At 51.0% G+C, this 115,790-nt stretch overlaps 4 protein-coding genes, 2 long non-coding RNA genes and 3 pseudogenes across 11 annotated transcripts in view; 4 read left to right on the top strand and 5 right to left on the bottom strand.

Annotated features, from left to right (window-relative positions):
* The first annotated feature begins 31,246 nt into the window (after positions 1 to 31,246).
* Znf8 (zinc finger protein 8) lies at positions 31,247 to 47,360 on the top strand. 4 transcript variants are annotated; one of them, XR_011705353.1, is made up of 6 exons: positions 31,247 to 31,407; positions 33,752 to 33,878; positions 34,112 to 34,207; positions 40,595 to 42,073; positions 44,090 to 44,887; positions 47,067 to 47,360. XR_011705353.1 is itself a non-coding variant. In XM_027921133.2 (6 exons), exons 2-5 carry the CDS (start codon positions 33,209 to 33,211, stop codon positions 42,022 to 42,024), a joined length of 1,710 nt encoding a protein of 569 aa, XP_027776934.2. In that variant the 5' UTR covers positions 31,331 to 31,407; positions 33,145 to 33,208; the 3' UTR covers positions 42,025 to 42,073; positions 44,090 to 47,360. The 4 variants fall into 4 exon arrangements, 3 of the variants coding, with proteins under 3 accessions (XP_071460931.1, XP_027776933.2, XP_027776934.2); XM_027921133.2 differs by adding an exon at positions 33,145 to 33,265 and having other exon boundaries at positions 31,331 to 31,407; positions 44,090 to 47,360; XM_071604830.1 differs by having other exon boundaries at positions 40,595 to 42,058; positions 44,090 to 47,360.
* A 2,737-nt stretch (positions 47,361 to 50,097) lies between these two features.
* Positions 50,098 to 50,759, bottom strand: LOC114079781 (non-histone chromosomal protein HMG-17 pseudogene; annotated as a pseudogene).
* Positions 50,760 to 58,184: 7,425 nt separating this feature from the next.
* LOC114079780 (lysosomal dipeptide transporter MFSD1 pseudogene) lies at positions 58,185 to 60,233 on the top strand (annotated as a pseudogene).
* Positions 60,234 to 66,867: 6,634 nt separating this feature from the next.
* On the bottom strand, positions 66,868 to 81,875 carry A1bg (alpha-1-B glycoprotein). Its single transcript, XM_071604885.1, has 9 exons — positions 81,842 to 81,875; positions 81,733 to 81,768; positions 81,355 to 81,636; positions 80,754 to 81,026; positions 80,344 to 80,634; positions 79,546 to 79,842; positions 78,755 to 79,042; positions 78,030 to 78,148; positions 66,868 to 67,524 (listed from the first exon to the last, which is right to left on the bottom strand). Exons 1-9 carry the CDS (start codon positions 81,873 to 81,875, stop codon positions 66,868 to 66,870), a joined length of 2,277 nt encoding a protein of 758 aa, XP_071460986.1.
* A 2,771-nt stretch (positions 81,876 to 84,646) lies between these two features.
* On the bottom strand, positions 84,647 to 85,989 carry LOC114079768 (adenylate kinase isoenzyme 6-like; annotated as a pseudogene).
* A 2,337-nt stretch (positions 85,990 to 88,326) lies between these two features.
* LOC114079773 (uncharacterized) lies at positions 88,327 to 91,653 on the bottom strand. 3 transcript variants are annotated; one of them, XR_003580529.3, is made up of 3 exons: positions 91,077 to 91,653; positions 89,765 to 90,725; positions 88,327 to 89,181 (listed from the first exon to the last, which is right to left on the bottom strand). It is a non-coding gene; the product is annotated as an uncharacterized lncRNA (long non-coding RNA). The 3 variants fall into 3 exon arrangements; XR_011705356.1 differs by having other exon boundaries at positions 89,765 to 89,866; positions 91,077 to 91,652; XR_011705355.1 differs by lacking the exon at positions 89,765 to 90,725.
* A 4,513-nt stretch (positions 91,654 to 96,166) lies between these two features.
* Positions 96,167 to 101,021, top strand: Rps5 (ribosomal protein S5). The gene is made up of 6 exons (XM_027921196.2): positions 96,167 to 96,276; positions 97,089 to 97,197; positions 99,565 to 99,774; positions 99,946 to 100,074; positions 100,728 to 100,826; positions 100,905 to 101,021. The coding sequence occupies exons 2-6, from the start codon at positions 97,090 to 97,092 to the stop codon at positions 100,971 to 100,973; spliced, it is 615 nt and encodes a 204-aa protein (XP_027776997.1). The 5' UTR covers positions 96,167 to 96,276; position 97,089; the 3' UTR covers positions 100,974 to 101,021.
* A 1,283-nt stretch (positions 101,022 to 102,304) lies between these two features.
* Positions 102,305 to 103,252, top strand: Rnf225 (ring finger protein 225). Its single transcript, XM_027921193.2, has one exon. The coding sequence runs from the start codon at positions 102,305 to 102,307 to the stop codon at positions 103,250 to 103,252; it is 948 nt and encodes a 315-aa protein (XP_027776994.1).
* A 10,912-nt stretch (positions 103,253 to 114,164) lies between these two features.
* Positions 114,165 to 115,790, bottom strand: part of LOC114079778 (uncharacterized) — an 8,590-nt gene continuing 6,964 nt past the window's right edge. Inside the window, exon 3 of the long non-coding RNA XR_011705357.1 lies at positions 114,165 to 114,535. This is a non-coding gene — a long non-coding RNA (uncharacterized lncRNA). The remainder of the gene's footprint in view (positions 114,536 to 115,790) is intronic.

Raw genomic sequence — 115,790 nt, 5'->3', positions numbered from 1 at the left:
CCTCTTACTATGACACATGACGATGATGATCTTGCAGCTCCCCCTGGCGGTCTTGTGGATCCACCACATTTGTTTCCTATAACTAGACAACAAAACCTTCAAAATCCCCCAATGATTGATGTTCACCATACTGCAGTGGAATACAAGATTATAAAGGATTTAAAAGCTGCAGTCCCTCAATATGGCCCTCAGTCTCCCTTTGTGATAGGAATGTTAGAAAATTCGGGAACTTCTAAATCACTTATTCCTTTGGACTGGGAGGCATTAGCCAGAACAGATTTGGAGGGATCTCAGTGGTTACAATTGAGAAGTTGGTGGGAAGATGAGGCACAAAAACGAGCTCAAGAGAATGAGACTCAAAATCCCCCGGGACCTATGGAGGGTAAGTTAATGGGGGAAGGTTCCTGCAGCCCAGCAACATTTCTCAACATTTAAATCACAGCCATTATTTCAAAAGTTGGAAATACCTATATGGTACAGGGAAGAAAATAAAGAATGGATTTCTAGGTTGTTGCACCACATGGGAAGGGGGTTTGCTCTTATTTCTACAGGTAAAACACCTTTCTGGGTACCTTCAAGACTTATCAAATTGCAGAATGAGCGACCATTTGTCAGACAATTTCAGGAGCTGGCAATGCAGAGAACTTCTACGATGGCAACGAGAACAGCAGACCCCCCAACATGGGGACAGATGAAAAGGTCGACTCAAGAAGCTGAAAACACCCTCCAAAAGGCAAATCAGCCTTTAAATCCTGTTAATCTTTTATTAGCTATGCTTGAAGTTATTAATTGCCAGGTAAGTATAGTTACTGCTCATTCTTCTGCTTTTTGGGCCTATGTTCCTAACCCTCTTTTGGTGCACAATGTTTCCTGGGGAGAACCTGAAGTTCGTGTGTGTACTAATAATACTAATTTTCCCCCCTCCTGTATGTGGGGGAATTGAAGATATTCCATTCCATAAAAATCTGTATAATATTTCTAATATAACTGTAGCTGTTGAAGGAGTCCCATTGTGTATAGGGGCTCGTTCTTTCTGTTTGCCTCTTATAGCACATAATGACTCTCATTCCTATAATACTCGGGGAGTTAATTATCGTAGTTATTCTACTGCTGTTTTTACTGTCATGATATCTTCCCGAGGATTTAATACCTCTAGTATGTATGTTAATCAATCATAGCTATTATCTAAGGAATGCTTTGTCAGAACTCATCTTCCTTTATGTTCAGCTAAATATTTTGAAGCCTTTTTAACTCATTTAGAGTGGGAAAAATGCCGTGATCATCACCCTAAAACAGTAGTCAAATATCAAAATATCGCCATAGTTGATTGGAGTCCTGATCATTCTGAATTTATAGAAAGTTGGTCAAATCGTACTTTAAGATGGCATCGACATAATGGGACAATAAATGCTTGGGGTAATGAGACAATTAAAATGCAACATTATGCTTTGGTCCCTCCAATGTTACAGCATATAAGGTTTTCCAATATTCAAGGGGATATATGGAAATTATGGGCAGTATCTGGGAAACTCACTGTATGGACTGGAAATTTCACGTTAGATGTATCCCATTCCTCTCCTTTTGAAGTACATCTACATAATAATCTGACTTATTTTGCTTCTGCATGTGTTAAATTCCCTTATTCTCTTATGATTGGAAACTGGGATTGGAATGAAACTTGGGGAACAATATCATGTATAGACTGTTATCTTACTCAATGTGTAAATAGAACTAATTGGGAATTAATAGAAATTAATAATTATTCTTTAGTTATTGTTAAAGCTCGCACAGAATTGTGGGTGCCTGTTAATTTGACTCATCCTGGGTCTGATTCTTTGTCTGTTACTCATTTGTACAATGCTGTTCAAGTTTTGTTACATCGCTCTCTAATAGGAATGGTCATAGCCTCAATCCTTGCAGTTGCTTCTGTAACTGCCACTGCTGCAGTAGCTGGCGTTGCTTTGCATCAAGGCATTAAAACTGCGAATTTCGTGAGAACATGGCATCAAGGTGCTCATTTATTATGGCAACAACAAAAGGACTTACAATCTCAATTGGCTACAGACGTGATCAATTTACAACATACTGTTTCCTGGCTTGGCGATCAAGTGACTATCTTGGCTACCAGAAGTGTTCTGAAGTGTGACTGGAATTCTTCTCATATTTGTGTGACTCCTGTGCCATATAATACCAGTGATTCCTGGGAAACTGTTAAAAGATGGTTAAATGGACATCAAAATTTAACATTAGAAATTATGAATTTGGAAAAAAAACTATTATGGACACCTTTAGTAAGACGTTACCTGAATTGACAGGATCTGACATCTTACAAGAGTTGTCTTCAAGTATCGCTAATTTGAATCTTTTAATCATTTCTCTACCTTGTTGTCAGCTTCTTTGGGTAACACTGTAATAATTTTTGTTTTGTGTTTTGTTTTGTATTTAGTCGTCCAACGCTGGAAAAAGCGAAGGCAACTGAAACATGAAACCTCTCTAATCGCTTCTGCTTTGGCTCATTTACAAAAACAAAAGGAGGGAGATGTAGAGAATCAGATGTGACTGCGAGCGTGCTGGCAGACGAGATGCCCGCTGTCCTTGATGCTTGCTGCAGACGGGATGTTCCTCCAAGGTTTAGATAAGGTGACTGTGAGCGTGCTGGCAGACGAGATGCTTGCTATCCTTGATGGAGCTTGCCTGCAAACGGCATGTTCTGCCGAGTGGGCTAGGAGGGCTCTGGGAGAGTTTTTATCTGTTCTTAACAAAGAGCAGACCTCAGAATGCTCCGGCCCAAGAGTCGATTAAGCCATGAGAAGCGGGTCACTTCTGATTAGTAAGTTACTTCTGTATACTGTGTTTAGCTAGCTTAGAGACCTGAGTCACTGCTGTTGGAAGGTGCCTTCTCTGTTCACAATTCTATAAAAGACTGCTGTATACAACAAAGGGGCTTCTGCTTCTGCTTCTTCCTCTTCTGCTGCTTGCTCTTCCTTGTTCATGCCGACCTGCGTGTGAGTTATCTGCGGCAAGTACCTTTCTTACTCAAGGCTAAGGGGGTGCTCGGCTCCTGTTCAAGGCGGCCGACTCCACCTCTTCCCAGGCCTGCCGGTCCCAGCAGCTCTTGCCACACCTCAGCCTGGGTGTCTGTCCTCCTCTCCTGTGAGGTCAGGCAGCTTCTCGGTGGGTGTTGACTCATCTGTGACCCAGACTGCTCAGCCCCTGTCGCTCTTGCCTGTTGACTGACTGAGGGAAAGGATGAGGAAGGGATGCCCGCCTGTTTTCCAGCCGCAGCCGGCCTCCCACAGCAGATGATGAGATGACAGAAGCAAGGACAGGGCCATCACTAAGGCTCAGGATTCCAGAACTCCTAAGAATAAATTCTACTCTTCCAAGATAACAATTGTGTGGTCATAACTGGCAGGAGGTGCAGGTTGCTGACTCACTACACAGGCAGCTCCCTGTCCCAGGCTGTGTATGTCAGCACAGGGGTAGCAGCACTGGCTCCTGCTCCTGCCCAGCCCTTCTCCCTGTGTGGCTCCTCCTCCTACCCTCCCCTCCTCCCTGTGTGGCTCCTTCTCCTACCCTCCCCTCCTCCCTGTGTGGCTCCTCCTCCTGCCCTAACCCTTCTCCCTGTGTGGCTCCTCCTCCTAGCCTTTTCTCCTCCCTGTGTGGCTCCTCCTCCTACCCTCCCCTCCTCCCTGTGTGGCTCCTCCTCCTACCCTCCCCTCCTCCCTGTGTGGCTCCTCCTCCTGCCCTAACCCTCCTCCCTGTGTGGCTCTAACCCCTATCCTACCTTCTCTTCAGTGTGGGTCTGGCTCACACTGAGCTTTCCTCCTTCTGCGGCCCAGCCTGGGAGGAGCTCACCTTCTCAGGGCCCTGTAGCAGACACTGTCCTCCACCAGTTTCCTGAATGGCTGCTACAGGCCACAGCTGGAGGCCTCATGCCCACCATAATTTTTTTCCTTCCTGCTCCTCATCCATGGAATCAGCAGTCCTACTTTTTATCCTCCCTGTGTTTCCTATGTGCTTTGCTTCCTTCCTCCTTCCTTAGGGTCTGCTACAAAGTTTCACCACCTGTGCTTTCTTTGTATCTTTAGTGTTGCTGGAGTGGAGCTGGTACCCAGTGTGTGGACTTGACTTCATCTAAAGCTTCATTTTCATGGCCTCTAATTGGCTTGGGGAGATACTGAGGAGTCAGTCTGCTGCAAGGTGCTTGATGGAAAAGCACTCGTGGATACCTGGAGGTAGAGTGGAGGTGGGATGTCCAGGTGACTGACAGATGTCAGGTAGAGCTGTCTCAAGGTCGGAACCAGCTCTCTGGGGGTGATTTATCCAGAAGGGGAATTCTGTGGAGAATCTGGACTTAACCAGAGGTCAGTGGGAGCTGCCACTCCAAAGGGTAATGTGATACAGGCTACAGAGGTTCTGTGGCTTCCTGAAGGGGAAATGGGACAGTCAGATCTGCTGTGGTGTCCCCAGCAAGAACGGTGGCTGGGCCAGGACTCAAAGACCAAGTGTGTGGAGAGGCATATGAAGTTTGAAAGGTCAGTACCCCAGGTCTCTGTGGTTGACTGAGTGTGATGGCATGTGTGAAGGGGTCAGGGGGTCACCCTAAGCACTGCTGGCATCTAGAGCTGATCACTCGCCGTGGCAGGGGCTGTCCTGTGCACTGTGATTCTCACCTCCCCCTGAGTTATTTTTAATTAACTTTTTAAATTTATATGTGACAGCAGAATGCATTACAATTCTTATTACGCATACAGAGCACAGTTTTTCATATCTCTGGTTATATGCAAAATATAGTCACACCAATTCTTGTCTTCACACCTGTACTTTGAATAATAATGATCATCACCTTCCACCATCATTTCTAACCCCTGCCCCTCCCTTCCCCTCCCACCCCTCTGCCCTATCTAGAGTTGTCTATTCCTCCCATGCTCCCCCTCCCTACCCCACTCTGAGTCACCCCCCTTATATCAGAGAAAACATTCACATTTGGTTTTCTGGGATTGGCTGACTTCACTTAGCATTATCTTCTCCAACTCCATCCATTTACCTGCAAATGCCATGATTTTATTCTCTTTTATTGCTGAGTAATATTCCATTGTGTACATATGCCACATTTTTTATCCATTCTTCCACTGAAGGGCATCTAGGTTGCCTCCACAGTTTAGCTATTGTGAATTGTGCTGCTATAAACATTGATGTGGCTGTGTCCCTGTAGTGTGCTGTTTTTAAGTCCTTTGGGTATAGTCCGAGGAGAGGGATAGCTGGGTCAAATGGTGGTTCCATTCCCAGTTTTCCAAGGAATCTCCTACTGATTTCCATGTTGGCTGCACCAATTTGCAGTCCCACCAGCAGGTATGAGTGAGCCTTTTCCCCACATCCTCACCAACACTTATTATTGTTTGTCTCCCTAATAGCTGACGTTCTGACTGGAGTGAGGTGAAATCTTAGTTTTGATTCCCCCTGAGTTTTGACAAGCATAAATGTCTTCAAATATTCCCTAATATCTCCCAAGGGCAAAACAGCCCATTGAGGACCACGGCTGTGGAGATGGTCACTTTCTGGACATTGCTGGAGATACATTTCCCCATGGCCTGGCCTCTCATGGAGCCTGTCACTCACTGTGTGAGGTCCCCAACAACTCCCAGAAGTCGGCTTCACTGGACAGGCTCAGAGGTCAGCAAAGCTGCAGGGTGCTCAGTGCAGGAAACAGACTGAAATCAGCCATAGGGGCTGGGCTGGGGCTCATGACGGAGCACTTGCCTGGCACGTGTGAGGCACTGGGTTCGATTCTCAGCACCACATGTAAATAAATGAAATAAAGGTCCATTGGCAACTAAAAATATTTTTAAAATATCAGTCCAGAAGCAACCAGGCATGTGTTCTGATTGTCCTCTCTCAGGGGAGTTCTGTAGACAGTGCTTAATCTCCCAGCGTGTGACAGTAGACAAAGGTGTTGTCAGCCAGGGACATGCACCAAGCCACCTCTCCAGGAGACCAGGGGATCAGACTGATACAGCATGATCCAGGCTCCCATGGCCCTGTCAGCAGGTGAGGCCCAAGGCTTTAGGTAGACAGACCCTCTCAACAGGGCTCTGAGGCTAGGAGCAGGTCAAGGGCCAGACCTGGGATGGGCAGGGTCTGGACAGTCCAGGACGCTGAGTGAACCCTTCACACACCCCCAGTGTGAGGTGCGTGGTGTGACGGTGGCCATGCCTGCATCACCGTGAGTGAATGGAGCTTTGGCCTTTGGGGCAGCGGTCATTTGTTCCTTTAAGTTGAGTGTCAGGTCACTGCTCACAACAACTCTAAAAGGTGGCAAGTTGGACATTTTGCCATGGCTTCTGTTACACTTTGAACATTTTTTGTGGGTGAGGATGAACACCAGCCACACGCTGTGATCTGGTTGCGATTCTAGCTATTCTTCATTCACGGTCTGTGTGTTCATGGCTGCCTCCTCTGCTGGCCTGGTGCTGAGGTCAGATACAGTCCTTACGTTGGTAAGGCACCCTCTCCTGTTTGGGCTTGAATTTACTGTCTGATCCTCTTCTCTTTCTAGTTATCCTTGGAGGACTTGAGTGCTTGGTTTGCCTGAAAAATATGGATTTTCAGTTCAGGAGATGGGGGCTCTTCCAGGAAGATGGTGCCTGGAGGGCAGGGTCCCCACAGATGAGCTGGGAAAAGGGGCCCTTGGCTTCAGGACGTGCTTGGGAGCAGCAGAGTCTGAGAGGGATTCCTGGGAAATGAAACAGTCATGGGCGAACGAGGTTCCAGCGCTGGAATGAGGCCCTGGCTGGCCTCAGGCATGTTGTCCTCCTGGCCGTGGACTGAGCGGCTCCCCGACACCCTCTGGGAGCTCAGGACCTAAGGGAAGGCCAGATGTGGAGCACTGTGCAGCAGGCTGAGGCTGGTGGAAGAGGTGTCCTACTCTTGTGAAGAGTGGGGCGTGGAGAGAAGGGCGCCTCCACGGCGTGTGGCTTGTTGCTTCGTATCCACAAAAGTGAGCTTGTGAGGGAATATGGGGTGACACAGTGCCAGCATGCACTGGGGATGCAAACGGCAAGTCTGCCCCTAGGACTGACAAGTTCACACCTCCTGCTGACATGGCAGCTGTTTCCATTTCAAGGGCATTAAGGTCAGGTTCCTTGTGAGAGGACAGCACTGTGCAATGAGAGACAGGTCCAGTGGGGCAGGTGTTATCAGGCAAGGGGAGGTGCAGATGCAAGGGGATTTCAGGAGTAGGTCATCCTAGTGACAGGCTGGAGAGGTGGTGGGCAGGTGGGCATGTTTGTGCTTCAGAGTGCATAGAGATGGTGTGCAGGTGGGCTAGAGGGTGCTTCAGAGGGCATAGAGATGGTGTGCAGGTGGGCTAGAGGGTGCTTCAGAGTGCATAGAGAGATGGTGTGCAGGTGGGCTAGAGGGTGCTTCAGAGTGCATAGAGAGGTGGTGTGCAGGTGGGCTAGAGGGTGCTTCAGAGTGCATAGAGATGGTGTGCAGGTGGGCTAGAGGGTGCTTCAGAGGGCATAGAGATGGTGTGCAGGTGGGCTAGAGGGTGCTTCAGAGTGCATAGAGAGGTGGTGTGCAGGTGGGCTAGAGGGTGCTTCAGAGTGCATAGAGATGGTGTGCAGCTGGGCTAGAGGGTGCTTCAGAGTACATAGAGAGGTGGTGTGCAGGTGGGCTAGAATGCTTCAAGAGTGCATAGAGATGGTGTGCAGGTGGGCTAGAGGGTGCTTCAGAGTGCATAGAGAGGTGGTGTGCAGGTGGGCTAGAGGGTGCTTCAGAGTGCATAGAGATGGTGTGCAGCTGGGCTAGAGGGTGCTTCAGAGTGCATAGAGAGATGGTGTGCAGGTGGGCTAGAGGGTGCTTCAGAGTGCATAGAGAGATGGTGTGCAGGTGGGCTAGAGGGTGCTTCAGAGTGCATAGAGAGATGGTGTGCAGGTGGGCTAGAGGGTGCTTCAGAGTGCATAGAGAGATGGTGTGCAGGTGGGCTAGAGGGTGCTTCAGAGTGCATAGAGATGGTGTGCAGGTGGGCTAGAGGGTGCTTCAGAGTACATAGAGAGGTGGTGTGCAGGTGGGCTAGAGGGTGCTTCAGAGTGCATAGAGAGATGGTGTGCAGCTGGGCTAGAGGGTGCTTCAGAGTGCATAGAGAGATGGTGTGCAGGTGGGCTAGAGGGTGCTTCAGAGTATACATAGAGAGGTGGTGTGCAGGTGGGCTAGAGGGTGCTTCAGAGTGCATAGAGAGATGGTGGGCAGCTGGGCTAGAGGGTGCTTCAGAGTGCATAGAGATGGTGTGCAGGTGGGCTAGAGGGTGCTTCAGAGGGCATAGAGATGGTGTGCAGGTGGGCTAGAGGGTGCTTCAGAGTGCATAGAGAGATGGTGTGCAGGTGGGCTAGAGGGTGCTTCAGAGTGCATAGAGAGGTGGTGTGCAGGTGGGCTAGAGGGTGCTTCAGAGTGCATAGAGATGGTGTGCAGGTGGGCTAGAGGGTGCTTCAGAGGGCATAGAGATGGTGTGCAGGTGGGCTAGAGGGTGCTTCAGAGTGCATAGAGAGGTGGTGTGCAGGTGGGCTAGAGGGTGCTTCAGAGTGCATAGAGATGGTGTGCAGCTGGGCTAGAGGGTGCTTCAGAGTACATAGAGAGGTGGTGTGCAGGTGGGCTAGAATGCTTCAAGAGTGCATAGAGATGGTGTGCAGGTGGGCTAGAGGGTGCTTCAGAGTGCATAGAGAGGTGGTGTGCAGGTGGGCTAGAGGGTGCTTCAGAGTGCATAGAGATGGTGTGCAGCTGGGCTAGAGGGTGCTTCAGAGTGCATAGAGAGATGGTGTGCAGGTGGGCTAGAGGGTGCTTCAGAGTGCATAGAGAGATGGTGTGCAGGTGGGCTAGAGGGTGCTTCAGAGTGCATAGAGAGATGGTGTGCAGGTGGGCTAGAGGGTGCTTCAGAGTGCATAGAGAGATGGTGTGCAGGTGGGCTAGAGGGTGCTTCAGAGTGCATAGAGATGGTGTGCAGGTGGGCTAGAGGGTGCTTCAGAGTACATAGAGAGGTGGTGTGCAGGTGGGCTAGAGGGTGCTTCAGAGTGCATAGAGAGATGGTGTGCAGCTGGGCTAGAGGGTGCTTCAGAGTGCATAGAGAGATGGTGTGCAGGTGGGCTAGAGGGTGCTTCAGAGTACATAGAGAGGTGGTGTGCAGGTGGGCTAGAGGGTGCTTCAGAGTGCATAGAGAGATGGTGGGCAGCTGGGCTAGAGGGTGCTTCAGAGTGCATAGAGAGGTGGTGTGCAGGTGGGCTAGAGGGTGCTTCAGAGTGCATAGAGAGATGGTGTGCAGCTGGGCTAGAGGGTGCTTCAGAGTGCATAGAGAGATGGTGTGCAGGTGGGCTAGAGGGTGCTTCAGAGTGCATAGAGAGGTGGTGTGCAGGTGGGCTACAGGGTGCATAAGAGTGCATAGAGAGATGGTATGCAGATAGGCTAGAGGGCACTTCAGAGTGCATAGAAAGGCGGTGTGCAGGTGGGCTAGAGGGTGCTTCAGAGTGCATAGAGAGGTGGTGTGCAGGTGGGCTAGAGGGTGCTTCAGAGTGCATAGAGATGGTGTGCAGGTGGGTGTGTTTTTGCTTCAGGGTGAGTAGAGAGGCAGTTTGCAGGTGGATTTGGGTACACTTCTGTGAGTTGGAGTCATCTACAGAGAAGGTTTGGAGCACTCTGGCTCTGTGGCAGCCAAGGTGGGACACAGTGTGTGGAGCATGCCTGAAGGCGTATTGTTGAGGGTGGTAGGCCTGCTCCCTGGCCTGCATGCCTTGCCCTTGACCAGGAAGGTGTGCCCAGTACCAGCCCATTTCCACTGTGTATTTTAAAATCATGCAGGTATTTTGAACTGTCTCTACCTCTCCTTATTTAGGATCCTGACCTGATAGGAAAAATTGGCCCTACTTTTGCTTGGTTCTTGATGGTGGCCTTGTGTCTATAGGCTTCCAGTGAACTCCCACCCTGTGCCTGGGCATTCACCTCCAGCCTGGGACAGTCCAGGCCACTCCCCAGGTCTGCTGGGCCCTCAGGACCTTAGAAGGGCAGCCGTGGTCCAAGCACCCCGAACGGGTGCTTCTGAGCTGCACTGGCTGCCTTTCACCATCTGGGGCTGGGTGAGCAGGGTTGGCCCGTGTGCTGAGGTGGAGCTGAATCTGTGATTACTCTGACCCAGCCCTGCCCTCTGAGGATCTCTGCCCTCCTGAAGACAGCTTCTTCAGGTACGAGGAAGCTGTGGGAGCATGTTCCTTGGCAGTCCCACCCCAGGTGACTGGGGACCTTCACCCTCTGGGCTTCTGTTTCCTCAAGGGCCAAGAAGACCACTTGCTGTTGTGGGGAGACCGCTCAGAAAACACACCAGATACAAATTTGAAATAACCTGGAGGATTTTTATTTTGCCAATTCTGCTAATTATACCTGGCCAGGGGCTGAGTCTAACAGAGTCCAAGTGGCTCTCTGAAAGACCAGGAGCCCCCTCCAAGGGAAATTTGCTATTTAAGGAGGAAAGCCACATCCTGTGGAATTTTTCAGTTAGTAAGCAAGCAAGCTTCAGAAGCTAAAAAATTCTGTTAGCAGAACAACTCAGTCAGCCGCATCTTGGGTCTGAGCAGGTGCTAGACAACCATTGAGCAGGTGGTCAGCGGGGGTGAGAATCTACTTCAAAGTCATCTAAGTCACCAAGACCACCATATCCTGGGTTGAGTACATTTTGTGGATACAAAGTACAGAAAACAATATATTTTTTGGAATTTAGCAGAAAATAGCTTTCATTTTGTTTTCTCAGAAATGGGTCCTGCAGCTGTCTCTTCACAGGAGCAAAAACAGAAAAACTAAGATGGATTCTAGAACAGCTGAGACAGAGTCCCTACGGCCACAGCTGCCTGCTCATAGAGCCATAGTGACTCCACTCCGTTGCTCCAGCAAGGAGGGGATGTTACAAGTGATCAGGTAGATCAGGTAGTCTTGCCACAGCACTTGCTTTACGTGACCAGTATTAGTAACTCATTACCTTATGCCTAATCTTACTTATCAAACCTTGTTCCTATAGTCTATGACCTATACCTATAACTTATTGATTGCATTGATCAGTTCACACCCCAACATTGCCTCCCAGGATTGGCACACGAACACTTCATCATGCTGGTGTAGGCATCCTCGTGATACCTGTGGGCTCCCTGCAGATAAAGCACCTCTCTGTTAACTGTGAAGACCAACCAAGAGCTCCTCAGTCCCAGCCCAGCAGAAGCCCTCCTGCCTGGGTCAGGCCTCCTCCTCCTCCTCACTCTTCTTTTTACCTCTCCTCCTCCCACTCTCCTCCTCAGCCCCTTCCCTCTTCCCCCTCCTCCTCCTTCTCTCTCCCCTGTGCTCCCTTACAGATGTCAAGTTCATTCTTAGTCCTATAAGTTAGCTCGGGTCACTGTAAGAAAATACCAAAGAGTGGGGGCTTAAATGACAGGAGTTTACTTTCCCACTGTCTGGAGGCTGGAAGTCCAAGCTCAAGATGTCAGCATGTTCAGCGTCTGGTCTGACTTCCTGCTGTGGTCTTACAACACGTTTGGGGTGGGGGAGACAACACACCCTGCTGTCGTCATCCTTTTTTTAGTTGTAGATGGACACAATATCTTTATTTATTTTTGTGTGGTGCTGAGGATCGAACCCAGTGCCTCACATGTGCTAGGCAAGTGCTCTACCACTGAGCTACAATTCCAGCCCCCTGGTGTCTTCTTAAAGTATACCGGCACTATCGAATTAAGGCCCCACATTACAACCTCATTTAAATGTATTACCTCCTGAAGTGCCCAGTCTCTAAACATAGTTGCAGTGGGATCTAGGACTCAAACACAAACAAACACATTGGCAGGGGGCACAGTTGGGGTTACAGCACCAGCCTTCTGAATGCACACCACAGCCCAGGTTTGTCCCACGGGCTTCATTTGCCAGCCTCTGAGTGAGAGTCCTCTTGGCCTGGTATCAGACCTGGGATTCTGTAGAGAAGCTGGGGGTCGGAGTCCCTAGTGGGGTCCCATCATTCCTAGTCTAGGAATCAGGGTGAGATGCTTTGGAGAAAAGAGAAAATGCCCACAGTGTACATGGAGTTGTCTACTCTGTTTAGGCTGCTATAACAAGATACCTTAGACTTAGGTGGTGGCACAAAACTGTAATCCCAGCAACTCAGGAGGCTGAGGCAGGAGGATTCCACGTTTGATGCCAGCCTCAGCAATTTAGGCCTTAAGCAACTTAGTAAGACCATGTCTCAAAATATTAAAAAGGCTAAGAATGTGACTCAGTGGTTAAGTACCCCTGCGTTCAATCCCCAGTACCAAAATAATAAAAACAAAACAATTTAATAAAAAAGAAAATCCTTACATGGAGTAATATAAAAGCTACATAAATTTCTCTCTTACAGTTCCAGAGGCTCCCAGGTTCAAAATCGAGGCCCCAGCAGATTGGATGTCTGGTGAGGGCCTACAGCTCACAGACGGTGCTGTGTTCTCACTTTGTGGGGGGGCCCACAAGCTCTCTCAAGGCTTCTGATGCCACACGTGAGGGTACAGGCCCTGCTCGCTGGCCAAGGCCCCACCCTCACACTGCCGTGTTGGTGCCGGGTTCCACTGTGTGACCTGGGGGACGCTGACGTTGAAAGCTAGTGTGTAGAGAATCTGATGTGACTGCGTTACTATTACTGTCCTTGATGGGGTCTGCCTGCAAAGGGGATATTCTGTCAAGGTATAGATAGGTAACAGCGGACCTGCTTGAAAACGAGGTGTCTGCTGTCCTCGGGAGGACTTGCCTGCAAACGGGATGTTCTGCCAAGTGGGCTAGGAGGGCGCTGAGAAAAATTTTATTATCTGTTCTTAACAAAGAGCAGAGCTCAACATACTCCGGGCCGAGAATAGATTAGCCATGAGAAGCGGGTCACTTCTGATTAGAGAGTAAAACTTCTGTATGCTATGTTTAATTAGCTGAAAGGCCTGATTCATTGCTGTTGGAAGGCTGCCTTCTTTGTTCACAATACTATAGAAAGATTGCTGTACACAATAAAGGACTTTTTTTCTGCTGCTGCTTTGCTTGCTCTGCTTCTTCTTTCTTTCCCATCCTGACCTGCACGTGAATCACTGCAACACTAGTGTGGCCTGATGGGAGCACAGGAGTAGAGGAGCAGTGGCACCTGTGGTTTCAGACACCGTGAGCCTTGACGGCATGGCTGTGACCCTCACACGGGAGGAGTGGGGGCAGCTGGACATGGCCCAGAGAATGGAGACCTGCCAGCATCCGGCCTTGCTGGGTCGGTAGGCTGTGCCCCTAGAAGGGGGTTTCTCTGGGATTCAAAGCCCTGGCTCTTCCAAAAGGTGTTTTGGGTGGACTAGAAGATTCCAGAAACAGGTCCCAGTGCTGCCACTCCTTCTGCCTGCAGGGCAGGTTTGTGGCTGACAGCTGGGCAGGGAGTCTCCTCTGGGGGCTGAGGGCTGGCTATGGACTCTGCTCTTCACCTCCAGGCAGAGCGTCACATCCTGTCTTCCTGAGACCAGGGCTTCTGCTTCCCAAACCCGACGTGGTCTCTGGGCTGGAGCGAGGAGAGACCCCGTGGAGGCTGGAGCCAGTGTCTTGCTGAGGTGAGCGCAGTGCAGAGCCCAGCAGGTGGGAGCAGGCCCCACAGCTCTCCAGGCCCTGTGCTCTGAGGAGGGAACCTCCTGAGGCACTTCCCTGAGCATCCCAACACCTAGTGGGGGTCAGGCTGGCTGGGTTCCACCGGGTCACAGCCTGTCAGTGCCTGGCCCGTGGAGAATGTGCTCCCTGTTTCCAGTGTGTGGGTCTGCTCCCATTCCTGTGTCCACTGTGGCCATCGCTCTGGGCTGCCCTGTCTTGTTTCCAGGTCCTAATGCCCTCTTCCCTGCCCCTCAGCCTGACCACACCCTGGGCTGGCAGCGTCTCAGGCCTCCTCTTCCAGCTACAGGTTTCACTCTGCTCTGTCTTCTCACCTCTTTCCCCTGTGTGCAAATGAACGCTGCCTCTGCCTCCCTCTTATGAAGATGCTTATGAGATAATCTCCCCTGTTGATAACCTTATTCCAAACAGGGTCACATCCTCAGAATCCAGGGATTAGGTCATAGATATCTTTTGCATCATTCAAGGGCTTTATACTCATCAACCAATGATTTCTACAGGCTTCCCTTTTACTTCTCATCTGCCTGCTAATTCTTATTCCCTTGCCCTCTCTTTTGGGGCAGTCCAACTGGAGCACCTCTTCATTACATTTGCTTTCTTGCTACTCTTTATTTTGCACTTTTCACTGACTTCATGTTTGCAGATCCATCCTGGCCATTCACAGCCGACATAAAGGTTAGAGTCCAAGGATAAGAAACAAACCCAAAGGCACTCCCCATGTGCAGAAATCTCCTGCATCCCATCCTACCCCTCAAGGGCCTCTTCAGTCACTTAGGCATTTGGGTTTCTTTCAAGCTGGGAGACTGCCCTCGACAAGGAAGAGTCGACTTCTGCAGAGGATCATGCTGGGGAAACCATCCTGCTGCAGGGAAGCAGAACACTGCATCTGGGACAGGATTCCTGCCCAGGGTCCTTACAGCAAGTGCAGAGTCTGAGGGAATGGCTTGGGGTGCCAGGAGGGCCTCTGCATCAGGTGGCATCATCTTGGGGAGACTGTTCAAAGAAAGCACTGTGAGCACGGACCTGGGGAAAGGCACCACCTAACTTAAGCCTTCTACCTCTGACTTGCCTACAGAACACTTTTCCATAGCTCCACTCACAGGTTAAGGAGTTGACCTAGAATTCCATTTTCACTGATGATCAGAAGGGTGGGCAGGATTGAAACCCTGTGAAAACCATCAGTGTTCTGGACCCTTCTATCCCAGTGTTGACTTGAGTAACACTGCAGACATCAAAGCAGTTGAACCTTATGAGTGAGCTCTCAGTGGTGTCGGTGAAGGCTCCCTTCGTTCTCATGGCAGAAGGTTCTCAGGACCACAGGAACCTCATCCATGAGGGCGGGACTGTGGATGAGCATGTGCTGAGGGAGCCAATGTGAGTGTAGTGGATGTCGGGAAGCCTGTCCTGAGAGGCTGGTGCAGATGGGAAGCAGTGACCCTGCAGGGCCCCATCCCATGGTGAGGAAGGCTCTGCTTCCTTCCCCACAGCCTCCTCTTTTACCAGTTGTAACGTCATCCAGACTACAAGGATGTCGTACCCATGTGATCAGTTGGAAAATCTTTCAGCTGTTTTTCCAAGCTTTTTGTACAGCAGAGAACACACACTGGAGAAAAGCCCTTTGAATGTGCTCAGAGTGGAAACTCCTTCAGCCAAACCATGACCTAGTTGTATGCCAGAGGACTCATACTGGAGAGAAGCCCTATGAATGCAGCCAGTGTGGGAAATCCATAACACAGAGTTCTAAACTTATCAGACATCAGCGAACTCACACTGGAGAAAAGCCATGCAAATGTCACGACAGCGGGAAATTCTTCAGGTGGAACTCCAAACTTATCATCCATCAGAGTTCATGAGTGTGCTCACTGTGGTAAGTCCTTCAGCCAGAGTTCTGATTTTGTTGCACATAAAAGGACACACACTGGGGAGAAGCCGTATGAATGCAGGTAATGTGAAAATCCTTTATTCATAGCACTCAACTAATTAAGCATCTCCGGATTCACAGAGATTTGTATGGAGAAGCCATACAAATGTACATACTGTGACAAAGTCTTCACAGGCAGCACTCACCTGGTGGAGCATCAGAGAACTCATACCGGAGAGAAACCTTTTGAATGCCTCACTGTGGGAAAGCCTTCAGAGGGAGCTCCAACCTCCTTTCCCATCAAAGAATACATTCTGGAAAGAAACCATACAAGTGTAATGACTGTGGGAAATCCGCCTAGCAGCAGTCTCAGCTAATTGTGCATCAGTGGACACACACTGGAGAAAAGCCATATGGATGCAGTCACTGTGGAAAAGCCTTCAGCCAGAAGTCTCCCCTCCTTGCACATTGGAGGACACACAAGGCCGAGGAGCCCTATCAGTGTGACATGTGTGTTAAAGCCTTCAGTCAGTGGTCATGCCTCACTGAGCTTCAGAGAATGCATACTGGGGAAAAGCCCTGTGAGTGTGCTGACTGTGGGAAGGCCTTTGGTGACCAGTTAACCCTGACCAAACATGAGAGGACACATACTGTGGAGAAGCCTTATGAGTGTGACCACTGTGGGAAGGCCTTCAGCCAGAGTGTCAGCTTATGAGGCATCAGAGGACTCATACTGGAGAGAAGCCCTATGAATGTATCTGCTGTGGGAGAGCCTTTCGTCATAACACCTCCTTGATCCAACATGAGAAAACTTGCAGGCAAGAAACCTTATGATTGGTAGAGATGCAGGAATTGCATGCTGGGCCCTCGATGAAAAGTCAGACGGCCAAGCTGTGGTCTCAGAGTAGGTCTGATGACCATATGCATCAAAATGCCTGGATTGTGTGCTGAAGCCATCACCACATTCACCAGGCCCCCGTCACCAGCAGTAGAGCCCAGAGGCTACAGTTTTTGTAAGCAGCTCAGGTGACTCATTTGCACACTGAATCGGATATACTGTTGCACTTAGGCAAGAAGCTGTGACTAGGGCCACCAGTGGAAAGCTTCCAACCAGAACTGATGGTGGGACGTCGGGCACTCCCCTGACTCAGATCCTGAGTGTGGATTGGAAGTCTTGCCCTTTTCACCCTACACAAAGTATGCTCTTACCCCGGACCACCTGTGGAGCTTCCCATCTGCTTTGTCGTGGCCTCTTCAAAATTGATGGCAGGCAAGGAGTGAGAGGCTGGAAGAGGACTCCATGTGGAAGAACCTGAGAAAGAACAGAGAAAGAGATATTTGGGGAGACCAAATATTTAAAATGCTTTTATTTCCTGGAGTGAGTCAAGAAAAGATTGCAAATAAAAGGCAAAGATGCTTAGAAGAAAAGACAATGAGAACAAGAACAGACTCTGACATGCAAAGTAAATCTTCAGGCCATGGAAGGTCCTGTCCAGGGCTGGTGAGATGCACCTGGTGTGAAAAGGAGAACACCTCAATTAAACTTCTAAAGGTAACATGATCTTGAAACCAAGAAAAGAATTTTAAGAGAAATCGAATGTTTCTTCTGCCAAATTTTTAAAAAGAAAATCAGATTTCAAAGTGAACAAATTATACAAGAAAGTACAAGTTTAACAAGATGATTGTAATGCAAATGGGGTGAGACTTTAGGAACGAGTGCTTCTATCACCATTAGGATGATTCTGAAAGAGGCAAAGTTTCCACAAGATTAGAGTGAAAGAGGATGAGATTCAGTGATCTGTGTTCAGCAGCCCTTTGGTGATAGGTACTTGGATACATAGGATATAAACAGTAGGCTTTTTTAATTTTTAAGAAGAAACCCAGAGAGTGGTTTGAGGACTTTGTAATTGCAATGGTAGCATGGAGCACACCCCTGTTAGGCCTGTCACCTGTGGTGGCAATGCCGTCTGCAGGTTTGGCAACTACAGGTGCAAAGAGAAGTGCAGGGGAAGGTGAGACCTGCATCCTCATGATTAGGAAGAAGTTTTTAGTTGTGGGTGGACACAATATATCTATTTATTTTTATGTGGTGCTGAGGATCAAACTCAGTGCCTCACATGTGCTAGGTGAGCACTCTACCACCGAGCCACAACCATAACCCCAGGAAGGAGACCTTTAATATAGTATGTACTGTTACTTCAGAGACCAAAATCAGAGCTCAAAATAGTACTATAATAAAAGTTGGTCACAAAAAAAAAGAGAAGCAGCAATTGGAGTCCAGTCCTTGTGTCACAGAGCAAGAAGTCAGAGAATTCTCAAGGTGATCCGAGTCACAGTGGTTACCAGTGGCCAAGCAGATGAGAAACTGCAGTAGGAAAAGGAGAGGCCTGCCTTCCACCCACACCTAAGGCATCTCATTCCCAGTGCTATTCCCAGTGGGCAACTAACAAATTACTTACACCGTGCATCAGTACACCAGCCATTGGCTTGTGTGATTATGTGCAGTTTTTCTTCTTTTGTTTCAATGTTGGTGTAATAATAGTAATTTAACAAAGTATCCGTCAAAAGCAAAAAGAAAAAGTCACTCCTCTGCCAAGCAAGGCTTGATTCCAGAAAGACAAGAAGGCTCTTTGGCTTCTTAGTGCCCCTGTAGCTAAAAGGAGTAGTTTTTTCTTTTAAGACTCTGTTTCCCAGGGGGATGGGGCTGTGGCTCTGTGGTAGAGCACTCATCTTGCATGTGTGAGGCCCTGAGTTCAATCTTCAGCACTACGTAAAGATAAATGAAATAAAGGCACCATCTCCATCTACAACTGAATATATATAATTTTTTAAAAAAATACTCTGTTTCCCTGGACTCCTATCAGGAGGAGAGCAGTGGATCCCAGAGAGTGCAGAGTTGGTGTCCTGGGATGACAAGGACAAAGCAGGTATAACCGCAATGTGATAAAGGCACTCTGCCCCAGCGGTATGGTCGGGAGGTTGAGGGGGCTAGTCCTGCCTGCCTCACAGGAGAGTGCTCATTGCCAGCAGCCGGCCTGAGCTAGATGACCCCAGAGAATGGAGGGTCATGCAGATGAAGCCATGGGTATGAGGGTGTGGGAGGTGAGTGGAGGTCACCCCTCTGTAGAAACTCTGGCCTAGATGTGGCTAGCAGTGAAGGCCACTGAAGTGAACAAAGCCACCTGATCTGGAAAGGCACACCCCTCACCCACTGGACTGGCAAGGACTCTGCTAGGACTGAAAAGGCCGTATCATGCGTTGGTCAGATGACATGCTCACAGGGGCAGAGGCAAAATGTCCCCAGAGGCCTTGTCTGGGTGTGAAGAGCTTTTTAAGGCCAGGTGTGGTGGTGCACACCTGTAATCCTAGTGGCTTGGGAAACTGAGACAGGAGGATCGCGAGTCCAAAGCCAGCCTCAGCAACTTAGCGAGGTGCTAAGCAATGCCTCTAAATAAAATACAAAATAGGGCTGGGGTGCGGCTCAGTGGTCGAGTGCCCCTGAGTTCAATCCCCGGTACAAAAAAAAAATAGCTCTCCAAGGTCCATTCCTCAGAACAGGCAGCTCCTTCTGTTCTGGGGAAGGTACACGCTGGAGTGCATCCCAGTGGGTGAGGCTTGCCCTGCATGTGAAAGGCCCTGGATTCTATCTCCAGCACAGCAACAAAAAGAATAAACTACAAAGGTTTTAAATGCCTTGAACTTCTAGAAATTCCAACTGAAAAGTGGTATACTTACTAGGAAAAAGGACAAGTCAACCATCCTTTGGCTGCATGGGCAGCCACCCCTGAGTTCAGTCTACATTCAAACGGAGGCACTCTTGGCCCCCACGTGGGACAACAATAGGTGTTTGGTTAGGTCCGTGAATTTCTGCTGGTGGGGACCCAGGTAAGGTCTTTTGTCTATCAGCAAGGACTCTGATGCCCTGAGGAGTTTCCCCAGACACTGGTTTGATGGTGAGCTCTTCCTGTTCCTTCCTCTGTCTGCCGACTGCCTGGAGGTCTTCCGGACCTGTCCTCCCGGCCTCTTGTCTCCTCCTCGACATCCCCATCTGTTTATAACACTCCTTCTGTGGTGAAGTACTTCTTCCTCTGGTTCTCAACAAAAAACTTCTTCTTTTCCAGTTTTTCCACTGAGGTTCTTAACTTGAAAGTCACCTTTTAGGTCCTGAGAGCCTCTGTTCTCTAATTGGATCCCAGTAATAGATGAATTTGTGACAGGTGGATTATATCTCAATAAAACTGTTAAAAAACAATTAGGGGTTCACATGCTCTTATGGGATAGTGCCCAGGATATTATCACATGAATGAAAGGAAGATGTGATTCATTGTATGACAACCACACCTTGTGGAAAAGGGTGAACAGGTATTTATAAGTAGCCACTTGGGGCTGGGGAGGGGCTCCGTGGTAGAGCACCTGCCTAGCATGTGTGAGACCCTAGTTTCAATCCTCAGCACCACATAAAGATAAATAAAGGTATTGTGTCCATCTACAATTAAAACATTTTAAAACAAACAAAAAAGTAGTCACTTTACTTGCAAATGCATAAAATGTCTCCAGAAGGACACCAAAGAACTAAACCCAGTGGCCGCCTAGGTGCAGGAAAATGGCACGGAGTCCTTTCTGTCTTCCGTAGGTCGAGCCATGGTGATGTGTGATTCTAAAGCATGCTTTCACACTTTTCCAAACAATAGGGCCACTGTAGTGGAAACAGGAAAGGGCTACAGCAAAAGACTTTAGAGAACATAAGCTTCCAAAAGCCTCTTTTGCTATTTTTATAACAAACATTGAAAAATTAGTGGCTGATGGCATCCTACATCTTACATTCTGGGCTGAGCAGGATCAATCGGGTGGTTCTCACGTAGCATTTCTCATAGTTTCTGTCAAAGGCAGCAGGAGCCATAAGCAAGGGAAAGCTCTGCTGTCCCATACAGCACTTTCAGGCTGTCAGAGCTCGGCTATCCCACTGTACCCGCCACGTACCTTGGGCCCCGCTTCCTGAGGCTTACCCTCACACCAGGCCCCTCCACGTAGCTTTGGCTTCTCTTGGCATGATGGCTGGATTGGGGAATAGCATTTTAGTAGACCCTGGTAGAACCTGTGACATGTATTGCACCATCCAGACTCTGCAAGGCTTATTGACATATCCTCAAAAGCCACATGTCACATCTACCACATTTTCTTAACCAGGCAATCAGGGCCACCCCAGAATCAAGGGGAGGGAAAGCAAATTCCATTTCTCCATGGAAAGTGTCAGGAATCTTGTCTGTCTTTAATCCACCACAGAGCCTCCATAGCTGGAGGAGGAGTAACAGAAAAGGAAAGTTCTAGATTTATCCTCAATCTAAGATGACGAAAACTGGATGGATGGAGGTGACACCCAAAGGGGTAAGCTTGAGGCATAAAGGCCATAAGTGTGCTTTTGGACAGGTTCGGATTGAGGCACCCAAGGAATATCAAGATGAAGCTGCTTGGTTTACAGTTTTGCCAAGGAAAGGGGAAAAACCAGGGAATATTCCTCTGGCTACTTTACATCTTACAAGAGAGAAGTGAAACTGTTCTTTTACCATCTAGAGCTTTGCACTTGCTGCGGTCTTTGCTTGGGACATTGTATTAATCAGTTTTCCCTCACTGTCACAAAATGTCTGAGAAATACAACTTAAAAAGAGGAAAAGTTTATTTGGACTCATGGTTTCGAAGGTTTCAGTCCGTGGCTGCTTGGCCCATTGCTTTGGCCTGGGGTGAGGCAGAAAGTCTGGTGGGAGGAGCACCATAGAGCAGAGCTGCTTGCTTCCTGGTGGCAGGGACACAGAGAGGAAGGGGCTGTGGCAGGCCTCCCAAGACCTCCTCAAGCTGGTGCCACCTCCTGAAGTTCCACCACCTCCCAGTAGCACCCCCAGGTGGGACCCAGTCTGCAGCACACGAGCCTCTGGGGACCAGGAAGTTTTGAGATATCCACACGGCTCCCTCCCTGGTCTACTCAGGTCTCCTTTTACTTGTCCCTTCCTCGGATGGTGGGCTTCCTTTTTTTTTTTTTTAAATATTTTTTGTGTTGGTGCACCTTCATTTTATTCATTATTTATATGTGGTGCTGAGAATCGAACCCGGTGCCTCACACATGGGGGGCAAGTGCTCCACCCCTGAGCCCCAGCCCCAGCCCCAGAGGGTGGGCTTTCAAGCCCAGAGATAAATGGTGTGCAGATGATAAAAGGGAGTTTGAAAGGAAAGGTATAGGTGGGAACTCTTCAAACTAGACAAACGTATGGCACGCGGGGCTGAAGCAGTGGGCCTGGGGCCACCGCCTAACTAGACTGCCAGACAATTGTCAGACTATGCGCCCCACTGTCCTGGGCCTGGAGCTGCATCGCTCCTGAAAGGAAAGTGACCACAACACTTGGAGCGACCAAGAGGTCTTTATTGCAGCAGTGCAACAGAGGAGAAGAGAGAGGGAGAGCCCAGCAAGGGAAGGTTTTTACAGCCCTTCTGCTGTGCTGCCTAAATCTAATGGGGTCTCTGGGTCTGCAAGCTGCCTTGTTGGCACAAGGGGGGTTAAGTGTTCAGCCTTAAGCAGGGGGCAGAGGGCGGGGGCTTGAGCATTTGGACTTGACGCAAACAGGTGATAAATAACCAGACAGAGGGGGTTTGAGTGGCCGGGTATCCTGCAGCTGATGTTTATTTAGCCTGCCCTGCAGACAACTTAATGCAGCCTGTCCTGCACCTAACAGTTCCCATTGATTTGGGCTAGGAAAAGGGTCCATTCACTCAGAAAGTTCCATCAGGAACCCTCAAGACACATTTTGAAGATGACAACCAGGAAGGCCTTGAAGAAGCAGATCCATTCTCCTTAGAGTTTCTGAATACTGAGAACCCTTGTCTGTCCAGGACATGATCCTCAAAATTTATCCAAAGGAGACCTGGAGACGGAACAACTCTCCCACCCGCAGACTGTGGGGCACGGCCTGGACTATGCGCAGTCATTCTTTGAAGACCCAACAGGGGCTGCCCACGTTCTGGACAAGGAGGAGGAAGATGAGGATGGTGGGTGGAATGGGGCCTATTTGCCTCTGCTGTGAAGAAGACTCACTCCTTCAGGGCCAGGGCCAGCATGTCACCCTGTGGCACCTTCGTTTCCTTTTTCTCCACCCTGTGGGAGCAGGTGGGGCCTGAGTGTCAGAGCCCTGGATGCTGAATGACAGATTCCTGCATCTCTCTGGCATCTGCAGCAGAGAGACTGCTATGCCCCCAGAGGGTCACAAGATCACACGCATCCACTTTGCTAGCTCTCTAAATTTGGGTGGAGAGCTTTAGGCTTCAAAAAACTATTTTGGCTGGGGATTTCGATACACATGCCTACCATGAAGGTTAGATTCGGTATCTAAAGTGTGTGTAGAGCCTCCCTGGGTGGCTGAGATCTTTGGGCTCCTCCTACCCTCTTTTCTATATGGGGATGGCACAAGAGGTACTCTATGCCTTTTGGGCTATTTCTCAGGAGATGGCTATTTTTAAAATAAATTTCATTTTCCCCTCCTGTTCAATTTACAGATTTTTGGTTTAATAAATTCTGAAGTCCACATTTAAAAAATAATTTTGAAAAAAGTGTAAGAGGCCTCCAGTTTGAGCTGACTCTCACTTGTGTAACATCGAGCATCACCACACCGCAGGTTCTGGAATGAGCTTGCTTGGAGGAAGAGTTGGGATTCTCCTTTCCTGTTGGCTTTTTCGGTTTTTGAAGATGGACACAGCAATACCTTTATTTGTTAGGTGCAGGACAGGCTGAACTAAGTTGTCTGTGAGAAACTAATGGTGACTCCATTTTTAAAAATAAATAAATAACAGCAGCTTCTACCTCAAGGCCTGTCCTAAGGAAGGGGGCGTGACCCTTGTCCTTGGAAAGACCCACAGAGCACTCCTAGGCACATACCCACCCTGCTGAGTTGTTTGTCTGTAAATAACAGGAGAGATCTGCTGTGCCAGGTGTCCCTGACTCAGTCAGACTAGGTGAGGACCCATAGCAACCCCCTAGCAACCTCCAATCAGCATGAGACAGGGAGAATACCTAGGATGCCAGATGACCCCCCAGTAGTTTATGGTGGTTGATAAAATGTTGGGAAACCATGTAGTTCAGCATGTACACCCCTCATGGCCTAAACCAATCAGTTCAAAGGAACCCCCTCTTGTACTAGCCAATCACCCCTACCCAACTTGTTCCCACCAGTGAATGTGCTAATCAATGTTAAGAGTTGTTGTTTGATTTTCCCGCGGTATGAAATGATTTGCTGTGTGATGTTGTGACCCATAGAGTATCCCCCAAAAACCTATAAAATCTCACTGGAAAAAGGACCAGGACTCACTCCATGGGACCACTGCAATCAGGAATGGTTGTGAGTCCAGACTCGAGCTTGCAATAAAGACTCTTGTGTGATTGCGTCGGATTCAGCTCCTGGAGGTCTATTGGGGTCCCACGAATCTGGCATAACATCTGGGGGCTCGTCCGGGATCCCCCAGACCCCATGACCCCAGAACTGGAGAGTCTAACACCGGTGAGTCTTGTTATTTGTGTATCTGTTGTCTGCTTTGTTCTGACTACGGCCCGTAGAATCTGTATCCTGGGCTGGCAACTGGCCTTGGTGGATGCACTATAGGGTCGCTGGCCAGGGCACCTGGGAGACGTCCCAGACCCCAATCTGTAGGGGACACTTCCTCAATCTGGGGTCTTCAGACCCAATCTGTAGGGGATATTTCCCCAATCTGGGGTCATCAGACCCAATCTGAGGGGGGTGCTCCCCCAATTTGCGGTCATCAGACCCAATCTGTAGGGGATACTTCCCCAATCTGTTTGTAATCTGTGTCTTTGTGTCTTTTTGTCTGTGTCTCTGTTAAGTGTGATGGCATTGTTTTACTTTGGACAGATGCAGTGTCCCAAGTTTCGATCTGCCTTAGATGTGTGGAGGTAACTTTAGCTAAATTTTAGCCTGAAAATGTCCCTGGTATGCTTCTCCTGCATCCCTGAAAGGGAGCAAAAGTCAACAGAACCGCCAGCTTTTCTGTTCTCACCTCTTACACCCCCCCTTTGAGCTGTGTTTTAAAGAATTTTGATAAACTTGACTCCCCTTTGTTAAGCGAGATTAGGGAAGCAATGTTTTCTTTTCTTCCCCTAGTTGGCTTGAGTGCACCCACTGCAGAGGGGAATGCCTGCTGGGGATCTAAGAACTTTGATATCTCGCTTTTTCTTTTTCTCAAAACCCTGTCCTCATTATTAAATTGGCATTAAATGGCTTCAAGGACAGGAACCAAACTTTCAGTTACAAATTTTGACACCCCAGGGAGCCTAGCATTCCGAACAACTGCATGCAGAGAATATAAGACGGACTTTTTGAGAGCTGACTACTGAAAAGTTAGGAGATATGGAGCTTGCCTGGTGCCTGGGGTCAGACCAAACCAGAGGAGCTAATCCTGTAAGTAAAAGGAAGGACTGAGGGACTCCCAGCAGTTGCCAAAGCTCTTTTCCTTCCTTCCCTGCACTGTAAGGATTACTCCACCTCTGTCAATTTAAAAAAAAGGGACAATGAATGCAGTAATGTGTTGATAGTATAGATTTTTTCTTGGGAATGATCTTGGCTGAATGTGTGTCTAAAAAAATGATGTTTTATTGTAAAATCTGGTATCTGGATAGGTTTTTCAAGCATTTCACAATCTTGCAGTTAAAAGTTGGGTTTAGGTAATTGTTTAGTGTATGATTTCAGATAATTCATGCCAGAGAACTTAAATACTTGGGATAAAAAAAACTAAAGAACTCTACTTCCAAGTTGGCAAATAACTCCCAATCATTCAGTTTTTTCACCAATTTTTGAATTGGGTAGCCTGGGAAGATTTCACCAGGTGTACCAGTGTGTTAATTTAGGCAAGGATAGTAAATCATGGTATGGTATCTATTCCCCTCAGTGTGTAGGATTTAGGAAAGGAAAGTGTTGGATTGGGATGTTGGTCTGGCTTATTGAAATGACATTGAATAGCAACAGTCTTGGGAATTTTTAAAGCTTAATTTTGGATATAGATGGTAGTGTGTGGTTCTCTTTTGGAACTTAATACTACTATAGGAACTTCAGAGCAAAGGAAGTGGCTTAATGATCCTGAAGGGATTTCTTCTGATGGTAGCTTTTATATTATCAAGTAAGATCCTATTTTCAGTTTTGTATGAGAAAGTTTTTCTAGTGTAGGAAGATATAAAGGTGTGAAATTTTGTGAATTGTATCTTAAACTTGCATCATAATTTTCAACATCCAAACCTGAAAATTATGACTTAAGGTTAAAATGCCTTAGGTATGAGGCTTCTGGTGAGAATAGCAGTTTTCCGTGCTCCTTCCAGACCTCAGCCAGGACTTAAGTTGAAATGCAAAGGGAAGAAGCCTGTGAGCTCAGTAGGAGACTTATCTGAGGCCCAAGGGAAAAAAAGTAAAGGTGTCTTTTTACCTGAACTCAAACTAGACTAAACCAAAAAAGTAAATTGTATGGTACTTTCCAATTACTGGCTGATCATTTTTTTTTTCTAGGACTCTTGCTTTTTTCTTAGATTCTGTATTTTTTTTTTTTTTTGAGCTCATGATTTTGATCCTACAGACCTAGGTTAATGTTTTCTGATCATTTCTATTTTTGATCAACTGAGGAGTTTTTAAACATTGCAATGGAGATTTCACCTGTGAAAAGCTACAAGGCCTTTACTATTGTGTTAAGTGTGCACACTTGTGTTGTGTGTTGTATGTCTGTGTGTATGTCCATAATCATGCACATGATATGACAATTGGCAGATATATGAGGAGCCTCATGAAATTTTAAAAATGGATCCAAATATCTTTGATTCACATGATTTGAACAGTTCAATTTAAATTGGGTAAACAGATGCAAATAATGATGTCTTTAAAATTAAGCTTACAAGTTTTTCTAGGTGTTCAAAAAACTAATAAAATGTTGATGTCTATGAAATGTCTGATATGCTTTGATTCTAGGTCTTTTCTTCATCAAGGAAGAAATGGCTAACACTGTTCAATACACTTGTCAGATGTTTTGATAAAATAAGTAAAGTAGATTTGACATGGGATTACTCATTTATGAGTACTTTTGTTGGATATCTGATTGATTCACAAGGTTAAAATGCTAAATGTTAAATATACCATTGAGTTCTCTTAACTCCTTGAATTGCATTGGGTAACATTATTGATGTTTTTGTAAGTTGGAAAATTAAGAGAAAAAAGGTATAAAGTTGCTTTGTCATCCCTGATACTTAGACATTGGGTTTTTATGAAATGGTAAACAGATGTGATTCTAGATACAAGGGTTTATAGAAGATTTCTATATAAAAAGGCCCAAAAGTTTCAACTGTTCCAATTAAGAGTACTGTAAGTAAAACCAAGTATTTCTTTTTATTAAAATGAAATAATCTGCTTAAGTTCAGAAATTTACAAGGATTGTTTTAAAATGTGAACAGGAAAGGAGATTAACAGATGGAAAGGAGAAATTAGAAGGTTCTAGGTATGGATTTAATAGAAGGAAAATGTATTTCTGGATAAGAGAGTCTATGTGATTAAGTAAATAAGAGGGTTTAAGTAAGTGATAAAGAAGGTCTGTGTAAGTTGCTTATATATGTAAGTTTTTTGAGCAAGTCATCTTAAAGAAATTAAAAATTATACAACTATGGTTAAACAACAACTGTTATTTTGCAATATTGTAATATGTTATTTCTTTAAGAACTAAATTTGGTTAATATAAAAACATCAATATAATTGTGGTAGTATTAATGTGTTCATATCTTCCAGGTGTACAAGTCTGTAAGATAGAAGCTTTAAAAGAGCATTATATCAAGCCGGTGTTCTAAAGTTGTATGGTAATTTTAGGCTTAAAAGAAAAATATATTGGAGATTTATTTATATCATTTGATGTTCTGTAACTAGACCTGTTATCAATAAGATATGCAAAAGTTTTATGTTACTTTTTACACTGAGGTACAATTTAAATGTATTTTAAAGTTAATGAGAGCCTAATCTGTGTAAAGGTTAATATTGTAAAACAAAAGTACTTCGATACTTTTCTACAAAAGGTTAAAAGCTTTCAGCTTTTCTTTAATTCATGTTTTAGATGTGATATTATATTGTATTAGCTAATATTCATGTAAACTTGAGCAACAATTTATGTAAGCTTTGTAAAATGATGTTTAAAAAGCAAAGATCAGCTTCAGAACTACAGCACTTTACTTAAGATTTATGAAGAGCCCCGCCTTACTTGAGATAAGGCCTGTGTCCCATCTCACTACATGTGAAAATGACTACGAAAGAAGTAGGCCAGATTTCAGTACATTTAAGGTTGTGTCCAAAAGTTGGTTTTTGTCAAGATTACTATAATCTCAAACAGGGGATATGATGTATAACTCTGCCAAAGTTCAAGGTAGCTATCACACGAACTAAATATGTTTTTACTCTTGTTAATTTTATTTTGTAGTTCTCTTATAAATGGTCTAAAGATTGCCTGTTAATGTTTAGCAGAGTTACTGCTTTAACAACACACAACCTGGATTTATTTAAGATAATAAGTTATCACCTACAGGATAGAGAGATAGACATTAAAGCCCAGTACCCTGGTGAAATTGATTTGCTGGATGTTTAAGATTAAGATTTAAAATTAAAGTTAAATTAAAAGGGCCAAGAAAACCAATATTTGGCTCTTGCCCTCTGAGTCAGTCTGAATCCAGGGAACAGGGGACTTCTCTAAAGAGCTTTGCAACTCTGGGCCACATAACCTCCCGATCAGGGAGATTAATGAGACCACCGGAGAACAGAAAGCCAATCAGTGCATTTGCTATGAAGAGGAGGGTCATCAGAGAAGGGAGACATCCCTGATGCTTCTTCCAAGGGAAGCCACATGGTCAAGCAAGACCTGGACCCATCCTAGTGCAAATGGCACTAGCAGAACTGAGAAGCTGCTCTCAAGTTTCCCCAGGACTCCCAGGGAAACTCGGCTGACTGTTAACAATAGATAGAAACAAAGTCAGTTTGACTGCTTCATCTTAAACACCTAGCAAAGACATTAAAACCAAAACACAGCCATTCCTGGGCATTTTAAATAATAATAATAGTTAAATGTAACTTAAGGTATACATCTTGTGTTAGCCCCCCAAAATAAGTAAGACTAGAGGCTACAGAAGAGATTCTTAGGCTGGAATGCCTGATAACTATCAAAAGAGACTATCAAGAGGAGCTGACAGAGTAGTTTTTAGTTTAAGGCCCACAGATATTCCTAACCTACACAGGTAGGCTTGGTGTTTGCTAGTTTGATTATCCAGCCCTGAGTAACAGAATTAAAGATTTCTCTATTAGACACAGAGGTCACACTAGTAAAAGGATTTTGCAAGATCAGATGACATTAAATTATTAAACTGTATCTTATGGGGAGGGACAACTGTAACCCTAAAAGTTAAATGTTGTACTTACAGTCCTGGTAACTGGGGATGTTAAAGCCTGGTGAGGGAACTTCTATACAGTGACATGTTCCAGCTGCTGCAACATTTATGCAGTACTCATGGTTTTTGTTTCTCTCATAGAAGCACCCATCCCCAGATGACTTTACAACCTGTTCTTCCCCAACCAGACTTCAAACCAAACTGACTTCTAAAAGGGAACTCACATCCCCCACGTAGTCGAGCCCCCTCATGTTCGACACCCCAAATCAGCTCTGAAGCAGCCAGAACGAGCCATCGCCCCTTCTCCTTACAGCAATAAAGAGTTCCTAAAATTAGAGGGGGAATGAAGCCAGAAATAGATAGACAATGTAGATAGGTAAACCAAGACAGGAGGCCAATCTTGAGTGAGTCTGGAAAGTTGAAGACTGTCCCCTGAGGGTTACTGTTTACTCTAGTGTCAACCTTAGTAGGACCACTTGTGAACAAGCTAGTGGCTTTCATCAAGGACAGAGTAAACACAGTTCAGATGATGGTTCTGCGTACCCATTATCAAGTCCTAGACCCAGAAGGAGAATCCTACCAAGTGTAGGACCTGCCCATATAGACCCCCAACTGAGGGAACCATGACTGGTTCCCAAGTTTCTAGACAAAGGGGGGAATGAGAAACTAATGTGACTCCATTTTTAAAAATAAATAAATAACAGCAGCTTCTACCTCAAGGCCTGTCCTAAGGGAAGGGGGTGTGACCCTTGTCCTTGGAAAAACCCACAGAGCACTCCTAAGTGTTATGCCAGATTCGTGGGACCCCAATAGACCTCTTAGGAGTGCTTAGGAGTGCTCTGTGGGTTTTTCCAAGGACAAGGGTCACGCCCCCTTCCTTAGGACAGGCCTTGAGATAGAAACTGCTGTTATTTATTTTTAAAAATGGAGTCACATTAGTTTCTCATAAGCACATACCCACCCTGCTGAGTTGTTTGTCTACAAATAACAGGAGAGGTTGAGGCGCCAGGTGTCCCTGACTCAGTCAGACTAGGTGAGGACCCATAGCAACCCCCTAGCAACCTCCAATCAGCATGAGGCAGGGAGAATACCTGGAATGCCAGATGACCCCCCAGTAGTTTATGGTGGTTGATAACATGTTGGGAAACCGTGTAGTTTAGCACGAACACCCCTCGTGGCCTAAACCAATCAGTTCAAAGGAACCCCCTCTTGTACTAGCCAATCACCCCTACCCAACTTGTTCCCGCCATTGAATGTGGTAATCAATGTTAAGAGTTGTTGTTTGATTTTCCCGCGGTATAGTATCCCCAAAAAACCTATAAAATCTCACTGAACACTCACTCCCTGGGACCGCTGTGTTGGGAACGGTTGTGAGTCCAGGCTCGAGCTTGCAATAAAGTTGTGTGATTGCATCGGATTCAGCTCCTGGAGGTCTATTGGGGTCCCACGAATCTGGCATTACATCTGCAGGGCAGGCTGAATGAATGTTAGCTGCAGGATAACCCAGGCACTCAAACCCCCCTGGTCCTTTAATACCTGTTTGCAACAAGGCTGAACACTTGACCCCACTCAACACTCAACCCCCACCTATCTGGTGAAAAGGAAACCCACATCTGACCCCTGCCCCATCTGCCTGGAGGCAGAAGATGACACCCTTAGCAACTACTGTGTGATCCAATCATTGTATGCCAACAAGGCAGCTTGCAGACCCAGAGACCCCATTAGATTTTGGCTATAAAAACTCTCCTGCCAGGCCCCTCTCTCTTGCTCTCTCTTTCTCCTCTTGCTTTTGCTATCTTACTCTCTCTCACACCCCCTTCTTTTCTCTCTTTCCCTTCTCTCTCTCTGTGTGTGTCTCTCTCTCTTCTCTTTCTCGCGAATACAAGGGAAAAGCCCAGGTGTCCGCCTGCAGCAGGAAGGGCTGCACCGACCTCCCGCGGGCCGTCCCAGACCACTGGCTCAAGCTGGCGCTGGGAGGCGGTGGGGAGCCAGACCTAGCCCCTGGGGCTGCAGGCCGCTCCCGCCATTGCGCAGACCCTGACACTGCGGCGGCCTCGGAGCCCGCGGGTTCAGCCAACTCGGAGCGACCGCAACTCCCCCATTGGCCGAAGGTCCGACGGGCGAGACCTCCTATTGGTTAAGGGGGGAACTAACGTCCCATTGGCCAAAGGCCCTGCGGGCAGCGACTCCCATTGGCCCGTCACGGCGGCGCGCTGCGTGGCCTTCTGGGAGTTGTAGTCACAGCGTCACAGGCGTGGTCGCCATTGTCCTGCGGGCGGCTGGTCGGGTGGGCCCCTTGGTGGGGGCGGCACTCTAGCTTGGGGGTCGCTTCGGGCTTCGGTGCTCGATCCTTTCGCCCAGGATGGACTGCGAACACGAAGCGGCAGCGGTTGCGATGGCTGCGCGGCCACCGGCGGCACGGCTTCAGGTAACCACCATAACGACGGCAGCGGGCCCCAGGCCCGGCGTCCCGGTGGCTACCGGCCTGCAGCCCCGCGCCCGCGAGGCCGGAGGCGACCGCGACGCCCTCCCGCGGGGCAGCGGCTGTGCAGCCGGGGACCGGCTCGGGCGCACGCTCTCGGGGCGGGGGCTGGCTTTCCGTGTCCGCGGTGACAGCTCGGTGACTGGCGGGCGGAGTGCGTTGGACAGGTACTGTCGCACGAACTTGCTGAAGCTCCTGGGGCCAGCAGACGACCCCCGGCCCCGGAGCTGCGAAGCCCCCTCCTGGGAGTGAGTCTGCTGAGGGGAGGCCAGGTCCCTGCGCACCCGGGCCCCAGTCACCCGCGGGGCTCGGGGCTCAGCGGCCTGGGCGTGTGCGAGGCCAGTTGACCGTCAAAGCCCCAGACTGGATGCTGCCTCCGCTGAGCAGGAACCCAAGCCGAGTCCTAGCTCCTCGAGGTCTGCACTTCCAAGTTAGGTTCCTCCTGCGTGTGTGGCTGATCTGTTCACGGGCAGACTGTGGTTTGGTTCACAAAGTGAGACTATCGATGGCCTCGGATTGCCAGTTTTCGGATGTGTTGGCAGATGTTCTGAGTAGAACCGGAGGACACAGGAACAGGAGCAGAAACCTCTGTGTCCAGCCAAAGGTTCTTTGTGTTTCATGTCAGAGCCACATGGCCACCTGTACACAATGTCCTTTAGCATCTTTAAACCCGCTTAAATTTTTCTAAAAGGAATTACCTTTCTTTATTGAAGTATTTCTTGTGGTTTTTATTTTATTTTTTAGTTGTAGATGGACACAGTATCTTTATTTTATTTTATTTATTTATTTGTGGTGCTGAAGATCGAACCCCATGCCTCACATGCTAGAGCTCTACCTCTGAGCCACATCCCCAGCCCTCTTGTGTGGTTTTGAATTGTATTTCCTTGATGACTAACGTTGAGCATCTTTTCATGTGCTTATTTGTCATTTGTGTCTCTTTCTTGCAGAAATGTCATTTTCAGATTTTTTGACTATTTTAATTGGGTTGTCCTTTTAATATTGAGTTGTAAAAGTTCTTTATACATTCTAGATACAAATCTCTGGTGTGTGGTCTCCCATTCTGTGAAGTTTTTTGTTTTTTGTTTTTCCCTGCTTTGTTTTAACTTTCTTGAGAGTGTTCTTTGAAACTGCAAAAATCTTTTAGTTTTGAAGTCAAATTTATTTGTATTTTCTTTGTTGTTTGTGCTTTGGGTTTCATGTTTAAGAATCCTTTCCCAAATCCAACAATGTATCCCCATGTTTTCTCCTGGGAGTTTCATATTTTTGTCTCTTACCTTTCATTTACATCTTTGTTTCATTTTGAGTTAACTTGTATGTATGGTGTCAGGAAGGGAACCAACTTTTTTTTTCTTGCATTGGCTTCCAGTTGTCCTATATTATAGCAAGTGTTTTTAGCCACTTAATTCCCGTCTTAACCCCAAAGGAATGATGCTTTGTATATATGGAAACTGGGAGACACAGATACTACGCACTGTCCTCCGTGTCGTGTCTCTTTGTCTTGTCTCTTGGGAAAGAAGTAGCTAAGCCAAGACTCTGATCCAGAAATAGTTGACTTTCAAGTGTGGTCACAACCAGCACAAAGAAGAATTTTGTTTGTGGGACATGTTTTAGATATGTGTATCAATGTATAAACATTGGAATTATTCACATGAAAACCCGACTTAATTTCTACCTTGTCTCTAGACATTGGCAGTTCTGACCACTTGTGTCCTGTGTTTCCCTACATTGAGTCAGTTCTGAGTCCCCGATGCCCCTTCAGACATGGCATGTGCTCCTTGTAACCTCTGGCCCTACTACTCACAGGGTAAGTCCACTTATGGGCTGTCAAGCTGGCCGGCTTAAACCACATGAGCCTGCCTGGTCCCTAAGATAGGTGAGTTTCTGACACTGAGTATCCACCCCTCTTTTCAGGGAGGAGGATGAGCCTCACTTTGTATTTATAGATCAGTGAGTGTATTAGTATGTGTTAGCTCTTGCTGTGTAACAAAAAACAGTAGCCATTTCTTCAGCTCAGAAGCCTGAAAGCCAGGGGTTTAGGCTGGCCTTACCTGTCTGATTAGTTGTCGGTAGTTGTGATTAATCTCTCTGGGTGGTCTTACATGTCCACACAGTACTACAGCCCACTCCTGCACATAGTGGCTCCTAGGTGTCCGGTGAGACCTGGTTCACATCACTCAGTTGTACATCCTCTCAGAACACGGACCTGCCCACTCTCTCCTTCCCATTCGTCCTCTGCCAGAGAACACTGATGGGATGGTCCAGCTGATGGAGAATGCTTGTGATGTTTCAGGAGCCTGTGACCTTCCGGGATGTGGCTGTCGACTTCACCCAGGAGGAGTGGGGGCAGCTAGAGCCTGCCCAGAGGACCCTGTACCGGGATGTGATGCTGGAGACCTTTGGGCACCTTCTCTCTGTGGGTAGGAACTGCTCTGCAAACTCCAGAGGCTGAATCTGCCTGCATGACAGGGTCTGACTTCAGCCCTTAGGCCCTGTGGGCTCACGTGGGAATGAAGGAGGGATCTGGCCTTTTCTGTCACAGTGCAAACCTTAACCTCAACACGAGGTGTCCACATGTCCTGGTAGGCAGAGCCTGGCCTGGTTCTGTCTCTTCAGAGCAGCCCTCACCTCCTGTGTCTTTCCCTGTTTCCAGGTCCTGAGCTTCCCAAACCTGAAGTCATCTCCCAGCTGGAGCAAGGAGCTGAGCTCTGGGTGGTGGGGAAAGGAGTCGCCCAGGGCTGCCATCCAGGTGAGACTCTACCGGGAATGTGGCACGTGGTCACTGGAGATGCATTCTGTGAAAGGAGTGGTGCTTCGAGGTCCTTGAGACCACCCCTGCACTAAGAGGCCTTGCAGCATGTGAATCGTCATGCTCACAGCCATAGCTGGTGGTAGCCAAAGGACGCAGCCTGAAACCAGCCCAGGGAAAAGGCACACAAGGCACAGTCCCTCAGGGGAAGCCACTCTCCACCTGCATGGACCTCCCAGTGCCCCTGGCAGGGAGCCTGGCTAGAGACAGGGTCAGACTGTCCTGGGTCTGGTCTCATGGGCACCCTCAGCTTGACACAGGCCGAGGTTCCAGATCTGGGGTGCACCACATGTCACAAAGAGCCACACTCAGAGCACACCTATCAGCGGGGGTGGTGTCAGGCACCTATCAGTGCCCTCCCAGCTCCAGATACCTAGAGGCAGCCAAGGGCCAACCTTGAGAGCAGCCTCTCTCGGAAGGGGCCTCAGGTCTGCCCTATTACCTGCTTCTGCACAGTAGCCACCTCACTTGAGCTGTCCTTCCTATGAACTCAGAGACCATTCACCTCTGCTCCAGTAGTAGGAGCCCTACCCTGCTCCCTCTCTGCTCCCTCTTTCTCCGAGGTCATTCCACCTTACCAGCCATCTCAGCAGGCCCTGTCAAGTGTGTGAGCCTCTTCTTCATCTTCTCCACTTTGTTCTTGTATGTCTAGATCCTTTCAACCTGTTCCCTAATCTTCCTGTTCTCTTGTCAGAAGGATTGTGCTTAGCTCTAGGTACCTTAAATCCCGGTTAGAACAGCTCAAAAGAAAAGAGGCGTTTTTCTCGGGAAGCAGAAACCCTGAGTCAGCTGCTATTGTTGCTGGCATGGCACTTAGAGATACCAGGGCTGATGGTTCTGTGATTTCCCTGGTCTTTCCTTAGAGTTACACTGTGACTACAGCAGCTCTAGCCATCACATCTGTGCTCCAGGAAGGAAGGAAGGAAAGAAGGGAGGAGATAGGAAGATTCATTTGTCCCCTTTTATCTGAAACATGAAAGCCATCCACTGGGGGTCTCCCTGGTCAGGCCTGATTACTATCTCCTGCCCTGACCCTTGTCAGTGGGGAAAGTGGGAAGGAGGGCATCGGGATTGTGGTGATTGGACTCGGCACTGCAGGCCCACCCTGTGGCTGGCACCTGGCGCTCTCACCGTATCTGGGTGTGGTCAGCAGTGCCTGCAGACCAGCCTCCCACCTCGATGTCTCCTGATGCCCTGTGCCTCCTTGGTTGGGCAGGATGAATCTTCAGCAGATCTTGTGTCCCCTGTTTACTGGTTGTCGTCACTGTCACTCCCAACCTGCTTATGAGAAACAAATCCTCGTCATCTGGACGTTTGCCCTTGACTCACAGGTCTCAGGCTACAACTAGAGGCAGATTTTGAATGATGTGTGCCCTTAAGTATTGAGCAGACACAGGTCTGGTGTGGCGTCAGAATCGTGACAAGGTGTCTTAAGAACTTAATCCAGACAGTTGTAAATGCTCCACAGTCGGAAGGATCTCACGGCTTCATGTGAGAGCAAAGTGTACTTTTTACTTAACATTTTAGATTAGTTTCCTATTGCTACTTTACGAAAGTACCACAATCTGGGGAGTTTGAGACACTTCTTTTTCTCATAGTTGTGGACATCACAGTCCAGAATGGCCTGTCAGGGCTGGACCTTCTGGTGGCTCTAGGGGCATGTCTTCTTTTCCAGCTTCTGGAGCCACCATGTCCCTTGGCTGGTGGGTCCTTCCATTTCAGAGCACCTCATTCTGACCTCTGTTCCCATCACTACATCCCCGTCTCTGACTCGGACTGTCTGTGTGGACCCTCTGAGGGCCCTGGGGTACTAATCTTCCACTCTCCAATTCAGCTGATCACACCTGCAGATCCCTTTGCTAGAGAGGGTCACATATCTACAGCTTCCAAGAACTGGGCTTGGCATCCCTGAGGGACCGTGGATTAGTCACCACCTACTTTATCAGAAGACAGCACGATGCTTGTTTTTTAAGGGAGAAGAAAGCACTCCAGGCAGATCCCTGCTCCTGATGCACCCGTGTTCCGGGGGCTAGGTGCCAGTGGTCCTGAGCCCCTCCTATCCCTTGCTCATCTTGCCTCATTTCTTTACTATTTCCCTTCTGTGGCCACAGCTTCACCCGCTGCAGGTCACCTCCTGGCCAGCTGCAGTCCTTGCTTTTCTCTCATTCTCTCTCTCCATAGACTGCTTCTCTGGGAACAAGGAGGCCCCCAAATGCAAGGCTCGTTGGTTTTGGAGGCAGCTGGGACTATGTCCTCAGCTCTGGGAGTCCCAAGGAACTGAGGCTGGAGCAGGAGCCTGGCACAGCCTCAGTGCTTCCCGCCGGGCTTCACACGGCCCCACAAAGAAGCTTCTCTGCTGTCCCAGGGCACGAATGTCCTGCTATGTGGCCCCCAGTTTCAGCTTTTTCAGTTTGGTCCATTACAGCCTGCTACTGGCATCCCTTCTCAGACCTCCTTGGCGAGTGGCCTGCTCTGGTCTTCCTCTTCCCCTTCCCACTGGCAGTGCTTGCCTGGGCCAGAGTTGGCGCTAGTGTCATGTTGAACCTCTTCAGTGACACTGTCAGTCTCAGGGCTGGTGAGCCACCATTTGAGCCCCTCCAGCAAACATTGCTGAGGACCCACCAGGTGCTGCCTTCAGTGCTGGGAACGCAGTGGAGAATGACAAGCAGGCTGCCCCCTTTGCGCAGGTGCCTGTACCAGCTGTGAGTGCAAAACTGAAAAAATCCGGACGGAGGCCACAACGGGACTCTGGTGCTCTGTCTAGAGTGTGCGTATTAGTGGTCATCATGTCCGTTTGCAGACTGCGCCCTTCACCACTGTAATTCCAGAGCCTCTCTGTGCTGTCTTGGTCACTCTGGCTACCAGAATGAGGTTTCACGGCCTGGGTGGTGTACATGACAGACATTGGATCCATATAGTTCTGGAGTGGGAGTCCACTTAGTTCCTTGTGTGCAGTGGCTGCAGAGGGAGGAAGCTGGCCCTCTGGCTTCTCTTTTCCAAGGGCTCTAATCCATCACCACCTTTGTGACCTGTTACCACTCAAAGCCTGTTTCCTAGTGCCATTACATCAGGGCTTAGGGCTGACCCACAGGAGTTCTGGTAGGACACAGTGTCCAGTCCCACAGTCACTCCCTCTTCCCTGCCTCTGACAGTCACCAGTCTACTTCTGTCTGGATTTGCCTGTTCTGGATGTTCCGTGTCTGTGGACTCGGCTGTATGACCTTCATGTTTGGCTTCTTTAACTTTGCATGATGTTTTCGAAGATTGTCCAGTTTGTCACGTGTCCATTCTTTGTTCTTTTTATATTTATTCTTTAATATTCCATTGAATGGATAGGTCACATTTTGTGTATCTATTCATCAGCTGCTTCTACTTTTTGCCTATTAAGACCAGTGCTGGGGGCACTGGGGTTGTGGCTCAGTGGTAGAATGCCTGCCTAGCATGCATGAGGCACTGGGTTCGATCCTCAGCACCACATAAATGTAAAATGAATATATGTGTGTGTATATATATATATATATATATTTTTTTTTTTTTTGCCAGTGTTGCTGTGAACATTCATGTACAAGATTTTGTGTGGACTGAGTTGTGTTTTGCTACACCCTCTCTGGGTGCTGTGTAGAGTTGAATTTGGAGGCTTGAGGTGAAGAGCCCAGCATCCGGCTACCCTCAGCTCCTTTCTTGTGGTGCCAGTGGTCCTGAGCCCTTCCTATCCCCTTGCTCATCTTGCCCCAGGCCCTCATTTTCCCCTGGAGTCCCTCCTGCATTTACTGAGATGTGTTTTTGAGCACCTAAGACATACTGAATCAAGGAATTGTATGACACAGTGACCACTGAAAGAATAGACATGTGACGCGTCATGGCAAGACTGAAATAGATGAGGGGGCTCCAGGGCTGGGGTGAGCAGCACAGTGTGATTTCTAGAAGCAGTTTTCCCTGGAGCGGGGTGAACCTGATGGAGCCATAAGACCTTAGAGTGCTACTAGCTGTCTGTGGAGTGACAGAGATGGTCCCTAGGAGGTGGGAGAGCTCTGGGTATGACGGAGATGGCCTCTAGGAGGTGGGAGAGCTGTGGAGTGAGGGAGATGGTCCCTAGGAGGTGGGAGAGCTGTGGAGTGACAGAGATGGTCCCTAGGAGGTGGGAGAGCTGTGGAGTGACGGAGATGGCCCCTAGGAGGTGGGAGAGCTGTGGAGTGACAGAGATGGTCCCTAGGAGGTGGGAGAGCTGTGGAGTGACGGAGATGGCCCCTAGGAGGTGGGAGAGCTGTGGAGTGAGGGAGATGGTCCCTGGGAGGTGGGAGAGCTGTGGAGTGAAGAAGATGGTCCCTGGGAGGTGGGAGAGCTGTGGAGTGAGGGAGATGGTCCCTGGGAGGTGGGAGAGCTGTGGAGTGAGGGAGATGGTCCCTGGGAGGTGGGAGAGCTGTGGAGTGAGGGAGATGGTCCCTGGGAGGTGGGAGAGCTGTGGAGTGACGGAGATGGCCCCTAGGAGGTGGGAGAGCTGTGGAATGAAGAAGATGGTCCCTGGGAGGTGGGAGAGCTGTGGAGTGAAGAAGATGGTCCCTGGGAGGTGGGAGAGCTGTGGAGTGAGGGAGATGGTCCCTAGGAGGTGGGAGAGCTGTGGAGTGAGGGAGATGGTCCCTGGGAGGTGGGAGAGCTGTGGAGTGAGGGAGATGGTCCCTGGGAGGTGGGAGAGCTGTGGAGTGAGGGAGATGGTCCCTGGGAGGTGGGAGAGCTGTGGAGTGAAGGAGACGGTCCCTGGGAGGTGGGAGAGCTGTGGAGTGAGGGAGATGGTCCCTAGGAGGTGGGAGAGCTGTAGAGTGAAGAAGATGGTCCCTGGGAGGTGGGAGAGCTGTGGAGTGAGGGAGATGGCCCCTAGGAGGTGGGAGAGCTGTGGAGTGAAGGAGATGGTCCCTGGGAGGTGGGAGAGCTGTGGAGTGAGGGAGATGGTCCCTGGGAGGTGGGAGAGCTGTGGAGTGAAGGAGATGGCCCCTGGGAGGTGGGAGAGCTGTGGAGTGAAGGAGATGGCCCCTAGGAGGTGGGAGAGCTGTGGAGTGAAGGAGATGGTCCCTGGGAGGTGGGAGAGCTGTGGAGTGAGGGAGATGGTCCCTGGGAGGTGGGAGAGCTGTGGAGTGAAGGAGATGGCCCCTGGGAGGTGGGAGAGCTGTGGAGTGAAGGAGATGGCCCCTAGGAGGTGGGAGAGCTGTGGAGTGAAGGAGATGGCCCCTAGGAGGTGGGAGAGCTGTGGAGTGAAGGAGATGGCCCCTGGGAGGTGGGAGAGCTGTGGAGTGACGGAGATGGCCCCTGGGAGGTGGGAGAGCTGTGGAGTGAAGGAGATGGCCCCTGGGAGGTGGGAGAGCTGTGGAGTGAAGGAGATGGTCCCTGGGAGGTGGGAGAGCTGTGGAGTGAAGGAGATGGCCCCTAGGAGGTGGGAGAGCTGTGGAGTGAAGGAGATGGCCCCTGGGAGGTGGGAGAGCTGTGGAGTGAAGGAGATGGTCCCTGGGAGGTGGGAGAGCTGTGGAGTGAGGGAGATGGTCCCTGGGAGGTGGGAGAGCTGTGGAGTGAGGGAGATGGTCCCTGGGAGGTGGGAGAGCTGTGGAGTGAAGGAGATGGTCCCTGGGAGGTGGGAGAGCTGTGGAGTGAGGGAGATGGTCCCTGGGAGGTGGGAGAGCTGTGGAGTGAGGGAGATGGTCCCTGGGAGGTGGGAGAGCTGTGGAGTGAGGGAGATGGTCCCTGGGAGGTGGGAGAGCTGTGGAGTGAAGGAGATGGCCCCTGGGAGGTGGGAGAGCTGTGGAGTGAGGGAGATGGTCCCTGGGAGGTGGGAGAGCTGTGGAGTGAAGAAGATGGTCCCTAGGAGGTGGGAGAGCTGTGGAGTGAGGGAGATGGTCCCTAGGAGGTGGGAGAGCTGTGGAGTGAGGGAGATGGCCTCTAGGGCGTGGGAGAGGCATGGAAGCGTATTTCCCTGTGTCTTACAGAAGACCTCTGCATTGTTGTACGTTATGGTGGCCTAAGGAGACACCTGAGGTGTGCAGCTGTGTTTTTGCCTCCGAGCCCTTGAGGTCAAAATAGAGGAGGATATTGGCCTTGGCAGGGCAGGTCCTAAGCATCCTAGGAAGTAACAGGCCTGGGGTCTTGTGGCCCTTCTCTGCTCCTGTTTTTATTTGTAGATGGCCACAATACCTTCATTGTTCTTTTGGTTTTTCATGTGGTGCTGAGGACTTAACCAGGGCCTTGCACATGCTAGGCAAGCGCTCCGCCTCTGAGCCACAACCCCAGGCCTGCTCTTTGTTGTTTCCCACTAATGCTCAGAGTTCTTCTGTTTTCTTTTAGGCTGGGAGCTGGCACCCACAGGCCTGGCATCACCCAAGCAGGGCCTTCCTGAAGAGGAGCTGTCCCCTGTCACAGAAAGGCAAGGGCTCCCAAGGGACACTCCTTGTCCCTCCACAACAGAAGGAGCCTGGGAGCATGAGGTCCTGGGCCAGCCCATCAGGAAAGGCCAGGAATCCTTGAGGGGATTGGAGTTCTTCCTCGAGGAAGCACCTCTTCAAAATCAAGGCACCAAAAGTCTCAAATTTGGGGAAAACTGTGTCCTTAGTTCCAACCCAGATGCTTTCCCAGAGATCTCTAGGAGAGAATACTTCTGTACTTTCGACTCTCAAGTTCCCAGCTCAGAGCACAGCTCGGGCTTCGTCAGTCAGCAGACCGGCTCCCCAGAAACTCAGCCCTGTGGAAGCCACGGCTGCCACAGAAGCCCTGAGCAGGCAGCTCCTGCAGCAGAGCCTCTGAGGAGCCAGGTGCAGGACAAGCCCTACAAGTGCGCCGACTGTGGGAAGGCGTTCAACCACAACGCCCACCTCACCGTGCACAAGAGGATCCACACGGGGGAGAGGCCTTACATGTGCAAGGAGTGTGGGAAGGCCTTCAGCCAGAACTCTTCCCTGGTCCAGCACGAGCGGATCCACACAGGGGACAAACCCTACAAGTGTGCTGAGTGCGGGAAGTCCTTCTGCCACAGTACACACCTCACCGTCCACCGGAGAATTCACACGGGAGAGAAGCCCTATGAGTGCCAGGACTGTGGGAGGGCCTTCAACCAGAACTCCTCCCTGGGCCGGCACAAGAGGACCCACACAGGAGAGAAGCCGTATACCTGCAGCGTCTGTGGCAAGTCCTTCTCGCGAACCACCTGCCTGTTCCTGCACCTGCGGACCCACACAGAGGAGCGGCCCTATGAGTGCAACCACTGCGGGAAGGGCTTCAGGCACAGCTCCTCGCTGGCCCAGCACCAGCGGAAGCACGCCGGGGAGAAGCCCTATGAGTGCCAGCAGAGGCTCATCTTTGAGCAGACACCAGCTTTAGCGAAACACGTGTGGGCAGACACCCTGGGCTGCAGCCCACCTCTGACTCAAGACGGGAGGACTCACCGGAGCGACAGGCCCTTCAGGTGTAATCAGTGTGGGAAGTGCTTCATTCAGAGCTCTCACCTCATCCGACACCAGATCACTCACACCAGAGACGAGGAGCCTGGGGGGCGCCCCCGGAGACGCTGTGGCCGGAGCTCACAGCTCCGCAGGCATCAGCCCACAAAAGCAGGAGAGAGCCCTGGGGACCAGCCCAAGGCTGGGCAGCCAGCAGGCGGGGCCCTGGCCTTGTTTGACATCCATGAGATCATGCAGGAAAAAAGCCCTGTGCATGTCATTGGGGTCGGGGAGCCTTCCATGGGCACCTCCATGTTGTTTGATATCAGAGAATCCACATAGGAGAGAAACTCTTCAGACGGCTCTTGGACCACAGGTACAGAAACACGTGGTAAGTATGCACAGTCCATTCATGGCAAGAGGGTCTGGGGATAGAAGTGCTGACGGTGACCTTTGGCTTTCAAGGAAATGACACTTCTCAGACACCTAAAATTGGTGGCTCCAAAATCTATCAAACCCTTTAATAATAGATCCTTTATGATGGTTCCTCCATCTCCCTAAAAGGAGTTCCCCAATAATAAAACCTACCCACGTGTGTAATGTACAGAAGTCAGTATGTGGCCCATTTTGTAAAGGATAAAACAAAAGTATTTGTAATGGAAGAACGTGTACCGAGTCAGTGTGGAAGCTTGCTGTGCCACTGTGTGGGCCCTGTCAGGAGGGAGCCCTGGCGGCAGCCCTTTGCTGTGCCCTGGTGCGGGGTTTGCTGTTGGCCTCACAAATACCGTGAGTGGCATTTCTGTACCAACATAGTGACTAACTCTCAAAAGTTTTGGATAAAACAAAATGTGTTCCAATTCTGGGAAATTCTGTCTAAATTTAAAGTATGCAACAGTTAATATGTGTGTCTTTGTGGAGGAGAGTAGGTTAGCATCTTGGGGGGGCAGGTCCGCACCTGCACACAGGTGGCACTGGGCCAGTTCTGCTTTTCACAGTCATTGCAGCATGCATGGCTTCTGCCACATTTCAACCACACCCCGAGATCATCTGACAGCAGCCCCCACACTTCCTGGGATTACATCTGCTGTGGAAACCACAGCCTCAAAATACGAGTGTTGCTGAAGCTACAGGTGTTCTGGTAGCTGTGACTCAAGAGTAGCAGGCCCTGGTGTCTTGGGTCAAAGCCAAGGATCCTCTCAGCATCCTGCAGGCCCAGGGCAGCTTTTCAGAAAAGGATCTTCCACCCCAGGTGTCCACAGTCCTGTGTGGAGAAGCTGTGAACCAGCCCAGCACTGTGGCTGATGTTTTCTCAGCTCTAACTCCATTGATGGAAGTTGTACTAGTATCGTGCAAGTTTGGCTTTATCAAATGGGACCATCAGCTAGTTTACACACAGTACAGTTCCCAATTTTCAGTAAATCCTTTTGCAGTCTTCATAATTGGTGTGAAGAATGGTAGAGAATCCACCTTTTTTTTTTTAAGAATTTTTTTTTTAAGAGAGAGAGAGAGAGAATTTTTTAATATTTATTTTTCAGTTTTTGGTGGACACAACATCTTTATTTATTTTTATGTGGTGCTGAGGATCGAACCCAGCGCCCCGCGCATGCCATCCGAGCACATTACTGCTTGAGCCACATCCCCAGCCCCCACCTATTTTTTTTAATATTTATTTTTTAGTTGTAATTGGACATAATACTTCTTTATTTTATTTTTTTATGTGGTGCTGAGGATTATTGAACCCAGGACCTGACATGTGCTAGGCGAGCACTCTACCACTGAGCCTCAACCCCAGCCCTCCACCTATTTCTCTCAGTAACCTTTTAGCATTGACAGTTTTAAAACAGGAATGATATATTTTCATTGTTTCCCCACTCATCTTCCCATCTCTTTCCTACCCTGAATTATTTTTACATTAGTCCCAGAAAATATTATTTTATCATATTTCTGAATATATTTCTAAAAAAACAGGGAGTTTAAAATACACATATGACCAAGTTGATCACAGGACAAAGCCATTTTTATAGTCATCTAAGCTTTTTGGATATTCTGCCATGTTGGTGTTTTGCACATAGCCAAGGACTGAGTTCAAATCAGGGCCGTGCCCCAAGGTCATTGTTTGTATTCTTCCCCTGGTCATTGTAGTAAAGGAAAAAAATTCATTTTACCTAATATCTATGATGAAACAAGAAAATCATAAAATTTTGTTGAATCTCAAAACTGTATTGTTATTGTCTTACCTGAACAAATGTCATGAGACATCTGATTTTCAGTTGTTCCCATTGCCTCATAAATTTTGTTTTCTTCTAATCATAATCTAAACAAGATCCATATAGAGCATATGGTTAGTATTTTTCTTTCTTAAATCTCTTTAATCATGCTGTTTTTTATTTCATCTTTTATTTGTTAGGAAGGAAACAGAATAACCTAAATTTTTCCTGCCTGGGCCTGCCCATCACACCCTCCTTGCTTTGGTATGACAGACTGCCCTGATTTGTCACCAAGCCTTAGAGCCATGCTGAGGGCCCACGAGATCATGTGCCTGCTCTTCCCACCTGTGGGGCCTCTGCTGGAGACCAATGGAGGACCTTTCCTCGGCTGTGAATGCCGGGAAAAGCTAGGCTTTGTTTTCCTAGGAAGCGGAACATTCTGGCATGACCATTTACTGTCCAGCGTGGGAAATGTCACCCTCATGTCGCTTTCCTGCAAGTGTTCTGAGGAAAGCAGGGGTTGCCGCCCCTCAGGCTTGTGATTCCAGAAAAAAAGAACGTCATGTGTCACGTGTGGTCCTTCATGTGGCACAGCACCGGGGTGTATAAACTGAAGATGTCAGCCTGCCTGGTGACCTAAAGTGAAGCCAGCTGTGGGCTTCTGCGTGCCCTGGCCACAGCCCTTGCCTCGCCACCAAGACCCGGGTGTGTACAGCTATTCCTCCATGTGGTATTCCTGCTGCCGTTGCTTTCTAGTGAAGTTAAAGCATCCCATCAGCGTCAGCAATTGAAAGGAAGGATCATGACCCATCTCCACTTGTAAAAATTGGTTCTTAAAAACAGACTGCAGAAGCACTGTTGCATTGTCTGGGTGCAGAGCTGGACAGAGAGCAGTTTCCCCGGGAGACTCCCGCTACGCGGGATGACTGAGCGTCAGCACACGCTGCCCCTGAGCTTCCTGCGACCACTTGTTCCTCAGATGCTGGGAAGGCCACGAGGTGGGGTTTCTGTTGGGCAGCCTGGCTTTCAGGACGCTCACCACCAGATGCAGGACCCTGACATCACCCTGGGTTCCTTCTCTGCATCCAGCTTTCCCTCTGGGACCGTCCTCCCATTTCTCTTCCCAGCTCTGACTTCACAGAACTCTGGGCCTTCATTTCTTGGCCCAGGCCACTTGCTGGTTCATTATTAGCAGGTGACTTTCCATTTACATAGCTACCAGGTTAGCTCAGTGACAGTTCTGTGAACTGTCAGATGAGGACAATTAGTCACAGGGCAGAAGTAACCAGCTGCTGCAACTAGAGTAACCAGGGCAAGTCCGCAGGTAGGAAATAGTGGAGCCAGAATTCAGTGTCAGCTCCCAGTCACCAGCGGCCAGAACAGATCGGGCTTGGTCAGGACTGACTTTTCAGCCAGTCAGCGAGGGTGTTGCAGTTCTTGCTTCTTTCCCTCGTGGTCTCAGGATGAGTGCTGAAGCTCCAGCCCTGGCTCCTGTTGTCAAGACTGGGGGAGAAGGGCAGGCCAGCACAGCCCTCTGATGACGCTTCAGAGTAAAGCCTTTCCTGAGAGCCTTGGCATGTTCCCAAGTCTTGTCACCCAAGACTGAGTCACAGGGCCACCCCTGGTAACGGCACTCTTAGCACTTCTAACTTCTGGTAGACAGGTTGTGGGCAGAGGGTGCAGGTAGGCAGTGCCCCGTCTCCCGTGTTCCCACTCCTGTGGCACCAGCTTTGCAGACCCTCTGATCTGCTGCTGCACAGAAACTGCTGGGCCACTGCCAGGTCTCAGGGCATGGCATCTGCACCCCAGCCACTAGGTCTGCCGACCTTGCAGCTCTCCACCTCTTCAGGGGCTTCTAGTTTTCCCCTCGCCCTCTAAGCATCAGGGTCCCACAGCAGCTGGGATGGTAGGTGTCATCTGCACCATGGCTTGTGTCTCCCGCCCCCATGTCTAAGTCTGGTGCTTCTGAGTTCTGAACGCCAGGCCCAGACAGCGGCTCTCTGCCATTGGGCAGCTCCCCAGCAGGTACTGCAAAGCTCAGGAACCCAACCTGCCCAGACACTGTCGTTTCCCTCCAAACCAGCCCTCCCGTGGCTGTGATGGACACATGCCATCCCACTTTTGAAGCCAGAAAACCAGCCTGCTTTGGCTTGCTCCTCATTGAGCATTTGTGTTGCTTTACCCTGTAAATATCTCAGGTCTGTGGGCTTCATCCACCCTCAGCCTCTCAGGACAGCCCTTGGAGGAGGTAGCACTACCAGTGATGCAGCAAGACCTGGCCAGTCTGGTAACAGGCAGAGCATGGAGTGCTCCTGGGCAGGGGACACCCGGCAATAAGATCATATTTGTCCACAGCTCTGGTGGCTGGGCCTGGGCCACCCTTTTCCCTCCACCTTGGCCCTCAGAGTCACATCCTGAAGGGAGGAGCGTGGGATGCTGTGGTTACAAGATTGGAGCAGAGGAACAGGAGGTGGAAACGCACATCTTCGTTTCTCCTCAGTCCTTGTCCAGTCATGGTGTTCCTACCCATTTCCTTAGGTTTTCAAATAGGAAAATTCCTCAGGGGAAATTACTGAAAACTAGGGGAAATTTATCTGTTTGTGAAATTAACTCAGTTCTTTGTAGCAAGACTTGGAAAATTCACTGAGTTTTTAACAAGTCAAAATTTATTTAAAATTTAATTCTTGGGGCTGGGGTTGTGGCTCAGCAGTAGAGCACTTGCCTAGCATGTGTGAGGTGCTGGGTTTGATCCTCAGCACCACATAAAAATAAAGGTATTGTGCCCAACTACAACTAAAACTATTTTAAAAACCTCAATTCCTCATACTTTAACCATGTACAAATAGTATTACCATATAGATTTTCTAATTTTCCTTGCAATTTTTATTAAAATGTTTGTAAACGCCTAAACATGGTGTCCATCACTTCAAATGTAGTTACCTCATGTAGAAACTCAGAATCCCTTCCGGCTCCCTCATAACTCCTTGTTATATGTTGAGCTTTTTCCCCCTCACAGAGAAATTCATGTAGCTTGTGAAGTCACCTTTCAGGAGGATCCTGACAGTGTGTGCTCCGCCCTGTCTGCCAGCTAAGGGTCCCAGGGCATGGGGCGGCCACTGGGCTCCAAGCACACAAGCCCGTCCCGGCACAGTTCTCATGGTGCTGTTGGTCTTGCAGGGAGCACGTACAGCAACCTGGAAAGTAATCAGTGGTGGAACGGAGACCACAGCTGTCCAGGCAGAGAGTCCTCACTCACTATTGTGGGCAACAACGAAAACAAACACATGTGGACCTGGTGTGTTTCCATTTGTGTAAAGAGAAAACTGCTGCTCACAGTCTCCAAAAGGATAAACACTTGGGGAGGCGTCCGGGGACAGAGAGGAGGAATAATTTTCACTCTGTAACTATATTTTTGGAATTTTAAAACCTGTAAAAGGATTATGTTAAAAAAATAAATTTAACAAAAATCTCTTTCAGATTTTATAATTTGCTGGTTTACTGTCTGCCTCCCCCTGCGACAGTGTTTGCATAAGCAGGACTGCTGTATCTTAGTCACACCTGTTACCTGTATGTACTTGTGTGTGTGTGTCCAAGTTACAAAACGAGCTGACTGTAAAATAGCTTCTAGCTCCTTGAGGACATCAAAAATGAAAAGTGGGGCTGGGGCTGTGGCTCAGTGGTAAAGCACTGGCCTAGCACATGTGAGGCACTGGGTTTGCTCCTCAGCACCTCATAAACATAAATGAATAATTTAAAAAAATAAATGGAAAGTGATTGTAGTGGGATTGGGGATGTGACTCAGTGGTAGAACATCCTTGCCTTATATATGCAAGGCCCTGGGTTCAATCCCGACTACTGGGGTCGGGGGCGGGGGGGTTGTAACACAAGTTTCCAAGTTAATTCATTTAACTCCCTGTATTAGGACAAATTATGAGACGCTCCAACACAAGTTGTGGCCAACAGCAAAGTATTCAATTTCCATGGCAACTGCACTTCCTCCAAGGTGTTCACGTTATTTCTGCAAAGGATAAATGGAAGAAATCTGCATCTGTCGTGAAAATAAGATGCAATATGAACATTTTCCAGAATGCACTGTGCAATATGGCAGCCACTGGCCCTGAAAAGCTATTTAGGGGTAAATTTAAATAAAATGAAATGCAAAGTTGACTTCTTCCATCACTAGTCACATTTCAGCTTTTCATATTTAGGTTTCTCTCACTGCAGAGACTTCTTTGGGTACTGCTAGTCCAAAGGTAAGTAGCTGAGAGGACTTTTTAAACGTAGGCTTGCGACTATCTAGATGTAATGTGACGGGTGATCCAAGTCAGCCTGACGGAGTGGTCTTCACCAAGTCACACCGGCGAGTCTTGCGGTTGTGCCCGGGACTTCCCTTTACTAGCAGTTTGGCCTGACAGGAGCTGCCCTATCTCGGGGCGTCATCCTGGACATACGGAAGAAGGGACTCGGGGACCTTCGTTGCATGGGTTTATATTTACTCGATTTCCAGCTAAGGGAAGGGGTTGTAAAGACGAGTCCTTGTATCAGGAGGCTGCTGGACGCTCACTGATAGCACGTGTGCAAAGCCTGCGTTTAGTACCCAGGACCAAAAAAGTAAAAAATCCTGAGAACCGGAGCCTTTGAGACGGAGTCCCGTTTCTCCTTAGCTAGCAAAGCGAGAAATCTTTTTCTTTAAAAAGATATAAAAAAAATTCATACAGTGTGAACACGAAGTAACTATTTTTAAGAAGTTTTAAGAAATGCTTAATGAACCGGTTCTCCAGGAAAGAGCCCCGTTCCTCCCTCCGCAGTCTAACCAGTCAGGGCCTTGTTCAACCCCCAAGGTATTTTGGAAAACTGCCTTGTTTTCAAGAAAAATGTCGAGATACTTTTTTTTTATAAAAGGATCCTTTCTAGATTGATGTCCACTCAAAGGGTTGGCAAAAAGCGTGGTTTTTATTCGCACTTGAATAAAAGAGGAGGAGTTACGTGCAACCCCAGGCCTCCTGGGAGGGTGAAGTTTTAGCGGAAGTACGGCCGGGCTCGCGTCGCGCAAGGCCTCCTGGGGTTGAGGTCTGGCGGAAGTGCGGCAGTGGCTCGCGTCGCGCAGGGCCTCCTGGGGTTGAGGTCTGGCGGAAGTGCACGGGTTCCTTCCGGAGGCGGCACCAAAGCTATGAGCGGAGGGGCGGTGCGCGTGAGTGAGGAGCAGGAGCCACCCTGGCAGAGTACGTGAGCCGCGGAAGTCACAGGTGGCAAGTGGGGCCTGGGAGGGGTTGACCTAGGGTGGGGATCTCTGGCAGAGAACGTCACTATGCTTGCACTGGGACAAGGGGCGTACTGTGTCTGACACCGCCCATGCGCGCAGGGTACACCCAGGTGCGTGTGACGAGTGTGACACCACCCTTAGGGTGTGAAAGGGACACTTCCAGGTGCGATAGTGTGACACTGCCCAGGTGCGCAGGAGACATCCAGGTGTGTATGACGAGGGTGACACCGCCCATATCAGTGCAGAGAAGCCCCAGGTGTGCCTGTGGCTGGGTCGTCACCCCGTGTGAGCCCACCATAGGGAAGGGGTGTCCTGCAAGTGTTGACACCACGTGTGTACAGCGGCTGCTCTCTTGGGTGTGAGTGTGCCCTGTGCCCCGGGTGCCTCCTTGCCTCCCCCTCCCCAGCCCCTGGCAACCACCTGGACACTTCATATCAATGGAATCTTACAGTACATTGTTTCTTCTGTCTGACTTTTTACTGATCATGTTTTGAAGTCCTTTTTGTAACATGCTTCAGTTTTTCACTTTTTTTCCCCAAGCCAAACTGTATCCAGCTTATTAAAGATGATTTTCATAAACAATCATGGTATTTCAGGTAGGAAATGGGCAGACATCCTTAACAGTATACAACAACTTTCAAACTCCCTTCTTGGATGGACCACCAAAATCAGAAAGCCACTACAAAACCCAATGAAGTCTTCATTGGATGCTCAGAATTGGGAAAGTTTAGAGTGAGGTTTAACATTTCACATTTAGCATGTTGTTTAACAACTTTTTACAAGCTGACCCTGACTTTCAGGAAATGAAATGAAAATGGCAGAATTATAAATGTGAAGATCCACAGTCTAGAGAAGGAACTGCTGCTCTTCTGAGGGATACCATCTCAATGATGTCACTGGAAAGTCCAGATTGCCTGACACACTGATAACACCCATTGTTGGGAGTCAGGTCCCAACAGGTCTGAGTTTAGGGGAGTTAACTATGCCTATGGTAGAGAGGGAGAGAAGGACGTAAAGGTGAAATTGAGTTTTTGCATACCACAAAGTATTTGTGCCAAGGTGGCTGTGTGTGCCAACATCAGGGAGCCAAGAGGAAGTCTCTTACAACCATCAGGGAAAGGTGTGTTCCCCCACAGCAATCCAGCTTTGGAGACATTCTACTAGTGACCTAGGCTCCTTCCCTCCAAAACAACAATGAAGTGTTCTGTGTGCTAACAACATAGCTTTAAAAGAAATGATAAAGGAAAACAAAATTCTGCATTTTTATAAAACTTGATAAAAACTAGAATTTCAAACTGTACAGCCACCAGAAGTCCACAGTTATCAAAAATGCACACACTTCCCTTGGCGTCTCCAGCACCTTCGGCTTTCTACGCCTGGTCTGTTTTGGTCTCATTTTCTGCAGGGTTATCCCCATCCTTGCCAGTGTCAGCTGTTCCTTTTTCCCCTTTGGGTACCTTCTCTCCCTTATTTGCAGGGGCCTTTTAAGGCTTGGGCTCTGACTTTGGAAGAACAGGTTCAGCAGACAACCCTGAGGATCTTGGTGATTTGTCCTTCACCTGGGCTTTATCTCCTTTAGCATCCCCTTCAGCCTTTCTCTGGGGCATGGTGGTGACAGTGGTAGGACAGTGGGGATGCAGCAGTGGGTAGCTTTGATTGGTTCAAGGGCATTCTCACCTCTTCTTCACCCTGCTCCAGTCTTTCACTTCTTTTTGTGGCTGAGTATGCTATTGTAGGGGTATGCCACAGTTTGTTGACCCATTCATCAGTTGATGGACATTTGGGTTATTTTGAACTCTTCTGATAGAATAGACAATGTTGTGAACGTTTACCTTCAGATTTTGTATGGATTTATGTATTTGGGAGGGGCAGGCAGCCCGTGCGAACAAGGCTGAGGAGCATGACCTTAGCATGTCTCTGTTCTGGGAGCTTCTGTGGGCATGTGACCATACCTGATACTTGATACCTGTGTTCACTAACCATGTTTCACTTCCCAGAATCACAGACCTGAGCTCCCTGAAGTCAGAGCAAGGAGCCCAGAGTCCCATAGCTGTGTGTGAGTTGGGAAAAAGACAATGCTCTGCAGGCAGGAATCTGTGCAGGTCACCAGCAACATGGGCCTCTGCTCAGGACTGAGACCACAGCCCCCCACCCACCCTGTAGCTGCTGAAGCCAAGCAGCCTGGGACAGAGCAGAGAGGGGCAGCTGGTGGAGCCCAAGGAACCAGCTGAGGAAGATAGCAAGGAGGTAGTGACAGTGGTACAGGAGGCAGGCACAAAGCTAGGTGACCTCTGAAACCAGATCTCCCAAAACACGTCCTGCTCCTGCAGCCCTGTTCCACTGCCAAGCCTTCCTCATTCTGGCATGGACTACGCCTCCTCTCACTTCTCCTGTCTCCCATGTCTCCTGCTTCCCGTTGCTATTCCATTACATTCCACATGACACCAGGAGTGGGGTGGGAGTATTTTTTATTAATTTTACTTGCTAATGTACCATTTATTTATTTATTTATATGCGGTGCTGAGGACCAAACTCAGTGCCTCACACATGCCAGGCAAGTGCTCTGCCACTGAGCCTAGGGTCAGGGTATTTTGAACGCTGAATGGTGAGGACACTCCTACCTTTAAGCATAAGCTAATTCCATTGTGAATTCCATTGCTGTCTAAGCCATCAGAACATAATTGGAAGACTTTCTGTAAAACACAAGACTTGGGCTTCTATAGTCTCAGCTATTGAGTAGGCTGAAGTCAGAGGATCCCTTATACCCACGAGTTCAAGGCCAGCCTAGCAACGTAGCCTGTCATGCTTCCTGCTCCCTGCTGGCCACTCAGTGGATTATAAGTTCATCTGTCACCTCAGAAGTCTTCCCTGGCCCCCTGATCCTAATGGGTGCCACACCCACCCACGTTATGTACCTATCGCATTTGAAGATACTTGCTCTCATTCATTATAGAGTTTCGTGATGTTGTGCCCTGCCCATCCCTCTGTGAATGAGTGGATAGGCAAACAACCTTCCACAGGGAGTATTGTCCTCCATTTTACAGGTAGGAAACCACCACCCCAAGGAAGGTGAGAGTCCAGGGTCTCAGCAGACAGTGGTAAAGGTGGGTTTGATCCTAGACCCAACAGACTTCACATATCATCCACAATTGCTATTCCCAGCACCATGGGAAGTTGGCCGTGGTCACTGGGCAGATTAGGGCCCCAGGGATCTTCTCGGTGTCCTTGCCCCAATGGGAAAGGAGCAGAAGGCTGGTGCCCACATCAGGCCTTCCCTCCTGGATTCTCTTGAGAACCTGAACTCGGGACAGCTGGGATTCCCAGTTTTCTCCTCAGCACTGGACCAGCTGGTATCTTATATAGTCCCCCGTAGAGTCCTCCTGTGGCCACTGTGAATGAAGCCTTGTGGCATGGAACTGGGGTCACAGAGAGTTCATTTTGTATGAAACACAGGAATTGACAACTCCTAGGAGGTTTCAGAAATACCCACAGGAAACCCTGCTGGGCCGGGGGCTGTCCATGGTGCTGAAACGGACTGGTCCTACACTGTCCATATGGCAATGAAGATCAAGTGCAATAAAACAGATCACAGGGGTTGGGAGTATAGCTCAGTGGTTGGACTCATGCTCAGTATACAGGAGGCCCTGAGCTCTGTCCCCAGCACCAGAAAATATTTCAGATGCAGCTCCCTTATCACACCAGCTGCATTTCTTGTCACACCAGCTATATTTCTCATACTCAGGAGTTATGTGGGGTTGATAACACTTTATCAGACAACACCACTCCAGATGTTTCCGTTCTCTCAGAACATTCAGAACTGCTACGGTAGTTCCATTGGTGTGTGTATGTATACCAGACACGCAGATCTCTATAAAAAAAATTTGTTCTCTGGAAGGCACAAGTGTCCAAATCCCTATGTGCCACTCACTGGCAGCAAGTTTTGATTTCGTTTCTCTGTGTGTTTTCGAGCCTGTGAAAGAGGGTGATGATGGTGCCTCACTTTTGGGTGGTTGGGTGGTCACGGAGAGGTGCTTACTGAGTGGTACTCAGGAAAGGTGAGCCAGTGGAAGCATCTCCCCATACCTTGCTAACAACGCCAAACTTGCCATACCACAACCCATGGTCCCCACATTAAGAAACAGAACTTGAGAGGCACATGGCCTGGGGGCACTGAAAGTGGCAGCACAGCAGGGTACCGAGATGGCATGGCTTAGGCGGCCTGCACCGTAAAGTGTTTGTGTATTCTCTTCCACAGTTTTAAATGGAGTGATGCCATCGCTCCTCCTGGGAGCTGACAAACAGCATGTCGCTCCTCCTGCCCTGAATGTCCTCAAGGAAGCTGCCGCCCACATCTGGGCTATGGCACTGCTTGTGACACTCAGCAGAGGGCAGGTCTAGAGCTGCTAGCTTCTGCTGTACACAGAAGCTGCTGGGACCCCTGCACAAGGCCCAGCTGGGTTCCACACCCCTAGAGTTAGGGGACGTAGGTCACCCCGTCACTATTCATACAGATGCCTTCACCAGAGGACAGAGCCCTCCCATCCACACCTGGATGCTGTCCTCACAGGCCTCGCCATCTTGGCTGGAAGTCTGGTCCTGGGGAGGGGTGGACGCCAGGGGGCCTCACTTCCCTGCAGAAGCCTAGCCAGGCCAGTGTCTCACTCTCATGGCTCTGTTTCCTTTCTACAAAGGGGGTCTGGTGGCATCTCCTTGCTCAGGGGCAGAATGAGAGTCAAGAAAACTGACAACTGGGGCTGGATGTAACTCAGTGGCCAAGGGCTTGCCTGGCATTTGCAAAGCCCTGGGTTTGACTCCCAGTTCCACAAATGACAAAAAGTAGAACCCCACCAAAAAAAAAATAAGAGTAAAAAAAAAAAAAAAAAAAAAAACCAGAAAGTTGATAACTGTAAGGCACTCATGCTGGGGACATGAGTAAAGGTTGGGGGGCGTGGTTCAGTGGAGCCCCAAAGGGTGAGCAGGAGGGAGCAGGCCCAAAGCAGGGATGGAGGGGAAAAGAGGTCACTATCAAGGAGAGGGCCTGAAGACTGGGGGCCTCTGGGTGAGGACTCTAGGTTGGGTCTTGGGCCTGAGGCCAGGTCTGAGCTGGACTCCCTCATTCCCTCTCCATCCCTGCTCCCACAGCTCTCCCATCTCAGGGAAGCTTCGAGAAGGACAGGCCAGAAGCCTCAGACACCACTTTCTTGGCAGGCGAGGGTTTCCCCCGACGTCAGAATTGGACATGCACATTTACTTCCTTCCCCTTTCCCCTGCTCTTCTTCCAGGCAGCTCTGCCGGGTGCTCACATCCTGGATCAGGGATGAGAACATGGGTGCAGGGAGACGTGGAGCTCAGGAGCTCTTTGGGACCAGGCTGCTTATCAGCCAGCATCCCAGAACAGGGCCTGGCACACGTGCTCAGACCCCAGGAGACACTGCTTAATGAAGGAACAAGGGTGTCCCCGAGCCAGTGTCTGCCTGCAGGTGGCATCCAGGTGGAGCCAGGAGCTGTGGGTGTGGTGATGAAAAGCCACGGAGCTGGAGGTAGAGCTCACAGGTCAAGCACTTGCCCAGCCTGGGTGAGGCTCTGGGTTCCTTCCACAGCATCCCAGAACCCACCCACCCACCTTGGGATTCTGAAGTCACTGCTGCCGCTTGTCAGGCCTCTCCTCCATGGGTCTCAAGGGAGACCCCACACAGGCAGAGGGACTATGTTCTTATGACCCCATCGATGCCCCCAACCATGTGTCCTATCTGAACTGGGCCTGGGTGACTCCCCACCCAGAGTCTGTGGTGGCAGGAAAGACCAAGTTGGAGGCATTTGATGGCACATGGCCAGACACCATCCAGACCTCCTCTGCCAGTCCTGAAGGAACCAGGTATCACACAGGTGTGGCATGGTCACTTTGGAGGGGAGTGCTGGTGCAGGCCATCCAGCTGTCCCCTGGGGTCTACAGAGCTGGCACTTAGGGAAGGTGCTGAGGAGTCTCCACGGCATAGCTCAGGCCACTACAACAAAATGACACAGACTAGGAGGCTCAAAGCAGTTGTTTCTCCCAGTTCTGAATGCGGGAAGTCCAAGACGGTGGTGTCAGCAGGGCTTGGTTCCAGTCAGGCTGCTTTCTGGGTCCTGGGGTGGCATAGTGCTGTGGTCTGGGGGAATTGGGGGTTGGATTTACTTACTCTTCTTATGAGGGTATCAATCCCTACCCACCTCATCTGACTAATAGTACACCTAAAGCCTCACTCCAAATACTGTCACATTGAGGACAGAACTTCACCAGGTGAATATTGTAGGACCCAGAGAGTGGCCCTGGCACCCAGCACAACACTGGTACCATCAGCACTTGACCCAGGCCACTCAGAGGGAGGCCCTCCTGCTGACAACACTGCATTTTCGACACCACTGCATCCTGCCATCCCTGGGTACAGCCTTGGTCGGACTTGGCCTGTGACTGGACCAACAGGTGCCACATCTCAGAATCCAGGGACATCGGCAGATGTGCTCATGGACTTCACACAGGAGGGGCGGGGGTTCTGGGCCCAGTGCGGAGGACCCTCTACCGATCAGTGATACTGAGGAACTCTAGCAATCTGTGTCCCTGAGAGAGGCCTCCCCATTTCTCATCGTCACTCACCAACCCCCAGGTATGTCCCTGCTCTGACCCATGCTTCCCAGCCCCATCCACCTGGGCCGACTGCTGCCCAGCCCATATCACCAGGGAGAGGACTTTCCCGTGCCTCATCACGTACAGAGCGGCATTCAGCCCCGTCAGGGCCCTGCTGATGTGGGCAACAGCTCAACATTTCTTCCTCCTTCTCAACACTGGCAGGACTTCCTGATTCCAACCAGACATGGTCTCCAAGCAGGAACAGTGGGAAGTCCCTTGGACTATCCAGTGAGTGAAGTAAGGATCTCTTAAAGGTTCCTGGTGCAGGGAGGTGCAGGACTTATTGAAGGTAAAGAGGCAGTTGGTTAAAGAGCCCACAAGCAAATCCCATGTGCGTTAATCAGTCATCCCAGCCCCCGACGACCACTGACCTATGGACTTGCCCGGACATTTCCTATAAGTGGAATTTATGTAACTTAACCTATATAAATACAGATAAGCTTATTTTACTTACAAATGCAGTACATGGTCCTGTGTGGCTTTCCCTGAGCACGATGTTTTCAAGATTCATCTGTAGCACAGCAAGTATCCTTCACCCTTCCTTTTGGCTGAATCATAGTCCATTGTGTAGCTAGATCGTATTTTGTTTCTCTGTTGGTCAGTTGATGGACAGTGGGGCATTTTCCACCTTTGCCTCCTGGAACGTGCTGCTCTGAACACCTGCATACAAGTTTTTGCTGAACTGTTTTCCACTCTCAAGTATGTGCTAAGGAGCAGAATGGCTGGACCATGTGATAACCGTATATTTAATCTTGAGGAAACACCACCCTATTTTCCACAGTGGCTGCATCATTTTACATCCCTCTACCAGTGTATGAGCGTTCTGATTTCTCCACATTCTCCCAACACTTTTTTTTTCTTTTTGTGGTGCTGGGTATCAAACCCAAGGCCTCATGAATGTTAGGCAGGTTCTCCACCACCGAGCTGCACGCTCTGCCTGCTCATCATACTACATTCTCCTTTGTGTTACTGCCATCCTCGTGGGTTTACATAGATATTATTTTCACAGCTGAGAATGTCAGGTCCATTTGCAGAAGGAACCAAACCCCCAGTGTTGGACATTCCGGGGCCCGTAGAGGTGTGTCATCTGCAAGTCCTCCTCCCAACTGTGAGGTGCATGATGTGCCCTCCGAGGAGCTTCCAGGCTGTGTCCCTAGCTGTGCCCAGTAGGCACGTCTTTCCCTCTGCCACACCACGTCATGCAAGCTCTGCTCCCGACTCGGGCAGTCCAGGAGGAAGACCCCCATTTGGGGATAGTTTTCTTCTCAGGCCTGACCCCGAAGAGGGCAGGACCTGGCTCAAGGGCAAAAGCTGAATACCATGATTGGTCAGTCGTCTGGTGGTTTGGGGACAGGCACCAAGCTGTTTGCTGGCTTTTGAGTGAGGATAATGGAGAAGGGTTTTCCATGAGCCCTCAGGTGATCATATTCCCAAAAAAAAGGAAAATAATGATGTGCACCTGGGCAGGTCTGTCTACGATGAAATGTGCTTGCTCAACCCTCAGCCCACCCTGCTTCCCTGCATTCAGGGCCTGTCACTTGAGCCTTTCTTGCTTCCTATGAGGACAGGGTATATTAGCTTCCATCAGCTGGATTTCCTAACACAACAGAATGGATTCTTTCACAGAACTTGGAGGCTTGATATCCAAGATCCTGAGAACTGGGCTGAAATCAAGATGTTGTCAGGACTGGGCCTGGTGGCACATGCCTGTAATCCCAGCCACTTGGAAGGCTGAGGCAGAAGGCTGCCAAGTTTGAACGGAGCCTCAGCAACACAGCAAGACCTGACCAACTTAGTGAGACCCTGTCTCAAAATAGAAAGAGCTAGGGCTGTGGCTCAGTGGTAAAGCACCCCGGGTTCAATCCCCAGGACCAAAATAAACAGATAAAACACTGGTGGGCTGCACCACCTCCAGATTCTCAGGGAGAGCTGCACCTTGCCTTTGTCAACCTGGGGCTGCTGCCACTCCTGGAATCATGGCCACATCACTCCAATTTTTGCCTCTGTCTTCACATGGGTCTGTTCTCTGTGTGTGTCTTGAAACTCTCTGCTTCTCTCTTATGGGGGGACATGTGACTTAATCCCACCTGGAACTAAAAATAAATTCCCCTTCTCAATATACTTAATCACTTTTAAAATACCATATAAGGCAATTGTAGTAGGTTGAATATTTCCCAAAACTTCCAGTCTACTTGACTTCAGAATGAAATTACCTGGAAATTAAGTCTTTGCAAATTGAGGACCTCAGGAGGAGTCGTCCTGGATTTATGGTGGGCCCTAAATCCCTTAACTAGTATCTTTATTTATTTATTTTTAATATTTATTTTTTAGTTTTCAGTGGACACATCTTTATTTTTATGTGGTGATGGGGATCAAACCCAGCGCCCTGCACATGCCAGGTGAGTGCGCTACCGCTTGAGCCACATCCCCAGACCCTTAACTAGTATCTTTAAAAGAAGAGAGAGGAGGGAGTATCAGTGACGGGGGAGGAGGACAGGAGTCACCCACACCTCGCAGTGCCCACGGCCCTGCGGGCTGCCAGCACTCTGCTACCCAGGCCGCCTGGCGCACCGGCTGCTGGCACTGCTGTTCATGTGCCTACTGAGCTTCAGAAGCTATCTGCTATGACAGTCCTGCTGCCCCACAGACCCAGATTAAGGGGGATATGAGGTGAATACCACATGATTCATACTGCTGAATGCCTAGTTGTCTTTGCCCAATGTAATTGCCTGTTCCTTGAGTGGTTTTTTGGATATACCGAGTATTTAGAATACAATGGGACACAATTATTTTTGGCTGCTTTGTTTGCACAGGGCAGGTGTTTTTTGCTGTAGGTGCAATATTTAATGCTTTTTGGCTGATGGACTTTGAAGGTTTGTTTGGGATTGGCAGAAAGTCCGTAGCAGTTGCCCAGAATACTTTTGCTGTGAATTGGTTTAAAGGTAAAGAATTAAAAGTGGTATGTGGACTCCAGCTGAGCATGGCTAGAATTGGAAGTCCAGTGAATATGAACGTCAAAGGTGGCGGTATGCTAAGACGGAAGCTTCGCTGCATTCTGCTGGCCACACACCCGTGAGGTCACACTTAAGGTTGGGGGTATAATGTGTACTCTTTCGTTAATCTGTGTGTTGGCCCTTGCTTACTTGGATCACAGAACAAAGAGAATCTTTCGTTAAACAACACTCTCTCTCTCTCTCTCTCTCTCTCGCACACACACACACACACACACACACAAAGTAAAAGCAGGCAAAGTTATTAAATTAGCTGATATAAAGGCTGATACTTATTATCTGTGTCTGCTGTTACATCACGGTGTTCCGTTTTATTAGAATGGGGAAAGTTTTCTTCAAAGAATTTGGACTTTCTTCCCAGGCAGCAGGTACAGTTAACAGTGTTGTGTATTTCATATGGGCTCATGTCCCCAGTATTGGGACTCCTGGATGAAACAGGGAAGGACATTGCTGTGTGCTGTGTGCAGTAGCCACCACTCATGTGTCACCACACAGCTCTTGGATGGCTGTCTCTCCTGGAACTCGTCTTGTTGTTGCTTGCCTGTGCACTGCAGCCAGTGGTGGCATTTACAGTCCCTAACCCTCATGGCTTCAGCAGTCCATCTGGACTCTCACCTTGGTGGTCATTTCTATTACTGCTGGGTACTCAGCATGTTTGCTTTTAGAAGTTTCCTTCATTGCCTGTGTTTGTCACTTTTATCTGTGGTCTGTCTATTTGGTGAATCATGCCTAAGATGAAAACCCTAATTTTTCTGTAAGACAAAGGGAAGAAATGAAATTTTCTCTGAATGAGAAGTATAAGTGACTGTCCTAAGAATGGACGACACATACCACAGATTTGAAAACCTCAATTTTTTTAAATTCAATGTTTATTAGGAAAAATAATGAAGTGGAATGGCATATTTATATTTCAGATTTACCTATTTCAAAGTGGGTTTGTGAGGACTGCCTTAGCCTGTGCTTTTTGTATTGTATGGCTGAGGAATTCTTCTTTAGAATATGCTGATCAACAGTGAACAATTAGTGATGGCTCTGGAGCATCTAGATGATCTTCAGGAAACACAGTAAATAATGGAAACATCTATCTTATTCTTCCCATCCATCCATCTATGTATCTATGTATGTACGTATCTGTCCATCCATCCATCCATCCTACTATTTCACTGGGGGTTTAACCCAGAGGTGCTTGACCACTTGGCTACATACCCAACCCTTTTTATTTTTGATACAGGGTCTCACTAAATTGCTTAGGACCTAGCTAATTTGCTGAGGCTGGCTTTGAACTTGCAAGCCTCCTGCCTCAGCCTCCCAAGTTACCCTGTACCACCACACCAGGCCCCTGTAGTAAAATTTCCCTATAATTTTTTTCTTACAGACCCGCTAATAAAAAGTTCTGCAATTTATGATAATTGTCTGTCTAAATGGATAAATAAAAACACTGCCAAAGGGAAAAGAGAGTAATGGGAGAGGACACAGAGATACACAGAAAGAAGGCCACATGAAGACAGGCAGAGATCGGAGTGATGTGTCTGCCAGCCAAGGAATGCCGGCAGCTAGGGGAGAGGCATAAACAGCTTCTCTTGCAGAGCCTCCGAGGAGGACCAGCACTACTGACCTTTTATTTCAGGCTTTTGTCCTCCAGAGCCATGAAAGAAGAGATTTCAATGGTGTTAAGCTATCGGGTTGTGGTAGGTAGTGAGGACAGCCTCAGCAAATTAGTGCAGTAATAGTCACAAGTTTTGAGAATAAGAAAGTCACTGTATCTTTGGGGCAGAAGGCTGGCAAGTGTGAGCTGTCAGTCATACAGGGCCTCATGCCTCAGCACCACTGCTTACCAGCTGGATGATGGCAGGCATGTTGCCTACCTTTCCTGAGGTCCAGCTCCCCTGTCTTGTTTTTTGAAGCTGTGGTGTGGCCACCCTGAAAACAGTTGGTGCACATTTGCTAGGAGCCAGGGGCTGCTCTGGTGAGGGTACCTGCCGGGGGTGCCTCTCCATGGCAAGACCTGAAGCAAGGTTGGCCTTGGCTGGCATCGGGGAACTTAGGTTTCCAGACAGATGCTCACCATCCCTTAACTGATGGGTACCCCTAACTGCAGGGCGCCTACAAGGCCAGCCTGATGAAAACCCCAAGCACTGATGTCTACGAGGTGCCCCCGGCAGCTTCCCACATGTGCAGATCCACTTCTGGAAGCGCGGTGCATCACGTACGAGTCCCCTGGCAAGGACTCTTCACCCGCTGCACGCTTTGCCCTTGCTGGTTTTGCTCACGTCCTTTCACCACAATCAGTCACAGCTGCAGTATAGCTCTGGGCTGGACCCTGCTGAGTCTTCTTACTCATCCACCCAACTTTGGGAAGGGACTCCACCTGCTCCTTTCCCCAACTGCGGGAGCCCCTTCTTAAAGGCACAGGTACACTCTGACCTGGCCACCACTCTTTCTGTTGCCTCATCGATGGCTGCCGCTCTGTCCCTCCCCACCTAGAGCCATGCACATCCAAGTGGAGGCATCAGGCTCAGAGCTGGGGAACCAGGCTGCTGCAAGGCGGCCTCCGAGGAAGGTGTTCTAACTTGGGTGCAGATGCTGGTGGGATTTCTGGCATAATATTGCTGTTTTTTATTTTTTGGTACCAAGGGCAATTAACCATTAGCCACATCCCCAGCCCTTTTTAAAATTTTATTTTGATACAGGGTCTCACTAAGTTGCTGAGGCTGACTTGAACCTGTGATCTTCCTGCCTCAGTCTGCTGAGTCGCTGGGATGACAGGAAGGTGCCACTGCGCCCCGTTGGCACAGCAGTGTGAGAGCAGTCCTGGGGCAAGGAGGGCAGGGAGTAAGAAAACTTCGCCAAGCTCTGACACTCACCCAGGAAGAGAGGAGTCTGGAGTAGGCCCCTGCAGGCAGTTCCTCTGGCAGCCATTTCTCACTGAGCACAAGCGTACCCCCAGGGCATGAGTGCCCTCAAATTCTCAAGAGGGACTCACCTGCGTTTCAGTGCTAGATCAGGGCTGTCCCTGTCGAGGGGAGCGTGCTCATGGGGACGCCTACAACTGTTTCCCAGACCTTAGTCAGCTGCAGGGAATCTGCAAAGTGGCAGCACGCCTGCAGGTGTTCAGTGGGAAGATCCTTTTGCAGAACAGGTGCCTCGTGAGCCGTGGGTGGGTTCCCACAGGAAGGAAGCCCAGTGTGCGGGAGGAGTGTGGGAAAGCCTTGGACAGAGCACCATGCCATTCAGCACTAGAGAGTCCACACCGTGAGAAGCAGATGTCTGCCAGGAGCGTGGACATGCCTTCAGCAAGCACTCATCCCTCCTCACACATGCGGAGTAAAGCCTGTGTGTGGCCACAAGCACTGCCTCCAGAGCTCATCCCTTGCCAAACTAGTGCTGCACACTGGTGAGAATCCAGGGCCAGGGCACCCCTCCTGCAGCACCAATGCGTCCACCCTGGGGGGAGCTCTCTGCCTGCCTGAGTGTGGCAGAGCCTGCACAGACTCCTCGGCCCTCCTTGCCCCCCAGGGCCCGCTCCTCGGCCCTCCTTCCCCCCAGGGCCCGCTCCTCGGCCCTCCTTCCCCCCAGGGCCCGCTCCTCGGCCCTCCTTGCCCCCCAGGGCCCGCTCCTCGGCCCTCCTTGCCCACCAGGGCCCGCTCCTCGGCCCTCCTTGCCCCCCAGGGCCCGCTCCTCGGCCCTCCTTGTCCACCACAGGCCACACCCAAAAAGGCCCTATGAGTGTCACATGTGCTGCAGGGCGTCCAGCCTAAGCTCCTCCCTGGCTTCGCTTGTGTGCTGCCACACTGCAGAGAAGCCTCTGTGTGTCAGGAGTGTGGAAGGCCTCCAGCCACAGCTCAGTGCCCTCACCAAGCCCCCGTGGACACACAGGCCAGTAGCCCTCTGTGTGTGGAGAATGAGTGAAGGCCTCCAGCCGCAGCTCAGTGCCCTCACCAAGGCCCCGTGGACACACAGGCCAGTAGCCCTCTGTGTGTGGAGAATGAGTGAAGGCCTCCAGCCGCAGCTCAGTGCCCTCACCAAGGCCCCGTGGACACACAGGCCAGTAGCCCTCTGTGTGTGGAGAATGAGTGAAGGCCTCCAGCCGCAGCTCAGTGCCCTCACCAAGGCCCCGTGGACACACAGGCCAGTAGCCCTCTGTGTGTGGAGAATGAGTGAAGGCCTCCAGCCACAGCTCAGTGCCCTCACCAAGGCCCCGTGGACACACAGGCCAGTAGCCCTCTGTGTGGAGAATGAGTGAAGGCCTCCAGCCACGGCTCCTACCTGACCCAGCCCCTCCAGGTCCTCAGTGGTGAGAAGCCTCACATGTGCAGCAAGTGCAGGAAGCCATTTAGTAACTTCTCGGCTCTGTCCTACACCTGCAGCTACACAAGGTGAGCATCCTCATGGGTGTGGAAAATGCAGGAAGACCTTTAGCCAGAGCAAGTTCCTCACGAAGCATGAGTGGGTACACACTGGGGAGAAGCCCTTTGTGGGAACTGCAGGTGAGCCTTCCTACAAAGCACACTGCTCGTCCTCCAGAGGACGCACACTGGGGAGAAGCCTGCCTCCAGGTGTCACACCTCACTGCTCATTACCGTGCACACTGGGAGTGGCCCTACACATGCAACTCGTGTGGCAAAACCTTTAGCCACAGCACACTCCTAACCCTGCACCAGAGCAGCCTCTTCCGAGAAAAGCCCTTTCCCTGTTGTGAGCAGATCCTCAGAGCAGATTCTAGGCCCAAGTGAGAATTATTTCCCCAGAGAGACCATCGAATACAAGTATCAGAAAACCCTCGGCTGCTCTTTGGTTGCTAGGTGTTGGCATACTTCACACAGGACACCCACGGCAGAGGCCCTCCCGTCACCCCCACTGTGTTGTCTTCCATCCTGGGAAGACCCTGTGATCGTGAGCCACTCAGGATGGTGGAAAGCAGCCTACCTGGGGCAGCACATCATCCGTCCTCCCCTGAGAGGGTCCCCTGGTCAGGTAGGAAAGCTGGGAGTGGGCCTTGGGTCAGGTGGATATACTCCCCATTATCTTCAAGGCAGCCAGTGGCCACTCCCAGTTCTTCATCTTTCGGCTCCTATGGATGGCAAGAAGTCCATCAGTGTGACTAGGCTTCCCCTCAGCAGGCTCTGAACGCACTAATTCAAAGTGTTTGCCAATGCAAAAATGAAGTTTAAAAAAAACAAACTATTTTAGCCTGGCACAGTGGGGCACCCTGTAATCGCAGCCACTTACTTAGGAGACTCAGGCAGGAAGATCACAAGTTAGAGGCCAACACAGACAGAGAACTTAGAAAGACCCTTTCTCAAAAAGTTTTTTTTTTATGGTACTGGGATTGAACCCAGGGGCATGTTACCACTGAGCTACATCCTCAGTCCTTATATTTATTTATTCATTTTAAAATTTTGAGACAGGGTCTTGCTAAATTGCTGAGGCTGGTCTTGAACTTGTGATTCTTCTGCCTTGGACTCCCAGGTTGCTAGGATTATGGGTGTGTATCACCACACCTAGTTCAAAATAAAAATTTTAAAGGGCTGAAAATATAAGTCAGAGGTAGAACACTTCTGAGTTCGCTCTCCAGTATGGGGGGGGGGTGCTATTTTAGAACAATGTTTTTGCAATTGTTTGTTCCTTAAGACCAATAGGGTTTGGGGTTTTTATTCCCCCAAAGTAAGCTTTATATGTGGAAATGGTGTGTGTTACAAAGTCCAGGATCTTGAAAAGGAAAACCATGTGTGGCTCCTCAGCTTCAACATGGCAGGTGTGGGCGTGGACCCCACTGGGCACTTTCAAGCACTTTACATGCATCATCCCTTTGCATCTTCTCAGCAGCCCTGGCATGCAGGTTCTTTTGTTCCACTTCACAGATCTGGGAGCTGAGACGGAGCCTTAAATCACCTGCTGAAGGCCCCAGATAGATGCCACTCATTTTTCAGGATGATTAGGTTAGTCGATAGGGTCAGGATGGCAGAAGCGCCTCCTTCCCTGGGCACATTCATTCAGCATGTGCCCAGAGATATTTACTATAAAGAGGCAGTTCTGCAATTGCCAAAATGAGAATGGAGTTGCTTCTGTCAACTTTAACAGAAATTAAGCCAGGAGATTATGAAGTAAGGGCGGTGACGCATGACTGCTACCTCTCAGAAGAGGCTCCCAGAACAGAGCTTGCATTGAGGCCACAGAACAAAACTACTTCTGCAAGGATGTCTGCCCAGCAATGGTCATCCAACCTCTGTCTCATGTCACCTGTGTCATTAATCATTGTGAGGAAAGATTATTGTTTCAAAATATCTGATGAAATCCTCTTAATTTTTGCCTTTAAAAACTTGCCCTTGACTTTATGTGTAATATGAATTGTAATGCATTCCACTGTCATAAGCGAATAAAAAAAGAAAAAATGTGTTTTATTAAAAAAAAAAAAAAGACTTGCCCTTGGGGCTGGAGTTGTAGCTCATAAAGGTATCATGTTCATCTACCGATATCTATCTATAGATACACTATGGATAGGTCAACCTATCGATAGATATCGTAGACCTATCAGTAGATATACACACATACACATTTATATGTGTATATATATTTATTTTTTAATCCATTTTTAAAAATCTAAAAAAAACACCTTGCCTTTGGCCAGGCATGGTGGCTCACAGCTATAACCCAGCACCTTGGAAGGATCACAAGTTCCAAGCCAGCCTCAGCAACTTGTGAGACCCTGTCTCAAAAAATAAAAAGCGCTGGGGATGTGGCTCAGTGGTTAAGCACTGCTGGTTTCAATCCCTGATACCAAAAAAAAAAAACCTGCTCTTGCTTCTACAGCACATGAAATCCCATCACAACACAATTCCCACATAGAATCTGGCTTTGCTTCAGTTTTAACCTCTGGGTTTCTCTGGACTGACAACGCCTACTGAGCCTGGGAGACAGCCAAGTGAGGTGTGGAGCCTTTGGCCTGATTCAAGGCTCAGGCAAAGGCAGAGCAGCAGCTGGGAGCAGTTGCTCAATCTGACGTTGACCAACTGTCTACTTGTTTGTTCCCACTCTTCCATGTAACATTGCTCAGGGGTCTCTGGCTCTCAGGATGACATCTAGCCTCCAGCTGGGCCTCAAAGAGCCCTAAATTCAGCCCCATCTTTCCAAGCTCGACTTGCATTCTCCCACAGGCAGCCTGCTAATGCCAAACACAACTATCTCCTCTTCACTGAACAGCGCAGCTCATTCTGTTCTCTGTCCTCATCAGCTCCAGGGTAACCCCTCCCCGACTGAGCCAGCAGCCTTCCTCCTGTGCCCCATTATCATCTTCTGATCCAGAACCACCCTGGTCTGGAAGCCCCGTTAGTACACACCTGAGTCTCAGTTGTTTCTGCACCCCATCACCTGGCACAGAGCAGAGCCAAAGTAGGCAGGGAAGGAGTGAACCTGCGGAGGGCAGACAGCTATGATGGAGTCCCTAGACCAGCCTCACTAGAAAACCCCCAGCACTCAGAAAAACAGATGCTTACAGTTACGGTTTGTGACCGTGAAAGGATACAGAGTAAATCAGGTAAAAGGTTCATAGACCAGAGTCCTGGAGAGAGTCTCCCAGTAGCAAGTGACAGAACACACAATATTGCCAACCAGAACTCACCCAAGACTTGGTGCCATGGTATTTATTTATTGTGCATGCAGCTTCTCACTGTGTGAACGCACTGCGGCTGACTGTTGTGTGAGCACTGGATGAAGGCCTTTCCACACTCTAAGCAGGCACAGGGCTTCTCACCTGTGTGGATCTGCTGGCGCTGGCTGAGCTGTTAGTTCTGAATGAAGATCTGGACACCACGGCAGTCTGCAAGTGGCCTTTCCCCGCTGTGCTTCTCCGGTGCGTGACAAGCACTATTTTCCACATGCAGGTGTGCTCATACTCACCTGCTGGTGCCAGCTGAGATCTGAGCTGCTTTTGAAGGACTTGCCCGGTCCCACCGCATCTCCGACACGCGGCACCCAGGACCCCCACAGAGGAGCCACGCCCCCGCAGGACAGCCACGCCCCCGCAGGGCAGCCACGCCCTCACACGCAGCCACCCCACAGCAGGGTAGCCGCGCCCCTCACCGGGAGGCCACGCCCTCGAAGGCAGCCGGGCCCTTGACACGCCGCCACGCCCTCCCACCCGCCGATCACGCTGCGGGTTCGAGCCCCACCCCTTCTACCTGGAACCTCACCACGGCCCGGCTCGGGCACCCTCGCCCAGGCGGCGCCCGGGCCACGGCGCAGAGCCTTCTGGGACTTGTAGTCCGGACTTGGCGGGCGTGGGGCGCGCGGCCGGCTGGGGCCTCCGTCGCTCCCGAGGACCAGCGAGCAGCCCCGGGCGCCGAAGGCGAGGCCGGCGCCGGCGGGCGGAGCGGCCTGGTGGGGCGCGTGAGGACCGGGCGCCGTCGCGGTCGGCGCGGGGGGGGGGCGCGGAGTGCGCGGTGCGAGCCTCGGTCCCCGGCGCCGGCGGCACCTGGCGAACCGCGCCGCCCGGCCGGAGTGGTCCCGCCGACCCCTGCGGTGCCCTGACGGAAGCGGGGGCGACGGGGTCGGGGTGTGACGGCTGCTGTGACGGGGACCCCGCTGCCGACGGAGCTCAGCGACACGAACCCGAGACGCGGGGCCCGAGTCTGACGGCGGACCGCAGGTGGGGGCGGCTCGCCACCGTGTGATGGCGGCGTTGGTCAGGGGACCGAACTGTGGGTGACCCAGAGATCGACCAAGTGGAGGGGCTGGTGCTCTCCGCCCGCAGCTCGAGACCCGCGGGCTGGGTCGTGGAGACCCCCCAGTCGGCGCGTGCGTGGTGGGGGCTGTGCGGCCGCCGAGCCCGTGGGCTGCGTGTCTGTGGGCCAGGCCTGGGCGGGACGCTGTCGCGGGTGCCCCAACCTCCTGGCCAGCCTCTGAGATAGGCGCTTGTATGGCGGGGTACCAGCAAGGGCTCGGAAGCGGCTGAGCAGCTGCACATGGGGGACCATCTTGACATGCGGTCAGCAGGACTCTAAGGAAGGTCGATTTATTTTTTCTTTTTCTTTTCTCTTTTTGGTACCTGGGATTGAACTCAGGGGCACTCGACCACTGACCACAGCCCCAGCCCTATTTCAGCTTTTATCTAGAGACGGGGTCTCACAGAGTTGCTTAGTGCCTGGCCTTTGCTGAGGCTGACTTTGAACTCGTGATCCTCCTCCTTCAGCCTCGGAAGCCCTGGATTACAGGCGTGCGCCAGCACCTGGGCCTGAGGAAGGTTTATTTTCTGTCTCAGAGACCCGCCAGGAGTTTACGCAGAGCGAGTGTCGCAGAATGGGGACTGGTGGAGACTAGAGCACTCTGGAAATGGACTTGGCCTGCTGTCCTGCGTGGCCTGTCAGGCTGGTTCCTAGAGCCGGCCGCTAAGGAAAGGCTGCGATAACCAGGAGGAATTAGATGCAGAGAGGAATTTCAGGAGGACCGAACAGCAGGGGCACCGGCCACCGTGGAGGGCAGTCACAGCAAGAGCCAGCCAGTAAGAGGCCCAGGTGAGCTTTATGGCTGAATCAAGGGTTTCAGGATGGGGTCTTGTTCTACTGACATTCCCTTCTTCCTGTGCCCAAGGCCGTGGATCCTTCTTAGGCTTGCTGCGTCCCTGTGCGGAGTGGCTTCCCTGAGCAGGGAAAGAGAGAGAGCTATAAACACCTTTACCCAGGGGTGTCATGGACCAGAGGAAAAGGCAGGTCCTGGGATTAGGAGGAACATATGGCCAAAGCCATCTCCTAAGAGAGGTTACATTCCAATTGAGGTGTTTACCTTGAGTGTGAAAAAAAGAGAATTTCACTGTGACGAGTAGAAAATATAGAGAAAAATAACAGAATTATAAAATAATATAAAGGAACTTTACAAGGATGTAGAGAAATTGGAGCCCTCTCCCACAGCCCCTGGTATGTAATATGGAGCAGTCACTTTGAAGAACAACCTAGCTGTTGGTTAAAAAAGTCAAGTTAGTCTCTGGCTCACAAAGCTGAGGCAGGGGGATCGTGAGTTCAAGGTCAGCCTCAGCAACTCAGCAAGGCCCTAAGCTTTTATATTTATTTAGAGTCAGCGAGATGCTGACTCTAAATAAATATAAAAAAGGGCTGGGGGGGCTGGGGAGGTGGCTCAAGCGGTAGCGCACTCGCCTGGCATGCGCAGGGCGCTGGGTTTGATCCTCAGCACCACATAAAAATAAAGATGTGTCTGCCGAAAAACTAAAAAATAAATATTAAAAAAAATTCTCTCTCTCTTTTTTAAAAAAAGGGGGGGGGCTGGGGATGTGTGTGGCTCAGAGGTTAAGTGCCCCGGGTTCAATCCCTAGTACCAAAAAAAAGGTGAGCTGGATGTGGTAGTGCTTTAATCCCAGTGGCTCTGGAGGAAGATTACAACTTCAAAGCCAGCCTTAGCAACTTAGCAAAGCCCTAAGCAACTTAGCAAGACCTTGTTTCAAAATAGAAAGTAAAAAACCAGGCTAGGAGGGGCTGAAAATGAGTCTCAGTGGTAACCTGGTAAGTGCTCCTGGGTTCAATCCCTGGTACAAAAAAAAAAAAAAAAAAAAAGGCAACCCAGTGAGATGGCACGTGCCTGTGATTCCAGCCACTCAGGAGGTGAGGCAGAAGGATCCCAGGTTTAAAACCAGCCTCAGCAACTTAGTGAGGCCCTAAGCAACTTAGCAAGTCTCAAAATAAAGGGGCTAGGGATGTAGCTTCATGGTTAAGCAACCCTGGGTTCAATTCCCAGTACAAAAACAATAAAATAAAAAGTCTGAAGTTATTGTTTCATTCCCCATTCCACTCCTAGGTATATATCTAGGAGAACTGAAAACACTTGCCTATGTAAAACTGTACATAAATATTCACAGCAGCAGTTAGCTCAAGATTTAATATAACCAAATGGCCATCAGTCGACGAAATGATAAAAAATACATAGTATATCTATACAATGGAATACTATTTAGTTATGAAAATACATGAAGTACTGATATATGCTAAGGTATAGATGAACCTAAAAAACTTTACTTTCTGTGAAAGAAGGCAGACACAAAAGATCATACGTGATCCTGTTTATATTAAGTGTTAATATTAAGCAAATCAACCAACACAGACTAGTACCTGCCAGGGGCTGGGAGGAAGGGAGATGGGCAGTGACTGCTCACAGGTATCTGTAGAAAGATGAAAATTCTCTGAAATTAGGCTTGGTGATGACTATGCAAACCTGTGATACAGTGACACGTACCTGGTACCTGTAATCCCAGGGACCCAGGGAGCTGGGGCAGGATGTGGTGCAGTGACCTGGGATCTGGGGAGGGATGTGGTGCAGTGACGCCCACCTGTAATCCCAGTGACCTGGGGATCTGGGGAGGGATGTAGTGCAGTGACACCCATCTATAATCCCAGTGACCTGGGATCTGGGGAGGGATGTGGTGCAGTGACACCTACTGTAATCCCAGTGACCTGGGATCTGGGGAGGGATGTGGTGCAGTGACGCCCACCTGTAATCCCAGTGACCTGGGGAGTTGGGGAGGGATGTGGTGCAGTGACGCCCACCTGTAATCCCAGTGACCTGGGGATCTGGGGAGGGATGTGGTGCAGTGACGCCCACCTGTAATCCCAGTGACCTGGGGATCTGGGGAGGGATGTGGTGCAGTGACGCCCACCTGTAATCCCAGTGACCTGGGGAGCTGAGGCAGGAAGACTGCAAATTAACAACCAGCACCCCCCCAAAAAAAAAAAATCCCACTAACTTGGGCAATTGAGATCCTGCCTCTCAAGGTAAAAAATGAAAAGGGATGGGGATGTAACTCAGTGGTTGAGCACCCCTGGGTTCAATCCCTAGTAAAATAAATAAATAAATAAATAGGAGCTGTAGCTCAAGGGTGGAATGCTTGCCTAGTATGTGTGAGGCACTGGGTTCAATCCTCAGCACCACATAAAAAGAAATAAAGTGTCCATCTACAACTAAAAATATCTTAAAAATTAAATAAATAAATGCCACTGGAAGAGTGAAATATATATAAATATATAAGGTATATATAAATAAATACATATAAAAAAGTTGTGTGGGTGTGTATATATGTGTGTGTCTTACACACATTGTGGATTGAACTAAGGGACGCTTGGGCACTCTGTCACTAAACTACATCCTCAGCCATTTTTCTTTTTAAAGAGAGAGAGAATTTTTTTAATATTTTTAATATTTATTGTTTTAGTTTTTCAGCGAACACAACATCTTTATTTGCATGTGGTGCTGAGGATCGAACCCAGCGCCACGCACATGCCAGGTGAGCACACTACCGCTTGAGCCACATCCCCAGCCCAATCTTCAGCCATTTTTATTTATTTATTTTAGGTTTTTTTATTTTTTAGTTGTAGTTGGACACAGTACCTTTTACTTGATTGTATGTGGTACTGAGGATCAAACCCAGGGCCTCACGCTTGCTAGGCGAGCGCGCTACCACTGAGCCACAATGCCATTCCTTCAGCCATTTTTATTTTGAGATAGGATCTCTCAAAGTTGCCCAGAGTGACCTCCAACTTGGGAACTTTCTTCCTTAGCCTCCTGAGTCACTGGAATTATAGATGTACGCCACCGTGCTCAGCTTCATTCAATATGAATGAATATATATATGAAATATATATATATATATATATATATATATATATATATATACACACACATACATATATACACACATGGGCTGGGGTTGTGGCTCAGAGGTAGAGCACTCTCCTAGCATGTGTGAGGCACTGGGTTTGATCCTCAGTACCACACAAAAATAAAATAGAGATATTGTGTCTACCTATAACTAAAAAGTGAATATTAAAAAGAAATATATATATTTATAAATATACATTTTTAAGCAGAAATTTCATAGCCCTAGAACCCAGAGGGACCCACCTGAAACTGCTACTTAACACTTTCCAATATTGTATTTTTTATACCAAAAACTTGTCTAAACTGTCTATAAATTATTATCCTGACTCTTTAACCACTTTCTTTCTTTCTTTTTTTCCTGTGCTGGGGATCAAGCCCAGAGCCTTGCACATGCTGAGAAAGGGCTCCACCACCAAATGACATCCACAATCCAGAAGCTCACAAAGTTTTCATGACGTGTGAAAATGTTATGTTAGATGTAGACCAATGGTAGAACACTTGCCTAGCATGTGTGAGACCCGGATTCCAATCCCCAGCACCACAAAGATAAAAACAAAAATTCATGAGCTTATTTTAAACCACTACAAGATATATATTCATTTACTTACTGGTGTCTCCGTCTCAGCCACTTAACTTTATTTATTTATTTTTTTATCCTGGTACTGGGGATGGAACCCAGGGACACTTTACCACTGAGCTACATCCCCAGCCCTTCTTAGTTTTTATTTTGAAACAGGCTCTCGCTAAGTTACTGACTCTGGTCTCAAACTTGTGGTCCTCCTGCCTCAGCCTCCTGAGTTGCTGGGATTACCAGCCTTTGCTTTCCTTTGTGAAATCCATCATAAATAACATTTTTTGACATGCATTTTCTATCCATTTTCTGAATATTTCAGAAAATTGCCCTCAGGGGCCGTGTAGAAATGTGTGGGGTGTGTTTGTGTTATGATGACTAGGGGAGGAAGCTTGCTGTATTCTGGGGTGGGAGCAGGTGTGTTAAAGTCCTGCATGTGAAGAACAGGCCCCAAAAGGAAGTGCTGTCCCTCTACAAATGTCAGTAGCTCCCCCATCTACAAGTGGGGCTGGATTCTGAGAAGAAGGGTTGATACTGAGCCAGAGGCATGACCACTTAATGCTCTTGTGACATGATTGCCCCCAGGAGTAGTGCAGTGGCTTCCCACTGGCTGGCCCCCACCAGCATTCACTGCTCACGGTTCCTCTAGAGTCGGGATGGTTGTGAGGAGAAGCCCCTGTGGAGGAGGGACAGCAGACACCTGTGTTCTGCCCAGCTCTGTACCTGCTGACCAAGTGACCCCAGGAGCTCCCTTCCCCAGCTTTTCAAAATGCACGCAGTACTGGGGCTCACAGAGTGGTGAGGGGTGACTGTAACAGGCAGGCCTGGACCTGAAATCTGTTCTCCTCTCCTTGTACGCCTGTCACATGTACCTGTGTCTGTGGCCAGCAGCACTGCCGCAAGTGAGTTGCACCCTACCTTGCAGCAAGGGAGACAGGTCCAGGCAAGGGCCGGCCAACACAGACTGAGGCCAGGGCCTGGTTCCTGGGCCACTGAGCTTGACTGGACTAGAGCAGCGGTCACTTCACCCTCGACCTGCCTCCTCCCCCGGAGCATCCTGTGAACCTGGCCAGATGAAGCCCCTCAGGCGCCCTTTGCACCCATGAAGGGCAGGTCAGTGCCGGCATGCCTTTCCCTCACACGTCCTGCTCTCCAGCTGCCCCTCAGCCACCGTCTTCCTTCACGGCGCTTCATGAGGGGTGGGTCTTGGGCCTCCCAGGAGCTTGAGTGGCCAGGTGGGCACTCCTGGCAGCAGGCATCCACTGGGCTTCTGTGGGAACTGTCACGGTCATTGGCATCCAGATGGACCCCTTGTCCAGCCAGTGCTCGCTGAGCACTGCGACTCCCCCAGGCCAGAGCAGTGTGGTGTGAGGGGTGCAGCCATCCTCGGAGCTGGGGTCCTCCCTGGGGAAGCAAGTGTGGCAGCCATGTGAGCACAGTCACTCCCTGTCTCTGCGGTGCTTGGTGTGTGTGTTCACGCACTGAAGAGAGTCCAGTGGTGCTTCACCACTAAGCTACATCCCTCAGCCCTTCTTATTTTGGGGACAGGGTTTCAATATGTTGCTAAGACTGACCTCGAACTTGTGATCCTCCTGCCTCAGCCTCCTGAGTTGCTGGGATAGCACCCCTGCCTGGCCTCTCTTGCCTCTTTCAACTCAGTTCCACCTGAGGTTTTTCTTCCGACGCTTAAGCTAAAATCAGGACCCCTGAAGGATGGAGAGTTGGTAGGGGTAGGGAAAATCAGAACCCGTGATGCAGTTTGGGAGGTGTGGGAGGGCAGCCTTGTGTCCTCCAAGACACCAAGTGAGATGCTTCCTTTTGGAAATGGGCCCAGGGGCTGGGAGTGTAGCCCAGCGGTAGAGCGCTTGCCTGGCATGCTGAGTCACCAACACTGCCTACCAGGGCTCCCTCGGGGAGGGGTGGTCTGTTGGCTGGTGGGGGGGCAGCACCTCCCTTCACACACTCAGGGGAGAAGTCCAGGTGTGCTGGATGTAGGAGAACATTCCAGGCACCTCAGCCCTCGGGGCTCACCAAAGGGCCATCCCAGAAGACGCCGCATGCCGCAGTGAGTGTGGAAGGCCTTCAGCCGCGTCACCCACCTGGCCCACACTGGGGGTCCACAGAGGGTCCACACTGGGGAGAAGCCCTACAGGTGCGATGCGTGCGGCAGAGCCTTCAGCGACTCCTCGGCTCTGATCTGGCACCTGCGAGTCCACTCTGGAGAGAAGCCCTACCGGGGCCAGGTCTGCCCCAAGGCCTTCGCACAGAGCTCCTCCCTCATGGAGCACCAGAAGACCCACACCAGGGAGAAGCCCCACAGGTGCAGCAACGTGGGAAGCCTTCAGCCGCAGCTCAGCCCTCCTGGGCACCTGAGGGTCCACGTCAAGGTCTGCAGTGACTGGAGTTGCTCTCGGGACAGAACTGAGCCTTCCTCAGAGCCTCAGCTTCTACCAGTCCTGAGCCCTGAGTCGAGAACAGGGTGGGTGATGACAAGCCCCACCCCGCCCCCCGGGAGCCTGACGGCAGACCAGGGCTGTCAGAGAATCTGCATTTGAGGACCAGGACAGAGTGATTCAGCCAGCTGGGCAGCTTCCAGAAGGGTCCTACTTTCCTTAATATCCCACTCAGGTCAGTCCCAGAGGCAGCTGAGCTTGGATGTGGATGGGTTCTCGGGGCTGGGGCAAGTGGAGGCACGCGTCTGTCAGGGCGCAGGTGTCCCCAAGGCTCCGGGCAGGGAAACCAGCCATGCTCTCTGGGACTGCGCTTCTCACTGCTTCTGTGCTGCTCAGTAAAGGACGCCTGCCGCGACTCCTCTGTGCCTTTGCACCCAGGGTCCACTCCTCCCTGAGCCTGCCTCCCGTGAGACCCTCGCCAGACCGTCTCTCATTCTCCTGTTCCTCCATGCTGCTGCCCACGCCCTCTCCCCTCTGGCTTGCCTCACGCACCCGTGTGTTTCACCCGAGGCCGATCTCCAGTGCACCCCTTCCACCACCTCATGCAGCCCTCCGCGCCTCCCGCCTGGGTGACAACAGGGTCCCCTTCCTGCCATCATTCTCTCCCCTGCTGCGTCCTCCTGGGCCTGGCACCTGAAGCTGACTGTGTCGCTCTGGTGGGAAGCTCTCCACCTACAGCAGACCTTCCTGAACGGTCACACGTTGGCCAAGACACACGTCACCCTGGGACCCGAGCAGCCTTTCGACCATTCTCAAGTGTGCGAACAAAGGCTGCCCCTGGCTTGTGTGCAGAGCTGTGACTGTGGTTCCAGAGTGCCGCCTGGGGCAAGCCGGACTCCTCACCTGCGGCTCCGTGACCTGTTCTTCTCCGGCCTTGTGTACACAGCCTCTTGGAACGGCGTTGGTTCCTAAAAAGTCATACTTCCCCCACTTCGCGCCTTTGCTGCCTGTACTTCTCTTTCCTTTGGGATGTCTCTCATGTTCCCGCCTCCTCAAGCAGACTCCACTCCTCTCTGCTTCCAGGCACCCTGCCCTCTCTCTCACCTCCTACCCGTCCCTTTACAACTGCAGAGCATGGGATCTGTGCAGGGCCTGAGGGCTCAGTGTTTCAGTGCACTGATGCAACAGGCCCTGACTGATGTCACCATCATGGCTGGTGCTTTCCCTGGGCAGCCACAGCACTCCACATTGTCCCGACACATACAGGCTCCCAGATCTGCACCCTGCAGGGCAAGAGCCCTTGTGCCCAGGCCAGCTGGCAGGCAGTGACTCAACATGTGTCTGCATTGAGTCTTCCCTTCCAAGGGCCCTCGAGCCCCTGGTGCCGTGGATTCCGTGATTGCCGCCCTTCACCAACTCTGCAGCCTTGCCCCTCTTCCAAGGTCCAGCGTGTAACTGATGTCCAGGTTCTGTTCCTTGTTATCAGGGTGTCTTCAGGCCTCTGCTTTGATGACCCCATCCTGTGTGAGGCACTCAACCTGCCACATCATGCACTGGTCACTGTCACCCTCAGCATCTCCATCACATGGTCCCTCTGTCACGAATACACAGACCACAAAGACTGAAGAGGTTCAGAGCAGGAAGGTGAGACCCAGGGAGAGCCCGGGCACAGGCAGAGCTGGCCACACATGGCAGAAACTGAGGGCTCCAGTGACGTGGTAGCCCAGCTTCCCACACGCTGGCAGGAACAAGATTGGCATGAGCCTGCCGTGCAGCTGCAGAGCCTGCTCCCAGGGTGACTTCCTGAACCTCCGTGGCCTCCTCCATAGAGCAGGGACAAGATCACTGTACCACACCTGACCCCTCTTCTGGCTCTGACTGAGGCGCCCAGCTCCACTTTGCTGTCCCCCATGTGCCTGGCCTCCATCTACCAAGGCTCCAGGCTTCTCTGCCACTTTACCGTGGGACGTCCATGTCCGTCTGAAGGGCAGGCAGGGGAAAGAGGAATCTACTGAGGGACTGTGCTTGCTGGTCAGTCTGCCAGGTAATCTGTATACAGTATCACAGAGGACAGGGGCGTCCCTGTGGTGCCAGGGGCTGGGGATATAACTGACTGCTGAGGTCACATGGCCAGGCACTGGCAGCTCGGGACTTGAGAACACCAGGTACTTCAGCAGACACCATGTCCTAATCTGGTGAATATACTCAAGCCACCAAATTGGGCACTTTGGAAAAGTGAACTTTAACTGGGTGCCGTGGTGCACACCTGTAATCCCAGCTTCACAGGAGGCTGAGGCAAGAGGATCACAGGTTCTAGGCCAGCCTCAGCAACATGGACCCTGTCTCAAAAAAACAAAAGTGCTGTGGGTGCAGCCCAGGGGTAGAGGACCCCTGAGTTCAATCCCCAGCACCACACAAGACAGAAAAGAGCGTCACACCTTCAGCCAGTCTGATATTTTAAGAGTGAGAAGGAACTCCGAGAACCAGGTGAGCCACTTGATGAGCCAATTTGTAGGCCGATGGTGGATGCGAATTAGGCGATGGAGAAGATGGGCGTAGGTTGGTCTCCGCTCAGGTGATCTCTGATGGGATGGGATCCTGCTAAAGGCAGGGGAGCCCCATCCGAGTCAGGGCACCAATGAAAGGTGAGTGACTCACCTGAGATGGACATCCAACCAAGAGATTTTATTGGGGGGCTGCCCGAAGGAGGGGCAGAGAGAGAAGAGAAGGAGGACAGAAAGAGAGAGAAAGGGTAGAGAGAGGAGAGAAAGAAGAGGAAGAGGGCAGAGAGAAGAGCTGTTCCCGTGCATTTTGGTTAAGAGATACTTAACCTGTACTAACATCAAGAATGACACAGGCTATAGCACAGATATTAAAAGCACAATAAAGGAACATATCAAATACCTCTGTACACTTATATCAAAAAACTTAGATGAAATTGCTGCCTTGAAAGTCAGAAGCTACTAAAATCAACCAAAGAATGTCCTATATTAAATTGAATTTATAAACATTCTGGAAAGTGAAACTCCAGGCCCAGAAAAATTAAGTCAGAAATAGAAGAAAGGGAATGACACACAAAACAGACAATAGAAAAATTAACACAGCCAAAGATCTTTGAAAACATTTTTAAAATTGAGCCAGGCATAGTGGTGCATGCCTGTAATCCCAGCAGCAGGGGAGACTGAGGCAGGAGGATGGTGAGTTCAAAGCCAGCCTCAGCAACTTATCCAGACTCTGACTTTAAGTAAAATAGTTTTTAAAAGGCTAGGATGTAGCTCAATGGTTAAGCACTCCAGGGTTCCATCTCTCTCTCTCTCTCTCTCTCTCTCTCTCTCTCTCTCTCTCTCATTATATATATATATATATTTAATAAGCCCCCAGCTAGAGAAAGAGCTCACATCATTCATGGAAGACGTAGTCATTTGTAGACATCACAGAACACTTTATCATTACTTAATGATGCTAACGCACCTACTGTGTGCCAGGACCTCACCAGCCAGCTCTAGGCAGGGACCAAGCAGTGGTCCACGGGGTTGTCAGAGCTGTGGGAGAGCGGAAGACCAAGGAATCCAGCGGCTTACACAGCTCTGCCGGCACCATCCGGGACCACCATCAGACTTGGAGGAGGAGACCACAGAATGCAGCCTGGTGTGGGGACTGCCCCTGTCAAAGCAGGGTTGGGAGGTCTGAGACAGGCTACCTGCCAGGCGGAACAGAGGTGCCTCGGGAGTAGGAGGCAGCTTGGTGGAGGAGGCGGAAGAAAGGGATTTGGGGGGCCCGGGGTTGTGGCTCAGCGGTAGAGCGCTTGCCTAGCATGCGCGAGGCCCTGGGTTCGACCCTCAGCATCACATAAAAATGAACAAATAAAGATATGGTATGCAACTGCAACTAAAAATAAATATTAGAAAAAAGAAAGAAAGAAAGGGACTTTGGGAAGTGTGGACCCAGAATTAGTCCTCCACCCTCAGGATCCAATCCAGAGCCCATCCACTTTTCGGGACACAGATCTCAATTCGGAACCTATTGACAAAGACACGTTCTAAACATTCTTGACATTTATTAACTTCCAGGAGAAACGAGGGACGGGCTGCCAGCCTCCCAGGGTGTGGCCATCAGCTGCAGCAGGAGGGTGGCCGACCTACGTGGGTCCAGAGCGGAATCAGCGTCCTAGGCAATAAGACCCGAGAAGTGAGACAGGAGCCAGGCCTGGGCCCCTGCCCGGGTCACCCCTGGGGAAGGAAGGGGCGTGGTAGGTGGCCCGCCTCGCCCCCTCGGGTGCCCCGCGGGCCTCCTGCCCGGTGCTTACCCGCCACCAGGAGCTCCACCGGGTCGCTGAGCCGCGACGGGAAGGAGCCGGCCCCCCAGGGGTGGTAGCGGCAGCTGTAGTTGCCCGCGTGCTGGGGCCCCACGAATTCCAGCACCAGGTCGGCCGAGTTGCCCGCCGTGCGGAACGTCACCGAGGGCTCCTCCTCGCCCGCGCGCAGCAGTTCGAAGGCGACGTCTGGCACGTGACTCTCGCAGCGCAGGACGGCGTCGCGGCCCGCGGGCACCGGCCCGCTCCACAGGGCTCGGAGCCGCGGCCGGGGAAGCAGCCCTGCGCGCAGTGCGCAGTGAGGCCCCGGGCGCTCCCGAGACCCCTGTGCCCGCGGCGGGTCTGCCCCTCCACTCCCTGCCCCGCGACCCAGCCGTCACGTCTGTATCTGGCCTCTGCGTCACGTCCGCCAGGACCACGGGACCCCCAGGCCCGGCCTGCCCCGAGGTTCCGTGGGGGCCCCAGCGTCATGGAAGGGAAGAAGCCATCCAGGAAACGGCGTTCTCCGCGGAGTACGGCCCAAGGGTCAGGCGGCAGGGCGGTCTCTGGCCCGCCTCCTCCCCAGGAGACCTCAATGAGGGGACCCGGAGCTCGGGAGAATCACCCCTGGACCCCGCCTGCGGAGGCGCGGCCCCGAAAAGGGCTTTGGAGAGCACACCTGGCTCTGGCCCCCAGGCCCTGGTCAAGCACCACCTGGAGCCCACGGCCACAAGTGGAGGCGCCGCGGGGCCCTCCGAGGAGGGAGAGTGAGCGCCACGCAGACGCCCTGCCCGCGCCGTGCTCACCGTCTACGCGCAGTTCCAGAGGCGCGCTGCGTGCCGAGCCCGCGAAGGGCGGCGTCGGGTCCACGTAGATGCAGCTGTAGTTGGCCGTGTCCGCGGCTGACACCTCGGGCAGCTCGAAGACGGCCTCTGGCCCCGCGGGGCTCAGCAGGCCACTCAGGCGCGGCCCGCCCGCGCCCTGGCGACTGAGCGCGAAGCGCAGCCCCGCCCGGGGCGCGCGGCACCGCAGCCGCACGAGCGAGCCGCTCGCAGGGCTGGTGCCCTCCGGCTCCACCACGAGCACCGGCGCGGGCAGCGTCTCTATGGAAGAGAAGGAGGCTGACCTGGCCGAGGGCGGCTGGGCCTGAGCTGTCCCTGCCTTTGCCGGGACCCAGCTCCCGCTATAGACATCCCGCCGCGCGAAGGACCGCCTGCCGCCAAGCGCACAGCGCTTCCCCGCCCAGGGACACCGGCTCCCGGGAGGCGGCTTGGCGCCGGGGGCCCGACGGCCCTCGGTCGGGGGCTGGCACCGCGGGGTCTGCGGCGCCCGGGAGCTCGCTCCTGGGGCTCGCGGTCCGGGGCCCACGGTGTGAGCCTCCGCGAGCCTGGACTAGCGGCCCCGGGCTCGAGGCCCGCCGCCCGCCCTGGCCCCGGGACAGACGGCTCCTGCCGCACCCGCCGCCTGGCCCACTCATCCCCAGCGGGGCCTGGGTGTGGCCGCGTGGACCCTCTGCCAGGCGCTTGCGCAGGTCCCACCTCTCCCTCGGGCTCCGGGAGGGCCGCGAGCGCCCGCCGCCCGCCCCTGCCGGCCGCCTGACTCACCGTCGCTCCACACCGGCTCCGTGGGCGCGCTGTCCGCGGACCAGGCGGCTTCCTCGGAGCGCAGCCGGTAGCGGCAGGTGTAGGGACCGCTGTCCCCCGTGTCCGCCGCGTTCAGGTGGAAGAAGACGCGGTCCGGGCTGGTGCTGCTCCTGGGGACCAGCAACTCCTCTCCGCGCCGCCGCAGCTGGAAGTGAACGCCGTCCAGGGGCGCCACGCAGATGAGGGTCGCGCGGTCGCCCGGGCGCAGGACCTCGGGGAACTGTGCATTTAAACTTGGCGGCGGCGGCGTGGCTGCGAGGCAGAGAGGTCGCTGCGGTGGCGCCAGTCCGCCCAGCAGCCTCAGGAGCAACCTTCCTTCTCTGAATTCCCACGCCCCGCGCGGGCTCTCAGTGTGGGGGGTCAACACTCACTCATCTCCTCGATGCTCACAGTGGCGCTGGGCTCAGAGGGGTCACCTGCGCTGTGGGTCCGGTAGCTGCAGCTGTAATTGCCGGCCCGATGGACTGGGAAAGTGACCTCTCTGCCCTGCCCGGCCTCAGCCACCTCCAAAAATTCATCGTCGCCTTCCCGCCTCAGCAGGAAGGTGACACCCAACAGCCCCCCGTGACACAGCAGAGTGGTGTTCAGGCCGGGTGTGATCCAGGGCACCGGCTCCGTGGAGAGCCAAGGTGGGGGCAAGGGCTCTGTGGAAGAGGCGGGGGGGGGGGGTGAGTGGTTCTGCCTGACTCGGACCCGGGTGGCTCACCTGGACCTGGACCCCATACTCTGAAAAGGGGAGGGACCCAGGTAGGTGGAGCATATTTTTAAGGGAGGCAAGAGCAAGCCTGGAGGGACGGGCCCTGAGCCCTCTCGGGGGATTCAGCCATTTATTCTCAGCCCTCTGGGGAGGGGACAGACATCCTCCCCGCTGGACAGATGGGAAGCGGGCTCAGAAGCCAGGTGACTTGCAGGGAGACTGCCCATCAGCTTCCGCCCCACTGCCTCCTGGACTCCATCCTCAGCCCTGCACACCTGTCCCTGTCACTTCCAGGAGGTTGCTCAGTGCGGTCCATCGCCCATCCCTAAGCCTTGAGCGGCAGCGGTAGAGGCCCTGGTGGTCACCGGTCACTGCTCCCAGCGGGAACTGGTGCTCCATGGTGGGTGCGCTTAGGTGCACGAGCTCCTGCATCACCCCACCCTTGAGCAGCTGGAAGTCCAGGGTGGGCCACCGGGCCTGGCACCGCAGGGTCACGTTGGCCCAGGGTTCCAGCAGCGATTCTGGCTCTGCCCACAGGCTGGGTTTGGTCTCAAATACTGGGGCAGGGGACGCTAGGTCAACTTGGTGCTGGGGGACAGGGGCTCCCCACAGTTGGGGGCCCCCTGTCCCCCAGGCCCCAGCCCTGCACTTACCCACGGCTGCCTTGGTTGCTGGGTCCAGGGTGAGACCTGCAGAGACAGCACCCATGATGCTCCATTCACATAGCCCTGTCCCAGGGTAGCCCAGACCCCAATGCCTTACCCCAGAGCAGCAGGGAGGCCACCAGCACAGACATGGTGGTGACCCCGCACTCCACTGCCTACGAGTGTGGTGTTGTACAGAGTGGCAGGTGGCTTGGGGCACTGACCTCTTCCCTTGTTTGTCTTTCCCAAAAGGCAGGGACAGAGGCTTTGGGACTGGGGACAAGGATGAACCTGACAGGAGCCACCATGGCTTGAGCAATAGTACTATTAATGGATAACTGGTGATCCATATGCACAGCACTAGGGTCCTTTTCTGAGAAGAAATGTGGAGTCCTCTCCTGCCCTCATGAGCCACACCCCACAGTGACCCAGAGGTGGGGGACCCTGTGAATTACTTGGGTTGTCTGGAAGCCTGGGGGCTGCAACTTCTCCATCAAGTCCCACCTGTTACTCAGGACACTCAGCTCAAACCTGTGTCTCCAGCCTCTCCTGGTGACACAGCTGTGGACACTACCCAGGCTGCCCAAGTTCCCCAGTAACTAGCCTACGGTCGTGTAGGCCACCCATGGTAGGTGCCTTGTGAGGGCCCCATGACCTACAGCCTGCCCTCCCCAACCCCGAGACCTTTGCTGAGCCTGGTGCTCTGGGGAGATGAGTGTGAAAGCTGACTCTGGAGGACCCCAATCACACCTCAGTAGAGCTGCAAAGCCTCACTCCTGTAATTAGCATAAACTGGGGAATAGATGTGACATCTAAGGGTATTTACCAAAGAAGACAGGATACAACATGGGCCTGTTAATCAGCTTGTCATTAGGCTGCCGCTCTCGTGATTTTGTCACTTTGCTTCTGAGTATTCCTACACAGAGGCTTTGGGGGATGCCTCATATCCAAGCCGTAAGAGCCAGGATCAACTATTATTTCCCTCCCAGTTCTGGGGAGTGAACTTAGGACCTTGAACATGCTAGGCAAGCACTACCATTGTGATACACTCCCCACCCCCAGCTGTTTTTACTTTGAGACCAAGTCTTGCTAAGTTGCTGAGGCTGGCCTTGAACTTGTGACTTTTCCACCTCGGCTCCCATGTAGCTGGAGTTGCGGGTGTGCATCACAGTTTCCATCCCTGGATCCTCTTGATTCATATGGGATAACTTACAAGACGAGACATAGTTGTTAGCTCTTGCAGCTTGAAGATCAAGTTTGTTTAGTAGTCTGGCTGATAACTGGACTCCATGGTGGCCCAAATTCAATGAGACAACTTCCAGAGCTGCTGTGGGGTAATGAGGAGAATCCAAAGGCTTTAGGACACGGGAAGTGCTGGAGTGCACTTATCCTGTGCAACACCAGGCACACACGCACCCCCACCACTCTCCTCCTCAGCCCAGGCTGGCTCCCCCTCTCCGTGTCCTGAAGGCCTTTGCCACCCACTTGCCTGGCTTGCTCTCTGCCCCTGAGGCTATTAGATCTTCAGACAAAACTTGAAAATAGGAGAGGGGAGAAGATTGTTCTCCTATCTCTGTACCCACTCCAGCAGTTATTCCTAATCCCACCTGGAAAGGAATTAGTTGTATATCCTGCTTAGCTCTAATGGATGATGTGAAAGGTGTGATTAGAGTCTTATTACTAGGGGCTATGCTAGATAGACTAGTGTACACGTTCCTGTCCAGTGAGCTGGTAGGCACAAGTAGGAATTTGTTCAACAAAGAAACTAGTTTCAATAATGAACATGTAAGTTAGTTTTTTTTTATTTTCAAATCCCCATGCGAATAGGGTTCCAGTTAATGTAGCCCCGGTCAGAGGCTGGAAGGGACCATGGGACTGGTCTAGGGTTGCCCCTAAGGTCTTTTTTTTCCTGGTGATGAGGATCAAACCCTTGGCCTTGTACATGCAAGGAAAGCACTCTACCAACTGAGCTAAATCCCCAGCCCAAGAAATTTCTTTTTATGTCAATGAGACTCCACAGTCAAGTTTTCATATCCGAGGATTAGCAAGCATTCTGCAGGGATAGGGTTGGAACAAGTCTCCCAAGGGAAGATACTGTGCCAGCAGAAAGTCTGTCCTGGCTGTAGCCTAAGTTTCTGTTTAATAATTAATACTTTTCAAGGTTGGTTTTCAGAAGACTGTACTGTTTGTTTAAAGGGGGCATATTGGGCCTCTGCATAATTAGCGTGGTTGTCTCAGGGGGTAATTATTAAGGTGTGGTTGCAAAAATGGTCTTCTAATTTCCCCTAGTTGTGCCCTCTGCTCCCTCCAGATAGAGGGGCGCCTGGAACTTGAGCCTCATTTGGGTTGTAATAAGCCCCTATATTGGCAGGCAAGATGAAGTCTTAGTACTGAAGGAGTTGAATTGCCCTTGCAGTCATTGTGTTTAGTAGTACCTGTGATTTTAAATTAGTATAAATCATCAAAAGTCATTAGCTGGAATGGATGACCACCTTGATATTTAGGATGGATACACATGGCCTGGAATGGCAATATTATCTGTGGAGCTGCAGACAGGTAAATCCAGCAGTCCTTGGCCAACCCTGGGTTAGACAAATTTAAAAGACAGTGGGTAAGGTGTAAAGTTTTTCTTTTTTGCTTTACTTTTTACTTTAATAAATCATCTGTATCTTCTATAATAAGCATAAAAGATACCTACCTCTTTGGTCATATTTATTTAGTAACTAAAGCATTAAATGACAATTTTTACTTTTAATATTATGTTCATTATACTTGAGATTGTTTAGCTTTCATGTAGAGAAAAAGAGACCCAGGCATGTGCACCTGCTAGGACTGCAACATGATTTTAATATTTACTAGTATGTGGACAATTTCTATGAAGTGGACAGAAAGAAATCAATAAGAGTGACTGTAAAGTGGCCAATCAAGTGCTATTATCTCTAACCCACTGCTCAATCCATTTCAAGATGTGATCTATATTATTCTAGTTCTGGTTTATTGCTGGACAGTTGATGCACAATTTCTTCTGTAGGATGCTATGGCTTCTTCACAGAGAACTTGAGAAATCTCACACTGAATGTTATCTTTTAATTTCTTCTCACCACATAAACCCTTGTTTCAAGTCTTTTGTACAATAAACTGTTATCTGTTCTCAACACAAAAACTATGTGAAACCAGTGTCCAAGGAAGAAATCACAACTATGGTAATCAACAATAGTTTTAAAGTGGCACCCCCTTTCTCCACAGAAAAGTCTTGTCTTCTCCAGAAATCTTCACCATGGCTGATTTTAGGACTGTCAGCAAAAGAGTCTCTGCAAAAGAGTCCAATGTAGATAAACTTCCTATTTTCGTGTCGCCCTGTTTATTTGGCCACTGGCTGAGAAGATACCAGCACTCCCGGTTCTGGACAACCCTTACTAGTTTTTCAAACGTATCCAGTATAGTAGTTTGTAGAAATGTGCAAACAAGGCCTCTGGCCTTGAGCTGGGCTTCACAGAGATGTCTACATTTTTAAGATAAGAGAAGTTGCCAGTTGGGCTCCATGGTAACAGCTGGCAGGGGGAGGAAAGAGAGGGGAGAAGAAGCTCTCCTATTCTCAAGTGTTGTCCTGGAAGGGTTAACTTGCCCAAAACAGTGAAAGAAAAAGCTGCTTTTATGTGAACTTCTGCAGACTGCGAACTTCTGAGCCCCTCCCCTTACATGCTGGGTGTAAAACTCTGAAACTACATGAACTCAGGGTTCAGAGGATTAACGGATTACAGCAAAAGCTGTGCCCTCTGAACATGGCTGCAGCCAAATAAAACTGTTTCCTGCTGTCTTTGGTGCCTTGCCTCATCTATCCCTACAACAGTTTCACCTTCTCTCATTTGGTTTTCTAACTCATCAACTATTCTATCTTCATCTAAAATGGGACAATCATATTCTTCATCAGTCATTATATAACTACCCTTCTCAAGCTAAATCACCCACATTAATGTATTTCAGTCCTGATATTGATGCAAGTCCTTTGCCTAGTGTAGTTTTTCCAACCCCTGGAGTACCTGGCCTTTTATGACACATTTCCATCGCATGATCACATCCAGAGGCACAACTCTGGTCTGCATTTTGGATCAGGAATTATATGGGATCAATTGTAAAGTTTTAAACAAATATGTTAGATCTAAAGATCTCTTAGAGGCTGACTTGAGCCAATTACTGACCAAAGGGTGAGGTTTAGTCCTGGGAAGGAGATCCCTACACCTTGGTTGGAAGGTTTTATGGTCAGCATTGCAGAGACAATGAGTAAGTTTGGTTATAGATAAGACAAAATAGTTATTACCTTGTTAAAATACTCAGCTAATCCTTAAGTGATTGTACTAAAGAGTAGCTTGAGGTCCTCAATTGGCTCACTGAAGGGGGTCTGCAAATCCAGTCCTGACTCAGGAGAAGCAGGAGCTATCTTCACTCTTTGAGTGATGTATGCGGCTGCTGATTTATGTGACCTTAACAACCGTGGAGGTGGCCAGGATTACTAGGCAGGGTCCCTTCCATTTAGGTTTTTTGTTGGTGGTGGTGTTTTGGTACTGGGGATTGAACCCAGGGGTGCTTAAGCATTGAGCCACATCTCCAGACCTTTTTACTTTTTATTTTGAGACAAGGCCACTTTAAGTTGCTGAGGCTGGCCTGAAACTTGCAATCCTCCTGCTTCAGCCTCCTGGGCCGCTGGGATTAGAGCTGCGTGGGCCACCGCGCCGGCCGTTTAGGTTTTAGCTGGTTTTCCAGAGACCCTCCTTTCAAGTTTTTAGGACTCGGTGTTCGCGACGCACGCTGAGCACTTCCAGGGCTTAACTGGGCAGGGGGCTTTCGCCTGGGGCCGTAGGTGCACAGGGGACAGGCTTTACGTTTTTTTTTTTTCACCGTAGCTGTTGTTTTGTCACCCTGGAGAGTCGAGTGGGTTCACGACTTCTCTTCCCATAGAGTCGTGTGGGGCCCAGGGCTTCCCTGCGGGGGACACAAGGCGGGCACAGCCGCCAGCCCTTCCCGGGAGAGCACCTCCAGGCCCGGGTGGGCCCTTCGGTTCCTACTGGCCACTCCCCCTAACTGGGACCCCCACCTCCCCTTCGGGTTCCCGCAGGCCGGTCCTCCCGCGGCCACCAACGCCTGGGCCGAAGGAACAGCGCGGCGGGCACTGCCCAGGCGCCATGGCAGGCGAGCGAGCCAGGAGTGAGGCGCGGCCAGGGACCGGGAGGGCCCGCAGCCGGGGAGTGGGGACGCGAGAGCGAACTAACGCACGAAGAGGAAGGGTGCGCCGAGAGGACCCGCCCGTCCAGCGCCGAAGCGCGCCAGGCCCGGCGCTTCCGCCTGAGCCCCACTTCCGGGCCGCTCTGGGCGCCGTGGCGGCCGGGTTCTCGGTGGTCTCCGCCTCACCCAGCGTCCTGGCCGAGCCCGGCGCCCCCCGGCACGGACCTCCGAGGCCGGCTCCCGGGACTGAGTGACGGCACAGGCTCTCTGAGGAGACCTGCGCCCGCCCCCTCGGAGCTGAGACGGCGCGGGACCCCGGCCAGCGCCACCCCGCACGGTCTCGGCCGCTGGCGGCTGCTCCCCACCAGGCGCTGGCCGGCCAGTGGGGGGACTGCGCGTGCTCGCTGAGCCCGTCTACTCGCCCCTGGAGCTTTGTTTCCCCCGGGCAGCCCCCACTCCCAGTCCTGGTGGCTCAGACGAGTGTGGGCCCACGGCCCAGCCAAACATCGCTCAACGAAAGACGTGGACCTGTGAGCATCTGGGGCCGAGGATTCTGCGGGCGCCTCCGTTTCCTGTAGAACTTGAAGCTCTGAGCACATCAGCTGGAACCGCCGCAGCCTTCTTCAGCTGAAGAGGGGAGAACCTATTCAGGGAGTGGATGGAGTCCATATAGGGAAGAGAAACGTTTCCTGTGCCGTAGCAAATTCCCACGAACTCAGTGACTTAAGACAACCGTAATGTGTCGGGCCTTGATGATGCCTGTCTGTAATCCCAGACACTCGAGGCCTAAAGTAAAGGACTGTAAATTGAAGCCAGCCTCTGCAGTTTACTGATACCCTGTGCTCAGTGGTAAGGTTCCTGGGTTCCGTCCCAGTACCAAAAACAATGTATTTCCCCCCCCCACCCCCACAGTTCTGGGGCCAGAAGCCTGACATGAACATCACTAGGCTGAAATCAAGATATCCTCAGACCCTGGGTTCAATCCCCAACACCGCCCCCCCCCCCCCCCCCACACACACACAGTTGATTTCAGCTGAGCTCCCACTAAGGCTCTGGGGAGAACCACTTTTCTTGCCTTTTCCAATGGGTTTAGCTGCTTTCCTTGTATTCTTTGGCTTGTGGTCCCTTCCTCCATCTTCAAAGAATTGCAGACATCTTACTATTTCTCTAGTCAATAAGTAAAAATCCACCAGGTTGGTGGCATACACCTATTATCCCAGCTAATGGAGAGGCTGAGGCAGGAGGATTTCATATTCAAGGACAGCATCGTCAACTGAGTGAGACCCTGTCTCAAAATGAGTACTGGAGATGTAGGTCAGTGGTAATGCACCCCTGAGTCCAACCCCCAGAACCAACCAACCAACCAATAAAAAACCAAGGAAGTAAAAATCCTTAACACGTTTGTTTTGTCTCACTTTGCACAAGTAATGATTTTAGCTTTAATTTTTTAAAAAATCTTCAGCAGCAGGCAACACTGCCATAACAATTACAGGAGCTCAGTGCCATACGACACTTTTCCCCTGGGACAGTCTGAAGTGGGTCAATGGGCCCTTCAAGGAAGGCTGTGTCCCCAGTGACTCAGGGGCCCAGGTCCCTTCTAACGTCTAACCAACTTCCTTGAGTCTTCAGCTGCGTGTTTTCTCTCTGGCTATGAAGCAGGTGAGGAAGATGGTGTACTGTATTCCATGTCATCTATCATCTGTCCACACCCCAGAGCTAGACCCCAGTTGCAGAGCTCAGGGTAACTGCAGGGGAGCTGCACTATGCAGGCTGTGTGCACAGGATGAGAAAGGGGACTGTGGGTGTCCCTCTCTTGGATAGGACCCGCCATCCTCCCCTCTACCCTGAGGCTCATCATTAAAGCACCCAGCATCAGACAGAGCCCGTCACCCTCACTCACCCTCCAGCTTTTCCTGGCAGTCTCAGTGCCCATAGGTGGCCTACTGTACCCACTTAAGTTGAGTGAAGTCATACAGGGAAGGAGTTCCCTGGGTTCGATCCCGAGTACCAGGGGTTCTGCCCACAAGGAATCCCTGGTCTTTACTGGCTCTAGCTCCCAAAAGGGCCTTCAGATGAATGCAGCTTCGACTGACATGTTGATTTCAGCTTCAACCCCGGCACAGATGTCCAGTGAGTGCTGAAACTTGCTGTCCCTGAGGGCCGGCCCGGAAGGAGGGCAGCACAGTGGGGAGACCCTGAGTCAGAATCACCCTGCCAAGCTCCTCCTACTTCTTCACCCTAAGAAAATATACAAGATGATAAGTGTCCGTTGTCTTAAAAACACACACCTGCTGGTTTGATGGTGCACCCCTGTAATCCTAGCAACTCAGGAAGCTGAGGCAAGAGTACTGGAAGTTCAAGGCCAGTATCAGCAACTTAGCAAGGCCCTGAGCAACTTAGACCTGTCTCAAAATACTCAAAAACGGGGGTGGAGAGGGTTCGCTGGATATGTAGCTCATTGGTAAAACACCTCTGGGTTCAACCCCCAGTACCAAAGAACAAACAAAACAACACACACATATGCACACATGGGAAATTTTAAGCATGGACAATTAGTACTCTGGTACAGACCCAGAGTGCTCAAAGAAGGTCTAGGCCTGATGGCTGTTGCCACTGTCACCGAGCCAATCCCCAGACAGGGCATTTCCCTGGCATGACCTTGCTGAAGTCATGAGCATATAAGGAAGCTAAAAAGGGGCCCTGGAATGCTGCAACTAGAAGCAGAGGGCATGAGAAGAAGCCGGGAACACCAGCTTGGAGACCTTTAGCCTCATTCACAGGATGGAAGATGAAAATATGAGAATATTTTTATTTTCTGTACCTTACGGTTTCTTTCACTCAAAAGTCTTTCTGAGCTGGGAGGTTGGCACACACTTGTGGTCCTAGCACTGACGCTGAGGCAGGAGGATCACGTTAGTCCAGCCTGGGCAACAAACAGACCCTGTCTCAACAGCAGCCCCTCCTGGGGCCAGCCAGCAGCAAGTCTTTGATACGCAGACTGACCAGTTTGGGCCCTGTGCCTCTGGAGGCAATATTCCTGTTTCAGTCGTCCAGGGCAGGTGCCAAACAACTAGGAAATAATCTGCGGTTTAAAGCTTGCCGGAATCATTCCAGCTAGACTGTCCTAAACTGTTTTCTCTGCCCTGCCCTGCCTTTCTGGCAGGCCTTCCCCTTGTCCTGCCCCTACTGCCTCCTGACAGACCTCAGCATTCCCACATGGCCTACAGGGCTGGGTACATGGCTCAGTGGTCCAGTGCCCCTGAATTCAATTCCCGCGGCCTGGGAAGTCCTGTGAGCCCAAGAGGATCTACAGGGCAGGTCTGAGGTGTGGAGAGGTGCCCCCTCAAAAATAAAAAAGACTGGGAATATAGCTCAATGATAAGAGTGTCCTTGGGTTCAACCCCCAATACTGTTGGGGGGGGGACGGGGGAGGGGCAGGACCAAACCAACAAACAAAAAAACCCCTGCCTCCCACAACCCAACCCAGGCCTTGCAGCCCCCGCTTCCTTCCAGCTTGCACCATCCAACTACCCGCACCTGAAACTGAAAATCCTTCTGATCTTGGACCCAAGAACCAAGAACAAGCATGGCAAGAATAATCTGGGTTTCAGGTCCCCGGAGCTGGGAAGCATGTCCCCAGTCCTGCATTACAGCTGTCCCAGGCTGCTTTGACAGCAAATCCTTTCTAAGTGTCCCCAGGGCTGCTGGTGTTGAGAGCAGGATGCAGAATCACCACCTTAGGGCACAGGGGAGCTGAGAGACCAAGTGTTCAAGACTAAGCCCTGCAGAACCAAAGGGCGAAGAGAAACCCAGGAAGTTAGTGAGGTTCAACTCCCCCAGGGGGTTGGTCCGCGGCCCGGGAAGTCCGGTGAGCCCAAGAGGATCTACAGGGCAGGTCTGAGGTGTGGAGAGGTGCCCAGTCCACCGCAGCAGCACCTCCCTGGGTCACAGGCCAACCTCCCCGACCATCCTAACGGACGGTAACCCTAGCCGTCGGTCCTGCACGTACACGCGGCGGGAAGCGGGAGGCCCCTGCGTGCCGGCACGACTCTTCTGTACCTGTCCCCTCTTCTCCCCACTGTGCCGCCCTCCTTCCGGGCCGGCCCTCAGGGACAGCAAGTTTCAGCACTCACTGGACATCTGTCCGGGGTCGGAGTGAAGTGGGGCAGAGAAGGCAAGCTACGCACTAGGCGTCCACTTAGAAGAACAAGCCGTCGGGGACGTCCAGCGGAGTGCCGCTGCAATGTGGGGAGGGGCGGCGGCTTCTTCTGCCTTTCCACCGGGGCGTTGGCGCTGGGTCCGACCGCGGGAGAGGAGCCGCCGGGCTTGGCGACGCGCAGGGGAAGCCAAGTGCAAAGGCCAGGAGGCGCCACCGGAGGGACCCGGAGCTGCCCCGGTAGTCCTGGGCCTGCCCTCGTGGGGCGCGACCTCCCACGCGGCCTGGGGAAGGCAAACTACAGACTGCGGACCTGCCCGGAACTGAAGGCGCGGACCCAGAGTAGACGGACCGGAAGTACGAGGCTTCCCGCCGCCGCCGTCCCCAGGCGCGGGAGAGCGTAGCGCTAAAGCGCCCGGAGGTCCCCGCCTCGAAGGCCAGGGTCCCAGGTCCGCGCAGAATGCCATTTACTCGCCCGGGGCGGTCTCAGGGTCACCGCCCCGCACGCAACGCGGAGCCCTCCTCCCGGATCCTCCGGGCAGAGCGGCACTGAGGGTTTCGGGACCCCACTGGGGTAATGGCGGACGACGCTTGCGCTGGGGCTGCTGGGAAACGTAGTTCTGCTGCGCCCTTTTCTCGTTAACCGAGGTAGCGGGGAAACCTCGTTTGTCACGGCAACCAGGTAGTGAGTCCCCTTGGAAGGAGAGCTCAAACCTGCGTCGTCGTCAAGGAGACAGCGTCCGGGTAAAGAACGCCTTCGCGCCCGTCCCGCCGGGCCAAGCGGGAGATTGGCGGGCAGGATGTTGGCTAGTCCTGCGCCCGGTCACGTTTTCGAGGGGTCGGGACCCAGAAATGGGCTTCCACTTCCAGCCTCGATGCAATAAGTGTTGGGTGGGGATGCAAAACACCTGGAGAGTTCTGAAATGTCCCAAGGAGCGCGCGCTCTCTGGAATGACAAAATCAGAATCTCAGAGTGAAGGCATCATCTGGACGCCAGGTGACTCTACAGCCTCGGCGGAGAATCACGGCCTCCCACAGAAGTGGTGAGACCGTACTTGTCTCCTTGGTCCTGGATAGGATGAGCTGGTCAGACATCCTACCTATTTGTCACTCTCATCTTGTCCCCATCTATCTCGTGGCCCCCTCCATAGACCTTTTTTTTGGGCATTGGGGATTGAACCCAGGGCCTTGTGCTTGCGAAGCAAGCATCCATAGGCTAATTTTGTTAGCCAATCAGGCACAGGCAGAGTGCCACCGATTTGCTAACCCTCAGATTACTCCATTCCCTTTCTCAATCCTGTGGCAATCTGGACATGGAGCCCCCTGCACCAAGGGGTCTGTTTTCCCTGTCCAGCAAGGTTAGTCCTTAGTTTGTTACTCTGCCTAGGACATGTCAGTGCTTCTCCAGGTTGGAGTGATGATTGGAGGGCACTTGGAGGACCGCTGGCCCCCTGTGTCATCTGGTGGCTCCCAAGACCTTAACTCCAAAAATCTTAAGGGGGGTGGTGGTTTAATGAATGGAGCAGGTTCTGCCACTGGCTGAAGGCCTGGGTTGCTGCCCTCCAAAAACACACAGGACTTGGGCACTCAGGCATAAAGAGGAGTTCTGAATGACTGAGACCTCCGGCTCTTGTGCACAGAAAGGGCCTCCCTCTGGAGTAACTACCTGGTGCATGATCCCATGGCAGCCCACCCACAGACCCTGTTGCTGTGCTTAACTGGAGCCACTATTCTGGGTCCAGTTCCCAACAGGGGCCCTGGTTGTAGGATCTGGAAGTGCAGAGGTGAAATGAAGATTGGTAGTTCCCAGGAGGGGAGAAAAACACCAGGAGCCAAGAAAGCAAAACACAGTGGCTTGGCCAAATTTCCTCAGGAGGGAAAAAAAAAATTTTTTTGTTGGTTTGCAGTGTTGGGGATTAATCCTAGGAAAGCAGTCTATCACTGAGCCACACACTTAGCCCTAAATCACAAATCTTGAAAACCGTAACAAAGTTAGAAAAAGTAAGGAATTTCAGCAGGAGTTGAAGGCATCTAGGTCAGTGGGGAAGGCAAAGGTTACCTTCTTGCCTGTCCTACCCCACTGTATTAACCTCAGTGTAGCACTCATTTTGGAATTCTGACCTCCTGTGTGTTGTATTATGTCACTAAGTTTGTGGTAATTTGTTACATCAGCAAACAGGAAACTAATACAGTCTCCATGAGGTACTAGAAGGTCTGACAATTTAAAAAAATCTCTGACCTATGTCCCTTTTGAGCAGAGTAAGGGAATGCCTCAGGCCTAGAGCCTCTGCCTTCAACTTCATCAAGCACAATTCAACCACAGTAGTACCTCTATGTACTTATGCCTGTGTTTCCAGCACCTGATGCTCCCTCCCCACCCACCCCCAGTACTAGGGATTCAACCCAGCGGCACTGTATCACTGAACTATATGTTACCAGCCCTTTTCATTTTTTATTTTGAGACAGGGTCAAAGTTGCCCAAGCTGCCCTGTAACTTGCAGGTCTCAGCAGCTAAGAATACAGGGGTGGGGCTGGGGTTGTGGCTCAGTGGTACAGAGCTCGCCTAGCATGGGTGAGGCCCTGGGTTTGATCCTCAGTACCACATAAAAACAAATTAATTAAAGATATTGTATCCAACTACAACTAAAAAATAAATATTTTTTTAAAAATACAATACAGGTGTGCTCCACTATGCCTGGCCAGCCTCCCATTTTCTCTACTAGCTAACCCTAAGTATGGGGATTGGACTGGATCCATTCTTATCAACACCCCAGCACATGCACTCTCCCTGTATCTCTCCAGATCTACAGTCATCCTGACAACACAGGGTCTCAATCTGCAGCTTGCAGACTGAACCTAGAAGAGGCTTAAGCCAAGTCACCCAGCAGGTGGACTGGCACAGGCAGCTGTCCCTAGAAGCCTGTGTTTGGACACACTCCATAGGCATGGCACTGTGGCAGGGAGAGACAGGGCAGTCCTGCAAGAACTGGAGAGTCAGTATGCCTGTTCATTCCTTTGCACCTTTATTTCAGCAGGCTGGAGGCAGGACAAACCCTTCTGTAACTACAGCCCATAATCACATGGTTACTGGGCAAGCAGCATTTCCTTTGAAGAGGGAGAGGGTTTAGGGATAGAGTCCCTGTCTGGATTATGCCATACCTAGGGAAAAGGACCACTCCTTGTTCACAGAACAAATATGTCATAGGCATTGTGTATGTGCAGGGGCCCCCAGAATTGTGGGAGACACAACGCAGGGACATGGGAAAGACAGCTGAAGTAGGAGAGATCACACCATGGGGCAGCCATCGGAGATTCCTTCTGCTCTTTGACCTGAACAATGTTACTTCATCTCTCTGGGCCTCCCTGACTGTAAAATGGGTATGTCCACCTCATAAGATTGTTTTGAAAGGTAAGCAATCTGGTTCCTAGATTCTTAATTGTCCCTATGGGATCAGGGAGCTGCTTACCCCAGAGTAATTCCTAACTATAGGAGGCAAGAGAATGAGGTAGGAAGGATGGCATCTCAGGTGTCACCGTGAGGTTATCATGGTGACACGGAAGTAAAGGCCAAACATGGCAAAGGGAGATTTTCAGTATCTGGAGTATATTAGTGCGGATGTCTGCAATAATAAATTGCCACAAACTTAGTGGCTTAAAACCACAATTTACTGAGTTCCGAAGATCATAAGTTCATAAGGTGGTGCAAGGGCACATTCTCTGTGGAGGACCCTTCCTTGTTTTTTCAAGCTTCTGGTGGCTCCATGTTCCATGGCTTATGGGTGCATCACTTCAATCTAGGCGTCTATGGTCACATGGGTGTCTCCCCCAACTTTGCCTCTTCTTTCCCTTGTGGTTTTGGGCACTGAACCCCTCTTGCACTGAGCTACATCCGTAACCCATCTTTATAAGGACACTGTCAGCCCCTCCCCAGCTGACCTTTTCAGAGATCCTTCTGGGAGCAGCTGGAAGAAGCAATAGCTGGGGAGATAGAGGCCTGTATGGGAGCCGGATAGGGGAACAGTCCCATGCCTCATTACAGCCTTTGGTCTCAAAAGCAGAAGTCAGGGGGCTGGGGATATGGCTCAAGCGGTAGCGCGCTCGCCTGGCATGCGTGCGGCCCGGGTTCGATCCTCAGCACCACATACAAACAAAGATGTTGTGTCCACCAAGAACTAAAAAATAAATAAATATTACAAAAAAAAAAAAAAAAGCAGAAGTCAGAGGCTGGGATTGTGGCTCAGCGGTAGATCGCTCGTCTAGCACGTGCAAGACTCTGGGTTCGATCCTCAGCAACACATAAAAATAAGATAAATACAATAAAGATATTTCTAAAAATTTTTTTTTAAGTAGAAGTCAGCCTAATTCAAAACAGCAGCCCAAGAGCCGGGGCCGCGGACACGGTTATGAGCACCAGGATAAAGAACGCCCCCGAGGGGACCCAGCTTGCCAGCCCTGCCCGGCTCCAATTCCCCCACCTCCAGATGGGTAGCACTGCTCCAGCATGTGGGTCTGGCTCTCAGCGCCGCGAACCCGTCTCCCCAGGACGCGAAACTGTGGAAGCAAAGGCAGGACGGCGGGAAATCCCGGCGGCAGGTACCCGGAGGAATGACCGCCGCGGCTGGCGACCCGCAGACCCAGGCAGTGGGGAGGGGCCGCGCGTGGACGGCGCATACTCGTGGCACTGCGGAGGGCGGTGGCAGACTCACTCCACCAATGCGGAGACGCGATGCGTGTGTCCTGAGGAAGCCGTGCTGAGGGCGGCAAAGAACGATAGGGTACCGAGCCGAATGCCGGCCGAAATGATCGCGTCCCGGACTTCTGCCCTCATTTGAAATGGCGGCGTTGGTCTTGGACGTCTGGGCACTTGTGCACTGGCCCCCGTGTCCTGGCAACGACGTCTTACTGCACTTCCGCCAGGCAAGTTGTGGTCCCGCTTCTGAGAGTGCGCGTGCGCGGCGGATAGGCGCGTTCGTCTGATTGGGAGGCTGCTTTTCATCCTCACTCCGGATTGGTCTGTGAGCGCTCAGTGCCACTGTGCTCTCCCGGAGCCTCTGCTGACCCGGAAGTTTTCCCTCCACTTAAAAGCGTCGGTCTGCGCTGCGCGGCCTCTTCCTGTCTGTACGAGTGTGGCGCGTGGTGCACGCGGAGCGACCGAGACTCCCCAGCTGTGCTCTCAGGTTAGGCTGTAGGGGGGTCTGGGTCCCGAAGGGGCGGCCCAGGGTCTTCTGGAGATCGGCGGAGGGGCCCAGGGCCCTGCGCCTTCCGTGCTCGGCTCTCCCCTCTTCTGGAAAACGGGTACTCGGAAGCGCGCGCGGCCAAAGCCACTGGGTGCTACGCCATGGTCCTCCACCGCCGAGGCAGCGCGCGCGGGCACTGATGGATTTTCGGCTGCACACTGAGACCGGAAGTTCCCGTTCTCGTAGCTCCTTGGTAACCATTTGTTACCAGTATTCGTTTTCCTCAGAGAATTCTTAGTGTCTGCCTAGTATCAAGCCGGAATGGAAACTTTTTCATGGGTTCTGTCGCAGCATTTGTGCGGTTATCCTTATGTCACATAGTGTTACCACCTCAAGGATGCGGAAGACGTTCAGAGCAGCCTGCTTTGCCTGGGTAAACTTGGCATGGCGGTATGTGATTCCCGTCAGATGCTGGGCTGAGCATTGTCTGCGAAGCCGCTGTAGGGCTTCATGAAGCAGCTGTGGACAAGGTGACTTGTCAGATCTTGGAACCGGGGCTCCGGGGTGAGACGGATGGCAGCCGAGTGCTTTTCCGAAGCCTGAGAAAGTGGTCCCTCCTAGCTTTTCAATTCACCGCCAGGAGGAGGGTCAGCCTCAGGGGTGGGGGTGGGGTGCCTAGATGTTCACAATTTATTTAGGTCCCTTCTGATTCCCACAGGATGGGGTCAGCCTCACAGTTGATCCCACCGGAGTTGGAGCCTGTGCTCCAGGCTGGTGGACTCTGTTTATTTCTGCTCTCGCCCTGTCCCCAGGATGACGGAGTGGGAGACAGCCGCACCTGCAGTGGCAGAGACCCCGGACATCAAGCTCTTCGGGAAGTGGAGCACTGATGATGTGCAGATCAATGACATTTCCCTGCAGGTGAGGGGGACTTGACACTGGCCTTCCCTACTAGGCGTTGGAAGGAGATGGGGATTGTTCCACTAAGTCAACATTTAAAGTCAGGACAGTTAAAAAGATCCCTGGGGTTGTGGCTCAGCATTAGAACCCTTCCCTAGCCTGTGTGAAGCCTTGGGTTCAGTCCTCAGCACCACATATAAATAATAAAGGTATCATGTCCACCTACAAGTAAAATATGTTTAAAAAAGATCGCTGAATCACCACATCCACTCTTTCTTGTATCTTGCCTAAAGGTTAGTACAGTTTTACATGGGGTTCCTTTTTCAGAAGTATCACATATACTGTTGCATGCGTTTTGTTGTTTTTGTAGTGAATACACATAACTGTTTACCATAACTGTTTACCATTAGTCTAGGGTCTATAGCTCAGTGGTAGAGTGCTTGCCTAATGTGTTCAAGGCCCTGCATTCAACAGCTAGGACTATACACACAAAAAAAATATTTTTCTATTGTTTTAAAGTGGAAGCATCTGGGTGGTTGGGGGGGGGGGGTTGGACAAAATGCCTTTATTTTATAGTTTTATTGGTGCTAAGGATCGAATTGAACCCAGTGCCTCACACATGCCAGGCAAGTGCTCTGCCATTGAGCTATAGCCCTAACCCAGCATCTTAGGTTTTTTTTTTTTTTTAACGTGGTCTGGTTATCCAACATCATCTGTTAAGACTGTTTTTTAACCAGTTGAATGGTGAACTTGTTGAAAATCAGTTGAATTGTAAGTGCTTGTATTTCTGTCTTATTCTCATACTGTTTTACAGAGTTTCTGCCACTCCTGCCCCTTGATGCAGAGGTGTGCACTTTGCTGAGCATGCCCCCAGTGCTCAAATAGCTTCCTGTTTCAGGAGTTTCATGGACCTTAGGAGCTTGTATTTTTGAGGGCTCTTCCTGTGTTTTAAAAAAAATTAATATTAAAGGTTATATTTTGCAAGCCTGTAGTTCCTAGCACCTTGGGAGGTTGTGGCAGGAGGATCACAAGTTCAAGGCCAGACTCAGCAACTAACTGAGGCCCTAAGCAACTTAGTTAGACCCTGTCTCAAAGGAGAAAATAAATTAAAAAAAGAGCCGAGAATTCAGTGGTTAAGTGCCGCTGGGTTCAATCTCTAGCACCATAAAACAGTAGTAATAATAATAATAATGATATTTTGTGAATGTGTTTGTATAAAGATAAATGTGAGTTGTGCTTACTTTTTTTCCTTTTTCTTTGAAAAGAAATTAAAGCATTTTTGTTCCCTCTAAAGATGCCATAGCACTTATGTACTGTGCCTAAAGGATACAGGATTATTTTCATTCTGGATGTCTGGGAGAGCTTCACTTCACCCCTCCATGGGTTTGCGTAGGCAGCTTTGTATATTGTGGTGCAAGGGATGGAATCTAGGGCTTCTTGCATGATAGGCGAGTGCTGTACCATAGCACCCCACAGGCCCAAACTTCTTCATTAGGAACCAGATGGTATGTTTTTGCCTCACGGTCACATTGGATTTCAGTTACTTTTTTTGTTTTTGTACAATGCTTTAGAAAGGTAAAAACTATGGGATTGAGGTTGTAGCTCAGTGGTAGAGCACTTGCCTAGCACCTGTGAGGCACTGGGTTCTATCCTCAGTAACACATATAAAAATAAAGGTATTAAAAATGTAAAAACTGGGGGTGGGGGAGTGGCCTTGGGCACATTTTGTAATGGAAGTATCAACTGCAGTCCACTTTGCATACTCCTCTAATTTCCTTCTGCCATCCTTATGTATGCAAGGCTACCATTTTGGCCTTTAACAATGTTTCTGACTCGGATGACACTCAGCAACATCTAGATATATCTTTAGTTATCAAAATTACAGTGGTGCATGCCTGCAATTCCAATAACTCGGGAGGCTGAGGCAGGAAGATTGCAAGTTTGAGGCCAGTCTCAGTAACTGGAGAGGCCCTGTCTAAATAAAGAGGGATAGTAGAGCACCTGCCTAGTATGCCCTGTGTTCAATCCCAGCACTGCCAAAACAAACAAAAACTGAGTGGGTTGCTGCTAGTGTACTGGGTACTGCTGAACATCCTGTGGTAGTTTCAGCAGAGAATCGTCCACCCTACAGCGTCCGTGTTCAGGGAGCGCTGTTGCAAAAAAAAACAAACAATGGACTTCACTCCGTTGGGAATGGAGTGCTCTTGAAGTGTTACATGGAAGGAAATCCACTTGTGTAGTTTTCCCTCTTTCAAGGCAAGCTGGATTCACATCCATATCCCCTGGGGCGGGGGCAGACTGGGATTGCAGTGTTGGGTACTGGGTATCCTCTGGTCCTGGGCTGTGTCCATCCTGTTCCTGACTGTTCCTCATCCCCTGCTGCCTCAGGATTACATTGCGGTGAAGGAGAAGTATGCCAAGTACCTGCCCCACAGTGCAGGACGCTATGCTGCCAAGCGCTTCCGCAAAGCACAGTGCCCCATCGTGGAGCGCCTCACTAACTCCATGATGATGCATGGCCGCAACAACGGCAAGAAGCTCATGACTGTGCGCATCGTCAAGCATGCCTTTGAGATCATCCACCTGCTCACTGGTGAGGTAGGACTCTGTGACAAGCAAGGCAGGCTGTGCCTGTACCACATACTGAAGCGCCCTGGTATGCATGCCACGCTTATCACCTATGTGGCTGTCACCCTGTTTTAGGATTGAGTCGGGGAGGGGGAGCACATGGGGCTTGACATTGAGCTCATAGCCCCCCTTGTCTGCTAGAACCCTCTGCAGGTCCTGGTGAATGCCATCATCAACAGTGGCCCCCGGGAGGATTCAACGCGCATTGGGCGAGCTGGCACAGTGAGAAGGCAGGCTGTGGACGTGTCCCCACTGCGCCGTGTGAATCAGGTGGGGCTGGGCCCTTGGCCTTGTGCAGGTGGAATGGGAAGAGCTGCCAGGAGTGGGTGGAGTCCTGCCTGGGGCGGAAAGGTTGTCCCTGTTTGCATGTTTTACCTGGAGCCTCACTTCCTCCAGGAAAGCTTCCTGGAATCACACCCTGTTCAGAGCACATCCTGGCTCCCGGAGCCCTTCAAAGTCTGGCTTCATCTTGTTTCTGATGTACAGTGTGTAAAGTGTACCATAATTGTAGTGTATGCTACAGATGCACTGTGTGGGGTGGTTTCTTTTTGTTTCCTCTTCTTGGACCTGGTAAGAAGCAGTTATAGTAATTCTAACAGTTTTTCCCTAAGCATTTGAGCAGGTGTCTTATGAGCAAGGCTTATCTGTTCCCATCATTCCATTCCTGAGGAATTTAATAGCAATATGGTATCTGTCATTTATTCATCTGTCCCAATGTGCCCTTTACCTTGTCAATCAAAGGTCCAGGTCAAGAGCACGCATCACATTGTTATGGCAGGTCTAAAGTCCTATCATTGGGTGTGTATGTCTGTGGACACTTGTTTTTTTCCAGCCGATGTCACCTCCCCCTGTATCTTGTCTGAATGGGCCCAGTTACTGGAGGGCCACAGTCCTACAGGCCTAATTTGACCCCTATGCTCTAGGCCATCTGGCTGCTGTGCACAGGGGCCCGTGAGGCAGCCTTCCGGAACATCAAGACGATTGCTGAGTGCCTGGCAGATGAGCTCATTAATGCTGCCAAGGTGGGTTGGAATGTGGGTCTCAGGGCAGGGGTCGGGGGCGCTCCCAGCATCTAGAGCTAATTCGATGTTTCCTCACAGGGCTCTTCTAACTCCTACGCCATCAAAAAGAAAGACGAGCTGGAGCGTGTGGCCAAGTCCAACCGCTGATTTCCCGGCTGCTGACCAATAAACTGTCTTCCCTTGGGGACAGCTGTACCCATCTGTTGCCTGTGTTTTGGGGGGTGGCCTTGTGTGGTGGAGATGCTCGTGGCGCTGGCATGACTTGTCAGCCTGTGGAAACCTGAGTCACAGGGCACCGGCCAGATGCCCTGGAGTGTTCCAGCAGGTATTGGGAATGAGGGAGAGGATGTCCATGACGTGAGAGCCTGGCATATCAGATGTTGCTCTGGTCTTGGTCGTGAGACCTGGGTACCTGTGGATCATCCTGAGGTCAGGCTCCCCAAAAGCATGCCCAGGTAGAGGTAAAGGTGGTCTGTTGTCTGGGCCACAGTCATCCCAGCCCTGTGTGCAGGCTGGTCAGTCCAGCTGTCCACCTCTTAGATGTGTATGCTGGCTTCACTGTTTGGGTTGTGGCCTGTAGGTCAGGCCCTGTACTCACAGGGTACTAGGAGAAGCAGGAGCCTGCCCGGGCAGCTCATCTGGTGGCTCCATAGTGGAATGTTTGGTTTCACAGTGGATTGAACCTGTGACCTTGCACAGGAAGCTACATCCCCAGCCCCCTGAAACTCTCAGGCCAACCCTTGACTTGGGATCCTTGTCTTACAAACTCCAGTTGCTAGGGTTACAGGGGCACCGAGGTAGGTTTTGGAAAAGGGTGGTCGCATCCCCGCCTGCCCAGTATCATCAGCATCCATCCGCCCAAGTCAGGCTTGCTGTTCCTGGCAGGCTTGGTCTTGGGGGTGGGGTAGCCAGCCTGACAAGTTCAGCAGGTGCGTGGGACCTGTGGGGGGTGGCCCCAGGTCAGACACCCTCCCCTAGGGAGGGGCACTCAGATACCCAACAGCAGGCAGACCAGAGACTGGGCAGAACAGGAGGGACACCCCCAGCAGGCAGAGGAGAAGGCATCACAAGGTAGGGAGGGTTGCTGGCTGTCCCTTCACCCGTGTCCTGTAGCTCAGGATACTGCACTGGTCTGAACGCATCCTTATCTCAGGAGTTGACCCTGGTGGGTCCTCCGTGGCATCTTGGGTGCCACAGCCAGGTTTGCTTCCCAGGTCTGGGAGTCCCACTTAACCTTGGTCCCCTGCACCTATTCCTTCCTGGAGACACTGGGTCCACACAATCTACAAGTGGCTGCAGTCTCTACCTGGACCTTTGAGGGCCCATCCCTGACGCCTCGGCTCCTGTTAACCTGACAGTCCCCCCCTGTTCTGGGTAACCCCCTCAGAGCAGCCCCTTTTCCAGAAGTCCTCCCTCTGGCACCCTACGTGCTGCTGCCCTTCCCCGCCTGACCACCTCTCCCCGTAGGTTGGTTCCAGATGCCCTGCCCGCGGCCTCCCTGGCTCCGCCGCCTGCGGACTCAGAGTGCGGGCCCCAGCTCCCCAGGCGCGCCCTCTGCGCCCGGCTTCCCAGGTAGAGATGAGGAAGAGGACGAAGAGGAGGACGAGGGCGATGGGAGCCCCGGCTCGGGCCCCATTCTGCCCCCCGCGTCGCCCATGGAGTGCCTCATCTGTGTGTCGCCCTTCGACGGCGTGTTCAAGCTGCCCAAGCGCCTAGACTGCGGCCACGTCTTCTGCCTCGAGTGCCTGGCGCGCCTGTCGCTGGCCACGGCGGGCGGCGGCGACGCGGTGGCCTGTCCGGTGTGCCGCGCGCCCACACGCCTGGCGCCGCGCGGAGGGCTGCCCGCCTTGCCCACGCAGCCTGGCTTGCTGCCCCGCGACGCGCGCGCGCCGCCACCGCGCCAGGGCTCCGTGCGCTTCGACCGCCGCCGCGGGCTGCTCTACCTGCGGCCGCCGCCGCCGCCGCCCGGGCCGCGCAAGAGCCGCGCCGCGCGCGCGCCGCCGCCGCCGCCTCTGCGCCTCGGCCGCCCGCTGTCGCGCCGCCTGACGCTGAGCAGCCCGGCCTGGGTCTTCAACGCGGCCGTGGCGCTGGCCGTGCTGGTGGCCGCGGGCCTCGTGGTCTCCGGCGTCTACATCTTCTTCCTCATCCCGCACGCTGCCTCCGCCGGCCCCGTGCGGCCGCAGCTGGTGGCTCTGGCCCCTGAGCCCGGCTTCTCCTGGTTTCCGCCGCGACCCACCAGCCCTGACCTGGACAACACCCTGCCAGGGCCTGCGGTGGGTGCGCTGGAGCGCGAGAGCGTCCCTAAGGACCCAGCCCAGCCAGAGGGCACGCTGGACGACCCATCAGACCGCACGTGGCCAGCAGGGGAGGGCCCCGGCTGGACCCCACGACTACGGGGCATGAGGAGGGTGTGGGGACCTCGATGAGTGCCTCCGCGCTGCGCCTGGGATCCTCTGGGCATCCCCCCTTAGCGTGTGCATTCCCAGCACCTATCTCTTCAGACTGGGCAGGGCACTTAGGTAGTACCACCACGGACAGCAGCAACCACCGCAGCGGGTCCACATGGATCCTCTGGGAACACACCTGACCCTCATGGGAGGCCACCTGGAGATGTCTCTGGCTGATTCCCATGGCTGTCCAGCTGAGGGTGCCCTGGCCTGACGTTTGTAAGGGTTTTCCTGGAGGTCACTGGTGAACCTCACCCCTGTTGAGATCCAGTTGGGAGTCTAGTGGAGTCCAGCTGGGCACTAGCCCACTGACATCCATACAGGGGCTCTGAACTTGAAAGAGGGCCGCGGAAGAATCCCCAGCCGGCACCAGGGTTGAAGGTTCTGATCCACTCTTCCTTGGGGTGCACTGTAGGTCGAGGGGTCTTGGAGAGAAAAGTTGCTGTTGATATCTTGTGGTCATGCCCCTGGCTGGAACTCAGGCTCAGAGGGGCAGGGGTGACCTGACCAGGGATGGTAGGGCCCTGTCTCTGTCTTCGTCTCTCTCTTTAGTACCAGAGATTGAACCCAGAGGCCCTTAACTGCTGAGCCACATCCCCAGTCCTTTTTACTTTTTTTTTTTTTTTTTTTTGGGGGGGGGGTGGGTGTATTGGGGACTGAATTCAAGGGCACTCGGCCACTGAGCCACATCCCCAGCCCTATTTTGTATTTTATTTAGAGACAGGGTCTCACTGAGTTGCTTCGCACCTGCAATTGCTGAGGCTGACTTTGAACTTGAGCTCCTCCTGTCTCAGCCTCCCCAGCCACTGGGATTACTGGTATGCTCCACTGTCCCTGAACTATTTACTTTTTTTTTTTTTTTTAAGAGAGAGAGAGAATTTTAATATTTATTTTTTAGTTTTCGGGGGACACAACATCTTTGTTTGTATGTGGTGCTGAGGATGAACCCCACTGCACGCATGCCAGGGGAGCGCACTTCTGCTTGAGCCACACCCCCAGCCCCCTGAACTATTTAGTTTTTGAGACACGTCTCTCTTAGTTGCTTTGGGCCTTGCTAAATTGCTGAGGCCCAGCGAGGCCATCTCATGAAGACGGGTTGCTACCCTGTTTCTAAGTCCCAGCTTGCCTTCACCTCTGGATCATGACTCTGCAAACCTCCCAACATGCTGTGGGGCAGCTGTGGTCATCATGGCTTACGGAAGCCAAGGTGGCCCAAGTCAGACACAAGCATGTGACTAGAGGAGTCCTGGACTTCCCTGGCTAGCCTCAGTGAGTCTGGCCTCTTTTCCTGCCCGAGTCCCTTCACCCTGATTAATTTCCAAGGGTCAATTTTTTTGTTGTTATATATTTAGTTATATATGACGGTAGAATGTATTTTGACATATCATACATACTTGTGGGAGTACATGATGTAGAGTTTCACTGGTTGTGTATTCATGGTGAACATAGGAAGTTATGAATGATTCATTCTTCTATCTTTCCCATTCCCATCTTCACTCTCTCCCCCCACCACCACTCTGCCCTGTCCAATCCATTACAATACCCTCCCACCCCCAGGGCACTTATTGTATTTCAGCAGCCACATATCATAGAAACCATTTGGCCTTTGTTTTGGGGGAATTGGCTTATTTCATTTACCAGGAGAGTCTCTAGTTCCATCCATTTACCAGCTAATGCCATAATCTCATTCTTCTTTGTGGCTAATATTCCATTGTGTATATGTACTACATTTTCTTGACCCATTCATCTGAAGGGCACCTATGTTGGTTTCATAACTTAGCTACTGTTAATTTAGCTGTTACTGTAGTATGCTGATATTTAGTATTGCCTCCCCTACCAAGCTCACAAACCAGGGAGTGGGATAGCTGGGTCAAATGGTGGTTGCATTCCAAGTTTTCTGAGGAATTTCCATACTGCTTTCCAGAGTGGTTGCACCAATTTGCAGTTACAACAGCAATGTACAAATTGATCATTTTCCCCACATCCTCACCAATATTTATGGTTATTTGTATTCTTGATAATATCCATTCTGACTGGAGTGAGATGAAATCTCATTGTAGTTTTAATTTGCATTTCTCTAATTGCTAGAGATATTGAACATTTTTTCATATATTTATTGACCATTCATATTTCTTCTTTTGTGAAGTGTTTGGTTCCTTTGTTCATTTTTGATTGGGTTATTTGGTTTTTTGACGTTCAGTTTTTTGAGTTCTTTATATATCCTAGAGATTAATGCTCTGAGGTGCATCTGGCCAAGATTTTCTCCCATTCAGTAGGCTCTCCTCACATTCTTGGCCGCTTCCTTGATGTGAAGAAGCATTTTAGTTTGATGGCAGGGGCCAGTTTCCTTCTCCATGGCTCCATCAGCTCTGCGGAGCCTCTCCTCCAGCTCCAGTGGAAGTTGGAGTCTTCTAGTTCACAGCAGTCTTCAGGGAAGGTGGCATGGGCTCCCAGAAGCCTTCTTGTCACAGGAGAGGCCGATGGTAGCTACCTTCTGCACAGACTGACCACAGGCCTTGAAACCCCACTTGGTGTTGGGGTTCACCAAGGGATGGGGAGGCTCACGTGTGATGGGAAGCTCCTGTGTGATGTTCACATGTCTGTCGCCAGCACTGGAAATGCAGTGGGTGCCAAGAGGTTACTGGGGGATTGGTTACTGGAAATTGGTGGCATCACAGATAACTGAGATGCAGCCTGGGAATGCTTGCGGGTACCCAAGGCTTGCCAGGGCCCCAACACCCTGACTCAGGCATGTCTTCAGAAGTAGTTCAGGTGGCAAGCCAGAGGAGGAACACCAGGGAGTCCAGGGTGTGTCTTCCCAGACCAGTTCTTGCCCCACACCACTGTGAACATCATCCGTGGGAGCTGGGGTTAGCACACTGGGTCACTGGGAAGCCACACCCCTGCCTCAGGAAGGAAACCAGCCCGGCAGGAGGGCAGGAGCAGGGCTGGTGGTCCTTTCTGTGGCTACTGTAACAAACTATCCCCAACTCAATGCCTTAGGATAAAACATTTATTATCTTACAGTTCTGCAGTCCAGAAGCCCAAGATCATTTCACTGGACTAACATCCAGGTTCAAACAGTTCTAGTTCTTTTTGGAGGCTATGCAAAAATCTGTGTCCTTAGTTTTCCCAGCTTCTACAGCTGTCTTCCTTGGCTTGGCATAGTTTCTTCAAAGCCATCAGCATAATATCTACAAACCTCTCTGACCCTTCTCTTTCACTTAAAAAGACTGTGAGAGTACCCTGGGTCTGTACAGATCATCCAAGATAACTCCCATCCCCAGACTCTTAATCTAATCAATCTACAAGGTCCATTTTTCTAGGTAAGTTAGCAGACTCACAGGTTCTAGGGATCACCACCTGGACATCTTTGGGATTCTGAGATCTGCCTCCTCACTGACTCTTCTCCACCCCAACCTGGGGGAGTGAGGGTGGGCAGACCTGGCCAGAAAGGGATCCTTGGCTGGCAGTGAAGAGAAGCCAGAGAGTTTGCCGTCTGAGGAGGACCCTGCAGGATCCTGGAGGAGGGAACCTCAGGGCTGTATCCTTAAGTGCATTCAAGAGCTGGCATTGAGGTAGGTGCATATCCTGCAGAAAGGTAAACGAATCTGGGGAGGACAGGTGGAGGCCAGGGGTGTGGGCAGGGCTGTCCCCTCCCTGTCCTAACTAGCTGCCTTGGAAGAACTACTGTGGCTTCTGCACCATTCCAGTCTGGGAGCCTGGGCCTTATCCGCTCCTTCCCTAAAAGGAGGCTGATGACAGAGCCCAGGTGTTGCTGACATCCATCTGTAGATTACTACTTTGGTTCCTCCTTGCCCACTGCCCACAAAGGGGCTGCCCTAAACCACCCAGCACAGGACCACGGGGTACTTTTTCACCCCAGCCCATGTCCCTCTCATCTTGGGCTCGGGAGTTGCACCCTCCCTTTGCCCACCCCATGCCCACTGGACACCACCACTGGTCCATGGCCTTGTCACTTAGCCCCAGTTTTGTTGTGCCTTGATGCCCAGAAAGTGGAGACAGCTTCAGACTCTGGCACAGGTGCCCAAGAGGCCTGTGTGGGCCAGGCCTTGGTTCTCTCTTCTCTAATATGGGCGACAATAAACCCTCAATTTGAGGAAATTTGTTTATCCACAAGTATTTGTTGAGTGACTTTTACATGCCAGGGTTAGGGGACTCAGGAACAAGGACTGACCTCACGCTGCAGATGAAGGGCTGAGCAGACTGACCCCTTCTTCTGGCCACCACACTGCCTCCTCTGCCAAGCTCATTTTCCCAAACCTTCCCTAGTCCTGTCTCCCAGCTCTCTTCCCCACAAGCCAGGAGGGATGTCAGGGGCTCCACTGTTTGTGATCTATAATGGTTAATTTAAATCGTCAACCTGATTGGATTAAAAATGCTGAAGATTAACAGGCTTCTGGGGGCTGGGGTTGTGGCTCCGTAGTAGCGTGCTCGCCTACCATGCATGAGGCACTGGGTTCGATCCTCAGCACCACATAAATGTAAAATAAAGATATTGTGTCCACCTAAAACTAAAAAATAATATTTAAAAAAAGAGGCTTCTGGGTGTGTCCGTGAGGATATGTCCAGGAATGACTGGCATGTGGGATAGCTAACCAAAGTGGAGGCGCTCCCTATACGTGGGCAGCCCAGTCCAATAGATGGGAGGCTTAGATGGAATTAAAGCTGAAGAACCAGGAAGTGGCGGCAGATGCAAGCTAGATTCTTCTTGACTGCATTCTTGATGGCTGCTGGGATGGTCGGAGGACGTCAGACTCTTGCTCCTCCACTCTTCCCAAGTGGACTCTGCCAGTGATTCTCCAGGGAGTTTTCAGAAGCCTTCAGTCTTGGATTGGGGCAGCACCACTGATCTCTCTTGTTCTGAGGCTTCAGCATCTTGGACCATGCTGCTGCTGGTTCTTCCAGCTCTCCAGCCTGCAATGGCCACTGCGGACTATCCAGCTTCTGGTCGTACAAGCCAAGCTAATAACCCCCTTTTCATAATCATACCTCCTCTTGGTTCTGTTCCTCTAGAGGGCCCTGACTCATACGGAATCCTGCCAGGGTCCCAGAGGCTCCTGCCCAGACCCGACAAGCCCGTGGGCATTCTCTTGGCCTCCGAGGAACCAGGGGCCAAAAGGGGCCGTCGCTGGACACTGGGGGGGTGCAATGTCCAGACTGAAAGGTGGTGAAACAGGCTGCCCAGCAGGGCAGGGTGGGCTGCGGGAGCTTTCTTCAAAGTCCCTGCTCAGCTCACCGCCGCCGGCAGCCTGTTTTCCCTCCCTCCTCAGTTCTCCTCCGACGCCCTCTTCGCCTACACACTAAGCCACCATCTCACCTCCTCCCTCGCCCCTCCCGGGTCACCCGGGAAAGCCGAGGGGTGGGCAGGAGACCCCCTCCGGGCAGGAGAGTCGGGACTTTGATCGCTCTCGCCACCGGCCCCGCCCTCCCCGCGCGCGCCAGGAGCCCCCCCAGCCTGGTGGAAGGAACGGCGAGCGCGTCGGATCTGAACGGCCAATCAGAGGCGAGAGGCCGGGCGGTGAGGCCCCGCCCTCCCCGCGCGCGCCAGGAGCCCCCCCAGCCTGGTGGAAGGAACGGCGAGCGCGTCGGATCTGAACGGCCAATCAGAGGCGAGAGGCCGGGCGGTGAGGCCCCGCCTTCGCCGTGCCGCGAGGTCTGCGCGTCGCCCTCAGACCGCGGGCCAGGCCGGGGCGGGACGGTAGAGAGGCTGACCACCAGGAGCCTGCGGCCGGCGTGGCTCTGAGGACGCGCGCCGCCCCGAGCGCCAGGGGTCGGGTCGGGCGTGGAGGAGGTGGAAACCCGACGGCCGCAGCGAGTAGGGGAGGGACGAAGGGCGTGACGGGCGGCTGCCGGGCCGCAGCGGGACGAGTGAGCCCCGAGGAGGGATCCTGACACCGAGGGCTCTAGCTGAGGGGGCGCGCGGCGTTGTGGCGGCGCCAGGCCCTGGAGTCAGGCACAGGCCGTGGTTAGGGGCCCTTCCTCAGGCGCCTTGCAGTCCCGAGAGCTGTGAGTACACCTGAATGCGGCGGCCAGTTTGTACCCAGGGATGAGGTCACAGAGAAGAGAGGACTGCGACAAAGGGAGAGCCCTGCTTCCCCACACGTTGAGGGCTGAACCTGGAGAAGCCGCCGAGGCAAGCCGGGAAGCAGGGCTTCTTTAAAAGGGGTAACAGACTTCTGCGAGGGAGGAGGGGGCCTAGCTGGTGTCCGTCCCCAGAGGCAAGGTGTTCTGCCCTAGTTGTACGTCCTAGGGTTCCTCTGTCCTCCTCCTTCCCCCCTTGTCTTTCTCCTTCCTGCAGAGGTGACTAGGCCCAGGAATGCTCCGTGGGAGGCCCAACCGGTGGGAACAGGTGGGAGTAGGGAGGGGACATTCCTGGGATGGGTTCCCTTGGCAACAGATTGGAGCAGGGGCAGGTTCTTCATAAGATCCCTCAGGGGACAGTCTCCAACTTCCCAGACTCACTCAAAATTGGCCTCCTTGACCGGACCTGGACCTGACTCTATTTACCTATCTACACAGACTGCCTGTCTAATTCTGGCGTCAATGGGAAGGAGCAGGGTTTGGCTTCCCCATCCTAGGGAGTGACAGTCACCTGCATCCCCTGCTCCCTGGGGATGAATACTTCCTTTTTTTTTTTTTTTTTGTTGGTAGCAGGGATTGAACCCAGGGGTGCTTAACCACTGAGCCACTACCCAGTCCTTTTTTATATTGAGACAGTCTAAGTTGCTTAGAGCTTTGCTGTAAGTTGCTGTGGCTGGGCTTCGAACCTGGGATCCTCCTGCTTCAGGCATCTGAGCATCCTGCCTGGCTGCTCAGATTCTAACAATGAATCTCTCTGGTTCTTTGTCATTTACTTATTTATTTATTTGGTGCTTGGGGATTTGAACCCAGGGCCTAATGCATGCCAGGCAAGCACTTTACCACTGAGCCACATTCCCAGGCCCCTTTGCCATATTTTTTATTTTTTAAAATTTTTTAATAGGTATTTTCTAGTTGTTGTAAGAAACTGATGTGACTCCATTTTTGAAAATAAATAAACAGGGGCTGGGGTTGTGGTTCAGCAGTAGAGCGCAAGGCCCTGGGTTCCATCCTCAGCACCATATACAAATAATAAATAAATAAATAATAAAGTCTAAAAAAATTTGTAAGAGAAAGTAAATAAATAACAGCAGCTTCTACCTCAAGGCCTGTCCTAAGGAAGGGGGCGTGACCCTTGTCCTTGGAAAGACCCACAGAGCCTTTCTAGGCTCCCTGCTGAGTTGTTTGTAAATAATAAGATCTGTGGCGCCAGGTGTCCCTGACTGGGTCAGGCTAGGTGAGGACCCATAGCAACCCCCTAGCAACCACCAATCAGCATGAGACAGGGAAAATACCTGGGATGCCAGGTGACCCCCCAGTAGTTTACAGTGATTGGTAACATGTTGGGAAACCATGTCATTTAGCAAGTACACCCCTCGAGGCTTAAACCAATCAGTTCAAAGGAACCCCCCTCTTGTACTAACCAATCACCTTTACCCATCTTGTTCCCGCCAGTGAATGTGCTAATCAATGTTAAGAGTTGTTGTTTGATTTTCCCATGGTATGGAATGATTTGCTGTGTGATGTTGTGACGCATAGAGTATCCCCACAAAACCTATAAAATCTCCCTGGACAAAGGACTGGGATCACTGTGTTGGGAACCGTTGTTGTGAGTCCAGGCTTGAGCTTGCAATAAAGACTCTTGTGTGATTGCATTGGATTCGGCTCCTGGAGGTCTATTGGGGTCCCACGAATCTGGCATTACAGTTGATTTATTTTATTCATTTATATGTGGTGCTGAGAATCTAACTCACACATGCCAGGCAAGTGCATTACCACTGAACCACAACCCCAGCCCCTGCCATATTTTTTTTTTTTTAATATTTATTTATTTATTAGTTATCAGTGGACACAACATCTTTGTTTGTATGTGGTGCTGAGGATCGAACCGGGGCCGCACGCATGCCAGGCGAGCGCGCTACCGCTTGAGCCACATCCCCAGCCCCGTCTGCCATATTTTTTAATCACTCTGGTTCAACCCATGGGCTACCACTGAACTACACCCCAAACCATTTTGAAAATTTATTTTGAGACAGGTTCTTGCTGAATTGCCCAAGCTGTCCTGAAATTTGGGATCCTCCTGCCTAAGCCTCCTGGGAGGGTGGGATTATTAAAGGCATGCACCATCGCTCTGGGCGCCTACTTTTTTATTTTTTAAATATAGCTTTATTGAAGCTTTTTTTTTTTTTTTTTAAATTTGCCCATCCATGCAATTCATGGACAGCAGAGCTGTGGTTTAAAGTATCAAACAACATTTTTTTAAAAAGAAACTTAATACTCCTTAGCAGTCAAATCCCATTCCTGCCTGCCCTCAACCGGGTAAGCATTCATCTGTTTTGCCTCTAAGGACTAGCTTGTCTGAGACTGGGCCTTCTGCATTGTCAAGCATCAGGGTGTCATGGGACCCGGATTTCTGGGTAATGTAGTTCGCGTGGTGCTGCAAGCCTGCTCCCTGCAGGGCCAGACATTGTGGGGCGTTGTGTCCTGCATTTGGTACGTGCTCTCTGACACTGTTTCTGGAAAGGGTGGGGTAACCACTGACACTGAGAGCCCAGTCTGTGTTTCAGGAGGAAGGTCCAGGCTTGGGTTTGTGCCCAGTATTGCGAGATGTCCCAGAGGCTGCTGAGTGGCGGCTGTGCGTGGGCAGAAGCTCTCAGCTCTCCTGGGTGGAGACTTCTGAGTAGTCAGAACTGCTGTGTGGACCAGAATGCACCTAGGTGTTGGATTTGGTGGGGGGCAATAAGTGCCCCAAGGGTCTGGACGGTGAGAACAGCTGTCTAGTTCTTAAACCAGGAAGGTGCTGGTGTCACAGTGCCTTCTGTGGAGGGCGCCTGTATCAGGAGAGGAATGCAGGGCAGGGGTGGGAGCCAACTCTCCTGAAGGGCGAGTGACTGGGGATGGAGCCCGTGGCATGGCGATGAGGTAGGTAAGAGTGTCGGCAGGGCCTGGGTCTGGGTTGACTCTCCTTCTGTGGGCTTGTGTGTCTGCTGTCCCTGGAGCCTCGGGCTTTCCTTTTTTCTCCTTTATTCTTTTCCTGCCTCTTCCTTCCTTCCTATTGGGGACTGAACACAGAGCCTCCTGCAGGCTAGGCCAGCCTCTGACTACAACTGCGTCCCTTTTTATTTTATATATTTTTATTTTTAAATATATATATATATAGTTGGACACAATACTTTTATTTATATTTAATTATTTTTATGTGGTGCTGAGGATTGAACCCAGCGCCTTGCACATGCTAGGCAAGCACTCTACCACTGAGCTACAACCCCAGCCCCCCCTTTTTATATTTTACTTTGAGACAGGGTCTCACTAAGTTCTGCAAGCTGGCTTTGAACTTGCCATCCTCCTGCTTCAGCCTCCCCAGCTGCTGGGAGGCTGGTCACCTGCCTATTGTTGCTGCAGACTGGACACAGTGTCTAATAGTAAAGTAAGAAGCAACCAGACCCTCGGAGGTAGAGGCTGTTATGGTTTAGATATGAGGGGCCCCCAAAGCTCAGCTGTGTTCAGAAGTGTTCAGAAGTGAAGTGATTGGGTTATGAAAGCCTTGACCTAATTGGTGCATTAATCCACTTGAGGGGTAACTGTAGGGTGTGGCTAGAGGAGGTGGGTCACTGGGAGCGGCCTTTGGGGCCTATATTGTGTCTTTGTGGAATGGAGCTTTCTGTTTCCGGGCTACCCTGAGCTGCTTTCCTCTGCCACCCCTCTGCCATGATGTCCTTCCTCACTTCAAGCCCAAAGCAATGGAGTAGCCATCTATGAAGGAAAACCCCCCCAAATAACTTCCTTCTCTACTTCTTCTTGTCAGGTCTTCTGGTCACAGCAGTGAAAAGGTGACTGAAACAGGTCTGAAGGAAGGTGGAATCAGGATATGCGCACTGTGCTGCGGGCCTCTGGGGAAGTTTGATGCAGTGGAAGTGTGGCAGGACCCTTCCCAGTCAAGGGCCTGGCAGGGTCTATCTGTCCATACTCCTGCCCCCAGGATCGGCTGAACCCATCCATTGCAGGGTTTGGTGACACTTGAGGATGTGGCCACGCATTTTTCCCAGGAGGAGGAGAGGCTTCACAGTGTGCTCAGAGGCCTGTGCCACAGGGTGATGCTGGAGAGCCTTGAGCTCTTAAGCTCACTGAGTCCGTCCCTCCTGCCCTCCTCAGCACGCTGCCTCACCCCTGGGAACTTGGGAAGGCCAGTGCAGCCCGACACCGGACCACTCGCTGCTCCCTTGGCTGGTGCTGTGGGTGCTGGGGCTGTGCACACGCAGTCCTTGGCTCCCCTTGAGTGCCCCTGAAAGCAGCCTCAGCAGCTGTCACCTCAGGTTTTATGGGGTAAGGTTTGGGGGCTGGGCTTTCAGTGTGCCCAGCGGATCCCATTGATCTGTCCCTGGCTTGGTTAGTGATATGGCCCCTTTCTGCTATAAATGTACCCTCTCTTCTTCCTCAGTCAAGTCTTTTTTTGTTCTTCTCAGTACAGGATTTGAACCCAGGGAGCTGCCCATGCTGGACAAATGCTCTGCCACTGAGCCCTCCACAAGTCTTGAGGCTTGATCTCTAACAGACCATTTTCACAAAACAGCAGATTGTTGCATGTGCCCAGCTGACTCAGGGCTACAAGGGCCCGACAATACCCAGCTCATGATGGCATTAAGGCCACGTGGTTGCCTGATGGCTCATAGGCATTCGTTTGCTACTAAAGGTGCGGTAGCAAGCTAGAAAGTCTCTCCAAGGTAGAGAAGGTACAGACTTGCTCCTAAATCCTGTTGTGCTTTGCTACTTGCTGGAGGCTCCATACTGGTTTGTTTGTTTGTTTATATATTTATTTATTTATTTTTGTACGGGGGATTGAACCCAGAGGTGCTTTACCACTGAATCACATCCCCAGCCCTTTTTTTCTATTTTTTTCTATTTTTTTTTTTTTAAGAGACAGGATCTCACCCAGTTAGGTAGGGCTAAATTTGCTGAGGCTGGCTTTGAACCTGCAATCCTCCTGCCTCAGCGGCCTGGGCTTCTGCAATCCATACAGTATTCTCATTTGCCGCAAACATTTCAAATGTTGAATCTGCTGAATCACAAGCTGGGTAGTAGAGTAGGCTGCCCTGCAGCCTGAAGCTGTTTCAGAGCCTTCTTTCTTTCTGGTTCCCATCCCAAACAGGAAGCTTGACCACTCTGTGGATAGTCAAAGAAGTAGAGTCAAACATGACAGGCTTACAAGTGCTTTGCCTCTGGTCTGTTGTGGTAGATAGAATCAGACACCACGGCACCCAGCTTCCAGTACCTCTCTGGATGAACTCCTTGGGTTCACTGGCCCACCCTGGTTACTTCCCCAGCCAATTGGTATAGGCATACCAATACCTGGCACAACCCACATCACCACGCTGACCCCCAAAGTGAGTCACTTTGCGAGAAGGCTAAATGGAAGCCTCTGTGTATCCATTTCCTGCCTAGATAGCAAACTGGAAAGAGCAGCACATCCCTGGAAGAAATGCAGATTAGATCCACAGTCAGACTTCAGCAGGGCTTCACAGAGGTAGCAGCCCCTGAATTTGGATAGGTTTTCTCTCCTACTCTGTTTGCCTGTGTCTTATTAAGTATCTAAAGTACTTGCTACTTCTTATCAGATGCACATAGTATAACGTCATCAACAAAGTGATTGATGTGGCACCTTTGGAGTGTCCAGATGATCAAGAGCTCTGTGGGCTGTATGATGGCAGAGAGCAGACTGAGAGGTCCTGAGGCACCAGTGTGAAGGTGCACCGTTGGTCTGGCCAGGCAAAAGCAAATGGTTTCTGGTGGTCCTTTCAAACTATGTGAAGAAAAAGACACCCACTTTTCAGTGGCTGCATGCCCAGCGCTGGGGGCTTGTTGCATGTTGCAGTAAGGGCACTACCTCTGGAACAGCAGGGATAATTGGTGTCACCACTGGATTAAATTTACTGTGGTTGGGCTGGGGGTATAGCTCAGTAGAGTGGTAGAGTGCTTGTCTCACATGCATAAGGCCCTGGGTTCAATCCCCAGCACCACCACACACACACACAAAAAATTACTGTGGTTCACATTCATCAAGATATGCTAACTTCTGGGCTGGGATTGTGGCTAAGTGGTAGAGCACTTGATTAGAATGTGTGAGGCACTGGCTTTAATTCTCAGCACCATATATAAATAAATAAAGGTTCATGACAAAATACTTCTTAGAAATGATAACTGCTGCACAATGGGATGTGCACAGCCACCTCTGCTGTTTAAAGTCTGACTGTGGATCTAATCTGCATTTCTTCCAGGGATGTGCTGCTCTTTCCAGTTTGCTATCTAGGCAGGGCTTAGATACACAGAGGCTTCCATTTAGCCTTCTCGCAAAATGACTCACTTTGGGGGTCAGCGTGGTGATGTGGGTTGTGCCAGGTATTGGTATGCCTATACCAAT

The sequence above is a fragment of the Marmota flaviventris genome, chromosome 18, assembly GCF_047511675.1.
Source record: "Marmota flaviventris isolate mMarFla1 chromosome 18, mMarFla1.hap1, whole genome shotgun sequence".
Taxonomy (NCBI): domain Eukaryota; kingdom Metazoa; phylum Chordata; class Mammalia; order Rodentia; family Sciuridae; genus Marmota; species Marmota flaviventris.
Note: the sequence above shows the minus strand (reverse complement) of the source record. Positions and strands in the feature narration are given on the sequence as shown.

Bases quoted from the DNA above. Each gene is read 5' to 3' on its own strand.
- Znf8 (XM_071604830.1), top strand. From the start codon at position 31,342: ATGGACTGCGAACACGAAGCGGCAGCGGTTGCGATGGCTGCGCGGCCA. The intron at 31,408-33,751 runs GTAACCACCATA...GTGATGTTTCAG, and splicing joins CACCGGCGGCACGGCTTCAG to GAGCCTGTGACCTTCCGGGA. The intron at 34,208-40,594 runs GTGAGACTCTAC...GTTTTCTTTTAG, and splicing joins CGCCCAGGGCTGCCATCCAG to GCTGGGAGCTGGCACCCACA.
- A1bg (XM_071604885.1), bottom strand. From the start codon at position 81,875: ATGTCTGTGCTGGTGGCCTCCCTGCTGCTCTGGG. The intron at 81,637-81,732 runs GTAAGTGCAGGG...CCCCTGCCCCAG, and splicing joins AGCAACCAAGGCAGCCGTGG to TATTTGAGACCAAACCCAGC. The intron at 79,043-79,545 runs GTGAGCACGGCG...CACTGCGCGCAG, and splicing joins TCTGGAACTGCGCGTAGACG to GGCTGCTTCCCCGGCCGCGG.
- Rps5 (XM_027921196.2), top strand. From the start codon at position 97,090: ATGACGGAGTGGGAGACAGCCGCACCTGCAGTGGCAGAGACCCCGGAC. The intron at 97,198-99,564 runs GTGAGGGGGACT...CTGCTGCCTCAG, and splicing joins TCAATGACATTTCCCTGCAG to GATTACATTGCGGTGAAGGA. The intron at 99,775-99,945 runs GTAGGACTCTGT...CTTGTCTGCTAG, and splicing joins TCCACCTGCTCACTGGTGAG to AACCCTCTGCAGGTCCTGGT.
- Rnf225 (XM_027921193.2), top strand. From the start codon at position 102,305: ATGCCCTGCCCGCGGCCTCCCTGGCTCCGCCGCCTGCGGACTCAGAGT.